The sequence below is a fragment of the Zingiber officinale genome, chromosome 11A (genome assembly GCF_018446385.1).
Source record: "Zingiber officinale cultivar Zhangliang chromosome 11A, Zo_v1.1, whole genome shotgun sequence".
NCBI lineage: Eukaryota > Viridiplantae > Streptophyta > Magnoliopsida > Zingiberales > Zingiberaceae > Zingiber > Zingiber officinale.
This window is the reverse complement of record NC_056006.1, coordinates 90,660,047-90,803,121: the sequence shown is the minus strand read 5'-3', so window position 1 is coordinate 90,803,121 and position 143,075 is coordinate 90,660,047. Positions and strand designations below refer to the sequence as shown.

The window sequence follows — 143,075 nt, the reverse complement described above, 5'->3', positions numbered from 1 at the left end:
TTCGGCTCTAGCCTTTGCACTTGATTTACAAAATCAGCCAAGGATTGCGCTTTGATCGTGGCGGGGCTGGTATTGGATGTCAAATTCACTCAGTTCTGTCGTCCACTTGATGAGCCGTCCGGACGCTTCTGGATTCAACAGTACTCTTCCTAGTGGACTGTTCGTCCGGACAATGATGGTGTGAGCCAAGAAATAGGGTCGGAGGCGCCGAGCGGCTAGAACCAAAGCAAAGGCCAACTTCTCGAGCCCAGTGTAACGAGATTCGGCATCTTTTAAAATGTGGCTCAGAAAATACACCGGTTGTTCCTCGCCGCTGGACCTTACAAGTACCGAGCCTACAGCATGCTCGGTTGAAGACAGATAAATATAAAGTGACTCACCCCCGATCGGCTTGGCTAGTATAGGCAAAGAATTAAGATATGTCTTCAATTCTTCAAATGCTCGGTCGCATTCCTCGTCCCAGTGAAATTTAGTGGCCATGCGCAAAATTTTGAAGAATGGTAGGCTCCGGTCGGCGGTTTTGGAGATGAATCTGGATAAAGCAGTTATCCGACCGGTCAACCGCTGCACTTCCCTTGTATTCCTTGGAGGCGGCATGTCTTGCAGAGCTTTCACCTTGCTGGGATTGGCTTCAATTCCCTGCTCGGTCACTATGTACCCCAAGAAACGCCCTCCTTTTGCTCCGAACAGACACTTTTGAGGATTTAGCTTGACTCCATATTTACGCAGCGTTCGGAAGGTTTCTTCCATGTCCTTGAAGAGATCGGCCGCTCGGGCGGACTTGATAAGGATGTCGTCCACATAAACTTCCAGATTCCGCCCGATCTGCTCTCTGAACACTTTGTTCATCAAGCGTTGATAAGTGGCCCCGGCATTCTTCAATCCGAACGGCATCACATTATAGCAATATGTGCCATCGGACGTTACGAAGCTTACTTTTTCTTGATCTTCCCGGGCGAGCGGCACTTGATGATATCCTTGGTAGGCGTCGAGCATACAAATTAATTCGCAGCCGGCCGTAGAGTCTACCAGCTGATCTATCCGGGGCAGGGGATAAAAATCTTTGGGGCATGCTTTGTTTAAGTCCCGAAAATCAATACAGACTCTCCACTTGCCGCCCGGCTTGGAGACTAACACTACGTTAGCCAACCAACTTGGAAATTGTACTTCTCGTATATGGCCGGCCTCCAGAAGCTGCTCGACCTCCGCTCAGATGATGGAGTTCTGCTCGGCGCTGAAATCTCTTTTTCTTTGCTTTATCGGCCGAGCGTCCGGTCGGACATGCAACTCATGTTGTGCTATGCTCGGCGAAATTCCAGGCAATTCATGTGTCGACCAGACGAATATATCATGATTTCGTCGGAGGCATTGGATCAGCTCCTCCTTCTGCTTCTCCTCCAGATCAGAGGCAACAAAAGTCGTGGCCTCCGATCGGGTCGGATGAATCTGTACCTCCTCTTTTTCCTCATAAATTAAGGCGGGTGGCTTTTCAGTGATAGCATTTACCTCGATTCGAGGTGCCTTCCGAGCGGAGTTGGATTCTGCTCGGACCATCTCTATGTAACACCATGCTGCTGATCTCCCGTACCTCTCCACCTTGTCTTGACGGGGAACTTCATCTTGGTGGAAGGTTGAGGCAGCTCGGGTCGTCGGCCGGTCATCCCAAAATAGCGTTGTGGGGCGAGGAGAATCGACCACTCGAAATTTATTATCTGGTCCTCTGGCGGCTCCTCTCAGTGAGGTAGCCAGTAGGATCATCCAAGCCGGTGAACCGTTACAAGTAAACCCGTAGGCGGGGTTGTCATGGGAAGCAGTTCGGCTCGATCAAGCTGGTCAAACGCCTTCTTGAATATGATGTTGACCGAACTCCCTGTGTCAACAAATATGCGGTGAATAGTGTAATTTGCTATTACCGCTTTAATGAGCAGAGCGTCGTAGGGCACTTCGACTCCTTCTAAGTCCCGGGCCGAAAGTGATTTCGGTCCACTTGCAGCTCTTGGTACACCATTGCGTGGATCTGGGGACCTTTGCCTTCTGGCTCGGTTGGAATCTCCTCGGTCGGCCCACCAGCAATAGATCTCGCCGCGGGAAGTATTGCTCTTATTTTCCTCTTCCCGAGTGGGCGGTCGGGACCGTTCTCTGGATGCTCGGCGATTCTCATGTATTGGAGATCGCTGCCGATCGGACGTCTGTTGATGTCGCCTCTCGGTGCGCGGGTCCGATCGGCTTCATGGGTCCTTTGTCTCCTGTCGATGGAAGGAGACCGTCGTTCGACATTTCTATGAGCGGGATTAGCCACGAAGGAAGACTTGACAATCCCTCGTGTTGTGCGTATCCGTCCGGTGGAAGGAGCAGAACATAGGGTCCATCTCTTCTTTGGCTTAGGCCGAGTGGCGGCTACCTCTTGTACATGGGACCTCACACGAGGGGAGCGGATTGCTTCAGCCTGGTTGATGAGCGGCCAAGGGTCTCCGCTCGGCATGAGGAGTCCGTTCGATTGGCGTTTCTTTTTCCATCTGCGCTTCTTCCACGTTGATATATTCATTGGCCCGATGTATGATCATAATCTCGGGGCGACTTTCGGATGAGCGACCGGAAGAAGTCCCCATCCACAAGGCCTTGCGTGAAGGCATTCATCATTGTCTCCGATGTGGCTGTGGGAATATCCATCGCCACTTGGTTAAATCGCTGGATGTAAGCTCGAAGCGATTCTCTCGGCTCTTGCTTGATGGCGAACAAGCTGACACTTGTCTTCTGATAACGCCGACTGCTGGCAAAGTGGTGGAGGAAAGCCGTTCGGAAGTCTGATGGATCCGTCCGGCAGCCTCCGAAACCACCGTTGAGCCGATCCCGATAGAGTGGTAAGAAAGACTCGGCACTTTACTCCATCTGTATATTGATGGAGCGTAGCTGTGTTATCGAACTTACCCAGATGATCATCCGGGTCTGTTGTTCCATTGTACTCGCCGATCGTCGGGGGCACGTAGTGCTTGGGCAAAGGGTCTCGTAGAATAGCCTCCGAGAATTGGCGATTGATCCGCTCGGGAGATGAATCCGCTCGGGGAGCTTTCCCCTTTCTGTCTTCTCGCCTAGGCATTTCGTCGGAAGAAGATCCTCTATCTCTCCGAGCTGGTACGGCTTCAGGGGTGCGGAATAAGGCCCGATGGAATGCGACGGTGGCTTGAGGTGCTTCCGCTCGGCCACCTGACGCAGATGTTGCTTGTTGCTCCGGCCGCTCGGCTGATGCTTTTTGTTTTTGCTCCACAAGTTTGGCGGCCCTCATCTCGACCAGAGCGTCCAACTCTTCTTGTGAGAGTGCCACATTGTGTATTCTTCCAGCCTCGTCCATTGCCTCTGTTCGGATGCAGGTGCGTTCCCACAGACGGCGCCAAATTGATCCTGTCCAAACCAGTGGTCAATGAACGCTGGGGATGTGGCGCTCCTTGCTGGATCCTCGAGTGCTCCAGCGAACCTGCAACAAAACCGAGCCGAGAGGGGTGTCCCGGCGACGACCCTCCGACGCTCAAGTCAGGCGAGGAAATAGATGAAGAAGTGGCTTAGAAGCAGAAGACTTGTGTACCTCCGGTGAAGAAACGGAGACCTTATATAGACCTCTCCAAGGAGCCTGGGCGCGCCAATCGAAGCAATCTACTGTTTTCGACCCTGCCCAAGTATGGGTCTGTCAGAAGGGCATCCCTAAGGCCATACCGCTACTGTATCGACCTCTCCATGATATGACAGCAAGATCTTTTATCGTGAAATCTTGTGTACGGCATAATCATTAGACATGCCTCTGCTGACGTCCCATATCCCGAGTCGAACGAATAAGCCGCTCGGCTAACCTTTATATCCTCGCCCTTATCCTGGCCGAACGGACCACCCGCTCGGCACCTCGGTTCCAGCCGGGCAGACACCCGCTCGGCCGTTCAATCCTCCTGCCTTGGCGTCGGAAACCCAAGCCCGGCTAGGTTATCTCTGGCTCCGCTCGGACCTGCTCAACTGCTTGACGTGGCCTTTACCCGCTTAGTCAACCCTCCATCCATCCTCAGGTTGGGACCCTTCGGGAAGTGGGTCCCCCATTCTTACCGCCGGATCAATAGTAGTAGACTCCCCCTCATCTTATAATGTCATTTTGGGAAGGCCCGCTTTGCATGAATTCAGGGATGCAGTTTCGACCTTCCACCAGAAAATCAAATTTCCTGTGGGCGAGTAGGTCGGCGAAGTTAAAGGAGAGCAAAGGGTCTCTTGCTGATGCTATATTGATATGGTACGGGTGGAAGCTCGGAAAAATCAAAGGATGCAGGACGGAGGTGTCCATGCTGTTCAAGAAGAGCCTTTGCCTATGGCTGAAGAACCCATCCCCTGGGAGGAGGTGCAACTATACGCTGAGCGTCCTGAGAGTGTGACCCATTTGGAAAGCGACCTTCCTTCTCCCCTCAAGGAAGAGTTAGTTCAATGCTTAATTCACAACCGGGACGTCTTTGCCTGGTCTACAAAAGAGTTGCCTGGGGTCAAGCCGGAGGTAGCCAAACACAAGTTACATCTAGTACCAAACTCCCAACATGTCAAGCAGAAGAAAAGAAACTTCTCGGCCAATTAGAACAAAATAATCAGAGCCGAGGTGGACTAGCTCAAGAAGGCAGGTCACGTTCGAGAAGTGCAGTTCCCGTCCTGGCTCTCTAATGTGGTTTTAGTGAAGAAGTCGAATAATAAATGGAGGGTGTGCATAGACTTCAGAGACCTTAACCGAGCTAGCCCCAAGGACTGTTATCCTCTGCCTTAGATCGATCAGATGGTGGATTCCACGGCCGACTACAAGAGGATCTGCATGCTGGATGCATACCAGGGGTATCATCAGATACCTTTAGCGGTGGAGGACCAAAAAAAGGTTAGCTTCATTACGGCTGATGGTACTTTCTGTTATACTGTCATGCCCTTTGGTCTCAAGAACGCTCGAGCCACACACCAAAGATTGATGGACAAAATCTTCCGGGAGCAAATCGAGCGCAATGTGGAGGTGTATGTGGACGATATACTCATCAAGTCCTCATTAGCCGTGAACCTGGTCAAGGATGTAGAAGAAACATGCAGGACTCTCCGGTAATATGGGCTGAAGCTTAACCCCTTGAAGTGCCTGCTTGGAGCTAAAGGAGGGAAATTCTTGGGCTACTTGGTGACCGAGCGGGGAATAGAAGCTAATCCAGAAAAAGTTCAGGCACTACGGGATATGCAGCCTCCTCAAAATTTGAAGGAAACTCAAAAGTTGGTTGGCAGAATAACAGCCCTGTCCAGATTCATTTCCAGATCTGCAGACCGGGCCGCTCCTTTCTTTAAAGTGCTCAGGAAGGCCTCCAAATTCCAATGGGATGAAGACTGTACCTGAGCTTTTGAGGAGCTGAAGAAGTACTTGGAGGCTTTGCTATCTTTATTTAAGCCAGTTGTTAGAGAACCCTTATGGGTCTACTTATCTGCCACCCCCGAGGCCGTAGGGGTTGTGCTTGTTAAGAAACATGACAATGTACAACGGTCAGTGTATTTCTTCAGTCATCTATTGAAAGGAGTCGAGGTTCGCTACACGGCCCTCGAGAAGTTGGTTTATGGATTGGTCCTTATGGCTCGGCGGTTAAGACCTTACTTCTTATCACATCCTATCACGGTTCTGACCAATAGCACCATGGGAAGAGCTCTAACTAATGTGGAAGTGGCAGGTCGGCTTATTAAGTGGTCAACGGAGTTAGGGGAATACGATATACAATATCAGCCGTGCACAGCCATTAAGGCACAGGCCTTAGCTGATTTCTTAATAGAAATTCATCAAACCAATTCTGAAGAAACTTGGAAGGTGTATGTGGATGGATCGGCGAATCACCAGGGAAGTGGGGTCGGGGTCCTGGTGATATCTCCCCAAGGAGATATACTCCAATTGGCGGTTCGATTGAATTTCTGAGCCACCAACAATGAGGCATAATACGAGGCTTTGTTGGCAGGACTGCAAGAAGCCCAGCACGTAGGGGCAGCCCGGGTAATCATTTATTCAGATTCCCAGCTAGTAACTCAGCAAGTAGCCGACAACTTTATGATAAATTGTGACAAGTTACAAGTATACCGGGAAGCTTAGGAGAAGATGAAGGAGGAATTTGTAGATATCACAGTAACCAAGATTCCCAGGGCGAACAATGAGAGGGCAGATGAGCTAGCAAAGATGGCTAGTTCCTTAACCACTTGGGTGTTGGACCGATCAATGGCACAAACTTTCCTTATAGCTCAGATAGACCTGCAGAACAACAGGGAGGCAACTATTGATTGGCGGGCACCCATGATCAACTATCTTAGGCAGGGCATCTTACCGACCGACCTAGAAGAATCACGACTGGTCAGGAAGCAAGCCCATGTTTATGTCATGATCAGAGATCAGCTCTATAAGAGGTCCTTCACTAGACCCTTGTTCAAATGCTTGGGTATGGAAGAGGCCGACCAGGTCTTGCGAGAAATACATCTGGGGTGTTGTGGCAGTCATGTAGGCGGTCGGACCTTGTACTCCTGGCCGGGTATTTCTGGCCTACCCTATAGAGAGATGCTCACAAGTTGGTCAATACTTGCCTGTCCTGCCAAAGGCATCAAAATTTAACACATCGACCAACAGCTCTGCTGAGAACATCTATAGTCTCATTTCCTTTTGATCAATGGGGTATGGATATTGTGGGACCATTTCCGATGGCTCCAGGTCAGAGACGTTTCCTATTGGTGGCAGTAGACTATTTCTCTAAGTGGGTGGAAGCAGAGGCCCTGGCTAGGATCATAGAAGATGTCGTCATCCAATTTCTGTGGAAGAACATTCTTTGCCGGTTCGGTATTCCGCACAAACTAGTGTCAGATAATGAAAGATAATTTCAAGGGAAAAAATCCAGGCCTGGTGCAAGGGGTTTGCCATAACGCAGGTCTTCACTTCAGTAGCATACCCGCAAAGCAATGGTCAGACTGAGGTAGTCAATAGAGAAATAGTGCAAGGTCTAAAGGTTAAGCTGGATCATGTGGGAGGCAACTGGTTGGAAGAACTGTCAAGCATTCCGTGGGCTTATCGTACCATGCCTCGAGAAAGTACGGGTCTGACACCATTCCATTTGGTTTATGACAATGAAGCAGTCGTACCTATAGAAATCAAAGTGCCATTAGTCAGGAGGACATTATACGACGAAGGAAACACAGAGAGGCGGTTGGCTGAGCTGGACCTCATTAGTGAAACTCGTGACAGAACAGCGGCTCGGTTGGAGGCTTGTCGACAAAGAATGAGGCAGAATTATAACAGAAGAGTGATTCCTCGATTCTTTAGGGAAGGAGATCTGGTCTGGAAACAAATTAAGTCTGTAGGGGATGTGGCCAAGCTAGCACCGCAATGGGATGGGCCTTACAAAGCCGTCAAGAAATTGTTGTCCGGAGCTTATTATTTACAAGATAGCCAAGGCAGGAAGTTAGATCGACCATGGAGCGCCAACTACTTGCGACCTTACAGAGTCTAAAGAAGCATATAAAGAAGGAATAGGTGGGGTTGCAGGTCAAGTTGTCACCTACTTGACAAACCGGGGTAGCAGACCGGGGAGAAATCAGAGCAGATAGAGCGGTGAGGGGATATGAAAGCGGAAATTGTATGCCTTAATACTTCTTTTGGTGAAACTAAGCAATTTTAGCAGAAGTAAAACTTAAAGTGCAAACGGAAAAATAGCAAAGTACTTTACAAGAAATTGTTAAGTCATTATACACAAGCAGTCAAGAAAAATCATTTGAAAGGAGCAAAAATCTCATCCGAAATCTCCTTGAGGATCCGGTCATGATCTAAAAATTCAGGAGGAGCTGACTTTAAGTAGCCCTGTTCATAAAGTTGTCGTAGAGCCCCGGTTGCACCATATATAACGGAGGTGGAGAAGCAATGTCCTGCCTGCGTACAAAATTCAGGGGATCGCAGATACAAGGTGCGGCTCTACAGACAGTGGTCATTCTCTCCTTCCTTATTGATGGCCAGGGCTATAGATACTCCTTCAACAGCAGCCCGGGCCTGAGCCAGTTCAGTTCGGGCTGTTAGAAGTTTTGCTGCTTGAGACGTTAACTGGGTTGCCTGGGACTTTAGTTTCTTGTCCTGCTCCTGTGCTAAAGTTTCGGTAGCTCTCAGCTTTTGGGTAAATTGATCAATGGCCCGTTGATGCTCCAAAGCCTGTTGATCCCCACGTTGCTGGTACACAACATCGATTTGGCTTTTTTCCTCTTGAAGAACCTTAAACCTGTTGTTAGCATGAGCCAAGGATACTTCTAGATGGTTCTTCTTCTTGGTCAGATCCTTTATTTCGGCCTTCAGGGCATGGCTAGCCTACGTAGGATCATTCAGTTGTAGCTCCAGTTCGGCAACCTTGTCCCGTAGCATCTTATTTTGATGATGAACAGCATGGAAGGACTGGTTTACCATCATGGATTCTGCACAGGCCTAGGACATATAGAAAACATCTGATAAGAATGGGGGGAATAGTAGATGTGGTAATTAATCAGGGAAGCTTACCTTGATATACAGCTCAGAAAATCTCTCCATCTGGGCAGGGGCGGCAAGAGTTCCATCTGACGCATGCTTTCGTCCCACAAGGTGGCCAAACGACCTTTCATTATCAAGAAGCTGGTGGGAACATCTTGTCATGACTGTAGCCCAACCTCAGAGGGGGTGGTGGTACGATAGAAATGAGGAACAGGTGGGGGAGGCTGTGATGGCCCTGCAGCTGACCCGGAGGGTCCAGCAGCTGATCCAGAAGGAACTGAAGGGGGTACAGGAGATGGTTCTGGCGGGGAAGTAGCTGGTGAAGGGCGAAGCGAGGGACTTGCCTCGGTGATGTAATGCTGTTGCGAGGTGGAGGGTCGAGCTGATGAAGGCTCGACTTGTACCTCGGGCGGAGCAGGGGGAGCATATGCTTGATCCGGGACGGGAATCTGGGTGGCCATAGGAGGTGAAGGGGAAGTGGTGGTTGTAGCAGAAGACGGAGGAGGAACAGTGGAAGGGCCTGAATCCTGACTAAGGTCGGGAGCCCTACGGCGAAGTCTCTGAGACAATGGCTCGTCATCCGAATCAGATTCATCGTGAAGGGGAAGTGGTGGTTGTAGCAGAAGACGGAGGAGGAACAGTGGAAGGGCCTGAATCCTGACTAAGGTCGGGAGCCCTACGGCGAAGTCTCTGAGACAATGGCTCGTCATCCGAATCAGATTCATTGTGAGGCAGCCGAGCTCTGTGCCGAGAAGAAGGGGGAGCATCCCGGTCCGCACGATCATTCATAGAACGGGCCCGTCAAGCTGCTTGAGAAGCTTCTCTAAAGGCAGGGCTGGTGTATGTTACATTGGCTAATCTTCGGCCGAGACCACGTCCAGGGATATAAGTTGGCTGAGAAGGATCAACTAACTGAAGGAGCTTTGCGATGAAGGGTTGAGTAGTAGGTGGGGCCCGGGGACTAATATTAGCGGCAGACCAAGGTGGGCGTGCAGTCCGGGGATGAGTGGGACGAGCAAAAGAAGCAGGTCGGACAGCAGAAGAAGTTCGACGAGGAGGTCGAGGTCGAGGATTTGCCGGGGAAGGCTCACTGACTGAGGTCGAAGACAAGTAGGGGAGGGATCTTCTTTGTAAAATAACCCGACCACGCCTCATTATTTCCATGTCACTTAGAGGAAGAGGTTGAACCTCTGAAGCACGAGTTAAAACTTCAGCAGCACAAGATAAAGTAGAGGTCAACTACATAGGAGAAACAAAATGCTTCTGAAGTGGTAATAGAACTGAAAGGGAAGCTCACCTAGGGAATGAGACATATCCGAAGTAAGATAGCTCAGGCGGAAGTAGGAAAGCAACTCCTCAGATAATAAGCGGGTTAAGCTTAATTGTCAGCCCGCTAAGTGAGAGGAAGCCTCTATATAGGAAGTATCAAGATGAAAATCCTCCAGTGGCGGGCTCGGGAGCAGTGAAGATTGCCATCGCATGGGCCACTCCACCTCCGGGGAAAATCGGATAAAGAAGAATTTGCTCCTCCAGCTTGGTTCAGAAGGTGGCAGGGTAGAGAAAAAAGCAGTCCGAAGACAAGGCTGGAAGCGGAAGGTGCCTTCTTCCTATTGCCGGAGGGTGAAGAAGCAATGAAACAAATGGGCTGACCAGGACAACTCACAAACATCGCAGAGTACCACGAAACCGCAAAGGATCCTTATAGAATTCGGCGTCAGTTGTCCTAGAAGAATCTTGAAATGGTGGCACACATCTGAAAAAAAAAAGGGTGCAGAGGAAGGCGAAGTCCGGCCACGAATTGCTCTTTGAAGAAAGTGCAATATCCATTGGGAGGAGCAAAAAATTAATGTATCCTAGTGGGGATGATCACATGCGCGTTATCCTCGACCCCATAGGTGTAGCGCAGGTCATTCCGATCCAATTCATTGAAAGTGGATGAGCCAGGGTAATACATCGCCGCTAGAGAAGAAAGAAAAGAGGGGGATGCCATGAGAAAAGAAATAGAAGGAGGAGAGATCAAGCGGGAAGCTATCGACGCAAAAGCCGAGATTCGGGAGTGATACTGGATTCAAGCGGAAGGACGAAGAAGACGTGCAAAGGTTGGAGGCAAAGCGGGAGGAAATTATTTATAGCCGCTGGTCAGAGGGGTAATTTCGTCAGACATCATCCATCGGTGTACAATAACTGGCGGGAACAACGAGAACCGACGGATCTTCCTTGAAAATAACACCCAAGGGTATATTTGGGAAAGTGTCGGCGCAAAGTACGAGGAGATGAGTCTCAGGAAAAGACACAATAGTCATTTTATGGAAAAGTGCCCTCGATTTCCTGAGCTGGGCTCAACCCTTAATTTTCCGATCTACTGTTAGCTCGACCTGGACTACGAGGGGGCTCAACCCTTAATTTACCGATCTATTGTTAGCTCGACCTGGACTACGAGGAAAAGAACAAACCGGGGGGTATGGCCGAGCCGGGGCGATCAGCAGAAGAGGGCAAGCTAAGCAGATTGGGATATCAACACAGACCAAGGCGATTCGTTAAGCTAAGTGGAACAGTTAGTAGAAAAAGGCAGACTTAAACTAGAAGGTCAAGGTACACATTCGCAGGGCCAGGGGCCATTTTGATCGGGAAATATATTAGACTACTGACCAAAGGGGGAATATAATATTAATATACACTAAGAGAAACTCAAAAGCTAGCAGTCATGTCGTATCATAAGAAGGTTAAACATGCCAAAATAAAAAAAAATCTGAAATTTTAAGCAGATAGTGTGAGCAAGCAAGAGTTTGACAGCTACATTGTTACATTAAAATTCGATACATAATGTCATCTCAAGGGTTATTATCAGCAGGAGGCTCGGGGGGGCAAGGCTCAGTGTCAGCAGGAGGTTCAGGGAGGAGGAATAAGTCATCATCATCTTTAAAGGAAGGAAGTGACTCATCCGGAATCTCCCTCATCAGACGAGCCGTATCTAAGAAATCTTCTGAAGGGGCAGCACACAAAGCAGATCCTGCTCAAACATCTGACGAGCCCCGCCGGCCGCGCCACAGCATAGCATAAAATTCATCAGATTTCCAATCTTCCTCGATAAGAAGGGGGAGGTGACGTAGGCTCGTCTGTATGCTCTTAGAAGACCAACTTCCCCCGCCTGATAATCCGTTAGCTCTGCCCGGGCCTTCTCCACATCATCTCGGGCCAAAGTCAAATCTTGCTGACTTTGGGAAGCATGCTCCTGAGCTTTCAAAAGATCGGCCTGCACTGATGTGAGGGTTGCTTGGACGGCCTCCCAGTGACGTTGAAGGGTCTTCTCCCAGTCTGCGCTGGAGGTCAGCTGACCCTGAATGTCCATTACATTCTTCTGAAGAGTCTCCTGGGTTTCTTGCAGACACTTCAGATCAGAGGATAATGTGGTCAGCTGAGCGTCCTTCTCGTCCAATTCAACTACCAGGGAGCGATGCCTCTCCACCTCAGAAGCCAATTTGGACTCACTCATCCTCAAAGCAGCTTCCAAGGTCTTTATTTTGTCAAAAGCTGCATCTGAAATATTGCGTGCGGACTCTACAAACTCCCCAATCAATCGGAGGTAACTCGCCAAGTCTCGGGGGGTCGGGTTAAGGGGATCTCGGGGAGTTAGCGACAGCTCCAACTCTTGAAGACGAGTCTTTAACACCTCATTCTCTTTCTGCAAGCGAGAGGCGTATTGAATGGCACTCAGATTGGTGAAGCAGGCCTGTGTTAGATATAGGGAAGAATGATTATAAAGAGATCCCAACAGAGGAGCCTTGATACAAGAAAACTTACGGAAATTATCTGGCAAGCAGCTTGATCTAGCCCTTCCATCGAGGGATTCTTCCAAAACTTCCGATTACCTGATCGCCAGGACGCCGCTAAATCACCCTGTAGTTCAACCAGAGCGATGGGGGGAGGAGCCCCTTCAGTAGTTTCTTCGGCGGCGTCTGGCCCTATGGAGGAAGGCAGTCGCCAAGAGTCAGTAAAGACATACTTCTTGTGAATTTTCCTCTGAGATCGAGAAGTAGATATCGGAGCAGCTAACGGGAGGGAGGCGGCTATAGTTGTCGAGCTCCCGGGCTGGTCCATTAAGGGAAGGGGTAGCTGCCCGGGAGAGGAGGCCTGATCGAGAGTTATGGCCCGACTGGGGGTCGGGGCTGATATTTGAGGTGACATAATGGGAACCTCCGATCCCAAAGTCGTCTCTCGGTCGGGGGTAATAGCCTTGGCCTCCGAAGAGTGAGTGGCCTCCAAAGAATGAGAGGCAGCGGATGAGCGACGGCCTGAAGGAAGCGGTGGAGGTGACGCCTGAGTGGCTGGAGTAACCCTCTTCCTCTTGCGCTGGAGCCTTAGACGTTTGGCTGGCGGGGGAGACGCGACTCGCTCTTCCTCGGCCTGCTCTACAATGGCCAGGTCGACCTGCTCTACAATGGCTGTGTCTTCCACAGGAGCCACGTCTAGGGGAAGAGCTGAGGAAGCTTCCTCCTGGGTCGGCGCAGGTGGAGCAGACTGCGAGGCAGAGGGGGCAGACTGCGAGGCGGAAGGGACAGATCGGGAGGAAGTCGCTAAGCCTTGCTTAAGCTCCGCACTTAAAGTTTTCAAAACTGAGAAAGATTGGCACTTTATATCCGAGGAGTAAGCCCGGAGCATGACAGCCTCTGCAAAGTGAAAGAAAGATACCTCAGTTAGCGAAGAATAGCAAAGAGGAAAATGGGGTCTTACCTAATGGGGCCCCTATCTCTGCCTGAATTGGGCTGAGCCCGAACAAATACAAAAAGCCCTCCAACAGTAATATAGACAAGCGAACGCTCACGCCTTGAAGTTTCTCTGAAGCAGCGTCGCAAGAAGTCTGATGGTGATGTACAGGAAGGTTGGGGGGAATATTAGGGCGCCAAGAGGTCGATTCGACCAAGGGTGAAGATGTAGGTAATCTAACAAAGAAGAAGCGTGACTTCCACCCCTTATTAGAGGAGGGCATGTCAGAAAAGAACTTATAGCCAGGCCTAGCCTGTACCATAAACACTCCCGGTTCTGAGCGTTTGAAAGAATAAAAATGGTGGAAGAGCTGAACGGTTAGGAGAATTTGGTATATGCGACATAGGATGACCGTGCCACATACATCTCTAAAAAAGTTGGGAGTAAATTGAGAGGGGCAAATGCCAAAATAGCGGCTCAGGGAAGAGATAAAAGGAGGTATAGGAAATCGAAGGCCTCCTAAAAGCTGGTCTCTAAAAACGGTCATGAAGCCTGCCGGAGGGTTCGCGGGGTGTTCATGGGGTGTAGGAACTCTAAGTTCATAGGCATCACTAAGTCGCAGATCAAACCGAATCACAAATAGGTCATGATCATCTATGTCAGAAATGAAGCACGAGTACCAAAGGGTGGCCTTACTGTCAACCATTATCGAGGTGAGGGAGGTTGGAGAAGGGGTCAGTCGAGAAGAAGAATAGCACCAAGCGTGAAGAGTCTAGAAAGGGAAGGGCCGATGCACTAGAGACGGTGAAGCAACACGAAGACGAAGGCAGTCGAAACACTCAAGGCGACGACGGTGGACTGTCTTTAGGGCTTATAAAGAGAGTTTTCCTATGGAATATCGAAAAGTTGTGTCGAGTGTATTTTTGGATAAAGCGCCCAAAGCCGTCTGATCACAGAACAACACGCTCTTCTAGGAGGTCGTGTACAAAAAGAGGTAGAGTCAGCGGCGTCATACGCCGTAAGCAATAAAGGTATGGGACAGGTGTCGATCCCCTATGAAGCGTATTAATGATGGACGTGATAAGGAAATCATGAGATAAAGCGGGTGTATGGAAACGCTTACCACACAATCTTCTTGGGAAAAGGTGAAGAAAATGGGCGGGAAAGAAATTCGAATGTGACGAGGCCATGACTGAATAAGATTTTAATATTTTTGTCCTCACAATACATCTGATGTGGTATATTTCTTGATTACAGGCGAAGTCAAAGCAATCCCTTCAGGTAATCCCTGGTCAGGCATACACCCCCAGGTCGGCAACACCTATCCTGGGCTGGAAATCACCCCCAGGTCGGCAACACCTATCCTGGGCTGGAAATCACCCCCAGGTCGACAACACCTATCCTGGGCTGGAAATCACCCTCAGGTCGGCAACACCTATCCTGGGCTGGAAATCACCCCCAGGTCGACAACACCTATCCTGGGCTGGAAATCACCCTCGGGTCGACAACACCTATCCTGGGCTGGAAATCACCCTCAGGTCGACAACACCTATCCTGGGCTGGAAATCACCCTCGGGTCGACAACACCTATCCTGGGCTGGAAATCACACCCAGTCGGCAACATTATTTCCGAACGGGTTTTATAAGAACCCTCTGTCGGCTGTTCCAGACTCTCACCTCAGTGCGAGTTATAAGTGAGCAAGGCTCTCACGCCCAACGACCTTTCAGGTCGGCTGTCCCAGACTCTCGCCTCAGTGCGAGTTATAAGTGAGCAAGGCTCTCACGCCCAACAACCTTTCAGGTCGGCTGTTCCAGATTCTCGCCTCAGTGCGAGTTATAAGTGAGCAAGGCTCTCACGCCCAACGACCTTTCAGGTCGGCTGTTCCAAACTCTCTCCTCAGTGCGAGTTATAAGTGAGCAAGGCTCTCACAGCCAACGACCTTTCAAGTCGGTTGTCCCAAACTCTCGCCTCAGTCCAAGTTATAAGTAAGCAAGGCTCTCACGCCCAACGACCTTCCAGGTCGGCTGTTCCAGACTCTCGCCTCAGTGCGAGTTATAAGTGAGCAAGGCTCTCACGCCCAACGACCTTTCAGGTCGGCTGCCCCAGACTCTCGCCCCAGTGCGAGTTATAAGTGAGCAAGGCACTCACGCCCAACGACCTACCCGGTCAGCTATCCCGTACTCTCGCCTCAGTGCGAGTTATAAGTGAGCAAGGCTCTCACGCCCAACGACCTTCCAGGTAAGTTGTCCCAGACTCTCGCCCCAATGTGAGTTATAAGTGAGCAAGGCTTTCACGCCCAACGACCTTCCAGGTCGGCTGATCCAGACTCTCGCCTCAGTGCGAGTTATAAATGAGCAAGGCTCTCACGCCCAACGACCATCCAGGTCAGTTGTCCCAAACTCTCGTCCCAGTGTGAGTTATAAGTGATCAAGGCTCTCACGCCCAACGACCTACCCGGTCGGCTGCCCCAGACTCTTGCCCCAGTGCGAGTTATAAGTGAGCAAGGCTCTCACACCCAACGACCTACCCGGTCGGCTGTCCCAGACTCTCGCCCCAATGCGAGTTATAAGTGAGCAAGGCTCTCACGCCCAACGACCTTCCAGGTCGGCTGGTCCAGACTATCACCCCAGTGCGAGTTATAAGTGAGCAAGGCTCACACGCTCAACGACTTACCCGGTCGACTGTCCCAGACTCTCGCCCCAGTGCGAGTTATAAGTGAGCAATGCTCTCACACCCAACTACCTTCGCGGTCAGTGCAATGGTTTTCTCGGCCAATATTCCTTATATCTGCCGACGCAAAATGCAACAGGCCAAGCATATTCGCAAGGCACATGCACATCTCAAGCGTCTCATTCACTGTGGACAAAGGATCATATGTTATGGGGTGAGACGAAAAGGAGGTAAGCAGATTGTCTTTATTATTTTTGTTATTTTTTGCTAGAAATATTAGAGAAACGCAGGGGTTTTATGAGAACACAATGATACACAAGAAATAGAGTGTGGAGCTACAATAAGAGGGGAATGCAAAGAGCAAGTTTTGTTTTGTTAAAATTAAAAGTACATTTTTCAAGAGTTTACATGACTACCAAAGCCAGAGGCTTGATCTTTTCTAGTTAGATGAGCTCGAACTTTAATTAGATCTTCTGTAATAAGATCGATGGTATGCTTCATCTGCCCGATAGCCTCATCTTTGATCTGTCCTTCCTCTTTCAGAAGAGCCACTTCATCCTCATGCTTCCTCTTCAAATAAATAATATACTGCGCCTGACTCTGGAAGTCCGATTGAGCTTTATGTTTAAGAGCGATTTCGGCTCGGGTTCTGGATTTGGCGGCCAACCAGAGGCTTTCCATTTCATGAGTAAGGGACGCTTGAAGATCTCTGCTTGCAGTCATCTCCAACAGGATTTCTTCTTTTTGAGCCAGTAGTTTCGTCAGAGCTGCAATTTGTTGAAGGGAGGCTTCCTCTTTCTGAGCTAATAACTCCAGTAGATGGGAAGTTTGCCGAAGTAAAGAGGCAAGGTCGCTAGATTCTGTCGGGGGCTCCATGAAGACAAGATATAGTGTTGGCAAGCAGATAGCTTAAGGTAGGAGATGCTTGGACCTTTTATAAAGAAGGAGAAGAGGAAAAAGGATTCCCTTGGAATTTAAGTCGACGCCTAGGGAACCGCATGACGTTTATGGGAAAAGAATGCGCTCGGAAGTTGAGGAGTCAACATACGCATAGAAGGAGTCCATTCATCTCCCAAGAGGGAGGGAAACATTGTAGAACGTAGATGAAAGGCAGGTCATCGGAGGACGCGGAAGTCAGGTCGCATAACTCAAGGACATAAGTCTAGTCAGTCGGACTAGAGCCTCCTTTGACTAGACTTGAGGGGAAGGCTTGTGATACGGTGCATGTTTGCGGGGTCAGTAAGATGATGTGGTTAGAAGTTAAGCTTACGTGGAGGTCAGAAGTCAAGCTTACGTGGATGTCAGAAGTCAAGATTACGTGGAGGTCAGAAGTCAAGCGCATGTGGAGGTCAGAGGTCAGGCCTACGTAGAGGTCAAAAGTCCGGCCTCCGTGGCTGGTCAGAAGTTAAGCTTATATGGCCAGGGTCAAAGTCTCAGCTGATGAGGCAAGTCGGACAATAGTCAGCCTCAATAGCAATCAGGAAGTGGGCTCACGGGCCAGGTATAGTTGAGAACTGAAGCCACAAGCTGACTATAGTTGAAGGATGGATCCCTAGGCCAGGTATGGCTAAGAAGGGGGTCCACAGGACAGATAAAGGCGCTAAAGGAAAGGCTTCGGGAGGAATACTAAACGGATATAGGTCGGGAAATAGACCAGTCGAGCAGGTTAGAACGTGCAAGCCATGGATAACAGTAGACGGATACAGGTCGGGACACAGACCTGGCGTGCAGGTCGGGACGTACAGGCCATGGATAGCAGTGGATCGAAGCAGGTCGGGAAACAGACCGATCGGGCAGGTCGGAACGTGCAAGCCAGGGATAACAGTAGACGGATACAAGTCGGGACACAGACCTGGCGTGCAGGTCGGGACGCACATGCCATGGATAGCAGTGGATCGAAGCAGGTAGGGACACAGACCTGGCGTGCAGGTCGGGACATACATGCCATGGATAGTAGTGGATCGAAGCAGGTCGGGACACAGACCTGTCGTGCAGGTCTGGACATACATGTCATGGATAGCAGTGGATCGAAGCAGGTCGGGACACAGACCTGGCGTGCAGGTCGGGACGCACATGCCATGGATAGTAGTGGATCGAAGCAGGTCGGGACACAGACTTGGCATACAGGTCGGGACGTACATGCCATGGGTTGCAGCGGATCGAAGCTGGTCGGGAAACAGACCTGACGTGCAGGTCGGGAAGTACAAGCCATGGATAGCAATAAGTTGCAGCAGGTCAGGATGCAAACTTAGAGTCCAAGCATTATCAAACAAACAAGCGAAGGAATCGTAACTGCTCGTCAGAAAATATCAGAGAATGTCAGAGAATCATCAGTGTGTCAGGGAATATGCTAACAGTCGGTGCTCATTCCCACTTTGGTTCTATCGCCAGCCTATCAGGAGAAGTCACGCGTTATTCACCGCCAGACAAAGCCTGACAACCGACATTCCCTGACACCTGCCAGGTCCCAGAAGCATCAGTTGCAATATAAAAAGGGATGTCTTGTCCCTTATGCAGGTACTCTTACTCATCATTTCTCACTATTCTTTACTTTTCGTCCATTCTCTGTGCATTCTGGGGAAAAAGTATCTGACTTGAGCGTCAGAGAGCCTGACCCGGGGACTTTTTCCCTGGTTTCTAGTCTCTAATGAACTCGTGGGCTCGTCTGAGTGTGCGCAGAGCAGCCGCGTCATCGTCCTGGTCATCTTCCTTCGTCAGCCGCTCGTGCCGACCTTTCCGGAGGAGTACCAGGTAGATCCAATGCCTCGGTGATTTTCCGTCAACTTTCAGTACACCAAGGTCCATCTTCATCCGACTCAACTTCCGGACGAGATCAGGTGATGATTTAGTCAAAATCAACTCACCGGTGACATATGCGTTGGCGTTCATTTACAGGATCATCTCTATCACTAGATTCCTCCTCTGTGAGAAGAGGAACGTTCCTACCGTACCAATGGCCGTTCATATACAGGATTATCTAGATTCCTCCTCTGTGACTGCGAGAAGAGGAACGTTCCTACCAGACCAATGGCCGTTCATTTATCTCTTTATCTAGAATCTCAAAGCGATCTTAAGACTCGCTGTTCCTTTCACTGGAATCGTGTTGACCAGGCCACAGAATTATAATTCCTCGACCAGGAGTTTTTTTTCCTTCTAAATTCACTAATTGAAGTTGACTTTCTGGTTTGTGCTCTAATTAAGATGGTACACGTCGCAGCATATTGTAAATTTTTTTTTTTTGTTTTTTGTTTGTCTTTTAAGAAAAGCACAGATGAGGATATTATAAAACTAGTAAATTATCCTACCGACTGTGAATTATATTTCCTCGACAAAAGATAACTTGCTTTAGCCCATCAATTTCATATTTACGTGATGGCTTCTCTCCATTTTTCTCCCTCGCGAGTATTTGCTCAAAGTGACTTTCAATCAGGATTGAAATGAAAGAGATGGCATCCACAAGATATAAGCGTTTATTTCAAATCATTATATAGCAGATGACATTCAAGCAGCATTAAGTTGCCCCTCAACTCCGACGTAAGCTTGCAATGGATCTTCAGGATGATTTGGCCTACCTTCAGTCGAGAAGCGGAAGCGTATGTAATCAGGATATTTGTAAGGCCTAAAACGTAAAGGATGATCTTCATCTATCAGCTCATTCGGTGCCTGAAACAGGATCTCATCCTTTGGCCGACTATTGAAAACTACAGAGCATCTTGTTTGGTGGCCAGTAACTCTCAGACGATGACGAGCAGCACGCAGCCTCCCGTTGCTCCAAGCCTATACAATTCACTTGTGTATTATGAAAAACAAGTCTGATCAGGATTGAATTGTTGTTGTTCTGTGGTATGAAATGTACATACCTGAAATGCTTCCCCAAGCATGACAGTGAAGGAGTTTGGCTGGGACACCACCCGAATCCATTCTCCATCCCTTGCCTGCACCTCCAGGCCATCTACTTCATACTGGCAGACTACAGTGAGCATGTTGGCATCAGCATGTGCCTTTATATTGACCTTTGTTTCTTGATCGAATGGAATTCCATACTCTGAAAACCGAACGCTATGAATAAGTGATTCCGCCAGAGAATCATAATGCCTTTCCACGTCCATACTTTGCAAGATCATCCTCACAACCATCAGCTCCAACTCCTGGACTTGCTTAGCAGCTGTCCAGGCAGCGTTGCTACGTAAATAAACAAAACTATTAGGATTTTGGCAATTTTTACTGAAATAATAACAGTAATGGTGAGACAGGCTGGTACCTGAAGGTGGGATTCCCGTCAGGCCACATGAGGGAGGTGAACTCCTGGACGCTGTGGAGGCTGGGGGAGTCCTCGATACGCAAGCTATCGAAGGGCGCATGGGGACTCTGGTAGATGTAACCGTGGTATGGCAGTCCGACGTACTCGTTCCTAATCTTGATCTCCCTTGGAAGTTTGAACAACTCAGGCAACACACCGCGGAAAAGTTGGTCCTTGGCGCCCTCGCTCACCGCGTCGTAGATGGCCTCAAAGCAGCCGAAGGACTCCAGGGCTGACATCAACTGCTCACGAGCAGCGTCCCAGCTCCCGCCGCCGGGGCTGCTCAGCGACAGCCCGCGGAAGTCAACACTCGGAATGCGGAGGTGGCTACCATCAGAGGCCATTGTACTTCCTTGCATCAGGCTTCGGCGATTGTTGCCATTTTATAGTGCATTGAAAGGATGTGGGTTAGAGTGGGTACAGTCTATTGACCATAGAATTCGTACCATATATGGTATATAAATATAATTATAAAATAAAAAATAAAAAAAATACATAAAATAAGAAAATTATAAAATACTAGAAAATAAATAAATATTTTCTAATAATAATTATTATCTAATAATTAAGAAACAAATAAATATTTTCTAATAATTATTATTATTTAATAATTAAAAAATAAATAAGTATTTTCTAATAATAATTATTCTCTAATAATTAGGAAACAAATAAGTATTTACTAATAATAATTATTTCCTAATAACTAGGAAACAAATAAGTATTTACTAATAATAATTATTTCTTAATACGTCCCCTCAAGATGGTGTCCCAAAAATGACATCAATCTTGCTGCAAATAGCAAACAACCGAGGTCGAGAAAGTAACTTGGTAAGTGCATCAGTCAACTGATCCTCAACAGGAATATAAGTAACTCGTAGTTCGGAGGCATATAATAGCATTGAGGAGAAGTTGATCCTGACGGAGCCAGAGAATATGATCAAGATTCGCCTGAGGAAGCATGGCGTCTGTAGGCGTTATCTGCGCAGGGGGGGCAGAGAAGTGAGCCATCAACAAAACCCAGTAAATCATATCCGAATAGAAGAGACGTGAACTGCACACGCCAAGCAGAGTAATTGGAGGTGGTGAGTTTCAATAGTGCTTGAGCATTGACGTTAAGAACCACAAGGGCGGAAGGTAAATCAGGAGTATTTGTGAGAGATAGTCGGCGAGTGATGTCGTCGGCGGCAACAATTGTAGAAGGCGGCTGGTGGATATTGTGGAGAAAAGAAAAAAAAATTATTGTTAAGCATAGCGCTCTGATACCATGTTGACGATAGAATTTGTACCCTTTATTAATGATAATATGTGGTATATAAATACCATTACAAAGTGAAAAATAGAAAAAATACATAAAATAGGAAAATATATAAAATACTAGAAAACAAATAAGTATTTCCTAATAATAATTATTCTCTAATAATTAGGAAATAAATAAGTATTTCCTAATAATAATTATTCTCTAATAATTAGGAAATAAATAAGTATTTTCTAATAATAATTACTTCTTAATACAATCGCTTACGACAACCTGTAATGTTTATAAAGAGTGTCTAGTAGCCCGGGAGCTACGCGGAAGGATATTTTATGGTGACATCTGAAGCACAATCCGTATTTAAGGTGTATTTATAAGATCTTTTATCGAAATGAAATACATAATCATGGAATGCGGACTTCTGGATTGTGACAGATCGTCTGTCATAAGTAATTTATCCTAACAATCAATTAAAAAATTTTATAGAGTTAGACCAATCATCCCAAATCTAGTAATATTTGATTTATTAATTATTTATTTATTTTTTAATAAAGAGCATCCAATATCAGTCTTGCGTAGCTAGATGGAAGATTATAAGTGAAGGATGTAAAATATGACACCTAAAATAAACCTTAAGGGAATTTTTATGAAATTTTAGAAATTTTTTTAAAATTAATCGGAGCTCGTATGATGAGTTTAAGGGGATTAATTATTAAACCAAGGGAAAGTTTGTTTAAGCTACCCCATTTAAACGAGTAAAAGTTAAATTTTTCTTTTCTTTTTCTTTTCTTTATTTCCCTTACCCGTGCCCTACAGCTCCCAACGCTGACTCCGCCGAACCCGATTCCTTCTCCTCTCCCCTAAACGACGCACCGCTGGCGCCGCCTCACGCCTCTTCCTCTTCCCCCCGCGTACAAAAAACCCCTCGGCCAAGGAGTCTCGTTCCTTCTTCTCGCCTCTGCCGAACCTTCTTGGAACCGACGTCAATTTCCTCTCTTTCCCCTTCTTTGCGTCTCCTCCGCGAAAAAGCAGTATCACGCCGACGCCGTGAAATCCATCGTCGGCCAAGCCCTAGATCTGTCCGAATCGCGTCGTTGCCACCGTGTGCTGACAGTCGGCATCGTCGTTCATCCACGCGAGCAACCGACGATCGCAAGGGTCCTCCTCACCAACGCCGAATATCCCTGCCCTAACGGTGAGTGGAGGCTCTTGATTTGGATCTTCCTTCTCCCTCACTGTGGTCATGTCTTTGATGCTACCCGTGCCCTAGATTTGATTCGTCGGACCTTCCTTCCCTCCGTGCGATCGCCGACCACCTTGGCCGACGCCTGATCACCACTGAACATCGTCTGAGGGACATCTCAATGGCACCCACTACTGATCCAGCCGACTATTGCTGATCTACAGTCGACGCTACCCTTTTTGTCGTGAGCAGCCAACACTGATACCTCACCCCTCTTTCCTTTGTTTTCTACGAGCAATTAAATTGAGGTAAGCTACGTTGTGGATCAATGAACATTTTAGGGATAGTTTGGCTGATTGTTGATGTTGGCGTTAAATGGGTTCATTCACTGATTGTGATTTAAGGTGTTGAAGAAGCAGTGAGCTCCCTCTCCACTGATCATAGGGGAGTACTCTACTGCCTTGCTGCCATATTAGAGGAAATCCGCTGGTACAAAGATTAGCTTCTTTGCAGTGTCGGCAACAAAATTATGGCAGCAGTAACACCCGGCTAGCATTTTTAGCAGTCGCTCTCCCTGGTCGTGAGTGAATAGAGAAGGTATTGTAGTAGGGTAAGTAGTTTCCAGCAAGGGTAGTTGTATTCTGTTAAACTAGATTTTTAACAGTAATCAATTAAGGAAATGATAATGCTGGGTTGAACCTAATTCAATCAAGAAATTGATATTTGATGGATATGATAATTAGGGTTAAAATGTTGGATCTAATCTAAGCTTCGAGTTAGATCTGATTTATTTAGTCAACCGAGATTTAATGAATGTATTAGGGTTCCTAGTAAATAAGAATTTGGTTTAGCTAATTGTTATATATGGGAGTAGCTAAATTATATGTGTTGTTACAGGACTCTGATTTGCGAGGAGCTATCATACATGGGATTACCTTTTGCACGCGCTATAGTGGAAGTGGGTACCTTGACTTATCTCTTTTGATAATGTCATGTTGATATGCATAGTAGATTATAGCCACTAGTAATGATTATGTTTATTTTTACTTTGGTATGTCACTACATGATACCTATTGCATGCTTTTATCTATTCTGTATTTATGTTTTATACCCTCTTGATTATTGTCATGATTATTTATGCTCATAGAGGTAGTGACATACCATGCCTTATGATATACCGAACTAGACATTTACCATATCTGACACGTGTACCCAGATCTTCTTTTTTTTATCCATGTATTCTTTTTGGGTACATATTTTATGGAGGTAGATATGGTCAGGATCTTCATGTTTAGTGTCATGCACCATCTTGCATGATTGTATGCTGAGCGATTGACAGCTCCATTATTGTTGAGCTCATCGCCAATTACATGGATTTGCACACACAACTACTCATGGGTTAGTGGTATATCAGGCAGGGTGTGTGACAGTTTACTCTGTCAGTGCTCCGCTGGTCCACTCATGGGTAGCGTGACGTAGCGTGGTAGCATGACAGGGGTCCCTCTGCTGGACTGTTTCAGGGAGATGAGAGCATTGAGCTCCCCCACTTATGATTTGGGGTAGGAGGATAGGTGTACTCCGACAACATCCTGTCCATTTGGTCACTCATCAGGAGCAGTACTGGTAGAGTGAACTGTTGGCATAGCCCTACCCACTCGGTCTCACCATCGTGTGTGAGATGGTTGACTGGCATAAGAGGTGATCATGTCATTTGCATCATATGCATTATTACATTTATTGCTTGTGTTTGCTGCACTTTGTTTGCTGCATATTTGGTGGATGCATATGATTTACATGCATACATGAGAGGTATCTAGTCTGACGACCTTTATGTCAGGATAGGAGACACTGGTGAGTACAGTTTTCTTCAGCCCTTTTCAGTTTTGCATTTCCAGCTTTTGTCCAGGAGACTGTACTTCATGATTATTACTATTAGTTATAGTTTACTATGCATGTCAGCTTAGTATCCGTTGAGTGTTAGACTCACCCCGTTGATATAGTTTAGGTTAAAGCTGTCAGGAGGTTCCAGTCGCTAATCCCCCACCACCTGTCGCGACGGGTTTCAGTTTTGGATATTGTGTTTCCTTGTTATATATTTTTATATACTTGTGATGTAGGATTGTACTCGAGGATTTTTATCGAGTTTTGGTCTACTGCCTTTGTTTTCCACCACGTTGGATTTTCTGTTGTGGGTTTACTTTTCCATCGCCGTAGTGGAGTAGGTCTTATTTAAATAAACTATGTGGTTGTGTCAGCCATAGGCTGAGTTAATATAAGTTGCATGAATTGTTAGTTATTTTTGTTGTTATTGTTCCAGTCGTGTTGGCCAAGATTTGTGTGGCTCGGAGGGCTTTGTAGTAATGTTTCAGATTGTCACCGGATAGGGGAGATGCTGTCGAAATTTCCTCTAGTAGGGACTCCCCCGGGGCGTGACAATTCTTTTGGTATCAGAGCGAAGTTTTCCGATGCTTGCTTTCCAGGATTTGGATTTTCGAGTTTAGTGAGCTAATTTGGGTAATTTTCGGAGTTGTACAGATTTCTGTCGATCTTTCTCGTTTCGGAGTTCCAAGGTCATAAATTGGAACTGGACAGCGATGGAACATCTCCAGACGACAAATAGATAAAATGTTAATTTTTATAATTTTGATACTTGTAGTAATATCTGGGCCATAATTTAACATATATGAAGCGTAATACACATGTTCCCGCTCCAAGACATGGTGCAGGACAGCCACACAAGAGGACGTTGGAATCCCTGGTAGCAGAGTCGTCAGAGATGTCTACGGGAGTTGAGCATGTCAATCAGGGGTAGACTCTTTATGGTGTTGCAGGTGCGTCAGGCTCCCAGACCCCGATGACTTCTTTAGAGGTACCTACCTTAGCTGTACCCGTCGTACCCACCCCTACCGTATTTACGGTACCACCACCGGTACCACCGGCATACCCGGCACCTACTCCAGTTGTGCCCACTGTGTACCCGACACCACCACCACCGGGGCCTACTGCACACCCGGCACCCGCACCAGCAGTAGCAGTTGCTCCACATCTGATACCACCATCTACCGTATCTCCAGCCGCGCCCACCTATATTGACCCTGCAATGCCCCACCACCTAAACCCTAAACCCTAACAGATAAAGAATTTGCCTATAACAGATAAAGAAACAGGACCACAGGATTGAGTCCTTCTATGATTGTCAATGGGTGAAACTCATATGGGGTTCTGGACTTAGCCTTATTCCACGTGTGAGACGATTTAGTTCTAAAACAGATGATATGACAGAGCATCTTCAAAAAATTCATGAGCAGGTGAAACTGATAATTCTAAATAGCAATACCAAGTACAAAACTCAAATTGACAGTCATTGTAGTCAGGTACTTTTTAAGGTAGGAGATTATATCTTGGTTATTTTAACTCATGATCGTTTCCCTATTAGCGAGTACAATAACCTGAAGGAATAGAAGATTGGACCGTATGAGATATTGCAGAAGATCAATGACAATGCATACATGTTGCACCTTCCTAATCATTTGAAGACGTCTAATATCTTCAAGCACTTGACTCCGTACTCGGTGGATGTTGATGATGCTACTATGAGCTCGAGAGCGAGTTTTTTTCAACTCGAGAAGACTGATACATGATCGACCCAACATGGCCCCTTGAACTTCAAAGGATAACTTTTGACTCGGAACTCAAAATCAGACTTTGTCGAATCTCGTCTGTGTAGAATTCAGAGGTCTACATTTATTATCGGGGAACTTGTAACCACCAAATTTTAGGCCCAAAAAACAACGTTTAGACCATTGTTCGAGCCTTCAAAGATTTTATTACTATTTTTTAATTATTTTTATTTTTATAATATTTAGGATAATTTTGATATTTCTGTTAATTATGAGTTCTTGTTTGTCTATATCAGTGTCTTGTTCTATTAATTTTTATTTTTGTCAAGAGATTTCCTTTTTTAAAAAAATCTCTTTTCTTTCGATTATTGTTGAAAGATTTCCTTTTCTAGAAAGATTTTTTTTTCTTTCTATACTAGATTGAATTGAATTGAAGTCCATTATGATTTCTTTCTTTTCCTAGTCTTAGTGTCACAGTCTATATAAATATGTTATATGTATATTTAGTGGTTTGAGAAATTAATCCTTTATCCTAAATAATAGTTTTCTTTTTTATGGTTTCTCATTTTATTTTCTCCTTAAATCTCCTTTCTCGTTAGCCAACAGGATAATTGTTGTCTAGTCTAATGTCATCTATATAGTTGTAGAAGGGGGTCGTTGAATAATGCCGAGAGGCCTGAATCGTCTGGAGAACCTGCGAGGAGTAAAAGAATGAGGGAGGAGTTAGAATGGAGGTGGGAGTGTCCCAGTTTATCCACTCCGATGCTCAAATTAGTCTATGGCATGAGATAAAGAAGGTAAATAGTAGTAAAGTAATGAAAATAGATGTGTGTCCATATATTTGCATCTCATGGTCCGTGAGGACAGGCTCCTTTTATAACACAAATGAATGGGATCTCATATTCGCGGTTGTCATAAGAAATGGTGACAAGATGTCATATTCCGATAAGAAGGATGTCCCATAATTATATCAAAAGATCAAATTACTCATATTTGGTACTGATCCTGTCCGAACGCTGAATCAACGGACGCTGGGCACGTGGCGCTCTCCGCGTTGCTGATGTAGATCCCCGACTGGTCGTACTGACCTCCGGAGTACCTGCAAGGAAGTCGGGCCGGGAAGGGGTTCCCAGCGACGACCCTCCGATGCTCAAGTCAGGTAAGTGGACAACAAAGAAGTGGCTCCGAATATCGTAGAATGCGTACATCCGGCGAAGTATAAGGCTCCTTATATAGAGCTGTGAAGGAGCTCACGCACACATACCGAGGTGAATACGTGTCCTCAGCCCATACCTCGGTATGTGCTTGTCAGACAAGCTTACCTGACACCATACTGCTACAGTCCGAGCACGTCTCTGATGTGACAAGGGAACCCTCTGTCATAAGATCCTGTGTATGGCCCAATCGTCGAACATACCCGTTGTCAGAAGATGTTCCCTTGTCCTTTTGTCTCCTCACTCCATGCCGAGTGTCCGGCCGGTCGTAGTCCCCTTTCATCCGGCCGGTCATATGTGTTGGTCCACTTAGGAGATTCCTAGTAGTGTACTCTGTGGAGACTGTTCACAATATTGCTATTTTATGCCTTCGGCCGAGCGGACCACCCGCTCGGCCATACAACCCTGTTCAACATGAGCGTCGGAACCCTGACTTCTCGCCGGGTGCCTTTGACTCCGATGAGACCCCGTTCGGCCGACCGGTCTTCCCTTTCTCCGGTCGGCCATTCGACCCTTTGACTTCCATGTGGCGTTGACTTCCCCCCCAGGGGGGTCCCTGTTCTTACCGCCGAATCACTTGCCTCCCCTTCAAGTCTAGTCGAAGGAGGCGATTAGTCCGACTGACTGGACCATCAGTTGGATCGAGCGGCGTGCTGCAACTACCATCCGCTCGGAAACCAGGGGCAGCCAAAACGCCAGTCAACGCCACCATTACTCAGCATCTCTTCGAATTTTCCGCCAATCTCCATCATTAAGGTCTAGCAAGCGCTCATTAAATACGTTCCAATGGTTGAATGCCACGTGGCGGTGTTGTCGTCATCGTACGGCGGCGGCGTGGTGTTTTGATGGGATCGAGACGGTTCGAAATGAACGGCGCGATGCGTGCTCCGATTCCCGCGACCTGGATCCAACGGTGGAGGCCGCTCGGGCTCCACCCTATAAAAGCTTAGTTTTCTTTCCTTCGGCTCACATCTGCTGTCGCGTGGATTCCTCTTGCGTTCCAGACTTCCGACGATCTTGCGCTTCTGTTTCCGACGATCTCCGGTGTTCTTCCTCCTCTTCGTTGTAAGGTTCTTCTTCTTTCTTTCTTTGGTTCTAACGTTTTCTTTGCATTTCTTTCCCAAGTTTTCGCCCGCGAAGTACTGTTTCGTTGCCATCTTCTTCCTTTTATCCACTTTCTTTCGCCTTTTTTGACTTCATCCGCTCGGACCATGGCTAGCTCTTCCCAACCATAAGACCAAGACCTCGGCCCATGGTATACTACCATGGAGTCGCGCTTCGATCGGTGCGACGCCGATCTTTTGATAGAAAATTTTGACATCCCTTCTGATTTCGAAGTCATTTTACCCGGTCCCTCCGCTCGGCCTCATAAACCGCCGCGCGGAGCCTTTTGTGTTTTCCGCGACCAGTTCATAGCCGGTCTGCGATTTCCCATTCATCCTTTCATCGTTGACGTCTGCAACTTTTTCGGCATTCCGCTCGGAAGCCTAGTCCCCAATACCTTCCGCCTTTTATGCGGCATCGTTGTCCTGTTCAAAATCCACAATATCCCCCTCCGACCGGAGGTTTTCTATTATTTTTATTAACCTAAACAGTCCGAGCTGGGCACCTATATGTTCCAGGATCGGCCCGGTCTAGTTTTCTTCAATAAACTTCCTTCTTCCAATAAGCATTGGAAAGAATTTTATTTCTACCTCCGCATGCCCGAGCGGGCCTCCTTCCTGACGAAATGGCAGATCGGACCACTAACCTCCCCAGAGCTCAAAAGATTCAAGACCCGGCCGGATTATATACACGCTGCCAATATGCTTGCCGGTCTTCGGTTCGACATCAACAAATTCCTCCCAGAAGGGGTTATGTATATATTCGGCTTGAGTCCGATCAGAACCCCCCTTCCGAGCGGCTTCAGTAAGAATTTTACTTGTGCATTCGCTTTAATTGCTAACTGATTTCCTCCTTTTTCCTTTGCAGCAAACATTGTCATGGAGTCGGTGATGACTGGAATTCTGAAAAAGAAGGCGGCGGCACTTGAAGCCACGGCGGCCAAGGAAATGGAGACGCTCGGCATCGAGCCGGTCGGCTCTAACGAAGAAGAGAGCGGGACAAATGCTGGGGAGTCGGCCGCTCAGGCTTCTCTCCCAGAGCCAGCGGCTGGCGCAAGTGCTAGCCAAGAGCCTTCCGCTCGGGGAGAGGCCTCCGTTCCGGAAGAAGAGCGGCCTCTCCAACAAAAGAGGCGCCGAGTGGAGACTCCTCTTCGGTCAGTCACGTCCGCGGTTCAGCCGTCCACCCGGCCCACTGCAAGCGCTCGCGGAAAGACTGCAGAGGTCGAGGCTATTTCGTCCAACCGGACCCCATCTCAATTGGACACACCGGCAGATCCTCTTGAGGTCGTCCCTGTCAACGTTCTTCCGCCCGCTCCCCACCGAGTCGAGTGTTCAACAATTTTATCCCAATTTTCGGTGCCGGCCTCCGATCCTCTTCCAACCTCCGCCCGGACGACCCCTGGTCATGGCCGCACTGTTAGGGTTACACTTCACCTTCCGACTGAAGAATTGCTACCCGAGGCCGATCGTCCAACCGTGCCCGAGCACACAATCACCCTGAAGGGGCCCCTAGCCGAGATGTGGGCCGACGCTCGGGCGTGCGTCGCGATGATCCCCCTCCGCAATTTGGCTATCAGCCATATGCAAGAGGCCACGGGGGTAAGTTCGTTTTCTTCCAAGTTTTGTATGCATTCCTTCCGATCGGCCACTAACAACTTCTATTTTCTTTTTTTCGTCAGAGATGGGTGGAGGAGATAGCTGTCTCCAACCGTCTGGCGATGATGGACAAAGAATTAAGGATACTGAAGGCTGCAGCCGGTCCGTCCGGCTCACAAGGTCCATCGTACGCCGAGCTGCAAAAGGAGCTCAAAAAGGTTCAAGATTTGTTGGCGGCCGAGCAGAAGAAGACGGCCGATCAGGCCTACGCTTTGGCCGAGCTCGAGCGCGTGAATAAATCTCTAGATCGCAAGATAAGCCTAGCGACCGAGCGGAAGAACACACTATCTCCGACCTGGAGAAGAAGAATGTTGAGGCTCGGGGCTTGGAGGAGAAGGTTAAAGAGTTGATGGATCAACTGGCTAACGAGAAGGTTGCCCGAACAGACGAGGTGACAAAGCTCGAGGCTGTTGTACAAGAACACATGGCAGCCGCCGATGCTTCCCGAGCGGCCTTTAAAGAGTACCAGGAGGTCGAACCAAGCCGGGTCGCCGTCCTGAAACAGAAATACATCCGTTCGGCCGAATTTTTGAAGAAGGTCTGCGAGCATATGTATATGGCCTTCGAGCTTGCCATGAATGCCACGACGGAATACTTGAAGTCCAAGGGGCAACTTCTCGAGTCCGCAGTCATCCCGGCTAAGGACCAGGCAACACTTCTCAACAACATCCCGACGACGCTTTATGATTATTTGGAGTAGTTTATATGTAATCCAGCCGCTCGGCTAAAAAACTATCACTTTTTGTAACTAGGTCGTTCAGCCTTATTTTCTATAACTCTGCCTTTCCCTTTGCTAATCCATATGCGTGTTGTCCGCTCGGCTCGCTAACTACCGTTTATATTCGCCTGCTTCACCTCGTAGTTTTCCCTTCATCCCACCTTTCTTGTGTTCGAAAGGGGTTTTTACGAAGTATTTCGCGTGACTAGTTTGCTCGGCTGAAGGTATACTTTTTCACAAATGGAATTTTTCGCAAGTTATTCGCCAAGTACCATTGGTTACTTGGCCACTCGGCAAAACTATCCCTCAGTCGACTTTATTGTCTTAGTCAATGCGACATGATATTTAACGTCGGAGCTCGACGGTATTCCGCTCGGAAGATTTATAGACGCCGGCTCGTCTCTCGATTTTTAACGTCGAAGCTCGACGGTCTTCCGCTCGGAGGGTTTATAGACGCCGGCTCGTCTCTCGATTTTTAACGTCGGAGCTCGACGGTCTTCCGCTCGGAGGGTTTATAGACGCCGGCTCGTCTCTCGATTTTTAACGTCGGAGCTCGACGGTCTTCCGCTCAGGGGGTTTATAAACGCCGGTTCGTCTCTCGATTTTTAACGTCGAGGCTCGACGATCTTCCGCTCGGAGGGTTTATAGACGCCAGCTCGTCTCTCGATTTTTAACGTCGGAGCTCGACGGTCTTCCGCTCGGGGGGTTTATAGGCGTCGGCTCGTCTCTCGATTTTTAACGTCGGGGCTCGATGATCTTCCGCTCGGAGGGTTTATAGACGCCGCTCGTCTCTCGATTTTTAACGTCGGAGCTCGACGGTCTTCCGCTCGGGGGGTTTATAGACGCCGGCTCGTCTCTCGATTTTTAACGTCGGGGCTCGACGATCTTCCGCTCGGAGGGTTTATAGACGCCGGCTCTCGATTTTTAACGCCGGAGCTCGACGGTCTTCCGCCGGGGTTTATAGACCGGCTCGCCTCGATTTTTAACGTGGGCTCACGATCTTCCGCCGAGGGTTTATAGACGCCTTGCTCTCGATTTTAACGTCGAAACTCGACGGTCTTCCGCTGAGGGTTTATAGACGCCTGCTCGTCTCTTTAACGTCTGAGCTCGACGGTCTTCCGCTCGGAGGGTTTATAGACGCCGGCTCTCTCGATTTTAACGCCGGAGCTCACGGTCTTCCGCCGGGGTTTATAGACGCTGGCTCGCCTCTCGATTTTTAACGTCGGGGCTCGGCGATCTTCCGGAGGGTTTATAGACGCCGGCTCGTCTCTTGATTTTTACGTCGGAGCTCGACGGTCTTCCGCCGGAGGGTTTATAGACGCCGGCCTCGATTTTTAACGCCGGAGCTCGGCGGTCTTCCGTCCGAAGGGTTTATAGACTCGACGCCTCTCGATTTTTAACGTCGGAGCTCGACGGTCTTCCGCTCGGGGTGTTTCGGCTCGCCTCTCGATTTTTAACGCCGGGGCTCACAATCTTCCACTCGGAGGGTTTATAAACGCCGGCCTCTCGATTTTTAATGTCGGAGCTCGACGGTCTTCCGCTCTGAGGGTTTATAGACGATCTGTCGCTCGACGTCTTGAGCTCGACGGTCTTCCGCTCGAGGGTTTATAAACGCCGGCTCGCCTCTCGATTTTAACGCCGGAGCTCGACGGTCTTCCGCCGGAGGGTTTATAAAGGCGGCTCGGCTCTCGATTTTAACGTCGGAGCTCGACGATCTTCCGCTCGGGGTTTATAGACGGCTCGCTCTCGATTTTAACGCCGAGCTCGACGGTCTTCGCCGAGGGTTTATGACGCCACTGCCTCTCGATTTTTAACGTCGGAGCTCGACGGTCTTCCGCTCGGAGGATTTATAGACGTCGGCTCGTCTCTCGATTTTTAACGTCGAAGCTCGACGGTCTTCCGCTCGGGGGGTTTATAGACGCCGGCTCGTCTCTCGATTTTTAACGTCGGGGCTCGACGATCTTCCGCTCGGAGGGTTTATAGACACCGGCTCGTCTCTCGATTTTTAACGTCGGAGCTCGACGGCCTTTAAGGCTAATTTTGACACTGTCGTTCGGCGAAGCTATTTGCCATCCTTTTTATCATTTTGCTTCCTGTATTACAAGGACATGGACGACCCACAACATATATAAAATTACATTTAGCGCACCTCTCATCCAGCTCGGTACGGCTGGAGATGATTTGCACTCCATGGTCGGTCCAGCCGCCGTCCGTCTTCATCCTCCAAATAATAAGCACCCGAGCGGAGCTTCTCGATGACTTTGAAGGGGCCCGCCCAAGGAGCTTCCAGCTTGCCAACGTCGCCGACCGACTTTACTTTCTTCCAGACAAGATCGCCAACCTGAAATGCTCTGGGGATTACGTGCCGGTTGTAGTTTTACTTCATCCATTGTCGGTACGTCATCAGCAGGACGGACGCCTTGGCTCGCTCTTCGTCGACCAGATCAAGCTCCATGTTCCTCCGCTCGGCATTATTATCATCATCATAATTCTGGATCCGGACGGACTCGACGCCGACTTCGACAGGAATAACCGCTTCGCCGCCATACACCAAATGGAAAGGCGTGACGCCCGTTTCCTCCTTTGGGGTCGTTCGGATGGCCTATAAGACGTCTGGCACTTCATCCACCCAGCTTCCTCCCAAATTGTCGAGCCGAGCTCGCAGAATGCGAAGAATTTCTCGGTTGGCTACTTCGGCTTGACCATTGCTTTGGGGATATGCCACGGACGTGAAGTGTTGCTCAATGTCGTAGCTTTTGCATCAATCTTCGAGCAACTTTCCTGCGAACTGCCGCCCGTTATCGGAAACAAGTCGACGGGAGATGCTGAACCGGCAGATGATGTGTTGCTATATAAACTTTTTGACCATCTGCTCGGTGATCCTGGCCAGTGGCTTTGCCTACACCCATTTGGTAAAATAGTCGACAGCCACCAGTAGAAACTTCCGCTGACCGGTCGCCATAGGAAATGAACCCACAATATCCATCCCCCATTGGTCGAACGGACATGAGACGGTAGCAGCTTTCATTTCCTCTGCCGGTCGGTGGGAGAAGTTGTGATACTTCTGGCAGGAAAGGCACGTCGCGAAGGTCCGAGCGGCGTCTGCTTGCAGGGTTGGCCAAAAGTATCCGGCCAACAAAATCTTCCTAGCCAACGATCGTCCGCCCGGATGCCCTCCGCACGATCCTTGATGCACTTCTTGGAGGATGTACGCCGCGTCTTCCGAGCTCACGCATTTCAACAGCGGACGGGAGAAAGCCTTCTTATAGAGTTGATCTCCAATAAGCGTGAACCGACCGGCTCTCCTTCTTAATTGCTGGGCTGCTTCCCGATCGGATGGTGTAGCCCCTGAGCGCAGAAACTCTATGATTGTTGTCCTCCAGTCGCTCGGAAACGCGAGGCCCTCCATCCGGTCGACATGTGACACCAAAGATACTTGTTCAATTGGCTGCTGGATGACGACCGGCGTTATTGAACTTGCCAGTTTGGCCAATTCATCTGTCGCCTGGTTTTCCGCTCGGGGTATCTTCTGGATAATGACCTCTCTGAAATTGGCCTTGAGCTTTTTGAAGGCTTCAGCGTAGAGTTTGAGCCGAGCGTTGTTAATTTCAAAAGTACCAGAGAGCTGCTGAGCAGCCAACTGAGAGTCTGAATGCAGCGTCACTCGTCCGGCCCCCACATGTCGGGCGGCCTATAAGCCGGCTATAAGGGCCTCATACTCTGCTTCGTTATTTGTAGCTCTATAATCCAGCCTGATGGATAAGTGCATCTTTTCTTCTTGAGGAGAGAGTAATAGTACGTCAATCCCGCTTCCGAGCCGAGTGGACGATCCGTCCACAAATATTTTTCACATGGCTTCGGGCTCTGGCTTTTGTACTTCGGTGACAAAATCTGCTAAGGACTGCGCCTTAATCGCCGAGCGGGGTTGATACTGAATATCAAATTCGCTCAACTCCGTGGTCCATTTAATGAGCCGTCCGGACGCTTTTGGATTCAACAGCACTCTTCCCAATGGGCTATTTGTCCGGACGATGATAGTATGGGCCAAGAAATAGGGACGGAGGCGCCGAGCGGCGAGGATCAAAGCAAAAGCCAGCTTCTCGAGCCCAGTGTAGCGAGATTCTGCGTCCTTTAAAATATGACTTAAGAAATACACGGGTTCTTCTCCGCTCGCCCTTACTAATGCCGAGCCGACTGCATGCTCAGTTGAAGATAAATAGATACAAAGTGGCTCACCCATAACTGGCTTGGCTAGCACAGGCAGAGAGTTCAAGTATGTTTTCAGATCTTCGAATGCCCGATCGCATTCTTCGTCCCAGTGAAACTTAGTGGCTTTGCGCAAAATTTTGAAAAAAGGTAGGCTCCGGTCAGCAGTCTTGGAGATGAATCTGGACAAAGCAGTTATCCGACCGGTCAAGCGCTGCACTTCCCTCAGATTTCTTGGGGGCGGCATATCTTGTAGTGCTTTCACTTTGCTGGGATTTGCCTCGATGCCCCGCTCGGTCATTATGTATCCGAAGAAACGCCCGTCTTTTGCTCCGAACAGACACTTCTGAGGGTTCAGCTTAACTCCATACCTCCTCAACGTTCGAAAAGTCTCCTCCATGTCTTTAAAGAGATCGGCCGCTCGGACCGACTTGATGAGAATGTCATCCACATATACTTCCAGATTTCATCCGATCTTCTCCTTGAACACTTTGTTCATCAAGTGCTAGTAAGTTGCTCCCGCATTCTTCAGTCCGAACGGCATCACATTGTAGCAGTACGTGCCGTCAGCTGTAACAAAGCTAACCTTCTCTTGATCTTCTCTGGCGAGCGGCACTTGATGGTAGCCCTGATAAGCGTCGAGCATGCATATCAACTCGCAGCCGGCTGTGGAGTCCACCAATTGATCGATCCGGGGCAGGGGATAAAAATCCTTTGGGCACACCTTGTTAAGATCCCGGAAATCGATGCACACTCTCCACTTGTTGCCCAGCTTGGAGACTAGTACCACGTTCGCCAACCAGCTCGGGAACTGGACTTCGTGTATGTGGCCGGCCTCCAGGAGTTTCTCGACCTCCACTCGGATGATTGCATTTTGTTCGACGCTGAAGTCCCTCTTCCTTTGCTTCACCGGCCGAGCGTCCGGTCGGACGTGGAGCTCGTGCTGTGCTATACTCAGTGAAATTTCGGGCAGCTCATGCGTCGACCAGACGAAGACATCACAGTTTCTCTGGAGGCATTTGACCACTTCCTCTTTCTGGCTTGCCTCCAGATCGGTCGCAATGAATGTGGTGGCCTCCGATCGGGTCGGATGGATCTGTACTTCTTCTTTTTCTTCATACACCAAAGAGGGAGGTTTTTCAGTTATGGTGTTTACCTCAATCCGGGGCGCCTTCCGAGCAGAATTGGCTTCTGCTCGTACCATCTCGACATAGTATCACCGAGCTGCCAGTTGATCTCCTCGTACTTCTCCCACTTTGTCTTCGACCGGGAACTTGATCTTCTGGTGGAAAGTGGAGACGGCCGCTCGGAATTCACTGAGAGTCGGTCGTCCCAATATTACGTTGTATGCCGACGGAGAGTCCACCAAGACGAAGTTTGCAGTCCTTGTCCTTCTGAGCGGCTCCTCTCCCAGCGAAATGGCCAGCCGGATCTGTCCGACCGACAGAACTTCGTTGCCCGTAAACTCATAGAGGGGGGTTGTCATGGGCAGCAGCTCGGCTCGATTAATTTGCAATTGGTCGAAGGCCTTTTTGAATATGATGTTGACCGAGCTTCCTGTATCAATGAAAACGCGGTGAATAGTGTAGTTGGCTATTACCGCTTTGATGAGGAGAGCGTCGTCATGTGGCACTTCGACTCCCTCCAAGTCCTTGGGCCCGAAACTGATTTCGGGTCCGTTCGCCCTTTCTTGGCTGCAGCCGACCGCATGGATCTGGAGTTGCCTGACGTTAGCCTTCCTTGCTCGGTTAGAGTCTCCTCCGGTCGGCCCACCAGCTATAATGTTGATTTCACCTCGGGAAGTGTTATTTCTGTTTTCTTCTTCCCGAGCGGATGGTCTAGGCCGCTCCCTAAACATCCGGGGATTGTCTTCACGCCTCGGAGTATGATGCCGCTCGGGAGTCTGTCTTTGCCACCTGTCGGGTATCATCTAATCGGCTTCACGAGGGCGTTGTCGCCTGTCGGATGATGGCGATCGACGGCCAACACTCCTGGGAACAGGGTGAGCGATCAGGGGAAGGCTCCGGCAATCTCTTGTATTGTGCGTGTCCGTCCGGTGGAATGAGCAGAGCATAGGCGTCCATTTCTTTTTAGGCTTGGGCCGCTCGGCAGACACTTCTTGAATGGCGTGGGATCTTATATGTTGCAGGGGGCGAGCTGCTTCGGCTCGCGGTCCTCTGGGCGGCTGATGTGCCGTGTGCTACTTCCGCTTGGTAATGGGCGTCCGCTCGGTTAGAGTTTCCTTCCTTCGTGCCGCTTGGGATTCCTCCACATTGATGTATTCGTTGACCCGGTGTAGCATATGGTCGTAGTCCCGGGGCGGCTTCTGAATGAGTGAGCGGAAAAAGTCCCCGTCCACGAGGCCTTGCGTAAATGCGTTCATCATTGTCTCGGAGGTGGCTGTTGGAATGTCCATGGTCACCTGGTTGAATCGCTGAATATAAGCTCTGAGCGACTCTCTGGGCTCTTGCTTGATGGCGAATAAGCTGACGCTAGTCTTCTGGTAGCGCCGACTGCTTGCAAAATGGTGGAGGAAGGCCGTTCGAAAGTCTTTGAAACTTGAGATAGATCCGTCCGGCAGTCTCCGAAACCACCGTTGAGCCGATCCCGAGAGGGTGGTTAGAAAAACTCGACACTTCACCCCATCTGTGTATTGATGAAGGGTAGCCGTATTGTCGAACTTAATCAAATGATCATCCGGGTCGGTGGTTCCATTGTATTCACCGATTGCCGAGGGTGCATAGTGCTTTGGCAGAGGGTCTCGTAGAATGGCCTCCGAGAATTGTCAATTGATCCGCTCGGGAGAAGCGTCCACTCGGGGGGCCTTGCTTTTTCTGTTGTCCCGTATTGGTATTTCATCTGACGAAGATCCTTGATCACGGTTCACTGCTGCGGCTTCAGGGGGCGTGCGGAATAAGGCTCGATGAAATGGAACCGTGGCATGAGGTGCTTCCGCTCGGCCCCCTGATGCTGATGTTGCTTACTGTTCAACCCGCTCGGCTTGCGACTTTTGTCTCTGTTCCACAAGTTTAGCGGCTCTTGTCTCGATCAAAGCGTCGAGCTCCTTGGTGGAGAGCATCACCGAGTGCGGTCGTCCAGCCTCGTCCATTGCTTCCGATCGGATACAGGAGTGTTCCCACAGACGGCGCCAAATTGATCCTGTCCGAACGCTGAATCAACAGATGCTGGGCACGTGGCGCTCTCCGCGTTGCTGATGTAGATCCCCGACTGGTCGTACGGACCTCCGGCGAACCTGCAAGAAAGTCGGGCCGGGAAGGGGTTCCCGGCGACGACCCTCCGACGCTCAAGTCAGGTAAGTGGACAACAAAGAAGTGGCTCCGAATATCGTAGAATGCGTACCTCCGGCGAAGTATAAGGCTCCTTATATAAAGCTGTGAAGGAGCTCACGCATACATACCGAGGTGAATACGTGTCCTCAGCCCATACCTCGGTATGTGCTTGTCAGACAAGCTTACTTGACACCATACTACTACAGTCCGAGCACGTCTCTGATGTGACAAGGGAACCCTCTGTCATAAGATCTTGCGTATGGTCCAATCGTCGAACATACCCGTTGTCAGAAGATGTTCCCTTGTCCTTTTGTCTCCTCACTCCATGCCGAGTGTCCGGCCGGTCGCAGTCCCCTTTCATCCGACCGGTCATATGTGTTGGTCCACTTAGGAGATTCCTGGTCGTGTACTCTGTGGAGACTGTTCGCAGTATTGCTATTTTATGCCTTCGGCCGAGCGAGTCACCCGCTCGGCCATACAACCCTGTTCAACATGAGCGTCGGAACCCTGACTTCTCGTCGGGTGCCTTTGACTCCGATGAGACCTCGTTCGGCCGACCGGTCTTCCCTTTCTCTGGTCGGCCATTCGACCCTTTGACTTCCATGTGGCGTTGACTTCCCCCCCTCCCCCCAAGGGGGGTCCCTGTTCTTACCGCCGGATCAGGTACCGTTGAATATCTCATGGAATCAAGTCAACCATGCTACTCTACATGTTCTGACAACACACCGTGATTTACTGGTAAGTTGCCTGGTTGTTTGCTCAAATGGCCAAAGGTCGAGGGTCGCCAGTTGCACACGGAAATAATATTCTTGGTCTGCTGGTCAAAAACTCCTAAGACCCCAGTCAACTTTCCAGCCCAGCACTCACCATGATTTACTCCCTCTAAAATTCTGAGAGGCCAGGCTAGGGGGGTCGTTAGGGTGACGGTTCTACCTTGCTCAAATGTTCTGACAACACACGGACAGTCTCATGTGTTATTGACTAGTTGGGATGAACGGCCGATGGGTTTGACTTGTAAAAGAGCGTCAAATCAGAGGACGGTGAGTCGGAGTATATGAACTGCAGGATCGACCGATAGAGATGAGATGAGTGAACGTTGGGTCAACATAGCCGAAAGGAGCTCTGGATCGACGAGGCTGAATGGATGCCAATCGGTGGAACTGGGATCGATGAACGGAAGTGGACTTGAGGATGGCGAGCCGAATGATGAACCCTTTTGCCTCGAGCAATCACGGCTATAGAATGGCAGGCCAGCTGGTAGCTGCAGAGTCAGGGCCCCGCGGCAGCGAGCAGAGAAGCGGCAAGCAGGACAAAGACTAAGGGGTGGGCCAGTCGTGTCTAAAGGCAAGGGTGCCGACCGGGTGCATGGCTGTGCAGAAGAAGATGAGCGGCGGAGCAACAAGGGCCCAAGTGGCGTCGACACGGTGGAAAAGGCAAAGTTCGGTAGCAGTGGAAAGGTAGAGACCTCATCATCTCATCATCGCCATGGAGCGCCGTGATCCATCGGCGGAGACCACGAGGCGCGAGGGCTCATGGGAGGAGGGAGGAGGAAAGTGGACGTCGAGAGAGAGAGAGAGGGTTGTCGCGGAGGATGGTGTCGGTTGCTCATGTGGACCGCGGAGCAGCACCTGCGGTCAGGCGCGCAAAGGGAGGAGGCAGGGAGAAGGAGACTACGAGGCAGTCATGGCGGCGTGAGGAAGAGTGGAAGAGCTCTCTCCCTTTCCTTCGGCAAGGAAATCTACGAAAACCTACAAAAACAAAAAAAACAAAAAAAACTCCTCGCCACGTGACTCTACCATCTACGCCACATCAGTTACCTGTAGAACTTCATGTATCTTCTTTTCTGATGTACGATGAGAGGAACAAGATCCTATCAACTACTTATGTGATATACATCTAATTAAGGATAATTGCACTAAGTATCCCGCTCTCCTATCAAGCTTCAACTGTCAACAGAATTTGCAGAGGCCCTTTCATGAGGATGATCTCCTATCAATGAGGGATTTCATTGGTGTAGCTGATCTGTGGCTTAACCAACTATTGTTCCAATTGTGCCAACATTAGATTGTGTTTCATGAAATAACTGCAGATATGCAATTTCTCATTTCGATCAAGACTAAATTTGAATTTGAGAGCAAATGGCCAATGATTTCAATTGTTTCCCCAGATTTACTATTGCCAGATAGCATATCCAATGCACAAAGAACCCTGTTTCAGAGATGAACTGTGGTTTCTTTTTAAGGATGATATTTTTCACGTTTAACAAAATTTATGCACTTAATCTAGATGTATTGTACATAGAGGTCAGCCTTCTATGCACCATTTGTTATAGATGATAAAATATCAAACGAATTTGTTGTTTGGATTTCAAGTAAAGTCGTACATTAACATTGGGCAAGTTGAGTTAGTTTCAAGTAGATCTCTTGATGATCAAGTATATTTGTAAACCCTTATGTGGACATGTAAATCCCTTCGATACAACTTGATTTTTAAAGATCAGAACCAGTGGCTCACTTTTCCTAAGTAAAGCGAAAAGAGGATGAAAACATGCCTCACTAAAAGACAACTAAGACAAAAAGATGGGTTGTCAATTGTAGTAAAAGATAATTATATTAATTCCAGATGTGTTTCATAGTGTTATTTCCGGATAGTTTCTGGAGTATGCAAACTGATCGTCGAGGTTAGTGTTCGACACTATTTCCGTAAACGATATTGCTCCGCTACGGTGCTTAACGGATTGTTGCAATTCGTTCCCAAGATACAACGACGACGAACGTCTCGGAATCGTAGCACTCCGACTTCCGAGACCAGCGAACCTTCTAGTAGACTTCTTGGACTCTTGAATGCACAAGATGAGATGAATGCTTGAGGAAGAGAAGAGAGGATTGAGTGAATATTCCATCATCTGGAGGGTTCTATTTATACTGAAAGAAGAGGTTGAGTGTCCTTTGGGTGAGTGGATGTGTTCCTTGGGCTGGATCGATCTAGATCATCCATTCTGAAGGGTTGTAACCCTTCACCAAGCCCACTTCAATCTCATCCATCAGATCTGAGGAGTTGTGACCCTCAGATCCCGCCTATTGTCATCGGCCATCGGATCTGGATCCATTGATTCGATGCTTCAGATCAAGTCTCATCCCAAGCCGTCAGATCGTTACTCTTTGCGATCCAACGCTCTAGATCGCATCACAAGCGATCCATCATACCTATTTTATCAACGTTGATCAACGGTAGGTGCAAAGTGCGCCTACAAAGCGCCCATTGCGCACGTGGCGGGTGGCGGGCTCACAGGTGCGAGCACCTGCTCGCCTTGGGCTAAGGGAGCACTTGTCCTTTTATTTTTGTGTTAACTCCATTAACACATCTTCATTAATAAGTAGAGAATACACATCGAGAATTTCCGATGTGGGACTATTCTCCCATGCACTTTATTAATGAATAATAAATGTTATTTTGGGCCGACTTTAAACATTAATTTCTCATTCACCCTTAATCGGTTTTGAGCAAATTAATAGTCTAAATCTATCTACGCGAATCGTAGATTTCAATTTTGAAGTCAATTACGACTTTCAACAATTGATGGCTTCCTTCCTCAAAATCGTTTTTGATCCATTTAAGGCCCCAATATCCAACAATCCCCCACATGAATGGAAATTAATGCAATGCGTGTATGCATGATGACATTTTACAAGAGTCCAATTGATAAGCCACTACATCGGGAGAGGTAGCTTGTGGCTTTGAACCTTCCGTAGTGAAATGCTATCGAGTATACTAGGCTGCGCAGTGAACGTGATGTCTTGAACTGCTCAGCTGTTGGTGTATACTTAGACAATAACACCCACACAGAGATCTATCTCACCTACTTTAGGTTCTCATGGTTGGTTCCGTTTCGGCCATGGATACCATCTTGGATTCATGAGTGTTTCATTGAAGCGGCCTGTCTTCACACTCACATAGGTGACACTTCTATCAAGAGTATCCTACCATACTCCACCTTATTAGGTATAGAAGTCACTAAAAGCATAAGCTTAACCTCACTACATGAGGTAGGACAGCACAAATTCATCCTAGGATTGGGATAGAGATAAATTATCTAATGTGCTGGACCACAACTTCTGTAACTTCGTTGTCCCATTGAACCAAGATCTTGGGATCTCCAGTCAACAAGGTTGGGTTACCGCTACAGCCGTTTTCAGTTGTAGATTTTTAATCTCATTCCTCTTGATGAGCAGTATACTTGATCTCGACTCAACCCCTTCATTAGAGGATCTGCCAAATTATCTTTGGACTTAACATAGTCGATTGCAATCACTCCATTCGAGATCAACTGCCTAATGGTTTTATGTCTACGACGTATATGTCGTGACTTCCCATTATACATATTACTCTGTGCTCTTCCAATCCCCGATTGACTATCACAGTGGATTAGTACGGCCAGACACAGGTTTCATCCAGCTCGGAATATCTTCCAAGAAATTCCGCAGTCATTCAGCTTCCTCAGCTGCTTTGTCTAGTGCTATAAACTCGGATTTCATAGTTGACCGAGCAATGCAAGTCTGCTTAGTGGATTTCCAAGATACTGCTCCCCCACCGATCGTGAATACATATCCACTAGTGGATTTGGAGTCTTTTGTATCTGATATCCAATTAGCATCACAATATCCTTCCAACACAGCGGGATATTTTCCATAATGTAATCCATAGTTCATAGTATATTTCAAATATCTGAGAACTCGCATCAATGCTTTCCAATGGGTGTCGTTTGGATTACTCGTAAAACGACTCAGTTTGTTGACCGTACAGGCAATATCCGGACGTGTGCCGTTTGTGAGATACATCAAACTGCCTATTATCCGAGAATATTCCAATTGCGATATGGTCTCACCATGATTTTTCGCTAAGTGTTGACTTAGATCCATAGGTGTTTTCACTGTAGAGAGATCGTACGCATTGAATTTTTTCAATACAGATTCTACATAATGGGATTGTGTTAAAACTATCCCTTTTGATGTCCTGAGAATTTTAATTCCCAATATAACATCTGCTTGACCCATATCTTTCATATCAAAATTTCTGGTCAATATTTTCTTTGTAGTCATGATTACATCATGATTACCGCCCATTATTAGCATGTCGTCTACGTATAGACAGACAATTACATAGCCTTCAGGTGTGTTTTTGACATAAATGCATTTATCACATTCATTTATTCTGAATTCGTTTGACAGCATTACTTTGTCAAATTTTTCGTGCCATTGTTTAGGCGCTTGCTTAAGTCTGTACAACGACTTAACAAGTCGACACACCTTTTTCTCATTTCCAGGAGCCATGAACCCTTCAGGTTGCTCTATATAAATTTCTTCTTCCAACTCACCATTTAAGAACGCAGTCTTAACATCCATTTGATGTATTTCAAGGTCATACAGTGATGCAATGGCTATTAGCACTCGTATGGACGTAATCCTTGTCACCGGTGAGTATGTATCGAAGTAATTAAGGTCTTCCTCTTGCTTGTACCCCTTGGCTACAAGTCTGACCTTATACTTGTCAATTGATCCATCAGCTTTATACTTACGTTTTAGTATCCACTTACAACCTAATGGTTTATTACCAGAAGGAAGGTCTACTAATTCCCAAGTATGATTATTCATGATAGACTCAATTTCACTATTGACAGCTTCTTTCCACATTGGAGCATCGGGTCTAGAGAGAGCTTCACTTAATGTTCTTGGTTCCATTTCTGACATGAAAGTCATGAAATCTGGCCCGAACGATTTCTCAACTCTAGCCCGTTTGCTACGACGTGGCTCTTCACTTTGATCGTCAATAGTCCTTTTATAACAGCTAAGTTCGGTAACGTCATTTTTGTTTGAACTTCCGTTGTTATCACTTTCAACGTTTCCCTTTTTATTTGGGAATACGTTTTCAAAGAATATCGCATTCCGAGATTCTATGGTTGTTCCCACATGTATATCATCTGATTTGTGAACTAGGAAACGATATGCACTACTATTATGGGCATATCCGACAAATACCGCATCGAACGTTTTAGGTCCGATCTTTACTTGCTTTGGTTTAGGTACTTCGACCTTTGCCAAGCACCCCCACACTTTCAGGTATTTGTACGATGGCTCGCGGCCTTTCCATAGTTCATATGGAGTTTTATCATTTTTCTTATGAGGGATTCTGTTGAGAATGTGATAATATTGCTTCCCCCCACAAATTTTGAGGTATGCCTGAATTTATCAACAAGACATTCATCATTTCTTTTAGTGTCCGATTTTTACGTTCGGCAACACCGTTTGATTGAGGTGAGTAAGGCGCCGTTGTTTGATGGATAATGCCAGATTCTGTACAAAATTCATCAAACGGTGCACCATATTCTCCACCTCTATCGCTTCGAATTATTTTAATTCGTTTGTCAAGTTGGTTTTCAACTTCTGTTTTATAGGTTCTGAACGCCTCTAGGGCTTCGTCTTTACTTCTTAAAAGAAAGACATAACAGAACTTTGTGCAGTCATCGATAAAAGTAATAAAATATTTTTTACCTCCTCTAGTTTGCACAAATTTCAAGTCACATAGATCACTATGTATTAACTCTAGAGGAGTTGTTGTCCTTTCCACCGAATGAAAAGGTAGTTTCGTCATTTTCGCTTCCACGCACACTTCACATTTGTGTGTTCTGTCAACATTAACATATGGTAATAAATTTAATTTGACGAGACGTTTGAGAGTATTATTATGCACATGTCCGAGTCGATCATGCCATAAATTAAAACACTCAACAACATAGCTGGAAGCATTTATTTTATTACCATCAAAATTTCGGAGTACAGGCATTACAACCATTTTGAATAGACCCTTTTCTAGGTACCCCTTTCCTACGAAGACACCATTCTTCGTAAGTACAAAGTTGTCTGACTGGAACACTAGCCGAAATCCGGCCTTGACCAATGCCGCTCCAGAAACTAGGTTCTTACTGATGTCGGGAACATGGAGTACATCAATGAGTGTTAGCTCCTTTCTGGACGTCATCTTCAGAACAACCTTTCCGAGTCCAACAATTGGCGACGTCGTGGAATTACCCATATAGAGCTTCCTGCCATTTATCGGAGTATACTTGGAGAACATCGCCTTATCGGAACAGATATGACGAGTTGCTCCAGTATCAATGAACCACTGCTTCGGGTTGGTATCCATCAAGTTGGCTTCAAATACAACCGCAGTGAGATCCAAGTCCTCAAGAGAGGTTACGACATGATTCGCAGCATCCTTTGGCCCCTTGGTTGGCTTCTTTTGGCGTCTGCAGTCCTTGGACAGGTGTCCTGCCTTTCCACAGTTGTAGCAGGAGCCTTTAAACTTCTTTGCTTGAGCCTTCTTTTTGAACTGCTTCGACTTTTTAGCGTTCGGCTCGACCAGGTTGTACATTTCGTCTATAGTCCGCTTGGTTCCTCTGGAGTCGGATAACTTTCGATTATCCTCCTCTATTCGTAGCCTCAGGATCAGGTCTTGCAGCCCTATCTCCTTTTGCTTGTGCTTTAGGTAATTCTTAAAATCCTTCCATGACGGAGGGAGCTTCTCAATTACCGCAGCAACTGCGAATGTCTCGTTCAGCTTCATGCCTTCGGCGTCCAGATCATGCAGTATTAATTGCATATCTTGGACTTGAGATGAGACGTTTTTTGAGTCCACCATCTTGAAATCCAGAAACCGACCGACGATGAATTTCTTCAATCCAGCATTTTCGGTCTTGTATTTCTTCTCAAGGGATTCCCACAAAGATTTCGCCGTCTCCAGAGAACAATACACGTTATATAACGTGTTGTCCAAGGCGTTGAGTATATAATTGCGGCACAGAAAATCTCCGTGAGACCAGCCTTACTACCTTCCGTAGCGGTTGGCGTGTCTTCGTGCAAAAACCGTACAAGGTTTAGGGTTGTTAGATAAAACAACATCTTCTGCTGCCATCTTTTGAAGTCGGTTCCGGTGAATTTCTCCGGCTTTTCTCCGTGCGGAATGGTTGTCGGAATGGCGGTCAGAATGTCGTTGGTAGCCATATCAGTTTACACGAAATATCGTTTACGACTGTTGTTCCCGGGTAGCTTCTGGAGTATGCAAACTGATCGTCGAGGCTAGTGTTCGACACTATCTCCGTAAACGATATTGCTCCGCTACGGTGTTTAACGGATTGTTGCAATTCGTTCCCAAGATACGACGACGAACGTCTCGGAATCGTAGCACTCCGACTTCCGAGACCAGCGAACCTTCTAGTAGACTTCTTGGACTCTTGAATGCACAAGATGAGATGAATGCTTGAGGAAGAGAAGAGAGGATTGAGTGAATATTCCATCATCTGGAGGGTTCTATTTATACTGAAAGAAGAGGTTGAGTGTCCTTTGGGTGAGTAGATGTGTTCCTTGGGCTGGATCGATCTAGATCATCCATTCTGAAGGGTTGTAACCCTTCACCAAGCCCACTTCAATCTCATCCATCAGATCTGAGGAGTTGTGACCCTCAGATCCCGCCTATTGTCATCGGCCATCGGATCTGGATCCATTGATTCGATGCTTCAGATCAAGTCTCATCCCAAGCCGTCAGATCGTTACTCTTTGCGATCCAACGCTCTAGATCGCATCACAAGCGATCCATCATACCTATTTGATCAACGTTGATCAACGGTAGTCATCCATTCCCTAAGTCAACTGTCCAGTCATCTCCCTTTGCCCACGAGGATGCTGCATAGGTGCTGCCACGTCAGGTACGAGCCTGACACGTCACCCGAGTGCCACGTAGGCACTGCAATGTCACCTGGAGCATAAATTTAAGCTCCTCAATGCTCCTCGCGACGGTGTGAAGTGCAAAGTGCGCCTACAAAGCGCCCATTGCGCACGTGGCGGGTGGCGGGCTCACAGGTGCGAGCACCTGCTCGCCCTGGGCTAAGGGAGCACTTGTCCTTTTATTTTTGTGTTAACTCCATTAACACATCTTCATTAATAAGTAGAGAATACACATCGAGAATTTCCGATGTGGGATTATTCTCCCATGCACTTTATTAATGAATAATAAATGTTATTTTTGGCCGACTTTAAACATTAATTTTTCATTCACCCTTAATCGGTTTTGAGCAAATTAATAGTCTAAATCTATCTACGCGAATCGTAGATTTCAATTTTGAAGTCAATTACGACTTTCAACAATTGATGGCTTCCTTCCTCAAAATCGTTTTTGGTCCATTTAAGGCCTCAATATCCAACACATAGTTCATCCCAAATTATATGAAGAAAGAGAAATTATGAATTCAGTTTATAGTTGACCGTCAAGTTAGTTAAAGGGTAGGAGAAGTTAAAAGATGAGCCGTCAAGTGGTAAAAAATGATTCGTTCGTCCCGAGCACTCCCGTCAACCCGTCCTAGACCAACATGGAGGAGGTAAATCACGGATGGCTACTAGACATTAGTGTAGGTAGTTAAGACATAGAAGAAGACATGTTCAGATATACTGAATTTTGACCTTAAGACCTCATATGATATCACTATGTCTCAACCATAGTAAACCATAAGAGGACTTAAAAAATGAGCCGAACATAGAGAAGGTAGGCTGACTAGTTAATCAATCTAGTATGGATCTTGCATGTATGATAGTTGAAGTCAACGGCTCCCTTAGGGATTGCTTATTTGGGATCTATAGGAAGAGGATCAAGCTGGTCTCTACAAATAAAAATTCATTCCCTCAGTGGAACTAAAGATGGCGTGTATTCCACCCTCTTGCATTCTACTACTCCCTTTAACAATATGTTGTTGTCACATGTTTCATTTGTTTCTTAAGGAATTAATTGTAATATTAAGAATAAGTAATTTCATAGTTGCCTTTCAAGTTTAAGACACCAATCTGCTGTATTAAAGTCACATCAAAAATATAAAAAATTTACTTCTCTTTCTATTATTAAAAAATCCTTTCAATAATTTTTTTTTTACCCTAATCATACATTTTTGTTAAGAGTGGTCTCACCAACATTACTATTTTTTAGAAAAAAAAAACAGATTTAAAATTTCAATACAGCTCTTAAAATAAAAACCTCAAACCTCATAGCCACCGTGGTTCGAGCTTTTTCGTTCAACTTTTTAGTTTCACAAAGCTCTTCGAAAACTTTGAATTGGAGATGCCAAGCTGGTAGAAGCAAATAATTTATACAGGGTTGTTACGTTGCTTTATGCTCTTTGATACGGTTAGTCGTTTAAGTTCATGGCGATAGTTTAAGCTGAAGCTAGAGTACTAAACTAAAGTTAAAGTAGCTCTAGATAGCAAACAAGCTCCATCTTATATTTTGTTTATATTTTTTTTTTATTACGTGGGAAACGGACTTTACCAACAAGTTATATGATCATATTTTGTTATTTATAGAAAAATCATACTACTTGAAGGTTTTTTCTAACATATGATAATATTTTGCTTTTTATAGAAAAAGCATACTACCTGAAGGTTTTTTTCTAATATATGATCATATTTTTCCAGTTGCTAGATAGAATCTTATAGAACATAGACAGTAGATTTTGCATGTACTAGAGCTTGAAACCCCTCCAATGGAAATACCAGTACTAGTCTGGTACTCTATCATGTATGCCTAATGTTGCACTAAATCCTATAGTTCTTCCTATCTGGTATCATTCGGCAATTGCTCAAAAACGCACCTAAATGAATTAGACTATGTTGCAATGGTAATCATCCTCTATTGTCTTTGTCAAAATTTGTCTAGGATAGCAACCTACATTTTAGTATGATTTTGAGACATATTGATGATGATTTTGCAGTACTTTCAGTTCTAACTCATGTTACTACAGAATCTGATGTATAGGAGAAGAAATAAGTGCAGGTTGAGCTTACCATTTGCTGATTTGTAGTTTTCATATGGAATTTGATGTTTCCTGGACAGTGCTGCAACAAGTAGTTTCTGAAAGGAAACAATCTGTACAATAACTTTCGTTTATCTCTGTTGCTTTTCACATAAGGTGCATATCAGAACTTAAGAGGAAAAGGAAGCATCTGGTTATATTCTATATCTCGAATTTTGGGGAATGTGGAAATAGCTATGTAAATTCTAATAGCATAGAAAGATGAATTGAAATTTGACTAGAAACAGTAGTTTTTTCTCAATAACACAGAATGAACCGATAAGAAAAAATTTCATGTCATGTCCACAAACAAATATCACTAATATTGATTAAATCATGTTAGTCTTTAGGGCTAATTGATAATTCAAGAAGTGATATGATCAAGAATATTATAAGGAAAAAATCAATGAGTTGTGTGGGCACATGGAAGGAACTAAAATGACTAATATTGATGATCGTTTCTCAATTTCATACTAATACAACTCACAACGACAAGCAAAAAAAACATGTGTAATCACGTAACAAAAATACAGTAAATCACACAACAGAAGAAGCGTTCATATACATGTCATTTTAATTCAAAAAGGTTCAATCTTTGGCAATGGCAGAATCAAGAGGTAAATTAGAAGACCCGACCTTGTTTGCCTTGTCAATTAGGTCCATTAGAACTCTCGGCGTCCGCCAACGGAGGGGAGACAACATCGTTCTGGTGTTTGGCAGAATTTGTGCCTGCTGTGACAATCTCCTCCTCTTCATCTGAATCCAAGGTAAAATTGGAAGGCGAAACATCCGTCATTTGCATCTCCTTACTCAAGGGCCTGTAACCCTGTGCGTTGTCCGTCCTCCCGGCCATGACCCCGTAGACCGCATAGCCGACCAAGACGAGGAGCGCGAGGTGGCAATTGAACTGGAGAGTGGCGATCGCCCTTCCCCGGTGGTAATCCTGATGAGTCTTGCACTTTATGGTATAGTTAACACCGCCCCGCTCGTGGAGGAAACAGCCGTCGGCGATGACGTTGGTGAAGAAGGAAAATCCCATCTGGATGAACCAGGTTCCTTGAAGGGCGAGACCAGCAGCACGACCGACGCGGGGCGCCGGGGAGCGGGGACGAGTTAGAGCAAGGAGAGTCGACACGGCGCAGACGAGGATGGGGGCGAGGAGAAGGTCGAAGTAGCGGTTCTCGACGCCGTCGATGTCCTTGCGGCGAAGGTAAAAGAGAAGGAACTCCTGGCCGAAGGAGAAGAGGAGGAGAAGGTCGAGCAGGGAAGGGGGAAAGAGAGCGAAGCGGGCGAAGGATGAGGAAAGGGAGAGGAGGCCAGCGAAAGAGTACAAAAGGAAAGGGGTGACGGCGCCGAGGGAGGAGAGGGGGAGGGCGGCGCCAAGGGGATCGGAGGCGGTGGTGGAGGAGAGGAAGGAGGAAATGAGGCAGGAGAGGATGGAAAGAGAAGAGAGGGTGAGGGAGGCCAGGAATCGGAGTCGGGTGAGGCTAGGGTGGAGGAACGAGGGGGCGGAGGCAGCGGATAGGCACTCGAGGGCGGCGAGGAAGAGGAATCCGAGGCCAACGACGGAGAAAGGAAAGAGGCTGGCCATTGTTTTAGATCTTCCGGTGCGGCCGCTGCCAAGATTCTACCGAGAGAAGGTTAAAATCGAAGGAAAGACGACGGCTGCGGCGACGACGGCTGCGGCGGTGCCGGGGTTTCAACTCCGGGTTTTGGTAAGCGCCAGCGGTCTCCGCAGCATCGGGGTTTCGAGGAGATGAATCAACCCGAACCGAACCGGAACTGGTTCCATTTTCGTTTGTATTATTTGCATATTTTATATGTTTTTGACTCCACGGAAACAAAACAACAGCCACAACTCCTTGTTTCTAGCTGTGGCCATGTGGTTAGGATCAATTAATTAATTTTACATATATGTGCAAGTAATTTTTTATCTGATTTATCATAAAATTAACCTTTACCCTTTTTTCATAATATCTATTATGAATTACTCTAAAATCCAGCTGCGCTTGAGTAAAATATCATCTTGGTTTATTTATCTGTATTTTATAATGAGATCGTTAATACTGAGCGGATTGAGATCGATATCACTTTTTTACTTTAATAAAATCATTAAAAAAATTTATTTAGTCTGAAATGATAACATTAACTTATATGCCAAGCAGGGGCAGTTGGATTGGACCATTTTTCCGCTTCTTCGACGTTCAAACCAGCAGAGGTGGGGGCTGGTTTCCAGCCTATATACAAGGCCCACTTAAACCCATGAATATGCATTATTAATCGGTAATTATCATTTGCTACTGCTGTATTATAAACATGTTAAGGAATACTTTTTTAATCTTAGAATAGAATTATACTGTGAGTATACTTTGGAGAATATGAATGCTTTGTAGATAAGATGGAGGTCATCGTTTAATGTGGATTATGTGAGACCTTGCAAAACTAACGCTGAAGTTAAAAAAAAAATGTACCGTAAGAGTTTAATACTAAAGAATGGGGAATGACTTATAATTAATAAGTTTTTAATCGATGAGTTTCAGGTATAATAATATTGGTTCACAGTGTTATAAGAAATATCTTCATTTTACAGTTAAATTATACTCATGGAAGTGGTGATTATAATATTAGTTTATGATTTATGTAAAAAACTATAATGAGAATTCAAATAATCGAGTAAACGAAGTAATGTCTCATTTAAGCAAGCTGCACAAACAACTGATATATGACATGGTCATAAACATCTATATTAATTCTTATGTTTATTATTTATGATGTTTTTGCTTAATTAACACATATATTTTACTTTCCTTTTATATATCTTTCAGGGAGGCAAGGATAATAACTCACCTGACATTGTAAAAATTTTCTATGAGACTCGATATAAAAATGGAAAGTTTGTTGAGCCAGAAGCGCAATAAACATATGTAACTATCACTACTTAATCTTTTAACCTAAATTTATTGTTTATCATTTATTTAAATGACATATGAGTGATGGACCTTTGTAGGATAAGATTGTGAAGATAGTTCAATCTAATGCATCACTCTCACATATTTATTGATACAATTTTTTCTAGGTTAAAGTTGACAAGATTGACTAAATTTGAGTCTTGGTGTTTGAGTTTTGATGTTTGACAATATATAAAAATTATAGGTGTAATTGTCCATATGAGAGATTGACGGTCAAAGATTGACCAGAAAAGTCAAATAGGTCAATATTGACCAAATATTTGACTGGAAAAAGTCTAACTAGAGGTAGGCAAGGGCAAATCTGACGGGAAGGTTGGCAGAAGAAGAAAAATTCAGGGTCAATGTTGACTGTGTTGGTGCAATCGACCTCTAGGGTTTCGATGTTTGACAATGAACCTTAGTCTGGTCAGTTTGACCAAGAGTTGATTTAAACAAGATTTAATATTTGGAAGAGAAAATTTTAGTCAGAAGTAGATGACTAGCAAGGGTAAATCCTAATCGAATTATAGGCAGGTGAAAAGTCTACTGAATGATTAGTCCTAACTGTAGGTTAGGTAAAGGGAAGCTCTGGTGAGTGAAGTCAGACTCTAGTGAGTGAAGCTAGATAGTGGAAGTCCTGGTGAGTGAAGTCGGACCCTAGTGAGTGAATTAGGTGGTTGAAATCCTGGTGAGTGAAGTCAAGCAATGGAAGTCCTAGTGAGTGAAGCTAGGCATCCCTAGGGAAAGGTAACCCTAAGTAATATGTGATCGACTAGTTTTTGGTCGACCACGCGCGTTGTCGACCGGACCATGAATTATTAATAATGGTAACACTGTTATGTCTTTATCATTTTATATCTATTATGCTAACTCAGTGTTGCAGACAGTCTTAGTAGATCAACTTGGTTAGATACAGACAGTCTTAGTAGATCAACTTGGTTAGATACTAAACAAAGCCAAAGAAAGTCCAGACAGGTTAGAAAGATCATATGTTTGGCAGGTAAGTAAAGATAAGTCACTAGAGGAGAGTGACTCGGTGAGGTTGCGTCCCGATTGAGGGACAGTAGGCGTCGTTTCATGCTAGGTCCATTTTGGATCCATAATCTAAGACCTTAACTAGTTCCTAGTCCTAGGAGGACAAGAGCTAATTACTACTTCTTATTTTTACTGTACTAACTTTATTTTACATGTTAAATATTTTAGTTTTGAACTAACATAACTTGCAGGGCAAAAGGAGCAAAAAGCCTTCAGATGAACAGTACCTGAAGGTGCCTTCAAGCATTGGAAGGCGTCTTCGCACTGTTCATGGAAGGCGCCTTCAATAGTTTGAAGGCGTCTTCCAAGGGATAAAATTTGGATCTTAGCGCAGAAAAGGTACAGCAAAGTCGGGATAAAATCTCTCTCATTAGAGGCACCTTCAACACTAATGGAAGGCGCCTTCCATGCCCTATTTAAGGCAGTCTTGACCAAACTTCATTCAACAACTACTATACGAGCTACTACATGTCTATTTGAGGTTTCGATTATTAGACCGATACGCACGCGAGAGGAGGGGTGAATCATGTGGTTTTCAGAAACTCTTCTTATCTTTTTAAAATTTAAAGTATATAAACGCAGCGGAAAAAAAACAAACAACACAAAAAAAAAACACGAGTGATACTGTTAACAGTTGCGTGAGCTGCAGAGTCCTTCCATTGACACATCTACTCTTCCTGTGCCCTAGCTCTGATGCATCACCGCAGTGTCGCCCTCTTTTCTAATCGCACGATCGCCTGCTCGCACTGGAGCGTCATCGTCCGTTCACCGAGCAGAGGGCATCCTAGCAACGTTGCCATTTTCCCTTGCTCTGAGCCGAGCCCTAGCTCCCGATTTTGCTGCTTCATCGATCAGCCACTGTCAGCACCTGAATGCATCTGATCGGGCTCAAAACTTGAAGAAGTGGATGACAATCAAGGCATTGCTATCTCTGTGGATTCATTGGTTGGATTGTTAGGCTAGCAAGTGAAGGGAGTGGGAGGGGGCAGCAGTAGCTCTCTAGTGGCGGTCGTGAAACACCATCAACTATCTCCGGATTTGGGTAAGAGGTAAGAAGTGGTTTGTGTTTAGCTTCGACGGAATTGATTATGAAATGCATGAAATTGTTAGAATGTAATTGAGTTGTATATTTGGATTGAGGGTTGATTAGGGTTATTTGTTTTGGAGGGCAGCACCTTCATCTTGTTTCGGACATCACTGTACATGGGTAATACATAGCTTGGGCCATCATTTCCGGTAGCAAGATCTTCAGCCGTGAGATAATAGGGGAGCAACCAAATTAAGGTAAGCAATGTATGGAGATTTATTTTCATTTATGTTATGGGTTCGTGGATATGAATTTTGTATCAGATTTTGTTGAAGGAAAAGGTAATGTGAACTATTTGTTAATTAAGATTTAATTGGATTAAATCATAATAGGATTAGTTGTGCAAGAAGTGGTGGATCAGTAAATGGAATGAAAATGTTGATTTCCTAATCGGTTTAGGATTAGGATTAGCTATTTGGCTTGTGATAGAACTTAGCAGCACTATGTATTCTGTGTTGCAGGATACTAGTCAGAGACACATCTCGATATGACATTATTTATCACGATCAACAGATAAAGGTGGGTATTTCTTGCTTTATCTCTTTAGCATATTGATCTTAGTGCATGATCTATATTTTCGGATAGTTCCTGTATTTACCTTGATTCCACTCGTATTTTTCCTAAGCTTGATACTTGTCCACTCAATCTTTGAGCTACTCGTTTTTATATCTATACCGTCTCTCGTTGATATCTACGATATTTAGCAGATACCAGACATAATATACTAGATATATAGATATCAGATACCATGTTTACTTGCTTTGACTGCTATTTATTCATGTTTCTTATTGAGCATGCTAGCTTCATGTAGCATACCTGTTTCTGTTTATATATATATGATGGTTGTTGTATTTTTCACATCATGTCATTGCATGCATGCCGGCGACCATGTCTCCCTTGTGGTTGAGAGGGTCATTGGCCAGAGCCACACACTCGACCACTCATGGGTAGTGGTAGCTGGAGTGTGCCGCTTGTCCTGACGTGCTCTCACTCGCTCACTAATGGGCAGTGATAGCTGGAGTTGCGAGCAGCAGGGACCCCCACAGTATATGTAGCTAGTTAGATACTATGCAACTGTCCCCTCGGCCACTCGAGAGTAGTGGTAGTTAGAGTGGTGTAGAGTCTGTCATTACCCCCCGCCTCTCGACCATACAGGGGTCATGGTACAAGGGGGTGGACGGGAGTGATCATCCATGCATACGTTGTTATTATTATACCTGTTGATGTTGTTGCTTACTTATGTTGTTGTTGCTTACTTATGCTGATATGCTCACATAGGTTGAGATATATATACTTGAGGTATGAGTTTAGACACTGGTTTGCTTATTGGTAATATGTATATACCTTATATGTTACTCATGTAGTTATGAGAAGTACTGTAGCAGATATTTGCTACACATGACCTTCTACTACTAGCCTAGGATATGGTTTTAGGTATGTACACTTATTACGATATCACTGTTGTGTTTACTATTTTCTCTACGAGATTGTATACCTTGTATCTCTAGTTCTTTAGTATGTTTATGCACTACTTGTCTATTACCTGCTAAGTCATTATACTCACCACCCCATAAACTGATTTATTTCTCCAGATAGCATGTAAAGGATTTATGGAGACGCCTGGAGATCCTGTCTGCCAGTCTTATGTCACATCGAGTTCTCGTACCGTTAGTGCTTCTATACGCTTTATTGGTTTTGTACTTGTTCGTGTATTTGTATCTTTTATATGGAGTTTGGCTTTGCAGTATCTTGTATTTGGTTTGATGTGGTGGTTGTCATGTCAAGCCGAACCGGCTCGCAGTTGGTTGTATTATGGTTTTGTGATCATTATTTGTGATTTTCACTGTGTTTTATTTTCAGCCATGTGGGTTGTTTAATATATATATAACTGCATGACTGTGTTTATTCTTATTCCAGCCAAGTGGGCTGATTATATAACTGTGTGGTGGTGTATATATTCCAGCTGTATGTGGCTGATGTATTTTGTATGTATGTATGTTTCATATTGTCACTGGTACTAAAATAAAGTTACGATGTTATGGAAAGCAATCCTTTCTGTCTATCGGATAGCTAGTACGAAGTCCAGATAGGTCGACGGGTTGACCGGATATCTAGTAAGAAGTCCAACTAGGTCAACGGACCGACCGAATAGTTGGCATGAAGTCCAGATAGGTCGACGGACTGACCAGATGTCTAACAAACTGGTAAGTTAAGGTAAATCACTAGAGAAGAGTGACCAATTGAGGACATGTCCCTGTTGAAGGGACGGTAGGCGTCAGTCCAATTTAGGTTCATTTGAGATTCCTAAGCTGAGACTTTGACTAGTTCCTAGTTCTAGGAGGACAGGAACTAATTACTACTCTGTATTATTATTAAATTGTCCTAATACTTATTTTGTAGGGTATTTGGACTAGCATTGTTTCACAGAGCTAAGAGAAGAAAATTGTCTTCGAATGAACAATATCCGAAGGCGCCTTCAAGCTTGATGGAAGGCACTTTCGTACTGTTCATAGAAGGCGCCTTCCATGGCTATAGAAGGCGCCTTCTGCGGGATAAAGTTTGGTCGAAGTCATGGATAAGCACCGGGTTATTCAGGATTGAACTTGCCTCATTGGAGGTGCCTTCCATGGCTATGGAAGGCGCCTTCCACAGCCTATATAAGGCAGGCTCGACTAAGCAACAAAAAATAACCAATATTCAAGCTACTACACGTTCTTTTGATGTTTCAATTGCTCCGGACTCTTGCTACGACTCTGCTGCAAAGCTGCTGCACCTGATGACTACTCCGAGAACTTCTGATCGCGACCGCGAGACTGACATCGACACAAGCGCTCCCACTTTAATGTCTAAGTGTCGGTAATTTACTTTTGTAATTAATTACTACAAAAGGACAAGTGTAGTGTGTTGCACTTGTTCAACTTACCTTGTACTTGATTTCCTCTTCTGAAGGTACTAGAAGAAGCCTTTAGTGGATTACCCATCGATAGGTCCGTGAGACCTAAGTCTTGGAGTAGGAGTCGCCAAAGGCTCCGAACCAAGTAAACCGTTCGTGTCTTCTTGTGTTCTCATTCTTTTTAGTTTTTTCGCTGCATTCGTATACTTTGATTTCAAAATGAGAAAACGAGTTTTTTGAAAATCATGTGATTCAGCCCCCCTCCTCTCACTTGCGATTGATCCAACATAAAGGCTACAATAAAATAAAGTTACGATGTTATGAAAAATCAATCCCTTCTGCTGAGCAATATTAAGTTTTGCCAAGCATTAGAGGCTCCAAAGTTTTTGGTTAACAATGCGTGGTGATTAAAGAGTGGAGAAGCGAACAATGGGTGTCGTAGATGGTTTCCTTGATTTCTTTCTCCTAATACGTGGCAATTAAAGAATAGAAGAGAGTATAACGGACTACCAGAAGGCTCATCTTCACCCACTCACGAGAAAAAGTAAAGGGGCGCACGACTTATGATGTAGAGATGTTTTTCTAATAACTATATAAACACCACGGATGGTAAGTTTACCGACATTGGTCTTCTCTTCTACATCCAGCTTCTTTCCTTTTCTTCACTTTGTCTTCTTCCCTCTTCTCTGTGACTAACTTGAGTGTTAGAAAAATCATGCCAGAAATCCAGCCTAGACTTTAATAGGTGTTACTTCTCAATACCGAATGTTGCGAGTTGCAAGGACAATCCAAGATTTTCGAAGAGGAGTCCGAACGAATGAAAAAAAAAAGAGCATCATATTTTGAGAGTAAATACTTATGCAAATACCAGTTTATGTCAACCCGTGGGGATCCGTTGTACATACTTCATTAGAGTAAAAGATGAAATCGTCATTTTAATAATCCTTTTAAGATGATCTCACATTCTCTATGTTCTAAAAAGGATAAATCATATAGTATTTGTCCTAGTACAGTATGGTAATCTTTTTTATATGAATGAGATGAGGTACCTACACCGGTTAAAATTGACTCTAAAATTGATCAAAGTAAATTTGCGTCAACTCGTGGAAATCCATTGCACATTCTTCATGCTTTGGCCAACCTATATATATTCTATTTATTGAACACCACCTATTTGCTCTCTCTATTGATTTATTAGCTTTTTTTTCTGTCAAATTAACGAAAATACTAAAAAACGATTCACCGAATTTCATCCACATTCACGCGCGCACACATGTTGAATTGCGCGTTGAAGTCAATTATGGATCATTAATTATTGCACTCAAGTGGTTGTGACGTCTCTACTCCGACACCATTTCTCATATTATAAAACTCACGTGAATTACATGGCGATGAATATAAGTGTATTATTGGAATGCCATTTTATTTATTATTTATTTATTTTATCCATTTTCGTACCCACCGGTTGAGCCACTAATTATTCAAGGCAGAAAACACAGAACCAACAAGTTGCCCCCAACACGTGACCAAACAGCCACTTGTTTCTTTGGCTTGTCTCTCGGCCGACACGTCGGGATGAAATGTATCATGCAATTGCATGTTCGTCAATATTTGACTGATTAAAATTGAATATTAAAATAGTCGAATTTAATCCGTTTCCTCACAATTATCTTATCTTATCATTATATTTTATTAGTTCGCAGAATAATATATTGATATTTTCTTGTTGTTATTATGCCTGAAAAAACTTTTAAGTATAATAATTATTATTATTTAAATTAATATTAAATATCTAATTTACACCGATTACTTTAGATGCTTGATAAATTGAGAAATAGTTGTGCGATGGAAAGGAGTCAACTCACTGTTTTTGAATTTATCTGGAAAATTTCTATGAAATTGGGTTAATATTTTTTAAATGAATGAAGAACACACTAGAAAGTTTTTGCAAAATGATGACGGTCCGATTCAATCAACGGAACTTGCTCACACCTGATTGGCACATCCATGCCGGATTGACTCAGTTAAGCTCTTTGACTGTACTAATTTAATCGATTGAATATAGTTGCACTCTACTAAATCTTGCCTCCAACTTACCCGACTGAATATAGAGTTAATATTAAGTGGGCTCGACCGAGTTGGTCGATGGAGTTAATGTACCCACCGTGATGGAGATTACTTACCGGACGATTCATTCCCAATCGATTTCACAACCGCACCGAGCACCCAACTGCTTTTAATCAAGCCGAATGCAGTTCCTGGCGAAATCAGAACATCTGTCTCCAGATTTTTCATGTCCCTATATTTTTTCTACTCATATTTAAAATAATAATTAATATATAAGAGTAATATTTATCTTAATTTTATCAAAATTTAAATTTATAATAATTCCTGACTCCTGTGGAGAATAAAATAATTAAAAACTTACGAGTTGTTCAACCTTTCCCAACGAATAAACAAACTGTAGATTGCGTTTTTATTACTTGTCATGTTGGACTTTGTTTCACGAAGTAGAACACGTGTTCCTTCTCCTCCAATATTTCTTCTCCACTTAAAAAAAAAAGTATTGCCAATAATTAAATAATAATCACAATTCAACACGTGCCTTGTTTAACAAATCCAATCCTTTCTTTCCCCTTTCCTCTCGCACCAGCTGATCCATTATAAGAACAAAATACAGAGAAGAAGGCACAGGAATATGTAGGTGTGTTCGTTCGTTTACAGGACACAAACGATCTAAGGGAAAAGAGTAATGGCAGAGAAGATGGGCAAGTCTCAGTTTTCTCTCACATGTAGCCGCTTGAGCCAATACATGAAGGAGAAGGGGAGCTTTGGAAGCATCAGCCTTGACATGGCACCTATGCCTCTTCACTACCACCCTAAAGGCAAGATTTAATTCTTTATTTCTTCTTCTTCTTCACTTTTTTTTCTCTTTGCTTTTGTTCTGAGGATCTTTGTCTTTTCCACAGAGAAATCAGGAGCTCCTACCACCTTGAGTTTGCTACCAGGAGTGGATGTGTCCACCGAGGACCAGTCCAACACAGAGAAGAATACTCTGAAATCCATGGAATTGTTTCCACAGCACGCGGGATACGATTTCCCAGCTGCCAAGGAAGAATCTGTCAAGGCTCCTTCAAGCACCAAGAAGTAAGATCTCGATTTTTGCATTTCTTTTCTCTGTTTGGAAGGTGGGTGGTCGGTTCCAGAAAATAAACTGACTCCATTCGACTGCTCTGTTTGCTTCAGGGAGGCAGAGAAGGCTAAGTTGACCATCTTTTACAACGGCACGGTGCTGGTTTTCGACGATTTCCCGGAGGAGAAGGCCAGGGATCTGATACGGATGGCAGGGAGAGACAGAAATCTTGCAGCTCAAAAATTTATCTCCGCCACCGGCGGTCAGCCGCCGGTGCCCCCGCAGAAGCCAGCTGATCAGCCTAATGCGTCCGGTAATTAATTAATCGATTCCCTTTTACTTAATTTCAGCAACAGTTTCTGGTCAAGTACATTCCGATCTCCCCGAAACATGGAGAACAGGACCAGATCTGTTCTCTGGGAGAACTTAATTGTTTTGGTGATCGTAATTAATGTTACTTATTTGCGTACTTGAAGCAGACATGCCCATAGCAAGGAGAAACTCTCTGCACCGGTTCCTGGAGAAGAGAAAGGATAGGTGAGCATTTGTTGATCATAATTAGTTTTTTTTTTTTTTTCTGCGAAGAGCCGCAATGAATATAACCGATAGTTCAACACCAAGGCTCCGTATCAAGTCAACGGCGGCGTCTCGCCGGCGCCGGAGGACGCAGGCAAGCCGGAAGACGGCCAGGCTTGGCTTGGCTTGGGTAGGCGAGCTGTGAAGCAAGAACCTGGTTGCGAGAGCAGCAGATAGATCTTCTAATATTTATCATCCTTTAGTTAATCTTTCTGATTTGGGAAGAAATTAAATCCTGGAGTATTTTGTATAAGTTCTAAACAATTTTTACTCTTTTGTTTTTTTTCGATCTCGGCAGTGCCTTGCTGAGATCTTGTTCTATGAAGAACAATCCTGCTGTAACTTGATATGGTGGAATTAAATTTTTAGTGCTCCCTTTCGACAGGGGAATCTAACTGCTCATTTGGTTGGATCTATACCTTTAATCACTAGATCTTTTCTAAAAAGAAATTGTTGCCGTATATGGTTAAGATTTAGGACAATAATAGAAAAGTCAAAGCTGAATTAAAGTAATAGCAGCCAGGATAAGGATTCAAAGACTAGACCCCATGCCGAAGGCGCATGAGAAACATGTTCAAAAATATTTTACTCGAGAAAAACTCAGCTTTGGCACACCGGAGTTGATAGAGATAAGATCGGTGCTATTTTTTCCTTTTTAATTAATACGAGTCTGGATCCATTTCCAGAGGTCAAATATTCTCTTGTCGTTTTAAATCGTGTAGCGTGGACCACTAATTCCAACGCGATGTTCCCCAATTTCCTCACGCGTTTCTTCAAGGAGTTTACTTTCTCGCTACAGTATGGAATACGACGTTTAAAAATTCAATCATAATTTAATTAATGGATAATTTTTTTTTGGATGATTAATAGGAATTTTCGTAGGATTGATGGGGGCGATTAATTTCAAAATTAAATATAAATTCAATTAAAAGAAAAAATTTGAAAAAGTGGTGTACTTTCTTTTTTCTTGGACAAAGTTTTCTTTGTCGGCCAGAGAAAGGTTCGGCGAAGGCTGCCGACTGCCAGTGCTAACACGTGTTGGAATCATCACAGATAAACAAAATATTTTCCTTTTAAGGGGAGAGAGAGAGTTTCCCAAGGTAATTTCTTGCAAATCTACCAGACTTCCCTGTGTACTCGTAGGAACTAGAAAAGAATCATTTTTTTTTTTCAAATGTAATCAATTATTGAAATATTTATGGCGAATTATAAGCTTTTTCAAATTCCGTTCTCTAGCATGTGGATTTCATTAAAATAATAAAATATTCTCGGATAAGAATTCATCCGATTACTGGTGGCGAAAAAGATAGTATAAAAAATATAGCTTTTTATCCCATCATGTAAATAAATTTTTAAAATTACTAAATCATATGAGCTTATTAGTTGGCTGATGTTGTACAAGAGTCAAATTAATTTAGTTGATTTTAAAAAATTAATTGGCTTATTTATTTTTTAATTAAAATTAATTTTAGATAAAATTAATTGATAGATTAACATGAAACTAGTTTTTATGTATTCGTCTATCTCTCCTGATTATATTGATATCCTCATTTGACGTTTGGTACATCAGTTTTATCTAAAATCGTCTGATTGACTGAATAATTTGGAGTGACATGAAACTAGTTTGTACATGTTCCTCTAACTCTCTTAATTATACTCATGTCCTCATACGTTAATTTGAATAAATATATTGAGAGTAATGATTTTTTTTACATGAATATATTTGAAAATTTTAATTCATGTTCAAAATTTCGGCTGATTAACCAAGACTTCGAATTGATATGAAATTATATTCTATGTGTTCGGCTAGGTTAATCAGTTTGAAGTCATAGAATTGATATGAAATTAGGTTCTAAGTTATGAAATTAGTTCTCTTGATTAATTTGACCCAATATATTGAGAGTAATGATTTTTTGAACATGAATTAAAAATTTCAAATATATTCATGTTAAAAAAATTATTGATCTCAATATGTTAGGTTAAATTGAAGTTTAAGGACATAAATATAATAAGGAGAGGTAGATAAACACATAGGAACTAGTTTCATGTCAATCCGAGGTCGTTTGATCCATAAATTAGTTTTGTTCAAAATCGGCTGATGGACCAAATGATCTCGGATTGACATGAAACAAGTTCCTATATGTTTGTCTACCTCTCCTTATTATATCAATGCTCTCAAACTTCAATTTCACCTAATATATCGAAAGCAGTAATTATTTTGAACACGAACATGTTTGGAAAATTTAATTTGTTAAAAAAAATATTACTCTTAATATATTAGGTTAAATTAAAGTTTGAGGGCATGAATACAATCAGGAGAACTAGTCGAACACATAGCATTTAGTTTCATGTTAATCCAAGGTAATCCAAGGTCGTTTGGTCCATCAACTGATTTTAGATAAAATTGGCTGATGTATCAAAGGACCTCGAATTGACATGAAACTAGTTCCTATGTGTTCGTCTATCTCTCTTTATATTTATGTTCTCAAATGTTAATTTGACTCAATATATTAAGAGAAATAATTTTTTAAACATGAAAATATTTAAAATATTCAATTCGTGTTTTAAAAATTTGACTAATTGATCAAACGACCTCGGATTGATATGAAACTAGATCCTATGAGTTTGGCTAGTTCTCCTAATTATATATATGTCTTTAAACATCAATTTGACCTAATATATTGATAGCAATAATTTTTTGAACATAAATATATTTAAAAAATTAATTCGTGTTTAAATAATCATTGCTCTCAATATATTGAATCAAATTGATATTTGAAAGCATAGATATAATTAGGAGAAATAGCTGAAAACATAAGATCTAGTTTTATGCCAATTTGAGGTTGTTTGGTCCATCAGTCGACTTTGCCCAAAATCGATTGATGGACTAAATTATCAAAATTGGTTGATGAACCAAATGACCTCAGATTGACATGAAACTAGTTCTTATGTGTTTGTCTATCTCTTAAATATACTCATACCCTCGAACCTCAATTTGACTCAATATATTGAAAGCAATGCTTTTTTGAACATGAATTAAATTTTTTAAATATATTAATGTTTAAAAAATCATTGCTCTTAATATATTAGATCAAATTAAAGTTTGAGGGCATGAATATAATAAGGAGAGGTAGATAAATACATAGGAATTAATTTCATATCGATTTGAGGTCATTTGATCCATCAGTTGATTTTGTCCAAAATCGACTGATGGACCAAATAACCTCGGATTGACATGAAACTAGATTCTATGTGTTCGACTAGTTCTCTTGATTATATCCACACCCTCAAACATCAATTTGAATTCATATTTAAAAAATTATTACTCTCAATATATTAAGTCAAATTAAAGTTTGAGGGTATGGATATAATCAGGAGAACTAGCTGAATACATAAGATCTAATTTCATATCAATTCGAGATTGTTTGATCCATCAGTCAATTTTTTTGAATATGAATTAAATTTTTTAAATATATTCATGCTCAAAAAATCATTGTTCTCAAGATATTAAGTCAAATTAAAGTTTGAGGGGATGAATATAATCAAGAGAGGTAAAGGAACACATAGGAACTAATTTAATGTCAATTCGAGGTCATTTAGTCAATCAGCCGATTTTAAGTAAAATCGGTTGATGTACTAAACACCAAATTGACGTTTGAGAGCACGGATACAATCATGAGAGATAGATGAACACATAAGAACTAGTTTCTATATGACTGTAAATACATTAGAGGGGGGTCAATAGAGTTAATAGAAAATCGCGATTTAAATTAAGTCACACAGTGGGAAAGAGAGAGAACTTGTGAAGCAGTCTTCTAACACATAATATGAAGAAGTCTTTATTCTTCGAACTTCGGAGCAGCTTTTCAATGTCGTCGAAGCCTTTTTGGAGCAGTGTATGAATATGAAAGTCGTAACAGATACTCTTGTGAACCTGCTGAGCCCGTCCGGGCGCCTGGATCCCCTCTTGAGCTCCTGGACTATACTGACATAACGAGCTTTTGTCGAAACTTCATCCGTAAAGTTTATCCACCTTCGGGCGCCTAGACCATTGACGTGGGCTCAGCCAGTCAAATGCGCTCTAACTCAGGTTCTGGATAAATTTTTTAATCCGGATGCCTGAACTAACTCCGGGCGCCCAAATCGCCCGAATATCTGGCCACCCGCCTGGGGAAGATGGTCCGAGCACTTGGATCAACTCTGAGCGCCTAGACACTCTTTTCTCAGCCTCTTCTTTCATAAAAAAAGAGTTAGTCCAAGCAACAAAAATAAATTTATCCTGCAAAATAAAGTTAGCACAATATAATAAGATAGTAGTAGTAATTTGATCTTGTCTCATCGAGATCAGGATCTAGTCAAGACTTCAGCTTAGGTTTCCCAAATAGACCTAAGCTAGATCGATGCCTACTATTCCCTCAACCGAAAATGTGTCCTCACTGGATCTCTCCTCTAGTTACCAAATATTTGGTCCTTCAAACCTATTTGGACTTTCTCTGGCCTTGCTCAGATGACGCCAAATATGATCATGTCCGGAAGTCGATGAGATGGAAAGCTGGGAATGTGGCGCTCCCGCTCCCGCTGACCTCCGGTGGACTCCGCTCCAACCTACAACACAGATTGCGTCAGTACCGAGCCAGGGAAGGGGTCCTCGACAATTACCCTCCGACGCTCAAGTCAGTCACCGACGATGAAGTAGAAGGCGGAGCAGTAAGAATGAACAGTAGTGAGAACAATGTCTATCGCGTATTAACGTACCTCCGCCGATGCTTGGACCCTCCTTTATATAGAGTTCCTGTAGCGTGCATGCACGCTCCCCAAGGCGACCACTCTTCCCCAAGTTTTCCCTGAAAAGACTTGTTAATAAAGTGTCACTGACACAGTACCTTAACAAGCCGAGCATATATCTGAAGTGACAATGGAAGCTTTCACCGTACGATCTTTTGATTGTCCATGCCCGGTGTCAGTGGCACTAACTCCTAAAAAGATGTCGATGGATAACAGAGGGAGTATGCTATTAGGCCGAGTGGGTTAGCCACTCGGCTGAAACTCCACTGTGCATGTATCACACCCGCTAAGTCAGAATGCCACTGTACTTGTGTCCGTCTGCTTGGCTGAAGCTCCATTGTGCCTGTGTCATGTCCACTCGGCCAGAGATCTAATGTGCCAATGTTTAGTCCTGCTGCCTGGCCGAGCGGGGTAGCCACTCAACCTAACTTCTGCACATTGTCTATGGCGTCTACTCCCTTATTGAGCGTCGACTATTTGACGCATGCCCGAGTCAGAGGTGGGGTTGGATCAGGCATCCTTTCTTCCTGGTTAGAGCATCACCGTCCGACCAATCGATGATAATTGAGTGTTGACCGTCTTGACTTTGACCTCCGCCGTAGCAACTACCTCTGTGGACTAAGACCATTCCTTATCACTGCATCACATATCAAATACAATAATAAACTTAACTTAAACCTTTATCAAATATCAAAATCTAATGTACTCAAATTGCTTGAACAAAACTGATCGTGCTAAGTTTAACCTGTCTCTCCAGATCTATAATGGTGTTATGCGCTAAGAGATAAAATTCTACGTAATTAGAATTCACCTCAATCTTTGAATAATTCCTTTTCCACAATGGTATTTTATTATTTAATTTTTTTACAAAACACAACACAATTTGCCCCAAAGTAGTCAGTCTGTTGATCGCTAATGTGGTTGAGCTGTTATATCATAAAAAAAGCATACGTCCATTCAAACCTCTAAGGGGCTGCTTGTTTGGGGGCTTGGAATGGAAATAGAATGAAACTTGTGCTTAGTTTGGGGAAATGAAGGTGGGATCTACGGATTCATTCCTCTAAATAGAGGAATGGGTCATTCCTGAATAATATGAAGGGTATGGGTATTATTCCCATTTCATTAATATTTACAATCATTCTCATATCCTTTCTCATTCCTTTACCCGAACCAAGCACCCCTTAAATATCTCCCAAGGAGAAATGAATCAATCTAAGGAAATAATGTATGACACAGACCTCGACATAACTCATCTCCTCCGCTCGGTAGCCTTGCCCGCAACTCGGCCTCCTCGCCCGACCTCTCCGTGCTCGATAGCTCGACCTCCCTCCATGCTCTGTTTTACTCTTCTCTGTTCTCTTCTGTTTTTTTTTTCTGTCTGTCTATCACTTGGTAGCTTGACTACTTAACTTTCCTAACCAGGTTGACCTTTTTAGACAGCTTAGCCGACCTTATTGATAGCTCGGCCTACTCAGTCTAAGTTGGCAACAAATAAAAAAAAAATCACTGGATAACATCGAATTTGGGTAATTAGTTTGGTCAACGGAAATTTTTTACCAACCATCAGGATAAATCGGTAAGCGCTTGCAGCGTACAACTCAAGAGCCCAACATCCTTTAGTTGCGTGTCTCATTTGAAGGATTTTTTTTTTATAAATTCATCATAGCTAGAACTCAAACCGTGAATACTTAAATGATAATTTAAATATCCTACCGCTACATCATAATCCGGGGGCAAGTTGGCAACAAACCAAACTCATTTGGACAAACGAGATGAGACTCATCCGAATTTAAATTTAATATACTTTTTATTCTTATCTCTGATAATGGTCTTAAACGGACTTAGTTTTGTCCAACAAGACTAACTTTCTTCATCCCTAAATCCCAAATCAGCATTCCTGTGACTTTTCTTTTTAATTGCACCGTAATCTTTTTTTAAAATAATAATATGAAAAGTGACCATCCATGATATGCGAATAAAGTAGAGCCGAGTACGATAGCTTCTCTCTCAACTTGGCTAGATTCTTTTATCATAAGAAGAAGTTGCTTCGAAGTTTGCAGATGGGGCAGTGCAGTAAACCACGAAGCAAAGACTAATGGCACCACCAAATGCCTCCAAAAGAGACAGGGTTGTGGGGACAAGTGTAATAATTAAATCAATCGTAGAGGATTGGTCCCTTAGGACATCTACAATGGGAGCTAGCAAATTTGAAAAAACTCTCTTCCACGGTGGAAGAGAGCATTTTGGGTTTAATCGAAGAAGAGACTCTGTGATTACAACGCCGCTTCTTCAACTTTTTTCTATTTTATTTTTATATGATTGGCGAAGCAAATGCTGGTGGATTAAGTTGGCTGAAAAGTGAGACAAATGATCAGTCAATGAAGTTGTTAGGAAGTGAAGTGACAACATTGGCAATGTGTTCTGAATCAACTGGCTAAATTGAAAATTGAGGAACGGTCTGGCTTTAGTTGAATCAGGTTCTTTTGCTTTCCTGTATCAAATAAATCTGGAGAATATTTGTTTTGAGTGGAATTTTACTTTGCTTCAAGATTTCGTTTTTTTAAAAAATTAACGTAGTAAAAAGAACCGCCTGTTGAAAGTGGCGTCACGTCTCACAGCCTCAATCTGTCTTATTCATCAATACATGATTAAAGATGATTTTTTTGACCTTTTCCTAAAAATAACTATTAGTTTCACTTACCATAAAGTAAGTCGGCTTGATAGTTTAGTTAGTTTTATACCTTATAGAATTTTCTTTTAAATTATATATATATATATATATATATATATATATATATATATATATATATATATATAAAGGAGAGCAGATTTTTTTTTTTTTGACTAATGGATGGACTATTCATAATTATAATTGGATCGTGATCATAATTTGATCATAATTAATTACGATTTTTTCTTAGATTTACTATTCCCTTTAGATTATAGTTTGAATAGAAATTGATAGACGGAGGCCGCTAAGAGGTCTCCAGTGATGGACAAATGATCAGGTTGTTGGTGTCAAATAAGGTGACTTTCTACTCCGAACCAAACTATAACCTGAATAAAAACCAATTACGACTAAATTACGATCATAATTCAATCATAATTATGAATGCTTTATCTCTTGGTAAAAAAAATAAAGGACCAAGAGATCTTGCTTTCCTCTATCAGCAAAATTGAACTTTACTTAATGAAAATCAAATAAAAAACATTTATTTAGTTTTCCAAAAACTAAAGATGATTTGACCATGCCGATGGTAAATAAAAGACAAATAATTAATTACCTAATTTTCATTAAGTAGACAGCATGAGCAAATTTAAATTGACGTATCTGATAAATGTGAAAAAAGATTGCTTTTGAGTGGCACACAATCGAGTACATTTGCCAAACGCGTAGGCTTTTTCTCACAAGTTTATGAAAAGTTATGAAATACTATTAACAGGGGATGTAGCTCATATGGTAGAGCGCTCGCTTTGCATGCGAGAGGCACAGGGTTCGATTCCCTGCATCTCCAAAATTTTTGTTCCCATTTTGATTTTCATATTTTCTCCGAAAAAAAACAAAAAACCATGTAAAAGACAATTTCTCTCGCTTTCCTCATCGAGAAAAATGAAAACGTGTTTATCAACAAAGGGTGCATTATTAAGCAATGAGAAAACACAACTATGATGGGAAAATAATGAGTTAAATATCAAAATAAAATGAATATAAAAATTAAATTATTCTCTTTGATGTCAAATTATAAAATATCTATTTTTTTATTGGATTCGAGTCCACATGAATCCTATCTTATATCGATATTTGGATTGTTCTAGATCGAATTGATATAGGACTGTAATGGACTCTCATCCATAAAAAAAATAGATAAGTATTTTAAAATTATAATTTGACTTCAAACAGAATTATTTTATTCATTTTATTTTGATATTTAAAATAGACCATATGTCGAATTAAGATCTCTGAGATTTTGAAGAGATCAGATAAAGGTAAAGATTCAGTCCCAAATTAACCGCCAAACCAACCTTGATTCGTTTTTTTCCTTTTAAATATTTGAATTGTTTTTATTTTTATTTTTTTATATAGATATTAAAAAGAAAAATGTTTTCACTAGGCTTCATACACGAATCTCCTAGATTCCGACTAAATATCCTAACAAATTAGACTATAGCTATTATTGCTTTTTAAGTTAGTTAATTATATAATCATTATTTAATAGTTTTCTAATAATATTATTAATAATTAAATAATAGAAGTGACGTTTATATATTTATTAATTGGGTAAATAATTTTATATATTAATTAATAAATTTTTATTATATAGTTATTAGTTTAAGTATATATATATTATATATATATATATATATATATATATATATATATATATATATATATATATATATATATATATTGATCCGACGGTTAGAACTATATATATATATATATATATATATATATTGATCCGACGGTTAGAACAAGGGACCCCCATTCAGAGGGGTCAATGCCACGCTGGAGTCAAAAGGCCAAGTGACCGACCAGAGAGGGAGGGGCCAACCTCCCGACCGGCGCCTGCAGACCGACCGGTGAATAGCCAAGGTAATAGGTGCCCCCACTGAAGTCGTAGTTCCGACGCTCAATGGGACAGTAGCAGGGAGCCGAGCGGAAGCCCTAAGAGAAGGTGACATACTGCTAACAGGCCCTGCATACTACCCTACCGAAAATATCCCCAGTAGATCGATGCATACGGCATGCCGCGCGAGAGGGGAATTCCGTCCGGCTGGCGCATAAAATGAGGGTCGTCCGGACATCACTCCCCGTCCGGACGGACGTACCGGCCTGTGGGGTAGGGAAGGGCAAGGACATCTTCTGACAGCTGTCAAGTCCTATGGCTAGGCCATACTATAAGTCTGACAGCTAGGTGTTCTATTGTCCCATCGAAGACGTGCTTGGACTGTAGCAGTATGGCGTCAGGTAAGTTTTCTGACAAACACATACCGAGGTATGTGCTGCAGACACGTAGGCGCCTCGGTGGATGTGCAGGAGCTCTTTCACCGCTCTATATAAAGAGCCTCATATTTCGCCGGAGGTACGTGTTTAAGACCTTTGGAGCTACTTTTTCCACCACCTGCTTACCTGACTTGAGCGTCGGAGGGTCACCGCCGGGAACCCCTTCCCGGCCCGACTTCTGTGCAGGTTCGCCGGAGCTTCGTGCCACCAGTCGAAGATCCACATCAGCACTCGAAGAGTGCCCCGCGCCCAACGTCCATTGATTCAGCATTCGGACAGAATCATATATATATATATATATATAATAATCTTAAACCATTATAAATTGTGATTGATGATTTCAAATGGTGAATTGTAATCAACTTAAAAATATTAAAATTAAAAATTAATTTTTAAAAATCGTCCAACAACAATATTGAACAGACCAAACTATCATTTAAATTAATCAGATGAATAAATTAAAAATTATATTTTAAATATATATTTAAGTATATATCTTCAATATTAATCGGGCGAAGACAGAGGTGAGTTCAATCATAATACGGCTCAACACACGTAAAAGGTCGGGTCCAAACGCAGGGGTTTGGCGCCTGCAGACTCGAGCCTGAATGGATCCATGCCCGCTCGCGCACAAAGGAAATATTTCTTTTGAAAATTATATAAAATAATACTAAATGTTTGGGTAAAGGATTCGGGTAGATGGGGTAAAGGATTCGGGTGTTGGCGACGGCCCCATGCCCGCACCACACTTAAGCGCGGGAACTGTCGGCATTTCCCGCCAATTCGTCAACTACATTTCTTCGTCGCCTCGCCTGCCCAACTCAAACCCTAGTTGTGCTCCGGCCTTATCATTCTCAGAGTAGGAGTAGAAGTTGAAGGAGCCGCGTCTAGTCCCGTCTCGTTACTGCCGGAGTGGAAGGAGACGCGACTTGCCCGATGGTTAGTCCTTTATTTTCTTCCCTGTTTGTCTCTGCCAGATCTCATCGATCCGTCCACTCTGTTAACGATGCGGTCTTCGTGTAGGATAATTCCGATAACCATCCGTCGACTCCCGGGTCGCCGACCTCCGCTGGGTTCAGTACTGACCGGTTGCCGCCAAACACGAGCCGCAACACCGATTCTTACTCTGACGAGGATGAGGCTGCCGTCGACCCTCATATCATCGGGGACGACGACGGTGGCGATGGCGACGGTAATGAGGAGGACGAGGAGGGGGAGGATCTGTTCAACGATAATTACATGGAGTGGGTACCCAAAATCTAGTCTTTGTATGTTGTGTTTTTCTTGACGTTACTGATTTGGACGGGGATGGCGGGGCTGCAGAGATTACCGTCGGATGGATGATCAAGACCAGTATGAGAGGGTCGGACTCGACGACTCAATGGAGGACGAGAGGGATCTGGACCAAATAATGGCCGATAGGAGGGCAGCAGAGGTGGAGCTCGACGTTAGGGATGGCCGCACCGGCACTGGTGGCATCCTTGATCGGAAGCTGCCCCAGATGCTCTATGATCAAGGTGTAAATCTGTTAGAATTGATGCATATTTTTAGCTATATGTTATCTTCCTTTGTAGTGTTGTGTATTTTCATGTTTCAGATGGTTCTGCATTAACTCACACACAATGCCTTGGTTTTACCCTCGCCACTACTAATTCGGCCTTCAAAAAATGTTATTCATGTACCTTGGGACGGTGATTCTATACTCACTTAGGGAATGCACTAATTTATGTTAGAAGTTGAGCCTTCTGATTCAGTTATTTTGCTGGTATTGAAAAAAGCTTGTTAATTAATAGTGCATTATGACTAAATATGCAGGAAGCATCTGTAAACACGTCTAATAGTAGTACATTGTGACTCCATTTAATTCTGACCACTGAATTGGGCCACAAAATTATCGAATATTAACTTGCTTACATCTCTATATATTTTTTAACATTTAACATTTACTACACCATACTATTATTAACTGTTGACCTATCCATAGTTCCACATTAGTTTATGATCTTTTTGCTTGGAGAGATTTGAGAGTAAAGAAGTTAGGAAGGAGCTAGAAAGAACAATTAACTCATTTTATCCCCCCTATCTTCTTTCTTCTCATATATCTCCAAGTAAAACAAACTCCTAAACTATTTTGTTGGAATGTTCCACTATTAAGACCTCTCAGCTGCTTCCTTGCATATTCTACAAATGCAAGTCCATCTTTTTTTTTAACTTAGTAGTTCATGATTGCTTATTTAATATCATCAGGACAACACATTAATTTGTTAAATTGTTTCGGTTCACTGAAGAATGGTCAATGTCTCTATGTTAATAATAAATCTTATAGCATAACAAATTCGCAATAACTCACCATTAATCTCGAGTGTATGGCTATGCATCCTTTCTGCTGTATTTTTCTTGGATTTTTGTGAGAATCAAGTGGTAAGTTGCCAAAATAAAGATATTCTTTATATTATAAGGTTGTTTTTACTAGCAATAGACATACAGCGAGACTGACATGACTGGCACCATGTTTGTCAGAATAATCGCTTTCTTCTCCTAGGGCACATATGCATTGACTTAATTAAGGTAGTCTTAGTTATAAGAGATACGTGTTTTTTGGGTACAGACACAGATGATGATACCAACATCAGGCGTCCAAAAAGATTCAGAGCTGATTTTAGGCCACCAACTGGTGGAAGAAATGATGACACTGATGGTGGCTCTCAAAGTTCACCAGGAAGATCCCTACAAGGACACTCTAGAGAGGATGTTCCAATGACTGATCAGACAGATGATGATCCATATGAGGTAGCATATACATCTATATTTTCTGATTTTTTGAAGTTTCTCATCTATTTTTTTTTCCTCTTATAAACCCTGTTTACTGTATTTTATTTTCAACTTAATTTCATTTAACAGGATGAATATGATGAGGAGGGTGAGATGAGTATGTATCGCGTCCAAGGAACTTTGAGAGAATGGGTCACAAGAGATGAAGTTCGTCGATTTATTGCGAAGAAATTCAAAGAGTTTCTTCTTACTTATGTGAACCCTAAAAATGAACGAGAAATTGAATACATCCGCTTGATAAATGAGATGGTTTTAGGTAATTGCTTATTTCGCTTGCAGAATCCTAAGTGATTGGAAACATTATATGAATTGAGTTGTGTCACCATACCAACATAGTGATTTTTTCTCTCTTTTTTGCTCCATTTACACATTTCAAGTTTTTTAGTTTTTGACTGTTGTTTTTGGCTTTGCAGCTAACAAGTGCAGTTTAGAGATAGACTACAAGCAGTTCATATATATTCACCCAAATATTGCCATATGGTTGGCTGATGCTCCACAATCTGTGCTTGAAGTTATGGAGGAAGTTGCTAGGAATGTTGTTTTTGATCTTCACAAGAATTATAGAAACATTCATCAAAAGATTTTTGTGCGAATAACTAATTTGCCAGTGTATGATCAGATCCGGAACATTAGGTAGGATTTCAGTTTGTTGAGAAAAAAGCTATTCTGCCTCTCCTTTTGTAATGAGATTTGATGTGTTTAATCCGCATATGAATTTTTGCACCACAGGCAGATTCACCTTAACACAATGATTCGTATAGGAGGTGTTGTTACTCGACGGTCTGGAGTTTTTCCTCAGTTGCAGCAAGTGAAATTTGATTGCAACAAATGCGGTGCTGTTCTTGGTCCTTTCTTTCAGAACTCTTATTCTGAAGTAAAAGTGGGATCTTGTCCTGAGTGCCAGTCGAAAGGACCATTCACTGTAAATGTTGAACAGGTGAGTCTTTTTTCAAATATTGTTTGGTGTCTCAGTACACATTAATTTGCATTGATTCTTGCATTTAGAGCTTAACAAGTTTAAGTTTCATCTTTACACATTAATTTTGCATTGATTCTTGCATTTAGAGCTTAACAAGTTTAAGTTTCATCTTACTAAGGGTCACTGTTTTCATCACAGACAATATACAGGGACTATCAAAAACTTACCCTTCAGGAAAGTCCTGGAATTGTCCCTGCTGGTAGGCTTCCAAGATACAAGGAAGTGATACTTTTAAATGATCTGATTGACTGTGCCCGACCTGGAGAAGAAATTGTAACTTCTGTTTATGTCTATATATGGTTGAGACAGTGCAAATCATGGTAATTTTCTGATATTAAGAATGTGATTTTTCAGGAGGTCACAGGCATATACACAAACAACTTCGACTTATCTTTGAACACAAAGAATGGATTCCCTGTGTTTGCTACAGTGGTTGAAGCCAATCATATTGCTAAAAAGCAGGATCTTTTCTCTGCCTATAAACTTACCGATGATGACAAAGCTGAGATTGAGAAACTGGCAAAGGATCCAAGAATTGTAGAAAGGGTTTGTTACTTGACATATTTTTTTGTGTTTTCTTCCTTCTCATAAGCACATTTGGTTTAAATACAAATGAATCACAGATTATAAAATCTATTGCGCCTTCAATCTATGGTCATGAAGACATTAAAACAGCCATTGCACTTGCCATGTTTGGAGGACAAGGGAAGGATGCTGAGGGAAAACATCGGGTAAGGGGGGATATAAATGTTCTCCTGCTAGGTGATCCAGGAACTGCAAAATCCCAATTTCTTAAGTAAGATCTTTTCCAGGCCATTCTTCTTTCATTCGTCAATCTCAATGTATATATCAATGATTGAACAATATATCAAATAGGTATGTGGAAAAGACAGGGCATAGAGCTGTTTATACAACAGGTAAAGGTGCTTCTGCAGTTGGGCTTACTGCAGCAGTGCATAAAGACCCAGTAACAAGAGAATGGACTCTTGAAGGTGGTGCTCTTGTTCTTGCCGATAGAGGAATATGCTTAATTGATGAGTTTGACAAAATGAATGATCAGGACAGGTTAGTTCGTTTGCTGGTTAAATTCAACCGACAATATGTAGACATTCCTATTAGTCATTGTCATTGGTAATTTGCATAAAACTGAATGACAGAGTGAGTATTCATGAAGCCATGGAACAACAAAGCATCAGCATATCAAAGGCCGGAATAGTTACATCACTCAAGGCCCGTTGTAGTGTCATGGCAGCAGCAAATCCAATAGGAGGAAGGTAACAATCACTCTTCTGGTATGTGACTGCAATCGTCTATATTGAATGCTTAACTGTATGTATGTATGTTTAGATATGACTCATCAAAGGCGTTCTCCCAAAATGTAGAGTTGACAGATCCAATCATATCACGATTTGACATTCTCTGTGTTGTTAAGGTCAGTATTCCATCTCAAAGTTCATACTTTATGGTAGAGGTTATTGATGGTGTCAATTTATCAGCTTTGTCCATGGGAAATTCTGGTTGCAGGATATAGTTGATCCCGTCACCGATGAAATGCTTGCGACTTTTGTTGTAGACAGCCATGCCAAATCACAGCCAAAGGGCGCTACACTTGAAGACCATCCTGCGAGCATATCACAAGATGATATTCTGGCTTCTGATAGACCAGTTGACCAAGAGGTAAACCTCTTTCAGATTTTTTCTCTTATTAAAAATTTTTTTGCCCGCATGTATGATAATCTTTTTGCTACAGATTCTTTCTCAAGACATGCTGAAGAAGTATATAACTTATGCGAAATTAAATGTATTCCCCAAATTACATGATGCTGACTTGGATAAATTAACAATTGTTTATGCTGAACTACGCCGAGAATCATCTGTAAGAATTTATAGCAAGCCAGCATCTTCTATTTATTCTACGAATGTTACATTCCTGTCATACACTTGATGGGTTTTCGTAATTAATAAGCTTTCTGGTGACTGGTACAGCATGGACAAGGGGTTCCAATAGCAGTTAGGCACTTTGAATCCATGATCCGAATGTCAGAAGCTCATGCGAGGATGCACTTGAGGAGCTATGTTACTCAAGAAGATGTAGACATGGCAATACGAGTCCTGCTTGATTCTTTTGTCTCGTGCCAGAAATTTGGCGTCCAAAAAACTTTACGAAAGGTATGACAAACAGCTTATCTCTCTTAATTTCCTGGTCACAATGCTAAAGGCAACCAAAGAGTAACAGATATAACTGGTTGCAGTAGAGACCCCTCTTATAGGATATGGATGGTAGATATGCATCTAAGCCTAAATATTTAAATGGACCTTGCTCACCAATAAACATAGCCATACAAAATTGGACGCCATCTTTCCTTGTCATGCTTGATTTTTTCATGTCATCTGTTCATTCTTGAACTTCTGCAGAGTTTCATGAAGTATATGACCTTCAAGAAGGATTACAATGAGCTTCTCTTGCATCTTCTGCGTGGTCTTGTGAAAGACGCACTGTATTTTGAGCAGATTGTATCAGGCACAACTGCTCGTCTGACCCATATAGAGGTGAAAATGGAAGATCTAAGGAGCAAGGTAAAACATCAGACACGTCCGTTTCTCCCTCCGTTGTGTTAAACATTTCTAATCTGATCTTTGTTTGATGCAGGCCCAAGAACATGAAATCTATGATCTGAAGCCATTCTTTTCCAGTGCTCATTTTGCCAGTAACAATTTCGTTTTGGATGAAAGTCGTGGCTTAATTAGGCATCCTCTAGCAACTTAGAGCACGAGGGCCAAGCTCACATTTGCGTTTGCTCACAAGCAGGCTACTTCATATTCTTACACTTGATCTTTGGCGATCATTAACATGACAAGCTTCCTTATTCTGCTTCTTCTGTTAATTATTTTGAATTAAGATGTTCGAGTGCAATGATCCATGATGCTTAGATACTAATAGTGCCTTTATTTGGCTGATGCAATGGGTAAGCTTTTAAAAGTTTATCTTTTATCCTTTTGAACCTATTTGAAATTAATAAAATAGGATCAAAATCGGCCAAAAAAAAAAAGAGGATAACTGACCAACAAGCTATTTTATACTAATTGAACGCATCAATCAATGCGATCTTGGTTGCTAAAGTTATCTTGAGTCGGTCACGTAAATAATAATAAAACGGCATAAATTCCGATCAAACCAACCTCGCTCTCTCTTGCGTCGGATGATTTGTACCTCATTTATCTTTCCTTGCTGTTTCAATGGCAGTTTATCCTTTTTATTGACGACTATGACGCCGTCTCCAAAACCTCTTGGGGCAAACTGTTTCCAATTGTGCAAGCTTTCTTCAAATTTGCTGTTTTCATGTACATTTATAAAGCTTTAATTTCTTATCTCATTATTAGCTGGAGTGTCTGGAGCCTGATTCCTGTTGAAGATTTCTTTCCACGATCACATTCAGAAACTGATTGCTGCTGATAGAAGGAGAATATTATCAGATTACATTAACGTAGCAGGTACTTGTCGTACGAAGTAATGTCAGGGACCTCACATGGTGGATCTCAATCTGTGGTCTCAGAACACAAACTTAGTCATCGAAACATATAATCTTGTTATACATTTTCTCAGAACTCGACAAGATTCCCCATAGAGCTCGTCTCGTCGCCATCATGTGGTGCCATGTTACCCAAATCCACATCCCTGCTTTCTCGCTTTCATACTTAAACATGCCCTCTCATGCTCTAAATCCTGAACTAGTTTATCAGATATTCATTGTCACATCTTCCCGATATTCCTTTCATTTCATTCCTAAGGTGTTCATGATATTCGTCTATCGTGATTAGAAATGCTTTAATCACCTCTGTCCTTTTGTCTTGCAATATATTCCAGCTTTTCATTTGTCGGACTAACAAATACTAAATACTTCCATCTGATCTGTTTGGATCTTTCATGAAGGAATTTCTTGTTCAGTCGAATCTATAAAGGCCAGAGCTCAGTGAGAGTCGATGACCCTAAATCCATCATCTACCATGAGCGACGACGCGGCGAAGGCGACCGGCATGACTGCCATGAGGCAGATGGTTCAAGAGTTACTTCAGAAATGGCAGCCCCTCGCGGTTAGGCCAAAGGAAGACCAACCCAAAACGTCCGGCATTCCCCCCTCCGTCGACAAGCGGCTGAAGAGTCTGTGTTGGGACTCAGACGAGGAGTGCTGCCATAGCCCGGAGGCCCCTCCGGACGTGCCCAAGGGATACTGCCCTGTTTATGTAGGACCGGAGCAACGGAGGTTTGTGATACCGACGACCTACCTGGGCCTCCCGGTGTTCAGGCTGCTGCTCGAGAAAGCCGAGGAGGAATTCGGGTTTAATCACAAGGGAGTGCTCACGATCCCCTGCGAGATCGAGACGTTCAAGTACATCCTCCAGTTTATGGAGCGGCATGCAGAGGGCCTCGTCGATGATTATGGTGACTCTTTGCCTTACCCAATTCACAGCTATGTATTTTCTTCTAACCTGTGGTTTTGTCATCGTAGGAGGAAATCCAACTGGGCGAGCAGGGGCTGAGGAATAGCAACGCCTGGAATTGAATGGATTGATATCGAGCTTGCACTCTCTGAATCGAATTGTTGTTGTTTTCATGTGACAATTTTATGTTAGAGATCTGATCTGATGGGATTCAGTTTACAAGCTGAAGGAATTGGTTTCTTACATGTTTTAATATTTGACATTGTTTAAAGGCAATGATTGAGCTTACATCGAGTCGTTGTTAGCTAGGCCTTAAGGCCCACTGAGTGGCCCAGTTGGCCTATCTACGGCCCATGCAAATTAACCATAAAATGTGTAAAAAAATGTTTTTAAAATGTTAAATAAATTTAAACCAATTTTTTTTACACGTTATTATTATTATTTTTCGTAAAAAAAAAATTCTTAAAAAAAAAAAGGTGAAAGAAACATGACTCTTAAATTATTGATGACACACTAGCCTTTCATAATTGCAGGGAAATGAAGTACCATGATTATTATCACACGTGCTCATCGTCCCCATTGAGGAGCATGATGCCTCACTTAACCTACCGTCGTCCTCGGTGAGAACAATAATATTTTTATTTGATGTAATTGAGACTTAATAGAAATACAAGTCTACTAATGTTTTTATAAATAAAACTGAACTAATATGAATTGATTATTTATTAGCGTGAAAATTTGAGGTAGTAGGTGGCAATTAATTTTTGTCAAGAAATTGTCTACCATTTCATGCATGAATTCGTGTTAGTTTTTTTTAAGTAATTATACATAGAGGGGAAAAAATTTAGAGAAAAATTTAGGATAGATATATAAATTAATGATCAATTATTTTTATTTTTATAGGTCCTATTATTTTATGTGTCTTTACATATCACTTTTTATTTTCTTATTTACATTAAAAAAAATCATACCATTTGGTCTCTTGTGGATTAGAGAATACATCCTAGTTAAGCTTGGATCACTCAAATTAATTTTAGATTTTTCAATGCATACTTATACTTGTTAGTCATCTAATAGGCCCCCTTGGGATGATACGATAGTTAAGACATAGAGTGTTATCATATGAAATTTTGGGGTTAGAAATTCGGTGCATCCAATCATGCTTTTTTCTATGCCTTGGTCATCTACACTAATGACTAGTAGTCATCCATGATCTATCTCCTCCGTATTGACCTAGGGACGGGTTGACGGGGACACTGAGGACGAGCGAATCACTTTTTTATCACTTGTTAGCCATCTAATAGACTTCCAGGGTAGGAGCTTATGGTTAAGTTCTCCAATAATAAATCATGGATCTAGAGTTTGATACTCAACTGTAATATATTATTAAAAATACTGATTAAATTCAGCTATAACCTATTATTAAGAATGCTAATTATCAGGATGACCTTTAATTGAATGGATCATTTAAGATTCAACATTATCTCACTAGTTAAATTTTTTATTTTTTAGCCATCTAATTGTCATAGAAATAATGAATAATTCTGCCCAACAAAACAATATGCATCTTAAACATAAAATATACAATTTAATTTGCAAATTTACATTCATATCAGAAATCGTAGAAATTAGAGGAAAGCACAAGAAGAAAATTACACACACGTCCTTGATTACAGGGACTAAATAGTAATTTAAACTAGTTAACACGTACTTCTGCCATTTCTGCACTTCCGAATTTTTCAAAATCTCCACTTTTCGTCATGCATTCTTACATAATCAACCCTACATAAAAAAAAATCTCCAAATAAACCCTGCTGCTTAGCTTCTTCTTTCTTGTCGCTCCCGCCACCGCGGGCTCCGCCGCCGTCAGCATGAGTAGAACTCGACCAGCTCCTCCAACGACTCCGGCTGCGGCTCGGAGTTCTCCAGCATCCACAGCAGGTGCTCGAACAGAACCACCTCGCACCCCACCACCACCATCGCCGCGCCGGCGCCGGCATCGTCTCTGCACCGCTCGACGAGGACCTGGAAGAGCGGGTGGCCAATGACGCCGGCGCTGACGAGGTACCTCCGGCGCGACTTGCCCACGTACACCGGGTGGAACCCCGGCGGGACCTCGTCCCCGTGGAACGACGACGACGACTGCACCCACCCGTCGCCGTCCTGCGACCGGGAGGACGCCCCTGCGGCGGAGGCGGCCTCTCCGCCGGAGTTAGAGCCGGTGATGCGGCCCGAAGAGTTCCAGCGCTTGATCATGCACTTGAGCTTACTCAGCTTCCCGCCGCCGCCCTTCGCCATCGGATCAGGACGATTGGGGAGGAAGGGGGGTCTGACTTAAAAAGGGAGCGGAGACTGGAGTGGGGCCCCTTCCGGAGGTTGAATCGTCTGTATAAGATTTTTTTTACTATAAATGGTACTCAAATCCAATTGCGCATTACCGGGTGAACCGATAGATACGATAAAATTTAAATTTGACCTGACAGCGAAGGGTGCGGTTGTGGGTGGGGAATACTCTGTTTGTCGTGCGCGAGGCCCAGAGAGAGCATGGTATTTATGCATTTAACAATCACCTTTTAAATACTTTTTAAAAGATAATTTAAAATATCGATAATTCTGATTGGTCAGAATCTGATTAACTAGAATTTTTTATCCTCTAATTAAAATACATGTATGTACATACATGTAATTAATATACACATATGATATTACTAAAATACTCATATGTACACTTGTATGTATTGATTATAGCTGGTCAGATTCTGGCCATTTAGTATTATCCTTAAAATATATTGTTATGTAATAAATGGAGTGAGTTAATGTGAGTTAGCGCGTTCAAGCTGTTTGGTTAATTGGTTCCAAATATATGGAAACATGACAGGCCAAACCAAAAGCGATGTCCCCTCCATAACAAAGTTTTGTCCATTATTTGTCGGAAAGGACTCATGTCTAGGGTTTGCTTCGAGTCCTTTGGTATGGCCATGCATGCTCTAATAGCTCCATTAGTTTTTAATGCGGTCTCAATTGTAGCAATTATGATGGTGGTGGTTTAATCAACTCCATCATTAAAAAAGTTAAACTCATTGTTTTCTAGTACTATAATCGACATGCATGGATGCCTATCCTTACATTCCTATTACATTAAATAACATAAAAATGAAATCTTAATTAAGTACATCTTGATGTGGGGCATCCCTTGTTTCTCATCTTAAACTAGTTATTGAACAAAATACATCTGATTAATGTGTGTCATTCAGTGTTTTGAATTGAAGTAAACCCTTTTGATTGTAATTAATTTTCCAATTGAATTAGTCAGAAGTCTAAAGCGATTGAAGGATTTTCCATTGTTACTTACAACCAAAGGGATTTCAGAACTTAGAGTATGCATTAAGGCAAAACCATTTTATATATTGTGTTCTTGGTTCTCTTTGAAGTGCTGGCAAACTCAACTACTTCACGTATTTAACAACTTAAAGAAAACTTAATCATATGCTTATACTTGATCTGTAGCGAACTTGCTTGAATATTATATAAATAGATAGGTATGTTCCAGTTCATTAGCTGTCAATGGTCCACAAGCTCCATAAAGTTGCCAACCAAAAACGAAGGAACTAATTAAGGGCTGTTCAGGTAGGTAGAGCTGATGCATGCCCAGAAACTACTCTTTTAGTTGCGTCTGCAAGCGAATTCTAGTCTGTCATGGAAGAACAAATTCAGTTTCAACTTGTTTGGCATGCCAAAGATAGATCAAGCCATGCTGATACTCTTGCAGACTGTGTTCCTGTGAACCTGTGACTTCTTGCTTAGATGACATCTAGCCTTTTGCTCCATTTAGCTTATAAAATCATCCTGCTAGGAATCAAAGTAGGAATGGTTAGGCGACAATATGTACATTGAGTCCATCAATTTATAAGTGGATTCCAGAAGGCCTGCCTCAAACTCATATCTTAACATATCTTTTGTACCAGGCGTGCATATCGTCAAGATCAAAGAGATGCTGCTCTTTGTCAACTTATGGACTGTATTTGATTCTCTGAGAGTAAAGACATTTACTTGAAGTGACTAGTTTAATCAAGATATCAAGTAAAGGTATGTAGAGACAACCCAGGAATTAGATACAGAAACAGAATGATGGTTTCGTGTGACAAAGGTTCTGAAGAGGGGTTGGAGGCATCTGGATTTAAGTCGACAGTAGAAAGATTACATAAAAGATTGGAATCTTTGTAGTTGAAGGAGCATTAATGAAAAAGACATAACTAGTTGTTTTAAATGGTTAGAGTTGGAGAAATCCAAAAAATAAATGTGCGATGCACACTTCTCTTTCTGCTAAACTGTGGTTGGTAGGTGAATTGATTTAAGTTTAGCCTATGCACAGTTGAAGTCCTATTGAAACTTAATAAGGAGAGTGCTGTTCCAATATCATGTCAGAGTCTGAGAAAAACAGTTTGGAAAAGGATCGATATATACATTTACATTCTCAACATTGAGAGATGTTGCAACTATATTAAATGACTAACTAGATTGAGTATTTATTTTGGGGAGAAAAAACAAATGCCAAGTGCTATAAGGTTATCTAGTAGCATCCATGAAGATATGAATGTTGCAAGGTGCGATTTACCTTTGAATCCCAAAAAACAATTTACTTTACCACACCTATGCGATTTTTATTAATCAAAGCTGCTTTGACTCCAAACTCTTGTGCCTCACAGGTTTCGTCATAAGATTCATCAGGCACATAGGTTGTTAGATAATTTGTGATTCTGTATTCCACATGAATTTTAGAAATTGAAAGAATTCTAAACAGGAATTACACGAGGATCTAGTAACACCATAAGCATGACATAAGAATAAAATATAGAATAATGGCAATGAAATCTGATTGTAACATAAGAGCCATAAAGCGTCATCCTCGAGATCTCGAGATCCTATGGAAGAAGAAGGAGAAGTCTTTCAAGGAACTAGGGGGGGCAGTGCCAAAAACTCTCGTCAATGGAAAACGAAGAGTTCTGTTAGATTTCTTATTCAACATGGACTAATCCATATATAGAAGATCTGTACCTGCTATCAATCCATAGATAATGACGGTGCTGGTTTTAGGGTTTTACATATACGAAGTCCATATTCAATAATCAAAACTCAATAACTTTGAGTTAGATTACATCACCATTTTTAGTTCATAAATGACACATATCCGTAAGTACAAGTTATAAGTAAGTCCACCTAAAAGAGATAAAATCCAACATAGGCAACAAACAAGAAGGTAGCCAATGATTCAAGAGGGCAAACTGTCTACTTAGACACCTGAAAACTCACCATGAGTTCAACATTTAGGAAAGGTGGATAGTGTCCACCATGATATGGGTGTTAGACTTATCCATGGATCACCTCAAATACTACAATTCCATCTATTATGAATTTGTTGCTCTAAGTTCTTAGATACAATTCTAAATGTTCCTAAGAACCCAAGATGAATTATCTTTTAGGTGTTGACGCCAGACATGATAGCGATTTAGGAGAAGACAAGAAGAGAAACTGTCGAAAATAAAGAGAAAATTCATCGTTCTATAAGTTTTATAAAAAAGAAGCTTTATTAAGAATAGAAGATAATCTCTCAAACAGCTAAGCATGATGCTTATATAGACAAACCCTAACACATAAATATCCAACATACCAAAAATATCATAAAAATAAAAATGACTAATAATAGTAAAAAAATATTCAAATCCTCTGAAAAGGACCTAAATGGTGTTTTTTGAGTTTGAAACTTGACAATTATGGATTCTTTGGTAACAAACATAGATCTCTAAATTTTGGATGCGTGAGCATATACAGAGTCTAATTCCGAGTCCCAAGTCAAAAAGTTATGACTAGTTGAAGATTGAGTATTTCTATGTTGGTCTTGCATCAGTCGCCTTGGGTTGAAAAGAACTCGTACTCAAGTTCGTAGTAGTGTCATCAGTATTTACAGAATAAGGAGCCAAGTGCTTCATATTGAAGACATCAGAATTCTTTAAATGACTAGTAAGACGCAACTTATAGACATTGTTGTTGATCTTCTGTAATATCTCACATAGGCCAATCTTCCGATCCTTCAACTTATTATACTCGTCAACAGGGAAACAATTTTGAGTTAAAATAGCTCAGATAAAATCTCCGACCTTAAAAAGTACCTGACCATGATGACTATCAACCTGAGTATAAATAACCATTATATAAAATAAAATCATGGTTGCGATGGTCGTGTATCTCGTAGATTATCTTTCCAAATAAAGGGTCAGTTGTATACATGTCTACAAAAACCTTGAAGCCTGCAACTTTGATACTCATGGTTGTAAGTAATGAAGAGTGACGACTCAAGGCATCTGCAACATAGTGCAAGCTCCCGACTTGGTGTCTTAGCTTAAAGGTGAACTCCTACAAATAAGCCACCCACTTGGCATGCTGCATACTCAACTTGTGTTGACCATTGATATACTTCAAGGTTTCTGATCAATAAACAGGATGAACTCCTTTGCACTAGATCTTGATGTCAATGTATCAAGAACTGAACAATGGCATAGAACTCCAAGTCGTAGATAATAATTCTTTTTGGATCTGGACAACTTTTTATTGAAGAAAACAACTTGACGTTCAGACTAACTCAGAGCACCTCCTATACAAATGTCGGATGCATCATAGTTGATCACAATTACTTTGTCAAAATCAGAAAATGTCAGAACTGGTGCCTCGGTTACCTTCTGCTTAACTAGTTGAAAACTATCCTCCGATTTTTCAGACCCACGTTAAATCTTGTCCCTTGAGACATTCGGTGATGAGAGCAATCAAAGTGCTAAAATTTTTGATAAGCCAGCGGTAGAAAGAAGCTAAGCCATGAAAGTTTTGACATTGTACAAGGTCCTCGACTGAGGCCACTTCAACGTATCTTTACTTGATATGTGTGCACACGATTAAAAGACACAATCAAGCCAAGGAAAGTTACCAATATAGTAAAAAAAGAGCACTTCTTATTGACAAATAAGCACTCCATTTTCAACTTTTCAAAAATAACAAGGAGGTGATCGAAGTGTGATGTCCATGTCAAACTGTTGATGAGAATGCCATCAAAGTAAACCACCACAAAGTTTCCTATGAAAGACCATAGGATGTGATGCATAAACCTCATGAATGTGTTGAGCGCATTGGACAATCTAAAAGACATGACCATCCACTCATATAACCGATGTTGCGTTTTGAATACTGTCTTTCATTCATCTCCCAACCTTATTCTGATTTGGTGATATCCGCTCTTAAGGTTAATTTTTGAGAAGATCCTAGAACCAGATAACTGATCCAACATTTCGTCTAAGAGGAGAATTGAAAACCTATACTTCATTGTAATATTGTTGATGGTTAGGCTGTCAACACACATATGCCACAAGCCATCTTTTTTAGGCACTAGAGAAGAAGAACTGCACAGGGGTTCATGCTCTCATGAATGTGACCCTTTTTCCAGCAACTCCACCACCTGATATTGTAATTCTTTAGCTTCCTTAGGACTGAGATGGTATGCTAGTCGATTAGGCAAATTTAACCGTAGAACAAGATCAATTTTATTTTGAATATCTCTTATAGGTGGTAACCGAGTAGGAAGATCTTCGGTTATCAATTTGGCAAAGTCTGCTATTAGCTCTTGTTATCCGGCTGGTAAGACAATGCCTATGGCTATGACATCGTTCTGGCAAGGCAGCAAAACATATACAACGTCTCCATGGTCCATCTCATCTAAAAACCTAAATATAGAAAATATATTAGTAGTTTTGGCTACCGAAACTGGGGTGTTTTGGTCTCGCCACAACACCAACACAATCTTCTTTCGTTAATGTGAAAGGTATAAGTATTCTTTCGTCCATCTAGATAATGCTATGGTTATACTGTCAAAGTCACTCCAATAGTTAATGATATGCATCCATGGCCACCACATTATACCAAGCGTTATCAAAATATTTACTATCAATTGAAAAATGTACGAGGCATCACGTGTCTACTATTATCTCACTGTCTTTATTTAGTCACAATAACTTATATGACTTAGGATGATGTTCCGTCTTCAACTGTAATTTCTGGATAGCCTATTTGGATACTATGTTCTTCCAGCTATTATTGTCGATGATCATCTTGTAGACTTTATTCGTGATAGTACAAATCGAATGAAAAATATTGGTTCTCAACCATTCATCCCTTGAATCGCCCTTAGGAGTCAGTAGATTCGTGCGAACGACTAGAGTCTCTTGGTCATCATCGTAAAACATGTCATCATCTTCATACATCGATTCACCAATTGTTGCGATCTCTTTTTTCACATCTCCCTCGATCAATAAATTTTTTCCTTTCTCATCGGGAGTAGGTATCTTACATTGGTTTGCCCTATGTCCTTATTCACCACAACGATAACATCTGAAAAGAGCCTCAGAATTAACCTATGGTGGTTGTTACTGAGAAGGACGAGAATCTTGTGGGCAAACTGTCTGACCCAATGATTTCGAATTCTACTATTTTTCAACCGCTAGTGCACGCTGGAAGGTCTCTGAAACCATCTATAATGAATGAAGGTCGAGGATATCTTATAAAGTCTAGCACAATCTTCTTAAGTATCGTGCTGCCATCTGCTCCTTCATCTCAGATAAGTCATTTCGAGCAACCAACTGGTAGAACCCATCCGTATATTCGTGATCGATCTTGTGCCCTGTTTCTGTTGGGATATGCCTGATGTGGGTGCGTGCTAGAACATGTTTCGTAAACATGCGCAGTGAAAAATAAAATAAAAATAATTTCTAATTATTACATCACACACACCACACACATACAAGGATACAACATACCAAACATGATCATATAATTAAAATTTTACGGAAAATAAATTTACGCTAGGTATACCTTATAAATGACCTGTAATGAGAAGAGCATCAACTGTAGCGCTGTTGTCAAACCTCACCTCTATTCGTATCCATGCTGAGCTCCTCAAGACAACTCCTTGAGTACAAACCTCTCATTTGGAAGTTACTAGCCACAAGTGAAGAAGAGGGATTAAGAGGAAGAAGAAGAGAAACACACAAGGGAGAGATTTTCTCCTTTGTGGTGGTCACGACAACAAGAGGGAGAACCCTCTTGTTGGCGTCAGGAGAGAGACGAGAGGTAGAGAAGGATTGGGTTTCCCAAAGCCAATCAATCAAATAATAAAACTTCTATCTAATTCTCTCCTAATTACATCTTTATATAATCCTCTTTAATGAGTTGGATTAGAATACCCAAATTCAACCCATTATCCCTTAACTAAAAATTAATTCATTAACCTCTTTGTTTGGTTCACAACTAAATTAAGTTGGTTCATAACTAATTCATGATTAACCAAATATGGTCCAACTCTACCATAAGAGATGTAGCTCATTCGCTCTTCCATTATGATAAATATTTTCATATTTATCTTATATATGATCCAGCCAAATATTTATCTTTTGATCTAAGAATCCTATTCTTTAGCTTATTTTACGTCTTTTAGAGATTTGTTAGTGCATGTGACCAAATAGGTTCCCGATTTATCTCGACCAGCCATAATTAACTACTTAATTATAGAATGATCATGAGTGACACCTAGTAGTATATCATGATCCCTAATTAGTCAAAAAATCATAGTTGATCTTAAAACTAATTCTAAACCCTTCAGCAGCTACAATGAGTCATGTCTTGTTCCTTTCACTCGTCTTATACCCACTTGGTTTAGGATATGATCTATGTGTCTGTCTCCACTAGACTAACTACGTCACACCTAGCCCAAGAAATACTTTCTCGTTCTACGGATTCAAATTACTCATATATATGTCTAAGAGTCTCATACTCTTAACATGTGATGTTTTGGCTAAAGACTTTGAGTAATAATCCTAACGAGTGGTCATAGGGTATACGTCTCCTCGCAAGGAGCGATAAATATTCTGTGGGCTATCCAAATATCTTTGAGCATTTTGACTTATACCTAATCATCCCGGGTCTACACATTAATGAGGTGCTTGCTTAAGATGTCAAAGTATAGGTTTTCATGACTTATATACCTCAAGTCGAAGGAAAATTGCACTCAATCTATAATAAAAGCTTCACAAACATATCCATATGAAGTCATACAGTGAGTTACTCTAATGAACTAGTTACCATAACTAGCATCCACGTTTAACTCTCGAGATCTCAATGTCTTTAGCCAGTGAGAAAACAGCTGCTTGGCGAATCAAGGAGTATAACCCGTGCTAGTTTTACAAAATTGATGATGTCCAAATGCATCAATTTTATGACTAGGAAAATTTTAATATATTCATAATTACACATGTAGAGATAATCACTAGTTGTGTCCAATCACAATTTCTCTTATGCTATGAATTGTATTGTGGACATTCAATAAATGAGTTTAAGACAATCAAACATATAATATGCACTCAAATAGTGAATCTATATTTAGTAAAAATCGTAAGGTGATTGCCTTAGGGCATTCCTCAAAATCTAATAGTTTCAATGAATGAAGTCTCTGGAATAGAGTTTTGGTATAGCTGAGAGGAAGGAAGTGCTCCCTCATCGTCTTCTTCATTTTCTCCCAATTAGTTATTTGAGATTTGCCCTATTTGTCTCGTGAACGCCACATCTGTTCCCACCACGCCGATGCTTGCATCTTGAGTTTGATGTCAATCAACTTCACTTTTATCCGATCTGGAACTTGCTTATAGTCGAAGATTCGCCCCCTTTCATTGATCCAATCAACGAAATCCTCTGCTTGTAAGGCGATTGCCTTAGGACATTCCTCAAGATCTAATAGTTTCAACGAGTGAAGTATCTAGAATAGAGTTTTGGTATAGTTGAAAGGAATTAAGGAAGTGCTCCCTCATCATCTTCTTCATTTTCTCCCAGTCAATTATTTGAGATTTGCCCTATTTGTCTCGTGAGTGCCACATCTGTTCCCACTACGCCGATGCTTGCCTCTTGATTTTGATGCCAATTAACTTCACATTTATCTGATCTAGAACTTGCTTATAGTCGAAGATTCACCCCCCTTCATTTATCCAATCAACGAAATTCTCTTCTTGTAACGTACCAAAAAACTTGGATAGTTCAAGTTGAAAACTGAGGTCTCCATAAGGCTCCTCCGGACCACGACATTCCCGATATGTAGCCCGATGGTATGAGTTTTCGAAGGTAGACTCAAATCCACAATTTGAGATCTCACAATCTTCGAGATCTCGCATCACTAGACGCTAGATTAAATTTGTAACTTTCTTCTATAAATCCTCAATCGTCAACTCATGAATGCTATGGTCACGGTGCTCAGCATCCTCAATAGGAATGGGCTTGTTGTTGCGACAATAACCACAACCATGACGACTTTCCATTAGATTTGATCTGCTTTGATACCAGCTGATGTCGTGCAGAATAACGATTATCCTGTCGGCTAATGAGAAGGGTGAATTGAGAAGAAGACAAGAAGAGAAACCGTCGAAAACAAAGAGAAACCCCTGCCATTCTCTATTTTTAACAAAAAAAAAACCTTTCTTAAAAGGTAATCCCTTAAACAGTTAAATATAATGTTTATATAGACACACTCTAATCTATAAATACTAGACATATCAAAAATACTCTAAATATTATAAAATAAAAATTACTAAAAATAATAAAAAGATATTTGGATCCTCCGAAATGGACTTAATTAAACGTTATTTTTTGAACTCCAAACTTGACGGTTACAGATTTCCTGATAATAAATATTGGTCTTTAAATTATGTACATATGATATAGACAGATCCTGATTTTGAATTACCAGTCAAAAATTATGATCCATTAAAAATTCAATACTTCTCTGTTGGTCCTGGTTTAGATGTTCACATAAATGCTGTAAAAAACTTAATGGGAGAGTAAAAAATCATTTGAATAGAGAGAGAAAGGATGCAATCTTGCTTTCTCAATTTCAAAACATAGACATACGTGATTTGTTATAATATCATAAAGTAGAGTATTAACGGAAAGAAATAAAATACTCAAATTAAGTAATTGTTTGAGTTTCTGTCTTCCAGAATTGTCATCGTGCCACTCAAGTTCAAACTCAGCATACACCTCGGAGAGACCATTCGTGACAAAATCACTCTTGCCAAGACCAATACCTGACCACAACACTATGAACGGCATAACCCATTCCAAGAACGCAGCTTTTAAGAACTCCGACGAAGCTAAATTCATCAAGGAGACACTGCACCAAGACATCTCTTTGAAGCAGGCAAAACAAAAGTGAAAGATTTTATTTTTGTTTTTCATTGTTCATTTTCTAGGCGAATCAAGAGGCCTGCACTGAGGTGGATGGCAACGGGAACTATTCCAGAAGGTATAAACATTGAAGAACTTTCATTTCATTTATTTTTAAGCATATATAATCAAAACACGCCTCTTATATTTATTTCTTCAAATTCTTAATTTTCTATGCTTCTACTAAAATCCTCCTCCTCCTCCTATGACGACCAGATTCACGAAGACAACAATGGTGAGTAGACTTCAATCTCTCCCTTGTGCTCGACACTTCCATCTCTTTTCTTTCATCTATCAAAATTTGGTGGCCTCGACATTCCTCGCTGCAAAATCCCTGATCACCCCTGCTTTCACTAGTTCAGCAGCCATTAGTTTGTGAAACACAATTCAATAACAGAAAAGAAATCATTTGGGATTCATAGCCCAAACATCTTGAGGAAGCAATATAATAGTCGAATACCTATACATGTAAACATCCTCATGAGGACTCAGCTCAGTTTTGCACAGAAAACAAGTTTTCAGAAATCCAATCTGTGTGGCAGAAGTAGCCCTGAGGCTGAGCAGATGATGAGGCGTGCAAGAGTTGAATGAAGACTTGATCACGACATTCGATCGGCGTGTGGAATGCTGAATGACAATCCGAAGCCCTTCCAGTCGCTCGATTGCTCCTCTCGAGCCGTGCTCCGGCTCTCCGAAGGCAGCAGTGGGCTTTGTGGCCTCCCAACCTTCCTCCCCTACATGGAAGATGCTCTGAGTTCTTGGTGGCAGCATCTTTGGTGGAGAAGTGAGGAGAATTGTGGAGAGGGAGGGAGTGATGGTACTTAAAACTACTTGGTGGCCACAAGAGAACCCATCATTTAATTTGTTTCACATGACACATTGAAATCTTCATGTTTCTTGATTGAGACGGTAATTGAGTCTTTGCTCGCATGACTTAGATTTCTGATTCGAGCAAGGGCATGCATTCACGCAATCAAATTGACAAAAATGCTGATCAACATGTAAGTGATGGGCCAAGTAGCTTTAAAGGATGATAGGGTATGATGAAGCTATGAAGCAAGCCAGAAAGCAAGAAGACATCTCATATTGAAGGTCTTTTTATCTCTCTTTCTTATTTATTTTTTCTGTTGGGTTGTATTAAACAAATGGGAAGAAAAGAGCAAAAGATTTGCATTCCTATAAAGAAGGAGACATGCAGCATCTTATAACAGTTCGTCCACTATAGTTTCATAATCATACGAAAGTTGCACTCGGCAAAACCATTTACTGCAAGTCATGATAAAATCTAATTACCGAGAAAAGATCACTTGTATTATTAATTTTATCTCGAAAAGAAGTTGTCCTGTCCAATCAAGTTGACAATAATGGCTTGATTGCCAATTAGATTTCAAAAGTTCGTAGGATTTGGAATATATTGCAGTAAAGCTTCCAAAACTTGTGGAATATTTCTTATGCTCGGCAACTGAACACTCCACCTGAAATGAAGAAAAAAAACAAGAAAGAGAACAACAACTCAAATGATGCATCAACAGATGCTCTTCTAATACTGGAGAAGCCAAGTATGCTTCAAAAAAGCTACATGACTTTTTGTTCCATTTTCCTGGGTAGCAGCGTCCATTAGAATCCAATTCTTTGCTAGAAAGCATAGCAATACTATAGGAGAAGGGTAATACTAAATGATCAGAATTTGATCAGTTAAAATTTATGCATGCATGTATGTACAAGAGTATTTTAGTAATATCATATGCATATATTAATTACATGCATATACATGCATGTATTATAATTGGACGATAGAGAATTTTAACTGGTCAGATTCTAGCCAACAAGATTTACTCATAGAAGAAATATTTGTAATTATTATTGTTATTACATTTTATTTAATACATCCTATTTCTCCCTGAGTGCAATGAAGAATATTACCTTGTTTCAAAGCATGAAATTTATTGAACTTTGCACGGTATCGCATTTATGAAGCAAGTTGTTTATTAAAGATGAAGAAAAAAAGCTGGCTCCCGGATGTGGTGATGAAAGGGAAGCCCACTAGGTGCGGGTCAAGGGTGGAGATAGCAGTAAACGGAGAGGTCAAAATTAAGGCGGTCAACAATAAAGAACCAATGAGCTCACCAAAGATGGACCAAGCCGAGGTCTACTGCAGTTGCCGATCGGGCATGAAGTGTCCGATCGGCAAATGACTGGTCCAAGCAGAACGTCCGTACAACCAAGAGTACTACGGTAAGAACATTAGATACTCATCATGGAACGGAGGAACGTTAAGATGACCAGTGAGCTTGTCCGGTCGGACAGAAACAATCTACCGAACCAAGTCACTACAGGGAAAGTGACAGAGGTCGACCGGGCGGGGATCCCTGACAGAACGGCTCACCCGCTCGGCCCAACAGTGGGACTCCTCTCATATCTCTTAATATCCCTTTGGAAGATAATGCCGCTGACAACATGGTCAACAGGCGGATCGTATGACGGAAGCTTCTACTGTCTCATCAGGAATTTGCATGCCCTGTTAAGGTATGGTGTTAGAGACACTTTCCTGACAGGTCCTTTCATTGGTCAACATGGTCAACAGGCGGATCGTATGACGGAAGCTTCTACTGTCTCATCAGGAATTTGCATGCCCTGTTAAGGTATGGTGTTAGAGACACTTTCCTGACAGGTCCTTTCATTGGACAGTTAGGGAAGCGTGCCCGCACCTTGAGGTGCATGCACGTCACCCACTGAGTTGTTATATAAAGGGAGTTCATGTATCGACGGAGGTACGCGTCATTCATTATTCACGTTCGTGCTTACTGTTACAACGCTTTCTTTCATTTTCCCAGTGACTGACTTGAGCGTCGGAGAGCCAACATCGGACTCTTTACCTGACTTGGCACCGACATTTCTTATATATGTTGCAGAGCGGAACGAGGTCTACACACGATCAACCCAGAAGCCACGTAATCTCCAACCAACCTTCTTCACAATTTTCGGACAGATCACTCCCTTTGCTGTACTTGGAATTCTTGTCTTGATTAAGGAGATAAAGTCTCGTGGGAAGACATGAAAATATAACTTCGCCATTGCTTTCATTCTTCTCCATGGTTTTCTTGAGCCTCACACATAAACAATATATAGGGAGGAAATAGCTTGTACTCAAGAAAAGTATCTCATAGAGCTAAAATCTGCAAAGTTTTTGTTTTTATTTTTATGGATGATGACATCTATTTTTCCTTCAAAGAAACATTCTCATCCGGCTGTGATGGATGATTTAAGGCAAGGCAGAGGCTGAGGTTAGCTACCTGACTTAAGAGAAATGACAAAGTCTGAGATCAGAATTTATCAGTTGCAAAAAAAAAATGTTTACCTGCATTAGTTAAAAGATAAGTTATTGGCAATTAATTTAGAGAGAACTCATTGGTCTTCTTCGTAGTTGTACTAAAATCCTTCCCAAGAAGAAAGACAAAGTTGGACCAGCAAAAAGGAAATCCTGTAACGATTCAATAAATGAAACCGCACCGTTCCAACAAGTTTCATGCATGATTTGAAAGATTTCAGTCACTTATTAGCTATAAGAGGAATTAAGATTAGCCATTTATTAGCTATATTTCACCATGTGACCAGACCTAAATTTGTAGTTTCTCTCCCCCTTTTCAGAGCCAATCTTTTTCCATAGTGAACATGATTTAGACCTTAGTGAATACATGCCCAAGCTTCTGCTCAATCGTCAAAAAGAAATAAAAAGGATTAGTGAATAATACGATGATTCACTCATGCTTAAAATCAAGTTGTTGGAATAACTTCTACACGTTGCATTGCATCTCATGAGTTGACATTATGACGCTACTGAAGCTTGTACCAACTTTCCTTTCCATGTTCTAATTTCTTAAATGATTTGCATCCTGATTTTGTTAGTATGGGAAACATCAGATAATCGAATCCAAATTTTAATAATGGTAAAGGTAAATGGTTCAAAGTTAAGAGTTATTGTAACTCTAATAAATCTGACTGAGTGTGCAAGAAAGTCTTAAGTAAGTTTAGATAAGATAAAAGTCCTAGTGAATATTAGGCAGGTGGAAAATCCTAGTTGAGGGTAGGCAAAGAAGTTCTGGTAAGAGAGACTGGGTAGAAATCATAGCAAGTAAGGATATCGGGCGGAATATCTTACCAGTCGAGGACAGTAGGTGAACGTCCTGAAGATTGTGGATACTAGGCGGAAGACTAGACGAGTCGGAGATCGGACGTCTAGCGAAAAGTCCTGAAGTCTCGGATGTTAAGCAAAACTCCAAACGGTCTGGAGAACCAGTTTGACATCAGATAAACTTTTCTGAAAAGAGTAGGTGAGGACACGTTCACTATCGAGAGAACAGATTGAGGGAATAGTAAGCGTCAGTTGCATATAGGATTTCACGGGAAATCCAAAAATCAGAAGCAGATAGTCCTGAGACGGTCAATTTTTTTTAACTTCTTTGTAATCATCAAATTGTTAGTGAATTATCCAACAAAAATGATTATACATCGTAAATCTTGAAGTAAGAGTCGTCACGTACTACGAACTAACTAAAACTAAAAAGTGTTAGTATTATTTTTTTATTTCCGCTACCTTTATTATTCTGAATATTTAAAAAAAAAATGAGAAAGTCATCAATGCTATTCCCTCTGGAACTTTTAATCCTACAGATCTGATCATGGTGAATGCAGTCATGTCAGTTTCATCAACAATGATTGACACTAATAATTAGTTCCAATCCAAGAGACAGATGCTCGAGGTGAGAATAGGGCACTCATTTGATTGAGTTGCTTTCTGGCCATGCCTCTTTTCTCTCTATATTTGTGGCCTAAGTTTTTTCCTCTATAATGTTCAAACTCATGCATACTAAAATTCTGAGGTCGTCTAAATAATGCTAGAAGATAGCTAACTTTTTTTTTAAAATTTGCAATGATTATTTCACATGTATTCTGTCTATGACATCGTAAGCCCGTCTACTTATATATGAGCTAAAGATCAAATGTACTAGAAATATAACTTACAGCAGCAATATTCTTTACTAACAACCTTATCCTTTCGTGAATGGTGTTAATACACCATGATAGTTTTCAGAGAGTACGTAACAAGAATCGAGGGATATTTACAAACTCTTCAGGTCTCTTGGTCCACAGTTCCCATTTCTTCAATTTCTAGTCCATTTCCTACTTTGGAAGGTACACAATGCTATGATACGATAGTTTAGAAATACCTTTTTTATGTCCTCATAAAAAAAGTTCAACAAGATGAGAGAATTTCTTTTATGTTTATTTATCAGGGGAATTTTACACTTTCGATGTCACTGTACACGATCTAACAGCACTTTCTGAAAGAAAAAAAAAAGTTGCAATATCTTACAAGGGATATGAACAGTCTCGATAACTCCTATACCAAGTGACATGAGATGGTTGAAAATATAGTGGTATTGGACCATAACATTGAAATAATAAAAATGATTCTCAGTGGCAAAGAAAATCCAAATCAACAAGTTCCTTGGACCTTTTTTTTTTTTTTGATCTTTGGCTCACCAGTAATCTCTGCAAGAGCATTTCCCATCTTTGAAGTGATGAAAAGAATATCGATCCTTGATCAATATTTCATGCTTATATGTCTTAGAAATTAACTTTGAAGTGATATGACAATCTGAACACATTCGTACACTTTTAATGATCCGAATGGCCCTAAAAGCAGGCAAATTATCAAGGCCAAAAGTAATTGCTAGCTTTTCAGAATGCGTGCCAATGATCTCTTCCTTTTCTTCTTCAAACTCAAGTATAATGTCATCCAAAAAAGATGTAACTGCCTTCATAGGTGCTACTTTGCTATTGATTTCATCTAGTTTAGTTTGCAAAATTTGGCCTCCATTTAAGAAGGTCATCACTTGGTTATTGACTTCCATCCAACAACAACCATGAGCATCACCAATCTGGATAGCTTTCTTAAGATTGCACACTTTTGAAGCAATGCTAGGATTCTCATATAAATCTTGTGCATGTGATAGAAGCCTTTGAACTTCAGGGTTCCTTGGCTCCAAACGGAACAAATGTCTTGCTGCAAGGTTTGCCATCTTGATATCAGTATACATTCTGGCTGCAGTAAGAAGTGCATACCAGACAGCAGCATTTGGCTCAATAGGCATATTCTTGATAAGCTCACAAGCTTCTCTAAGCTTACCAGAACGTCCTAAAAGATTTGTCATTGCAGTGTAATGTTCTAAACCTGGAGACAACTTGTACTCCTCCATCATGCTAGAGAAGAGTCTTTTCCCTTCATTCACCAATTCATCGAGAGCATAGGCATTGATCATACTGACAAAAATTGCTTCATTTGGATTAATGCCTTCCTGTTTCATTTGTTGAAACAAATCTTGAGCTTCATGAGAATATCCATATACAACAAGTGCAGAAATCATAGAGTTCCATGTGATGAGATCCCTTGATGAGAGACCATTGAATACTACCCAAGCATTTTCTATATTTCCAGACTTTGAGTAAGCGTCTATGAGAGCATTTGCAATTGCTGTATCACCTTGTAAATCGCTGTGTAATATACAAGAATGGATTTCTTTTACGTTTAATTCAGATAACAGATTTGTACACGCTGGCAGGATGCTGAGGAAGGTGACCGAATTATGGCGTACCATGAGTGTCTGCATCAGTTTGAATATTCTGAAGGCCTTTTTTGTGTCACCATTCTGCAATGAACCAGCAATGAGTGTGTTCCATGTAGCTGTGTTTCTTTTAATGCCATCTACTTCCATCATGTGAAAAAGCTCCATGGCCTGGTCCTCATCCTCATTCTGAATGAACCCCGAGATCATGATGTTCCAAGTTACTACATTTCGGGGCACACCCAAACTCTCCATCCTTGAGAACAGTTCGTAAGCTTTACCACAATAACCAGCTTGTGTGTAACCTCCAATCATTGAATTCCAACTGAAAACATCTTTCTCCAGCATCCCATCAAAAATCTTTTGAGCATCCGCAAGTCTATCACATTTTGCATACAATTCAATCAAAGAATTCCCCACCAGAATGCTGTGTGAGCCTCCAAGTTTAAATGCATACGAGTGGAGTTCCTTTCCTTTGTTCAATGCTTGCAAAGAAGCACAAGCAAAGAGAGCACAGGCGACGCTCATACTGTTTGGGTTCACTCCTGAAAATTGCATCTCATGAAAGAAACTCAAGGCTTCATCTGTCCTCCCATTCTGGGTGAGCCCTGAAATCATGCTTGTCCAAGTAAAAACATCTGGCACAGTTCCAGAACGCTTCATCTGCTCCATAAGTTCCATGGCAAGTTCTGGCTTACCAGATTGATGGTAGCCAGTTATCAATATGGTCCAAGTGATCGGGCTTGGTTCAATCCCTTCGGCTCTCATCCTAGCAAATAGCCTCATAGCAACTTCATGTTCACTCCATTGGCAATGGCCAGTAATGATTGAATTCCACGAAACACTATCTCGCTTACCCATCCCCTCAAAGAACTTAGTGGCCATCTCCAGTTCACCGCACTTGGCATACATTGAAAGCACTGTATTGCTCAAATAGAATGCTCCTGACGAATTCAAAAGTCCCGTTTTGACGGCAAGGGAGTGGAGCAGCCTCCCCACATCCAAATTGCCAGTGTTAGAGCAGGCCTGCAATATCCTCGGAAGCAAGTATCCATCAGGGACGACAACGCCTTCGCGCATCATGTCGAAGAACAAGTCGAGGACCTCACTCCACCGATGCTCACGGACGTAGGCGCCGATCATGGCCGACCAGGCGAAGAGGTTACGTTGGCCCATTCCGTCGAACACGCGTCGGGCGTCGTCCAAGCTGCCGCATTTCGCATACATGCTGACGAGCTTGGTGTCCACAAAGACGTCGCGGTCCCGCACGGAGGAGATGGAAGCGTGGAGGCGGCAGCCCAGGCCGATGGAGTCGGAGTCGATGCAGGACTGGAGGAGGGAGATGTAGGTGCGGGACTCGATGGGGATGCCACGTTCCACCGCAGCGATGGCTTCTTGGAGGTCGCCATTGGTAATAGGAGTTGCAGGTGATGGTGGTGGTGGTGGTGGTCGAGCAGATGGTTTGGGGTTGGATTTTTGGGCGAGAAAGATAGGTCCGGCGGCGGCGGCGGCGGCGGCGGCTGAGGATTTGATGGATGGTAGTAGTTTGAGGCGGAGAGAAGATTGATTTGGGTGCTCAGCGAAGAGATTGGCGGCAAGGTCTGTGCATCGACAACATAGAAATGCCTTTTCCATTAGGTGGAAGAAGACGGCGGTTGTAACACAGTGCCACTCGTTCTTGCGTTATCTACCTCTTCGTCGATAACAAAAGAATAAAAAATTAATTAATTAATTAAAAAGACAAATCATTAGTTAAATTGCCATTTTGTATAGTTTAGATGAATTTTATTTTTCTTTGGTCATTTTGTAGTAACACTTATTGACAAATTTAATTGCAATTACAATAAATACAATTTATATTTGAGAAGTTAATAAAAATTAAATTTAGATTATGGGATACTTTGCTAAAAGTCTTCACAATTTTCATTTTCTATTTTCAATTTAGCATACCAATTTTTATAATTTTTTTTAAAAAAATCAATTTGATAAATTAAAATAAAAAATTATTTTTTAAAATAATAGGCAATTATTGAAGGTACTTGGATTACTGAAAATATCCTCCAAATGAGACGTGTAATCAATGACTAGCCAAGGATAGACTTTACCTGGCTCTAGCCCGGTATAGGCCGTATAACATAGCAACCGAATAATTTTTAGGTTTATATATTGAGACCGAATCCAGCAGCCCAGTAATTTTTAGGCTCCCATCTCAGTGAAACCAGTCGTCCAATAATTTTTAGACTTATATATTCAATTCAAATCTAACTACTTAATAATTTTTAGACTTATATATTGAGCTCAAATTAAGAAAGGATTTTCTTTTGTTCGAGGAATAGTAAATCATAGAAAGCACAGTCATAGAACATCAATAGCCCAGGGCAGTTGAAGATCCTGGCTACGCCATTGCATGTAATCTACATGCAAGAAATGTTGGACTTTTGGACTGTCGAATATGAGTATTTTCTGATTTATCTTGATGGTCCGTAAAAAAATTTTGTAGGACCAAACTGATTATCATAAGACTAGTTGGATTTATCAATTTTTTAGATTATTGGAAATAAAGTTACGGTGGTTATCATCCGAAAAGAATTAAGTCAATTTACTCAGAAGACCTAAAGTCATCTTATAATATGAGATGGAATGAAGCTAATTTAATCTGAAAATTCTCTATACTAAAATAATAAAGATAAAATCATTCTTGGGATCAAACAATATTGTTACGCGATAATCAGTTTCAACGTTAAAGGATTAAGAAATAAGATTCTGATAAGCATAAAGATCAGATTTCATGAATTAGAAAATGAAGCCAGTTCTTATAATGGGTGAGCTGTAGATATCAAATCTAAAGAATCAGGATCGCATTACACATACAGATGGCAAATCAAATCTAACAAGATCATCAGCCCAAGTTCTCCATGATCTTTAATTAGGTGATCGCAGTATATTAAATCATATCCTCCTCTACCTTTGGGTCATATATATATAACTGTATAATACAGCTAGCTTGCACATTGTGAATTGCTCGTATTTATATACACACTTGACTGCATGATAGCCTAATTAACAGGTTCACAAATGAATTAACTTGAAGATAATACATGACAAATTCAATAATTAATTACCATGCATCCTGCTGTTCATTAGATTTTCCACACTTAATTACGTCAATCCTAAACCATACAAATGCAGCCAAAGTAGCTAGTCAATGAGCGGTTTAACAAGTAATTAATATTTAAGCACGTATAATTAGCTGTTTGGGAGGAATGTAAGAGGATACGGCCAAAATTTGCCACCCAAACCAGACTCAACCCCCGACAAACTGTCCCCTTCACATACCAAGTTGCGTCGTCTTGCTTTGGCATTCTTCCACTTTTTAAGCTACCTCTCCACTTTATTTATATCAAGGATTAATTAATATAATCATCTCCTCGCCATATTAATCCTCCTGCATCGATCACAACTGCATGCACCAAGTTCAGGTCCCCTGGCTCCTCTTAATTTTATGTATTTAATTAATTCTGATCGATCCGAGTCAAATCATGCTTGGTAATTTTCAGTTCCGTAGAGCGAAAGCATTCTAGCTGATCCATGCATGCATTGTTTTGGGTATATAAGACCTTGGGGATGAAGCATGAGCTCCCTCATCAGGTTTGGCTTAATTAAGCCTCATTTGCCGTATGGCAGAGGCAAGGAAGAAGAAGGGGGGAAGGGGGCTGACCGGGAGGTGCGCCGCGCTGGTGAAGGAGCACCGGGCGAGGATCTACATCATGCGCCGCTGCGCCACCATGCTCCTCTGCTGGTACATACACGGTGATGACTGAATAAAAAATCCAGCAAGGAATTAACGGTAGTTTTTCCAAGTACAGTACTGGTAGCCAACACCAGGCCTGCTATATATATATAGATTTATGCTTCTCTGCGTGCGTCATGTTCAAGCCATGGTTTTTGCTGTTTCTGCCCCTGTTGCTGCTGCTGCTGCTGCTTTGAGAATCTTTGGTCCTTGTTCAATCATATGGACATGCTCGATCTTGTTTTTCCCCAGGAATTGATGAAGTACTGGGCTTATTTATTAGCATTAACAGCCGCAGAATGCAGAGGCAAGCGTTTCATGGCTAGCTAGTGGGTGATTGCAGACTCGAGATTAATTCAAGGCCTTTTGGTTGTGATGGACCAAATTAAAGGACTTCAAGGATATAATATATATGTACGTGTGTATTCTGGTTAATAATGCTATCTTTATGATGCTTATAACTACTTAATTAACAATAAATTGGTGCCAATTTTAATAAGTAATAAGTTCTCTGGATATATTGGCCAAGGGCCAAAGGTGATTTATGTTGGTGCAATATTTCTAGGTCAAAGTTTCTGGTTGATTAAATTTGAGTTGGCTTAAGCTTGAGTTTTGATGTTTGAGTTTCGATGTTTGACAATACATGGAGATTGTAGATGTAATCGTCCGATTGGAGAGATCGTTGATACAATTCTCCTCTGGATGTGAAGAAGAATCAAGTAGGTCAAAGGGTTAACCGGATCACTACAACAAAAATGTTAAAAGACAACACCCCTACGACAACGGTTTTAAGAGAAAGCGTTGCGTATTTGCTCAAAGACAACGGTTTTTGCCAAAACCGTTGTCTTTGAACTCCCCATTTAATATAAAAGACAACGGTTTTGTGAAAGCTGTTGTCATTGAGCGACTTCTTTTTAAAACAACAACACTTTTTACAACGGTTTTATAAACCGTTGTCTTTAAACGCGTTTTTAGGTGCTACGACAACAGTTTTGATAAAACTGTTGTCTTTGACTTTATTTGTTTCGTCATTTCCCCCCTGCAGTTTTGTTTTCCCTCTCTCCGAAAATCTTTAGCGCCGTGTTTTCCCCTTCGCATTCTCGAACCCTAAGCAAATTTTCATTCCCTCTCCCTTTCCCATCCCCCCACTTCACTCTCTCTCTGTTCCATGGTGTGATGTGGACTGCAGTGTGAGAGCTGGAACCCTTGCTCGCTGCCTGTCTAGCGATCTCGAGGTCTAAACTTGTCGCAAGGTGTGGTTTTGCTCGCGCTTTGCTCCCATTTTTTTTTGTCTTGTTTCTTGGGTTTCATCTTAGTTCTGCTAATGTCTGGTCTGAGAGGGCTAGATCTGCGTTCCTTGTGCTTTGGTGTTCATGATCCGGGCGTGCAACATTCTTTTCCGGCGTGATTTGTGCTATTTTGGGGCTTGTGACTCGTCTATCGTCGAAAGATGGTATTTTTATGTATTTGGGGTTGATTTATCAGTACTCTTTGTCTTTTTCTCCATATCTTTAGTTTCTCTTAGATTGATGAGATTTTTGGGGTTCCTTTAAAGAGAAAAGACACATTTTGCTCAACGATCTAAAGTCCCAGACCAGGTTGTATCTATCCTTTGCGTGGTAAAAGTTCCTTGATCTGCCGATCCTACGGAGGGACATTGTTTGTTGATACCTCTCCTACTACTTTCAGAATAATGTTACGATTTCTAAGATCTTTATACCATTTTTGTTTCATGTTGATGCATTGTTTGAGTTAAAATCTTTATCTATTCGAGATGTATGAGATACATAGCAGTTTTAGTCCATTCCACCAGAAATGCTTGCAAAATTTGCTTGTAAATTTTTGTTCAGGGAGTCTGGCTACATGGATCAGAACTCTATAAAAAGCTATATCTGTATTAATGTTCTATTTTGATTCTTGGTACTTCCTATAAAGGACGCATTTGGTTCATTTTGTTGCTATACTCTCAAATGCTCTATTCTCAACATTCAAGCCAACTTTCAAACATTCTTATTTTTAGTTGTGTGTAGTTTTCATTTTAAACACAAACTATCTCACAGAAAGCATGCCTTTTCAGTCATACTTGCTTTTCATTTTGTTCCAGTACATTCATCTCAAACAGACTGATAGACTATTTCATAGTCTACTAGGTACTGCTTATTTATTTATACTGACTATATCTTCATTTTGTTTGTTTATTTATTTATTTTAAGCCTCGTGTACTGCTTATCATGTGTTCATATATTTGTGTCATTTTATTTTACAAGTTCTATGGTTTCTGAGCGCTATGGAAAGAATGATTTTAAGTAGGTTTTTGTTTAGAAGGTAGGAAATGGTGAGCTTCTCTTATTCAACTATTTTTTAATATTCCACAAGTCTAGTTCTAAATAGTAAACATATTTGCTTCTGTTTCTCTACTACTTATTGAAATTCAGTTGTAAATGTATTGATAGATATGCAGCTATACAAGCTAATGTAATGTGTATTTGCTGGAAGTAATATCGATATAAAAGAAAATTTTATTATATATTTGCAAGAATCTCCTATTTATCTTACTATGCTCTTCCGCTTTCTCTCAACATTCCTCTTGTCTTCTCTCTTCTCCTCCACTTTCCATCATCTTACTTGATTGCTTTAGTATACTTTTCCTTCCTCAGGCTACTTGTCTCCCTAATTATTCTCACCTTCTTTCTAGTTCCCTGACTTCTTGTTCTTTCTTTCCTACGTACCCTCTTCTCCCTCTTCTCTTTGTAACCACTGACATTTACCCTTCATCTCTTATAAAGCTTGACATTTACCATGAGTAGGGTTGAGCACAGTTCTGTTTTCAGTTTGTAAATTTTCAAACCAAAACTAGATCAAACAAAATTACTAAGATTTTTGAACTGAACTAAAACTTTAATATATCTTTTAGATATATATATATATATACAATAGAGCAATCTTTCTATTTAATTGCACCCATATGTGAATACATATGCATGTGTATGTATATTGACTATGGAGTTATTCCTAAATACATATAATGTGATTGTGAGGCTACTGAGTAAAGAAGGGTGAAAAGGATTGATTTAGGAATACATGACTATGTTTTTTGGTTTTTAAATAGTAGTTATGATGTAAATTAATGGTATACTGGGCTATACTTGGTTCTTTCACTCTGCTGGCTTGGGCAATGGAATCATAGATACTAGCCAATGCATATAGTCCTTCGTATTCAAAATTTGGCCTGATGGAGGGCATGTAAGATGTTTGAAGTTTTGGTTTCTTTGCATCTTGTCTTATGTTTGTAACAGACTAGCCCTGAAAATTGTGTTTCTAGCTAACTTACAAATCTGACAATTTTCATAGTTGCATCATTTTCTGTTTATTTCAAGTTTTTGACCTTTACTCTAAATAGCAATTGTAGAAGACTTCTCTTGTCCTTTTTGTTTAGTGAGTGAGCTTTAAGGTAATGTACATGATGCTTCTGCTTCTGCATTGTTTTTACTACTTTTGTAGCAAAGGTGATTACGCTCACCCTAGGCACCCTTCACAACTCGCCTCCAAGTTCGATGAAGGGTGATAAATTACGAGTCAGTTTATAGCCGACTGCCAAGTTAGTTAGGGGGTGGGAGGTGTTGTTTATACTACTTGGTTTCATATGTGATGGTGTTTTCTACAGGGTCTCAGATACCACTTGAACTCTTCTCATGACCAATTCAATTTTAAGTTTTGGGTTCGTAAGCTTTTGGAATTCTTTTTTGTATATATGGGTTGTGTCAAGCATAACATGTATTGTTTGGCTAATCTTTCCTTAGGTAACTGAAGAGTATCAAGCTGTAAATGTTTCTGTGAGAACTGATGTATGGAGTTTTGAGGTTAGATTCCATTATTCATACCTTTTCTTGAAGTTCTGTGATTATACTTCTATTAAAATCATTGGTGCTGATTAGCCTGCTTATTATGAAAATGCTAAGTAGGACTTACTGTGATAAAAATTTATCTTCTGATAAAACTTGCTGCATCGTATAATTGTAGGTAACTATGGAAATGAACAGGCAGAAAGGTCTTTAGACCTATTCTGACTCATCAGACATTGAGTTATTCGTGGTAGAGAAGGTAGAGAAGGCTGGCTTAAATATAATAAAGCTACTTTACTAGTTCAAAGATGACTGGTCTGATAGAATAAATCAATTCAAGATCTAAGTTACAATTTTTATTTATTTCTGCTAGGTATTAAGTATGTTATTTTGCTAATTGAACATTTTGTGAATTTAGTTATAGGTATTGTCGTGGTGTCCTTATAGTTTTATTTTTATTTTGTCAATTAAACTTTGCCTCCGGGAAATAAGCTCGTCGTATAGTGATTAAATTCGGCTGAGTTAGTAGATGGAGTTTGTAGCATGTTGACTGGAATTATATATGAGCATGTTTTATTTTTGTATTAAGTATTTATGATAGATGGAGTTTGTAGCAGTATGACTGGAATAAGCTCGTCGTATAGTGATTTTATGTAGATTTTTCTCTTCCGTTTTGTAGACATTAAGTGTTGTCATGGAATTCTAGAAATCCTTCTCTCATGTCCTGATATTAGAGCTATGCGAAATGTTTATTCTATGGTTATAGTTCAAGCAGTACTTACTACAATTCTCTTTTTTCTTATATTTTATATTTTTCTTTGATAAGTTTTGTTTAATTTTTCTCTTGCAGGTATATAACTCGGGCAATTCATGAGGCTTGAGATTTTGGATGCAAAGAGTAAGCTTTGTTAGGTTGTAGATTGCCTTGCTAATGTGTAAAAGCCATATGGAGAATAATGGAAAACATGTGATTTATGGTTTGATACTACTAAATTTGATGAATACAACTCATTTTGTATGTTTTGTATTGGTGGTTTACTTATATTAAAAATATAATTGTTGTTTGGTATTATCATGTTACAACATGAACATTAAAGACAACGGTTAGAAACGTTGTAAAAAATACGTAAACCACAACGATATTTTTTTTTGTGAAAAGTGATAAAAGACAACGGTTTTATTAGTTGTAAAAACATATTAAAATTATATTACAACAATTTATAACTATTGTAAAATACAAAATGAGTAAATACTATCTACCACAACAGTTTATATCTGTTGTAAAAAGGGTCTACCACAATGGTTTATATCTGTTGTCGAAATTATCTACCACAACGGTTTTAAAACGTTGTCGTATCCTTCGTAAACAAATTTTGAGCATATAAACAACAACGGATAAAAACCGTTGTCAAATGTCTACAAAGACAACGGATTCAAAACTGTTGTCGTAGGGCAATACATTCTACAACGCCCTCAGTTACAACGGTTTTTTGACCCTACGACAACGGATAATATCCGTTGTCGTTTACAGTTTTTGTTGTAGTGGATACTTGACTAGGAAAGTCCTAACTGGAGGTTAGGTAGGTGGAAGTCCGAGTAAGTGAAGCCAGGTAGTTGGAAATCTTGGTGAGTGAAGCAAAGTGAAAGACCTAGTGAGTGAAGCTAGACAAGTGAAAGTCTCAGTGAGTGAAGCTGAGCAATGGGAAAATCCTAGTGAGTGAAGTTAGGTGAAAGTCCTAGTAAGTGAAGCCAGACAGATGGAAAGTCTTGGTGAGTGAAGTCAGGCAGATGAAAAGTTCTAGTGAGCGAAGTTAGGTAGATGGAAAGACCTGGTGAGTAAAGTCAGGCATGTGGAGATCCAGGTGGGTCAAGAGTGATCAGACACTTGGTGTTAGGAAGCCCAAGTAGGTCAAAAGATTGACCATATACTTGACACGAGGAAATCCAGATGGGTCAAAGGTGACCGGACGTCTGGTGGAAGTCCAAGTGGGTCATGGAGGACCGGATACTTGACACGAGACGATAACTCCAACTGGGTTAAGGTTGACCGGACACTTGTCACGAGGAGAAAAGTCCAAGTGGGTCAAAGAATTGACCGGACACTTGGCGAAGAAGTCACAGCAGATCAAGGTTGCTCGGATGCTAGGCATAAGGAGTTCTAACAGGTCACGGTTGACCGGATGTTGGATTTGAGGGCCTAAACTTGAGTTAAGCAAGTCAAAGGGAGGTCAATCGATCAACCGATCAATTGCATCGCAGTCCAATCGATCAGCTGATCGATTGGAGGTGGCTGCGACTGAAGGCTGACCCAATCGATCAACCGATCGATTGGGAGCCTAAATCGCGACCACAGAAGCTTCCCAGATCGATCAACTGATCGATTGGGCACCGTCAATCGATCGATTGATTGATTGGGGGGCTGGAAATTGTGCGAGTCGCGATAAATGGTGAATCAATTGGTCGATTGATTCAGGTTTCTCCAGCAGAACACAGAGGTGCTCTGAATCGATCAGTCAATCGATTCAAGCCTCCCCAATCGATTGGTTAATCGATTGGGATGTGACCGTTGCGCAGGTTAAAGCCTTCTTCCTTGCAGCGACTTGGGAGATCTCTCCACTGTTTTTCTCTCATGATTCTCACAGGTTCACGCCAGTTTCTTGAAGTTTCTTGGAATAAAGTGTTGCTGCACTTCCAAGGTTAAGAGGCATTCCACACAAGAAGAAGACGCAAGGGCTTCGGTTGTATGTTGTAAATCTTGTAAGATTTTACTTGTATTTATTTCCCTTTTCTTCTTGTTGTATTGTGAGCATTATACAAGGCTTCTCCGCCTTCGATAGTTATCGAGAAGGAGTGTTTTCATAGTGGATGAGTGAGTGAGGGCTGGATCCTTGGATTAGTCACCTCTTCTTGATGTGGATACCAAGTAAATCCTAGTGTTAGCATTGCTTGAGTGTTTTCCATTGCATATCATCATCACGAAACAAGACAATGAAGCGTGACAAGCTATTCACCCCCCTCTAGCTACAAATTGACTCTAACTAGTGGTATCAGAGTGATGTCTCTCTTCACTGAAATCATTGCCGGAAAGGGCAACAAGCTAGAGGGAGAAGTTGAAGTAAGTTCACAATTCAAAGACTTCATCAAAGGCTCAACTTCAAAATAGAATTTTGAGATGGACTCTGATTCGACACAAGGGTACCTCCACCATTCATATCCATGAGATTTGATTCTTGGAAATCAAGAATCGAAAATTTTCGTATGATGGACATAGAGCAATGGTTTGCTCTAATGGAAGGTTTCCAATCTCCAACAAATAACAAAGGCAAAATTCTCAAGAAGAGCAAGTAGAGCCAAGAGCAAATCCAAAGATGTGAGGCCAACGATAAAGTGACCAAGCTATTGGTCAATCTATTGTCAAGCAATATCTTAGAGCAACTTGGAGAATTTGAAGACGCCAAGAAGCTATGGAGCAAATTGGCTAAAATCCATGAGGTTCCCTCCACTGTACAAAATCAAGAGAAATCTAAAGATGACAATTCATTGGATCAAGAAGGAGAAGAGCCTGAAGTTGAGAGATGCTCAACATCAGAAGAAGAACAAAAAGCTTCATCCTCAACGGAAGGCAATGAAAAGGGTAAAGAGGGAGCATACTCTTTGTTCTATGTACAAAATGAAGATGAAGAAGTCTCCACCTCTAGGATTGAGGGGGAGCGACATTCGGTGACTCTAGACCAAGAAAAAGGAGAAGCTTCTACTTCCGGGTCAAGTGAAGAAGAAGAAGATGGGGCATCCTCCAAAAATCAAGAGACGTCAAATAGAGGATTAAGTGTCATCCCTACAAGTAAAAGTATAGCAATTTCAATTGTTAATAATAAAAATCATGTCATTTGCTTTGAGTGTAGGGAACATGGGCACTATAAGAGTAAGTGTCCCAAATCGGCCAAGAAGAAGAGCCAAGTGGCACCTAAGGACAAGCAGAAGCCCAAAGAGACCGCCCCCGCGACAAAGAAGAGCAAAAAACACATAGTGTGCTTCTTGTACAATCAAAAAGGACATTACTGGAGTCAATGTCCTAAGGGGAAGAAATCAGTCAAAGTTAGAGGAGGAAGCACAAGTCAAAGGGAAGCTTCCAAGCTAAAACCCAAGGTATCATTTATTGAGCTTACCCCTTTAAGTAATGATAAAAAACATGCTAGGAATAGTTTATATCATTTTAATGCTATTTATCATAAAAATATGAAACATGATAGAATTAAGGAAAATCATGTAGCTTATCATGCTAAAACCACTCAACCTAAGGTTAGAAAGGTAGATAACAAATTCAGCAATAATTCTAAGGGTTTTAAATATATGCCTAAGAAAAATAAAAATCAAGGGTTTAGTAAAAAATCTAAGGTTGAGAAGTTATGGAAAAAAAATCAAATCTTGAGGTCAAGATTTGATAAATTGGAGAGGACCCTTAGAAAAATCACAAATGAAACACAGGGGTCCAAGAATCAAAACCTAGGTTTAGATAAACAAGAGGCATCCTATGACCATAGAGGTTTGGGATACAAATCTAAGGCTAAGAAGGATGTGACTTCATATCATAGGATTCCATAGAGTTATGAAACCAACCCTATGTCTAGCGGTCAAGTCAAAAATATAAGGGAAGTTATCCCTAAAAGTATTTTTGCCAAGATCAACGTGACTAAGATTTCTAAGAAGTCTAAGAAAGTCACTAAGAAGGTCACAAGGGAAGCAATCCCTAGAGTTGACCTAGAGGAAGTGAACAAGACTCCTAATAAGCCTAGAAAGGTCATTAGGAAGGTAACTAGGGAAGTTATCCCTAGTGAGTACCTAGAGCATCCAAGGAGTACCAATAGGTTTTGGGTTCCAAGGAGCATATTCTCTACACCTTAGATGTGTTTAGAGAGTGTCAACTCCAAATGGGAAGGGTGGTTAACCCAACCTTGATAAAGTTGACACTTGGAGGCATTTTCAAGATTATTGTTAACCTTTGAAAATGAAATGGATTATTGCTTACTCTTTGGAAGAGTACAATGTGCCAAAATTTGAGGAATTAAATTTAATTTAAATTGGCACACTTGAGAAAAATATAAAAAATGCCAAGTTAGGATTTTGGTATTTTCTTAAGGAGTTAAGGGTAAATTTAAGTCTTAATTTAAGTTGTTACTCTTTGGAAGAGTAAAATGTGTCAAAATTTGATAAATTAGATTTAATTTAAATTGACACAACTAACCAAGAGTAAAAGAAATGTCAAGTTGGGTATTGACATTTTCTTGTAAAAATATGGGCAATCTAGGATTAGATTTTAATTTAGCTAAGGAATTAAGGATACTTAGATAGGATATCTAGGTATATTTTATTTGTTCTAAATTGTCATGCTTTGTTTGCTCATCATATGCCATGACATCATATGTTGCATTCATGTTTATTATGAAAAATACAACAAAAATAGCATGTCATGTCATACATACATCATGCAGCTATAGTATATTTTCTTTTGAAAATCATTTATTTTGATGTATGTTATAAATTATCATGCATTATTTTTAATTCCTTGCAAATTAAGGATAATAACATTTACTATCAAGTGACATCCTAGATGGATGTTCAAAATTTTTAAAATCCTAGATAGATATGCATGATCCCTAGTTTAGAGCAAAACCAAAAAACTACATCTCACAAAGACTATAAGTTGACTTGTATGTGTTTTAGTACACATTAAATACAAGTGAGATGCTTGGATGATGAACAAGACTTAAGATGTTGATTTAGTGCATCTAGTTGAGTTTTGACTTCATCAAAATGCATAGTTATGTGTACTCCAATCATTGGAAAAGCTAATGTACAAGTCATGTGCATTGAGCCCAAAGAACATGGTTGGAATTTGGTTTTGAAAATCATTTTAAATGTATTTTGGAAAACCTTGGTGAAGACTATCTTTTGATAGTAATCATCATTGAAAAGTTAGACACAAACTTGGAAGAAATAGTGAAGTTTTTACAAGTTTTCAATTTTGTGTCAATCTTTAAAAATAAGGTATATTTTCTTAGAAAACTATTTTTTCATGATAGTATATACCCTAACTAATGTCTACAAGAAGTTTCATAATTTTTTGAATTTTGTAGAATTTTTAGGGTATTTCTGAATTTCGCTGAAATGGAATTTCAGCAAATTAGACCTCCAATCGATCACTCGATCAATTGGAGAATCTCAATCAATCGGGCGATCGATTGAGAAAGGTATCATCGCAAGCAAAAGCACGTTGAATCGATCAGCCGATTGATTCAACCCTGGCTAGATCGATAAGTGGATCAATTCACGTAGTTTTTTCGCGAACAGCAGCTCGGGAAATCGATCGAGTGATCAATTGAATGGTTTCAATCAATTGAGTCTCAACTTCAATCGATTACGAAGGATGTTTTCAACTGTAAATGTCTGATTTCAGCACTTTAAATCATTTTTAGCCTTATTAACCATTCCTAACCCCTTGAAACACATTTGTATATATTTAGGGGGAGTTTTCATGATGAAAACAAAGATGGATTGGTTAAGGAAGATTAAGTTGAAGTTTAGGTTGAGATTTAGTTTTAATATTAGATTTTTAAACCTCAAAACTTCTAATTTTGAGTTTTCTAAAGATTTAGGGATTCTAAGTCATTGTTGGTGTAATGACAGAAGTTTGAAACATGTTTTTAGGGGGAGCTACTCTTTAAAAATATCGAAATATTTTTCTGAAACCATTAAAGATGGTAAATCCTGCATTTGAAAAAAATACTCAAGGTTGAGCATTGGGGAACAATGGAAGATTGGATGTCTTCATTGTTGAAAAAGAGTATGCTCAAAGATGAGCATTGAATATACTGAAGGGTATGGAACCTTCATTATGAGTGTGAAGATGGTTAATGCTTAAGGGTGGGTATTGAAGACAATGATGTAGGTGCAGCGAGGACCGGCAAGAGAGGGGTGAATTGCCTGCAAGTAAAAACTAAACCCTCCTCAACCAATTTAAACTCAAATAGATGCAATAGCTACAAGATTAAACAGAACTAAAGTATGAACAGAAAAGGAAGACTCAGCTATTTTAACCTGGTTACAACCAAGAGGGTTGTTAATCCAGGGCGATGAAAGACGCAGTAAGAAACTCCTTCTCTGAATGCGGAGAAGCCTTTTATACTTTGAAGAGCACAGAACTATTGCTTAACTAGAGAGTACAAGAGTTGAATTTCATTCGTATTCGTTGTTATCTAAAGCTGCCCGAGACCCTCTTTATATAGGGGTTCTCGAGCTTATCATATCACCTGATCCTTCGAGATCAGGTTTGACTCGAGAGGGATCGGTCGACCGATCCCCAGGTTCGGTCGACCGATCGGCCAACGGTCTCCAGCTGAGTTGGCCCGATCAAACTGCTCGACTTGGCCGCTGGATAAACTTGGGTTCGGTCGACCGATCAGAATGTTCGGTCGACCGATAAGCTCCACCAACGTTCAGCCTCTGACGTGACATATGACATGTCTGCTGAGGTTGGTTTCTGATAAAGAGGGGTTCGGTCGACCGATCAAGGGGTTCGGTCGACCGAACCATTGACAAGTCAACTTCCTGTTGACTTGCTTTGGTTCGGCTCCTTGGGTGATTGTGGCCTACCGGAATAGGGCTCACCTGAACCCAATTCCCGGCCTTCTCCTTGAGCAGTCTTCCGTCCCGGCTTTACATCCCTCGAACATCGCACATGTTCTTCACGCCCACCGGGTGTACTTTTCCGCAGCTCTCTCGTCCTTCGGACGCACCGAGCCCGTCGGCTCCCTTCCCGTGCCGTCCTTCTCGCTAGCTGCGTCTTCCGCTTGACTTCCTGCCCTCCTAAGCTCCTGCACACTTAGACACAGGGATCAAAGACAAAGTATGACCTAACCTAAACTTGGTTGATCACATCAAAACTACCACGGGGTTCAACAAATGAAGGGTATGAGACATTCATTGCGGTGTTGTGAATAATATGTGAGGTTATGAATAATGTTGGGTAACTTTTCAGGGGGAGAGTTTTTGATGTGTGCCAATAGAAAGAGAATGTAGAGTTTAAGTTAGGCATTCATTGCCTCTCTAGGAAAGTTTGAGAGGGAATGCTCTTTAGGAAAGGAAGAGAATAAAGGAAATCCTCATTCATGTATTGGCATGGAGGAAATTTGAGGCTATGGAATTAGCCTAACTTAAAGGTATTGTCAAACATCAAAAAGGGGGAGATTGTTGGTGTAATATCCCTAAGTCAAAGTTGACCCGGTTGACTAAGCTAGAGTTGGCTCAAGCTTGAGTCTTGGTCTTTGGGTTTCAATGTTTGACAATACATGGAAATTGCAGATGTAATCGTCCAATTGAGAAGATTATTGATACAATTCTCCTCTGGATGTGAAGAAGAGTCAAGTAGGTCAAAGTGTTGACCGGATATTTGACTGGGAAAGTCCTAACTGGAGGTTAGGCAGGTGGAAGTCCTGGTGAGTGAAGTCAGACAGTTGGAAATCCGGGTGAGTGAAGCTAGGTGAAAGACCTAGTGAGTGAAGCTAGGAAGGTGAAAGTCTCGGTGAGTGAAGTCGGGCAGTGGGAAAATCTTAGTGAGTGAAGTTAGGTGGAAGTCCTGGTGAGTGAAGACAGGCAGATGGAAAGTCCTGGTGAGTGAAGCCAGATAGATGGAAAGTCCTAGTAAGTGAAGCTAGGCAAATGAAAAGACCTGGTGAGTGAAGCTAGGCACGTGGAGATTTAGGTGGGTCAAGATTGACTAGACACCTGTTGTTGGGAAGCCCAAGTAGGTTAAAGGATTGACCGGATATTTGGCACGAGGAAATCCAGATGGGCCAAGGGTGATCGGATGTCTGGTAGAAGTCCAAGTGGGTCATGGAGGACTGGACACTTTGCACGAGACGATAAGTCCAAGTGGGTTATGGTTGACCGGACACTTGGCATGAGAAGAAAAGTCCAAGTGGGTCAAAGGATTGACCGGACACTTGGCGAAGAAGTCCCAATAGGTCAAGATTGACCGATGCTAGGCATCAGGAGTTCCAACAGGTCAGGGTTGATTGGATATTGAATTTGGAGACCCTAGACTTGAGTTAAGCAAGTCAAAGGGAGGTTAATCGATCAACTGATCGATTGAACTGCAGTCCAATTAATCAGCTGATCGATTGAGGATGACTACGACTGAAGGCTGGCCCAATCGATCAGCCGATCGATTGGAAACCTGAATCATGACTACAGAATCTTCCCCAATCGATTGGGCACCGCTAATCGATCGGTCGATCGATTGGGAGGCTGAAAATTACGCGAGTCTCGATAAACGTTGAATCGATCGATCGATTCAGGTTTGTCCAGTAGAGTACAGAGACGCTCTGAATCGATCAGCCGATCGATTCAAGCCCCCCCCCCCCCCCAATCGATTTGGATGTGACCATTCCGCAGGTTAAAGCCTTCTTCGTCACAGTGACTCGGGAGATCTCTCCACTGTTTTTTCTCATGATTCTCATAAGTTCACGCTAGTTTCTTGAAGCAGATGCGTTTCACACAAGAAGAAGACGCTAGGGTTTCGATTGTATGTTGTAAATCTTATAAGATTTTACTTAATTATATTTGTTTTCCTTACTTGAGTGTTTTCCACTGCATATTATCATCACGAAGTAAGATAACAAAGCGCGATGAACTATTCATCACTCTTTAACTATAAATCGACCCTAACAATTTATATATATAATATATATTATCTTAGATATTGCGAAGAACTAATGAGAATATCACGTAATATCCAAAATGGTTAATAGTTATTTTATTACCTATAAAATTATTACAGTAGATCTTCTGTTGCAATTTTTTTTTTTACGAATAAAGTTTATTGATACCGGTGCAAACTTACAAATTTATTCAGATGATTTAAATTTAACTATACTAATCCTTCCCTAACATGGTATTATCTATTTTTAGACTTAGGTTTTCGTGATTTTACTCTTAAGTTTTTCTCAAAAATCTCATATTAATAGAGATATTTTATATCCTTTTAAATTTATGATCTCTTTCAAATCTTTTTAATATGAGATTTATGTTGAATCCCAACATATACAACTGTAATTGAGCTCTTACAAGAACAAGATCCTTTATCCCAATAGATCCAAATTCGATGATATTATTATTAATGATCATAGTTTGTTGGTCTGATTCAATTAATAATTAGATTTAGATTTGCTTAGGGCAGTAAATAAATTAAATATTCGTGAATAAATTCAGTGTTCGGCTTGATAGGAACTTGTTTAAGTTCGTTTAATATACACAAGATCGATTAAATAAACAAGCTTGAACAGATCATTAAACTAAACAAACAAATTTGAACACACGTGTTTAGCTCGTTAATGTTCGTAAATAATTTTCATGAACAGCGTTCACGAACAATGATTGTGAACAATATTTGTGAATATTAATACTCACAAACCATATTGATTAATAAAACTCAGATCAATATACTAAATAAAAATAAAATAAAATAAATAAATAAATTTAAATTATCAAATTCAATCACTAATCAAACAAATAAATTTTTTAAATAATCAATTAAATTTGAATTGAAAATTTGATAATATTTAAATAAATCAAATTTAATCATGCTCAAATCAAATTTAAATTTATAGCTGGATAACATATGAACCAAAATCAAATCAAACTTCAAATAACCATACACTTATTAAAAAAATAAATCAAGCTAAATCAAATTTAAATAATTATTTTAAGTTAAAATCAATTTACTTGATTATATTTTCAAATAAATTTAAACACCTTAGAATTCAGCTCGAACTTGTTTACCATCACATTTGCCGATCCTTACTTGTCACAAGTGCCTATGGTGGCGCTTGGACATCACTAGCGTCCAAAACACGTGTGCGATTATGTGTTGTCCACGGCATTGTTCATCTCTGCGATTTGGATTTGCTTTATGATTCGTGCTTTATAATAGACCGGGTCGTTAGTTTGCTTTACACGTGTCGTCTCGTTCTTTTTTCTTTTTTTTTTCTTTTTTGGATAGTTGTTTTATTTATTTGGACGGAATAGGAAAACGAATATTGTAGTCGTTAGTTCAAATTCAGTTGTTCTCTGCTTGGAAGGATCACGTGAACCGATAGTGATAGATGGATTGACTCAATTTATTTATTATATAATAATATTATTTCAAATCCACAAAAAAAAACAATGCTAATAAAAACAAAATTTAACTAAAAACCTTAGGATTTGCTTCCATTTAGAATGCTAAACCCTAATCATAGATCTGCAAATTGTAACAAATTTTCAGAATGCAAATTGTGAAATGCTTTAGATAAAGAAATCCACAACGTGATTCAAAATATCTCTTAAAACCATCCAAAATAAGTAAAGCAGGAGGACAAATCGTTCACTGTCCAACGGAATAATAAGGGAAGAACATTTAGAAAATATGCGTTCTAAGTGTTTTCCTTCTCTTGTAGATTGTAGAAGACTTGGGTTGCGATCGATTTCCTAAGTGTTTTCCTTCTCTTGTAGATTGTAGAAGACTTGGGTTGCGATCGATTTCCCTTTTTTTTATTTCAGTTTTAATTCCGAGGAAATCAGAGAGGCGGGCGATCCGTCGCGTGCGATGGATTTGGAGGCAGCGTCCCGGAACAAGCGGGAGGTTCTGGTTCTAGGTTTTACCGATGCATACGGCCAGGAGATGGCTGATTCCAAGGAGGGAGAGATCCACAAGGTCGCCGTCGCTACTGCGGTGCTCCGATTCCGAACGCTCGATGCCGGCGGTACGATCAAGGTTGGGTTTCTGGCTTCTCTTGGTTCAATTTTATTGTTTCGACTTCTTGTCTCTTGATCACTCCGTTCTTCCCGTCAAAGATCGTTTCTTTTCCCTTTTATTTTTGGCAAATCTCCTTCTTTGAGCCCGAATCGGACAGTGTGCTGATCATCGTCGTTTCTTTACGGATAGTTAGACCAATGTTTCATCCTTTGTGACTGATTCATCGCTTAGGGTCCCAAATTGCCCATTTTTTTTTTTTGTTTTTAGATCTTTGATTTCAATTTACTAGATGTTCTTATTCTCGTATGCCATTTGTTTTTCCTCTTACAATTGGTTGATATCGGATCTTTTGCCAGTGACTGTTAGTGAAAGCTCTGAATGCTAGAGGCAACTGGCAAGTAGCTTAATGTTGCAATTGTGTTGCTTGTTTTTCTGCAGAGTTTCTTTGGGTCTAGAGAAGTTGGCGAGTTTGTTAGCGGAGCATTAGCTGGTGCTATGACTAAAGCTGTTCTTGCTCCTTTAGAGACCATCAGGTTTACTTTTTTATTTTATTTTGGAATTTCTAAATAGAAATTTGCTGAGTGCATTTACCTATGTTATAAATCTTGTCTTGTGTTTAAATGCTACTTTCAGGAAGTTGGTTTAGGAATATTGATACAACTCCACGCAGCTTTGATAAATATGGTACTATAAGATTAAGAAATAAAGATGTCCACTACTAATCCATGCAGCAGTTTATTCTTTCCTAGGTATATTGTTGAATTTTTATGCTTCCTTTATTCACTTGATGCATTCGTCAATTGTATTACTAATGCCATATTGTAAGATTCATAGCAGGTCAATGTTATTAAATTTTCATTTTTCACTAAGCTAGTTTTCATCAAACTATTTAACTAGTTGGTTTATTTGCTTCCTGTGATAATAAGTTTGTTCAGTTTCCTTGTATCTAAGGATGTATTTACTTGATAGGCCTACGGAAGTTCGACGATGAGAAGCTTTGTTTGCTTCCAGGATTTTGTTTATACATAATTTAGAATGTTGATTGCTTGATTTTTTTTTTCATCAACTTAAGAAGATTGGATGATATTTTTCATCAACTTAAGAAGATTGGATGATAATGACACTGTTTCAGGACAAGGATGGTAGTTGGAGTCGGATCCAAGCACATTGCTGGTAGTTTTCTAGAGATCATTGAAGATCATGGCTGGCGAGGACTCTGGGCTGGAAACACTGTTAACATGCTCCGAACAATACCTTCCCAAGCAATCGAGCTTGGTACATTTGAATGTGTCAAACGGACTATGTCATCTATACAAGAGGATTGGAAGGAGAATGGAAGCCCAAAGCTGCAGATTGGTCGAATGAATCTGGATCTTTCTTTTCTTTGCAATTGCATCTCTCCAGTTGCTGTTGGTGGAGCGGCTGCTGGTATTGTCAGCACAATCATATGTCATCCTCTCGAAGTTCTAAAGGTATATTCGATCATAATGCCAATGCCAATGCCAATGATGATCCGTGACTGTTTTGCAGTTTCTTTTTTCTTGGGTAAGAATCAGATTCGAAGCAGATACTCGCGGCGAATAACTTTGTATTATTTTTATGTTATTTGCTCAGATTTGCAGTTCTTTGTTAGCTTACTTTTGTTGAACTACAGCCCTATTTTCCATTTCTTTTGTACACTTCCTCCCATCCTGAATGCATTGCCATCTAACTTTTTCTTTAATAAGGTTGGGATGCTTAGCTTTGGTATTATTCACCTATGATTTCTAACAAATGGATATTGATTTCATTTGCTTATCTTCTTTCAAATCCTACCGTTTCAGGATCGTTTGACTGTGAATCGTGAAGCCTACCCCAGCATAACTGTGGCTATGAGTAAGATATACAAGAATGATGGAATTGGAGGCCTATATGCTGGTTTATCACCAACATTAATAGGCATGCTTCCATACAGCACAACCTACTATTTCATGTACGAGACCATGAAAAAGTCCTACTGCCAAGCCAAGCGAAAGAAGTCCTTGAACCGTGCAGAGCTGCTGATCGTCGGTGCTCTTTCCGGTGAGTATTAATTGAATCCTGAGTTGCAAATAAACTATTAACAGTAGTTAAAACTACACATTACTCAGTTTCAAGAAAACCTGTAACTCTAACTAATCCATATTTTGTCAGGTTTAATGGCAAGCACCCTCAGCTTCCCACTGGAAGTCGCAAGAAAGCGACTAATGGTCGGAGCCATGCAAGGGAAATGCCCGCCCCACATGTTAGCAGCATTGTCTGAGGTCGTCGGCAGAGAGGGCTTGACGGGTTTGTACCGAGGCTGGGGCGCGAGCTGCTTGAAAGTCATGCCTTCATCAGGAATCACTTGGATGTTCTATGAAGCATGGAAGGAAATTCTCCTGGCGGACAGGCCGCCCATTTAGTCTGCAAAGGGATTCTTGATGCTACTGCCTCATTGGGATTCATTGTCTAATCAAATAATTCATCTTATAGAGACCTTTTTGTTTTTAATCTATTCGAAATTTTCCACGCATGCCTTAGCTATCTTGTATTTAAATTGCCAGGAATGATGAGTCTTTCGTGTAAACTAACTGCTCTTCCCTAGCTGAGTCACGAGACACAATGAAAAGAAGATCGAATTATGTAGGAAAAAGTCTGATCATCTTGCATCGTACCTACCTTTCAACTCTTTAAATCATGTTGATGTCTCTTAATTAATAACGACGGTAGGCCAACTCTCCATCAAACCTTCTTTTCACCTATTTGCAATTTGTATGTATATGACGCGTGCGATAGTGTCAAACACAGCCGGCTATTAGGAGATTCACTTACGGATTACTTCCGAGTGTGTTCATTTGGCTGTGGACTCTTTTCCAACGAAAGAACGACTTTGGGTGCTGGATTTATGGATTCATCGATGGAAGCTGATTCGTAAAGTAGTAAAGAATTGACTCTCTGATCTCGAAACGCTCCACTCGACATTTTTGAATAACAACAGTGTTTAGTTTAATTTCCACAGCCTAGTTGCCTTTTGTATAGCCTCGATCGTCACTTGGTGGATAGGTTCCGAATTGTTCTATAGGCTATCGCCTATCGAGATAAGCTGATGTGTTTGGTTTTTTACTCATTCAATTGAGAGCTATTGGATGTACTTAAATATAGTAAGAGATCACTTTCAACTGTTCTGACATTTTAAGTTTGAATTTTTAATTTTTTGGATGTACTTAAATATAGTAAGAGATCACTTTCAACTGTTCTGACATTTTAAGTTTGAATTTTTAATTTTCAAACTCCGCCTCTAACGACTTACCTCGGCAAAGCATGTACTAAGTTCGGATAAAGATGGAGGATTATGTTAATTTATCAATCGTATATATTAAATTATGACAAATGTTCAATGAATGAATTTATTAAAATATTGTACTAATACTAGGTTATTCCTTAAAAAGAACGTGTTACAAGTGCGACTGTAATGTTTCGGTAATGACCGCTACATTTTTAGAACTCAGGTATAGTGTTAAATATATAAGTGTTCGTGTTGCAAGATCCGACTATAAGGACTATCACATTTTCATGAGAACTTGAGTTTAGAGTTCTCACATCAGAGATTGGGTAAGAACAAATATTATAGAAAAATTAATAATCTAAGATTTGGAATATGTAACATAAGAACGTTCGCTAGTAAATCAATGGAGGTAATATATAAATAATTAGGAGAAAAATTAGTACTTTATGTATACAAGAGATAAAATGAGTACACGAGAAATCAAAGATGATAGAGAACTTGGGGTTTAAGTTATGGTACATGAGAACTAATAAAATAAGAAATAGAGTGAGTAATTTTGTAGATAGTTCGTTAAAAGATAAAGTTGTAGGAGTAGTTAGAAAGAGATAGAATTATAGCTCTTAAAATAGTAGTAACAAAAGAAACTATGAATGTAATTAGCATATATGCATCTCAAGTAGAATTATATAAAGATATCAAATCAAGGTTTTGGGACAACATAGATGAAGTATTATAAAATATTTTGGCAAATGATAATAGGAGATGATCTAAATGAGCACGTCGAAATAAAAAATGAGAAATATAAGAGAGTGCGTGGGGGTTATGAGTTTGGAATAAGAAATGAAGAAGAGAAAACTATATTAGATTTTGCGATAACATATATGACCTTATATTAGTTAATATATTTTTTAAGAAAAGAGAAAAACACTTGATCATATTCAAAAGTCGGAATAATAAATCAAAATTTGACTTTCTTATGGTTAGGAAGAGAGAAAAAGATTTGTAAAGATTGTAAGGTATCCCTAGAGAAAGCTTAACTACCCAATATAAGTTAAAAGTGTAGGATATACACCTCAATTATAGGATAAATAGAAAAAAAATATACACGACTTTTAGAATTAAATGGTGGAAGTTAAATGATGGGAATTAAAACATATTTAAGAAGAAGGCTGAAGTATAAGTATTAGGTGAAATATATGGTGACTCTAATACGACATGAGATAAGATGATATCAAAGTCAAAATGTCATACACCATCAAATAAAAATCTTGGTGGTGGAATAATAAAGTACAGGAGAAAGTGAAGAAAAACGAATAACCTATAAAAAATTATATATTTATAAGAACGAGAAAAACTTTAAAAAAATATACAATAGCCAAAAAAGAGGCTCAGAAAATAATAAATGAAGTAAAAAATGAAACATTTGAATGATTATATCAAACATTAGATAAAAAAAAAAGGAGAAAGAGACATTTATAGAATAACTAAAATGAGAGAGAGGAAGACAAAAGATCTTATAAAAACAAGATGTATTAAAGATGAATATAATAGGGTACTAGTAAATGATGGAGAAATAAAAGAGTGAATGAAAAAATATTTTTATCAACTTTTTAATAAAAGTTTAGGCTGTTGGCACTACTGGAATTTCATTCTGTTTCCCCTGTACAAAAATTTGTACGAACACAGAACTTTTCCTAATAACCCATGTACTTTTCAGAAGTTAAACTTAGATTGCAAACGAAACTTAACATTATTAATCCAAGTTCAACCCATGTGTTTATCAGAAGTTAAACCATATTACAGAAGTTGATTAAATATCTATTTCAAGGATTGACTTCTAGGTCGTTGGCGAGGCACTTGGCTTTCTTGGGTATAGGATCATCCACCACTTCCTAGTCAAAGCCTTTCAAAGAAATTGAATATTTAAACTCCTTACAGTAAACCCTAGGTTAAACTACAGAGACCTCAATCAAAACACAAGATCGCTAGCCTCTTGTGTTGGTACTTCAGGATCCATACAAAGGAAAAATAAACTAGTACACAGCGGAAACAATTAACTATTTATACCTTTCTTTGTAGCTTAAAGACCTCTTGATCTTCTGCTGTATTCCTCTCCTCCTCTTAGACGTCGTGTGGGCAACGATCTACCAAGACGCAAAAACCACCCAAGTCCTTCTTTCTTCCAAGACTTTCGGCCACCAAGGGATCAAAGCTAGGAACACCACCTCTTGTTCTTCTTTCTTCCTTGCAACCCGCTGGCCACAAGATGGTTGAAGCCTCTTGATGTTGCTGGCCTTAGGTGAGAAAGCAAAGGGAGAATAAGAATATGAGGGGGTCGGCCACAAGGAGAATAGAAGAGGAATAGAAATAGTGTAGATGATTATTATTTCTAAGACACCATCTATCCTCTTTTATAATCCTTGGTAATGGCTAAAAGGAAAGATTTTAACAACAATTAAAATCTCTCTTTTAAATTTCCTATTGTGGATGACTATAAAAGGAATGTTTTAAAATTAAAAATTCCTCTTTTAAACTTGTAGATGCTTACAAAAAGGAAAGATTTTTAAAATTAAAACATCTCTTTTAAATCATGGTTACAAAAAAGAAAGTTTTAACAAAAATAAAATCTCTCTTTTAAATTATTGTAGATGGCTATAAAAGGAAAGATTTTTTAAATTTAAAACTCTCTTTTAAAACCATGTGGATGACTTCAAAAAAGAAAAGTTTTTAAAATTTAAAATCTCTCTTTTAAAACATTGTAGATGGCTATAAAAAGAAAGATTTAAAAAAATTAAAAGCCCACTTTTAAACCCATCTTGGCCGGCCCCTTGCTTGGGCACCAAGCAAGGATGTGGCTAGCCATAAGGATGACTTGAGTGGATGTGAGACTTTATACATAGAGGTTACAATAGGGGCCTAGGGGAGGAATTGGTTTTGGCCTCCTGATGAGCTTGAGCTTCCTGTGTTCGACCCGAACACTCAACTCAAGTTCATCAATAATAACTCATACCACTAAAGAGTTATTATTGAACTATCGCACCAATTTCATATTACATTATGGGCTCCTTCTTATCATGAGTGCGTTAATCTCCCTGTGTTTAAGATATCGAATGTCCATTAATTAATTGAGTTACTGACAACTCACTTAATTAATATCTAGCTCTAAGAGTAGTACCACTCAACTTCATTGTCATATCGGAACTAAGTCCACCTGCAGGGTTTACATGACAATCCTTATGAGCTCCTCAAGGGGACATCATCATCCTAATAAATAGGACAAAGTTTCCTTTTATAATCAACAACACACCATATAAATAATATTATTTCCCAACTTATCAGACACAGTTTCTCGATCTTTTAACTGAGATTAGTAGCAAAATTATAATAAAGTAATTGAACAACTAAAAATAAAAGAGGTTAAAAAGTTACTTGGTTACAACCTAGGTGGTTGTTAATCCAAGGCAAAAGAAACCACTAAAAAACTCCTTTTTTGAAGGTGGAGAAACCTCTTACACTCATTGGATGCTTAAAAAAATATTATGAAATGAATACAAGAGTTGTTGAATATTTTCTACCTTCACGGGTTTTTTATAGCCCATGGAAAACTTTATCGACAGCTTGAAGGCGCCTTCAAGATGGTCTATGGCTCCTTTTATTAGATAAGTTTTATCCATTAAGGATGAAACTCTATCTGCGACTAATGACTACTGGAAGGCATCTTCTATAGTTGGAAGACGCCTCCACACTATTCATTGAAGACGTCTTCTTTCTCTCTGGCTTCTAGCCCCTCGAACGTCGTGTACACCCTTCTCATCCACTAGTGTACTCTTTTGTAACATTTCATCCCTCGGATACATCGAGCCCGTTGGCTCCTTTCCCGTGCCATCCTTCTTGCTAGCCACGTCTTTCGCTCTCATCAGACTTTCTCTCTCATCATTCTCTCTCATTATATGTTTCTCTCACATTCAACTTTCTCTCCCATCTAATTTTTTCTCTTGTTTTCCTCTAAGGGTAAAAAAGGAAATTTAGGTTCATTCCGATTGAAAATATTCAACTAACAAAACATTATTTTTAAGAATGATACCCAAGCTCATACTCATTCTCATTCCACAATATTATGATACTCATTCCCATTCTGATTACTAAGAGAGAACCAAACGTCACCTAAGTTTCAAAATTTTATCCCTAACTCCCCCTTAACATGTACCTATTTCTCCTCCTTTGATCATATCAAAAAAAAAATTTAGAAGACATCATGCTTTGAAAATTCTTCTAAAATTTTTCTAAATTTTTTAATAAAAATTAACTTTTTAGAAAATAATTTGTAATAATTCAGATAAAATTCAAAAAAAATGACAATTTTTTTTTATTATGATAGAAGACATCATGCTTTATCCCAGAAAATAAAAGATTTCAAAGATAAGTCATAGAATTATTTTTAATTTTTAAAAATACCATTTTCATTAATAAATTCATAGAAAATAACTTAACAGTCAAAAAGATTTCAAAATTATTTTGATAGATAATATTATATTTTATCATAAAAAAATAATTTCCCAAAAAATAGTCTGCGGAATAATTTTAAATTTTAAAATATGATTTTCATTGATAATTTTATAGTAAAAAAGTCTGAAAACATTTTCCTTAACAAAAATACTACTTTTCTATAAGTATAAAAATTTGAGTAAGAGATTCCAACAAAAAAATTAATATTTATCCTAATAACTCAAAACTTTGTGAATTTTTAATTTATAAAAGATTTTGGAACCTAATATAGGTTTCTATTTACTAAAAATTTTAGAGGTACATAATTTCTAAGGTATTTCTTAATGTATCCTTGGTGTTTTCTAATGTACCAGTTAATTTTGCCATTATTTTTTTAATTTTGATTTTCGAAAGATATTTGAATTCAAACATGTATACTCATTTTCTAGTTTTTCTATTTATACTTTCAATTTTTTATTTTCTATTTTTAGATTATCAAACATATGTGAGGGGCATGACTTTACTAAGTATAATTTTAACCTAGCATTATCTTTTTCTAATTGTACTATGTTCTTTGAAAGTATTTTAATAAATTGGAAAGATTGTTCCGGAGAAAGTGCACGTACCTCACTTACCTCATGTTCTAATGCTCCCCTTCATCACAACTTTCTTCTGAAGATCCTCCCCCTTCGTTAATGCTCATCTCTGAGGAACTTTCGGTGTCCCTCTGGTGGTCTGCCATTAGGGTTAGTCTGGCGTAAGTTTCAATCTTGGACTTGGAGGACGATGATTCATCCCACGTAACTTTCAAGTTCTTGTGCTTCGACTTTGTTAGTTTGTTGCTCTTGTCTTTCTCCTTCTTTAGTTTAGGGTAGTCGTCCTCGATGTGCCCTTCTTTTTGACAGTTGTAACACTAAACCTTTCTTTTACTCTGAAAGTGTTTTTTCACCTGTGACTTATTAAATTTATTAGATTTAATAAACTTGCTAAACTTTCTCACCAATGATGCTTCTTCATATTGATGGATACTTCGGAGTCTTGATCATCTGTTCTTGCCTTCAGGGTAATTTTTTGACTTGACTTCTTTACTTCTATACTTCTAAATTCGTGAAGTTCAAAAGTGGAAAATAAATTTTCTAATGAACAAATTTTGAGGTCTTTAGATATATAAAATGAGTTGACTATAGATGTCCACTCGGGTGTCCTAAGAAATGCATTTAAAGCGTACCTTAATGAATCTTGGTTCATTACCTTTTCTTCGAGATTCGTTAGTCGGGTGATGAGTTCTTTGATCCTCGAGTGCAAATGTGTGACTATTTTGCCTTCTTTTATCTAGAGGTTCGTTAGTTGGTTCTGGAGTAAGCCCCATCTCGCGAGCTTTGCTTCGGATGTTCCTTCATGTAGCTCAGGAAATTCTCCCAAAGTTCCTTTGATGATTTGTAATCTCCGATCAGATTAACTTCCTGGGGTGGAAGTACGCTTGGTAAGCTAACTTGACTCGTCCGTTCGTTACGAAGTCGGTTTGATCCTTTTTGGTCTATTAGTACTCTTCTTTTTCGACTCCTTGTTGGTCTTTGGGAGTTACAAAATCATATTTAATAATTAAGAGTAATTCAAAATCTGTTTTGAAAAATACCTCTATATATTTTTTCCATGTCGTGAAATTCTCCTCGAATTTCGGCAGGTAGATTGTCAGTCTGTCCATTATCTTGGTGCTTCAGTTGGCGGTTAGTCCTTCTAAGGCATTCTGGTTCTAATACCAATTGTCGGTACAACGAGACCGTCAAGAGGAGGTGAATTGCCTATAAAATAAAAACTAAATCTTTCCCAATCTTTTAACTGAGATTAGTAGTAAAATTATAATAAAATAATTGAACAATTAAAAATAAAAGATACTAAAAAGTTACTTGGTTACAACCTAAGTGGTTGTTAATCTAAGGTAAAAGAAAGCACTAAAAAACTCCTTTAAAGGCGGAGAAGCTCCTTACACTCGTTAGAAGCTCAGAAAAATACTAGGAAATGAATACAAGAGTTGTTGAATATTTCCTAGCTCCAGGGGTTTTTTTATAGCCCCTGGAAAACTCTATCCGCAACTTGAAGACACCTTTAAGATGATCTAAGTAGCCTTCCATTAGATAAGTTTTATCTGTTGAGGATAAAACTCTATCTGTGGCTAATGGCTACCAGAAGGCGCCTTCTATAGTTGGAAGACATTTTCGTACTATTCATCAAAGGCGCCTTCCAAACTATGGAAGGCACATTCCATACAACAGAAGGCAGATCAGCTCCTAACCGCTGATCTCTTCTTGTGTAGGTGATGCTCCGGCTATCCAAAGTTGAGCTCACCCGAACCCAACTCCGACCTTCTCCTCGAGCAGTCTTCCTCTCTGTCTTCTCATCCCTCGAACATCGTGCACATCCTTCTCATCCACCAGTGTACTCTTTCACAGCATCTCGTCCCTCGGATGCACCGAGCCCATCGGTTCCTTTCCCGTGCCATCCTTCTCGCTAGCTGCATCTTCCGCTCGACTTTTTGTTTTCTTAAACTCCTGTACACTTAGGATCAAACACACACATAACCTAACTTAACTTAGTTGACCACATTAAAACTACCATCGGATACTTAGTCTAGAACTGAGAGTTTTAAGTATTTAGGATCATTTTTATAAAATGATAGAGGGATTGAGAAAGATCTCTTATATGGAATACAAGCAGAATGATTGATGGAAGAGGGTGTCGGGTGTTTTATGTGATCGTAAGGTAGCTCTGAAACTTAAAGGGAAGTTATGCAAAACGATAGTTAAACTTATTATGTTATATGATGCTGAATGTTGAGCTGTGACTCGAGCACATAAATAGAAAACGAGAGTTGCAGAGATAAAGATGTTAAGGTGGATGCGTGGATATATGAGAATGGGCAGAATAAAAAATAAGAGCATTAATTAGAGAGAAAATCAGAGTTACATTTATTGAGGAAAAATTCTAATAGATACGTTTAAGATTGTATGGACATGTATTTAGACAATAAATAAATGTTCTAGTTAAACGATATGAAATTATGACAAATATGCACATCAAATAAGGAAGAAGAAGACTAAAAAAAAACTTGATTAATAATAATAAAATAAGATAAATTTTATTTAAGTACAGACGATAATATAGTAAAAGAGAAGGTGTACTGATATAGAACTCTAGTAGGATAATGATATGTTGTTATCTTTTATTTTAATTTTCATAAAATGACGTTGAACTTTATGGGACATAAAAAAGGAGTGAATATGATAGAAAAGATTAATTTTGCCATTTAGAATTGAAAGATCTTAACTCTATTTTAAAATACCAAGATAATTTATACTAAAGTATCTTGGCGCGTTGAGTTGGATTGGACTTTGTCTTGGCCTTTAGCGTTGAAAAGTTCTTGAATTCACTTAAATTTGAATATAAGAGTTCTGATCATAGTTTTTTTTAAAAATGATTTGATAGAATAATGATGATCATATTGAAAATCAAAACGTCACTTATTCCAATTTTAAGATAGAATTAAACTGAATACCAATAACTAAAATAAAATAGTAGTTTTAAAAGATAAACATCTACATGAACTCGACACTAGAATGTAGATATGTCAGGGTTATCTCAACCAGTGTTGAGGTGTTAGACGAAAAAAAGAATTTAATATTTTTTTAAAAAATAAATATTAAAAATATTTAATTTTATTAGTTATAGGAGAAGGTGAAATTTGTTATCCTAGTAGTCTAACACGATCGATCCTATGACTATCTGTGAGGATGTAAATCTGGAAGTTGCAGTTGGTCATTACGGGAAGAGCATTTTTCTTGACTTTTGTTGAGATTCGACACCTTGCCTATTGTAACAATATCTACCCCATATTAGCCAACTCAATCATGTCTCGGGGGTGACATTTAATTTTGTTAGTAAAATTTAAAAGGACAATTTTATATATTGCCAATGATTATTTATATAATTAGAAATAGTCACCAACTAAGCCACGTAACAATAACTTTATCTTATGTCAAACTTCACTTTTATTATTATTATTATTAGTAAAATTTAAAAAATGGAAAATATTTTATGTTATCTAATTAGAAAGAATAATACATTATTGTAATACTATTAATATATATTTTAATTATAATTTTTTTAAAAAGAATATCAATCATTTTTAACTTCGAATCAGGAAAGTCTTGACACAATAGTCAAATTATTATGTGACCTAAAAGAAATATGTTCGAGTACTAGATATAGTCATTACGTATAATAGAATTTTCCTCGAATCCCTCATTGATGGGAGCTTCGTGAACTAAACTATCTTTTTATCAATTTTAACTTTGATAAATTATTAATAAAATTTATTTATCTAAAAATATTTAGCTAGAAAATATTGATGGCGAATTATTAAAATAAAATGAAAGAAAAATAAAATTTAAAAAAGAAATAATACTATATTATTGAATATTGAATATGTTTTTAATTTTCAAAAGTATTTATATATATATATATATATATATATATATATATATATATATATATATATATATATATATATATATATATATATATATATGTCAATTAAGTGTAACCAATAAGTATTTTTAAATTATTAACAAAATTTAATTTTGATTAATAAATTAAACTTTTATCATTAAAAAAATTTAAAATTACTAATTAAATTTTAATAAAAACTAAAAAAAATTACCAACTAAATCTAATTTTAATAGTAAAAAATTAAAATTATCAATTAAATCTAACACGAGTAAAAAAAAATAAAAATGATCAAAATTTAACTATAAAAAATTTAAAAATTTTGATCAAATATAATTTAGCTAATAAAAAATTAAAATTACCGATAAAAATAAATCTCAACTAAAATTTATTTTAACCATAATTTTAAATATTTAATAATCATATTCATATGTTTTTAAATTAATATTTATATTTAATTTATATAGATATATGTATATAAAAATTTATGGACCTCAATATAATAAAAACTCTAGGTATAGGTCTTAATGACCTATACATTGAGTCGGTCCTGATATGTCAATTATATATATATGGCCCAATGTCAAATATGAACCTTTACACGCCTTCACGTCTCTAGCTCCTTCAATTATTTCTTCCAACAAGACAATCGAATCCAAGTCATGGCACAATATTGGCCTAACCAACTATTGCCGATGGGATGCTGTTTCTATCATTTCATTGCATTTGCCGTACAAATTTTGCATGATGCGGATTTGATTCATATTTTATTTGTTTTATGGTCCCTCAAATCCTTGCCGAAGAGGGACACAATCCTCCTGAAGAATTTGGTGCATGGCTATTGGACATCAACTTACCATGAGCAGCAAGTGCATGCGTTATGAACCAATAGGTCTGTCTTCATGGGTGCCCGTTTGGATGTCTCCTCGGATCTGGTGATTAACACATGAGATATTATCATAATAAAATTTAGGGTTCGAATCTCGGTAAAGTCGAGGTAAAGACCTCCCTTATGTGCTAGTCACTATTTCAAAGGTTAGTAGACGTCCGTGATTTACTTCTTCTGTGTTGACCTTGGGACGGATTGACGGGGGCACTGAAGGCGAACATATTCGCCTTTTGTCATAATGGGTGCCCGTTAGGGATGACAATTTCATCCAAATCCGATGAATAATCCGACATCCGACTCGAATGGAGGAGGATATGGAGGGAATTTTTATACCCGATTATAATAAATGAGTATTCGGATATGGGTATTTCGGATATAGGTATGGAGACGGATGTGGTAAAATCTTATCCATACCCTACCCGATATCCGATATATTTATTTATTTATTTATAAGCCTCATTTTTTATTGGGAAAAAAAATTTTAGCCCGTTTTTAGCCCGTTTTCCGTCTTAGAAAAAATTTTTTAATTTGTCTCTTTATCCTGTTATCAATACGCATCTCATCTTCTTTTCCACGGAAAATGTTCACCCGATCGAAGGAGCGTGAGACGAAGAAGAGTTGACAAATACATTGAAACATTTTTTTAAAATGAGAATGGTAGGGAATAATAGGATGATGGGTAGGATATATATACCCGAAACTCCGACGGGTATGAGGATAAGTATGAAAGTTAAATATCCGATGGGTATGGGATGAGTATGAGTATAGATATAATAAATAAAGATAGGTACGGAGGATATGAAATCTTATTCAAATCTTATCCATTGTCATCCTTAGTACTTTGGATGATAAATTTATTATAATAGGATAGATATTAAATTTTAACGAACACATATTATGAGGAAAAAAAAATTATACATTCTTAATCAGTTGACGGTTATAAATTATATAATCTTGAGACGAACTTCCGATGGACATCTAGAAGAAGCATAATCACCTTCTACAAACCAATTGGTTTGAGGAAATTGAGTCTCCAAGTGCCATCTTAATTAGCTTTAGCTTTAGTTAAGTATTCTATTAAATTATTCCTCCTGTGGATTTGCTTCTAAGGTTCTATTTTAGTGGGCCACTTACCTATCCGGTGTATTTTATTCTTATTTTATTCTTAGCAAATTGATGAATTATTAAAAAAAATAGTTTAGCCTCCATCTTAATGCATCAAAAATCTTTGAGAAATTGATAGCTTATAAGCGAACTTTGTGAAACTTAATTTTCATGAGCATGCATTGAAATTTATTGAATTTCTAGTAAAAAGATTAAATAGTAAAGAAACCTATCCGTAAAATTACATCAATGAAGAGGAAACCTAACATTGGTAGTTCATAAATGGTGGTCCTTCCTTGCTGGCAACATTTCAATAAGGTTGATCATAGTTTTGGCAGCTTTTTACTGAACCAGTAGAAAAGTTTTTTGAAATATCTAAATTATGTATCCTAAATTAAAAATTATCAAATCATATATCTAATTCTATTTTGCATTTGTTAGTGTTCTTGATGGGCGGCTACAATCATAGCAATTGAATCGATTAATAATCAGATATTAAAAAAAATGATCAATTCCAACGATTGTTCTAAATATAGTAAATCAAATTTATATTTGAGAAGATTTATATAATTTAAAAAATTAGATGAACACGTAGAAACTAGTTTCATATTATTTTAAACTCTCTAGGTTCATCAACAGGTTTCGGACAAAACTGACTAATGGTCTTAGAAAACTTGGAATGATATGAAACAAGATCGTATGTGTTCATCTAGTTCTCCTAATTATATAAATATCATCAAATATCAATTTGACTCACTATATTCAAAACACTAATTTTTAGAATACAAATGTATTCGAAAAACTAATTGTGCTAAAAAAAATCATCGCTCTAAATATATTGATTCAAATTGATATTTAAGGATATAGATATAATCAAAAAGACTATAAGAACTCATAGGACTTAGTTTCATGTTATTCTGAGCTCTCTGTATCTATTAATCGATTTTAGTCGAAACTCTTTAAGTTCATTTGGCTAAAATCAGTTGATGAACCTAGAGAGTTCGGAATGAAACGAAACTATATCCTATAAGTTTGTCTAGTTCTTGTAATTATATCTATACTCTCAAATATCAATCTGACCTAATTTATTGAGAGCAAAGTTTTTTTTAACATGAATTAGATTTTTTAGATATATTCGTGCTTAAAAAATTATTACTCTCAATATAGTAGGTCAAATTGATATTTGAAGACATTTATATAATCAGAAAAATTAGACGAATACCTAAGATATGATTTCATGTTATTCTGAGTTCTCTAGTTCCATCAGCCGATTTTGATTGAAACTCTTTAGGTTCATTCGGTCAAAATCTCTTGATGAACCTAGAGGGTTCGGAATGACATGAAACTAAGTTATATAAGTTCGTATAATTCTTATGATTATATTGTAACGACTCGGCCCTCTTGGCCCATTTGGCGACCTCTCATGTCGTTGACCGTCGACCCTTATGTCGTCGGCCCATTTGGCGACCTCTAATGTCGTCGACCAACGACCCTTGGCCGTGTCATTACTCACTAGGACTTTCCACCCCTGGTCAGTGGATTTTTGCCTCCCCCAGGATTCGAACTCTAGACCTCCAGGCTTAAGTACTAGAGTTTATGAATCCTGGGGGAGGCAAAAATCCACTGACCAGGGGTGGAAAGTCTTAGTGAGTAACGGCACGGCCAAAGGGTCGTCGGTCGACGACATGAGAGGTCGCCAAATTGGCCGCCAAATGGGCCAAGAGGGCTGGGTCGTTACAATAAAAAGACGTCTTTTTATTGTAACGACCCGACCCTTTGGCCTCTTGGGCGGCCCTTGTGGCGGCCCAACTGGCGACCTCTAATGTTGTTGACCGACGACCCTTGGCCGTGTCGTTACTCACTAGGACTTTCCACCCCTGATCAGTGGATTTTTGCCTCCCCCAGGATTCGAACTCTAAACCTCCAGGCTTAAGTATTAGAGTTTATGAATCCTGGTAACCAAGTGAGACATAAACTCTAATACTTAAGCCTGGAGGTTTAGAGTTCGAATCCTGGGAGAGGCAAAAATCCACTGACCAGGGGTGGAAGTCGTCGGTCGACGACATTAGAGGTCGCCAAATGGGCCGACGACATAAGGGCCGACGGTCGATGACATGAGAGGTCACCAAATGGGCCAAGAGGGTCGGGTCGTTACAATAAAAGGCGTCTTTTTATTGTAACGACCCGACCCATTTGACGGCCCATTTGGCGGCCCATTTTGCGAACTCTAGACCTCCAGGCTTAAGTACTAGGTTTATGAATCCTAGTAAACTCTAGTACTTAAGCTTGGAGGTCTAGAGTTCGAATCCTGGGGGAGGCAAAAATCCACTGGCCAGGAGTGCAAAGTCCTAGTGAGTAACGGCACGACCGACGGTCGACGGTCGACGACACGAGGGTCGCAAAATGGGCCGCCAAATGGGTCGGGTCGTTACAATATTTATGTCCTCAAACATCAATTTGACCCAATATATTGAGAACAGTAATTTTTTAGATGTGAATTAGATTTTTCGGATATATTTATATTCAAAAAATCGCTACTCTCAATATAGTATGATGTGGCGATGGAGGGAGGCCTACCTAGCACGGAGTCAACTACCAAGGTGGAGGTCAAAGTCAAGGTGGTCAACACTCAGATGTTAAATGGTCGAACGGGGGACAATATTAATGGTCGATTGGGCGGTTAGGCCCCGACTGGCGGGACACATGTCCGAGCAAATCATCAGTCCAACTCGGGATGACATGTAAGACAGTCGATGCTCAATGCGAAGCAGTAGGACGTTGAGGGAGACTGGATGGCTTGTCCGAACGGAGGAGGGCATGTTACTACACAGCCATCGCACGGAAGAGGAACCGAGGTCTACAGAGCGGAGTAGTCCTAACCGAGCAGCTACCTCGCTCGGTCAAGCAGTGGGACCTAGCCGTGGATGGAGCGGAGTCCCGACCAAGCGGCTGTCCGACTCGGCTCAGCAATGGAACCATTATAGTATCTCTCGACATCCTTTTGGGAGATAGTGTCGCTGATACGAGGCATGGTCGACAGGCAGATGATACGGTGAAAGCTTCTACTATCGCGTCGGGAATATGCATGCCTTGTTAAGGTGTGGTGTCAGAGACACTTTTCTGACAAGACCCTTTCATGGGACACTTGGGAGAGCGTGCCCATGCCTCGAGAAGCGCACACGATGCCCACTAGGGCTCTATATAAAGAAGGGTCCATTACTGGCGGAGGTACACATTGTCTACTGTTTGTGTATAGTGCTACTGTTGCTCCACTTCTTCACATTTTCCAGTGACTGACTTGAGTATCTGAGGATCAACGCCGGGGACTCCTTCCTTGGATCGACACTGACGTTATTTGCGTTGCAGAGCGAAGCGAGGTCCACAATCGGTCAATGAAGCCTCCACCTCTCCAACTTTCCAGCTTCTCGTTTTCGAGCCGGATCATAGTGGATTACATTGATGTTTAGGGCATTTATATAATTAGGAAAACTAGACAAATACATAGAATCTAGTTTTATATCATTCTGAGCTCTCTAGGTCCATCAGACAGTTTTGACTGAAATCGTTGATGGATCTAGAGAGTTTAGAATAACATAAAACAAATTCCTAGATGTTCGTTTAGTTCTCTTAATTGTATAAATGTCCTCAAATATCAATCTAATCCACTACATTAAGAGCATTAATTTTTTAAACATGAATCGATTATTTTTTTTGAATGTCTGATTATTAATCGATTCAATTGTTATAATTGTACTAGTTGACTTGGAATAGTAACATGGGCAAAAATGAAATTGAATATATGATTTACTAATTTTGAAACTAGGATACATGATTTAGATATTTTGAAAAAAAAATTATATGGTTCAATAAAAAGCTATAGTTTTGGTTTAGAGCTTTTAAGATATTGAATACTTGTAGATCGATATGCCAAAACATTACACATGCATATCAAAACTCTAATTGTTAGCCAATCTTGTGTCGATTAGTTTGAAGTGGAGAGAGATTTCTATTAGCTATATGGTTTGAAGAGGTCGATCCAAAGGGGCATTCGACGAATTTAAAATGAAGATTATGGTAACTTTAATAATTGGGTGTGTCAATGTCCTGGTCCAAGATAGAGTAGAAATAAGGAAGATAAGATGCAAAGTCATTTACAACTTTTCATGATGCTTTATAATAACAAGCATTTATTGGTAAACATCTAATCCTCGTCATCAGTTTGCCGATTGAATCCGTCTTCAATTTTTTTTAATCGATTCGATCCTTGTAGCCTATCTAATTTTCATAATCTTAATGCCTAAAAGTATAAGAAATCTAAGAACATAACCACACTAAACTTCAAAATTTCAGATATTTCCATGCATTCAATGTGTATCTATTAAATTTTAACAAAGATTTTGCTGATAGACCATTAATGTCCTCATGAATTCTACAAGCTTTCATATTCGATTAGTAATAAATTAAAAAAATGAGAAAATATCAACTATAAAATTTTCTATCAGATTACGCCCATAGTTTCTTATTCCAGTGATTGTAGTGACCTTTTTAATTATCTTCAGCAACAATCATCCAACCTTTACCCCCATTTTAAACAGAAGCCTTCAGCACTGACACATTGAACGGACCAAATCCCTATCCACGATAGTAAAAACAGATTACAATCTATCTTCAAATTATAGATGCTCCTCGTAATCTGTCCTTAAATTACAGGAGTAGAAATAAATTATGGAAACTAATAGCTATTACAGGAAAAGAAGGTTGCGTCAAGAACTTATTTAAAGAACTTATTCTCCATCTAGTCATGAATAGTATTTAAAGCTCTTTGATCGGTCACTTTTTATTTAAAGAACTCATTCCCACTTTTCTTTTTTTCTGTCAAGGGGCCGCCCACTAATTTAAATATAGGCCTCTAGAGGAGAGAACTTGTGTAAACACGCCATGATCACATCAGCTAGCTAGAGGTGGAGATCATGGAGGTGCAGCAAGGAAGTCCCGAGATGAAGAGCTATTTCGATGTCCTGGGGCTCTGTTGCTCTTCCGAAGTCCCACTGATCGAGAACACCTTGAGGCCATTGGAAGGAGTTCACAAGGTCTCAGTCATCGTTCCTTCCAAAACTGTCATTGTCGTTCATGATCCTCTCCTCATCTCTCAGCTCCAAATTGGTAATGAACAGACTTTGGTTAGCGGCTGAATTTTGAAATTCGAATCGGCTAATTCCTTGTTATGTTTTTGGGGACGCACAGTCAAGGCTCTGAACCAGGCCAAGCTCGAGGCCACTGTTCGGGTGTATGGACAGGACAAGATCATCAAGAAATGGCCGAGTCCGCACATATTGGCCAGCGGATTGCTGCTGCTGATCTCCATGTTCAAGCACTTCTTTCACCCTTTGAAATGGCTGGCCATTGCCGCGGTCGCTGTCGGTCTACCTTCGATTGCGCTTCGAAGTGTCACTGCAATCCAGAGATGCACTCTGGACATCAACATTCTGATGCTGATGGCAGGTAAAATACTTTCTGTTATGCTATCTCTTTGGGAGAAAGGTTTTATCACGCAGGATGCATGAAATCGATTCTTTCTTAAATTTGATGTTGCTGACGCATGTCTCCGGGTGCTGATTTCTCTCTGTTGTGTGGTAGTTGCCGGGGCAGTTGCCCTTGAAGACTACTCTGAGGCAGGGTTTATTGTGTTCCTCTTCACCATTGCAGAGTGGTTGGAATCACTGGCTAGCCATAAGGTACTACCAAACAAAATACTCCTTTGAAATTTGAAACCACCAAGTAGCTTAATTTGATCTTCAATGAGTAGTAAACAAGCATGATTGCCCGGAGTTATAATTTGTTTACCACAGGCGAGTGCAGGAATGTCATCCCTGATGAGGATGGCTCCTCAGAAGGCCGTCTTGGCCGAAACTGGCGAAGTGGTGAATGCTCAAGATGTGAAGGTGAGCACCATCCTTGCAGTCAAAGCCGGAGAACTGATCCCGATCGATGGAGTTGTGGTTCAAGGGAGGAGTGAAGTCGACGAGAGTAGCCTTACAGGAGAATCCTTCCCTGTTTCCAAGCAGCCCCAGTCTCTTGTTTGGGCCGGCACGCTAAACATAGATGGTATGATGCTTCAATGGTTACTCAAAGAAAAAAAAATGCCTTCGATTGATTGATTGAGAGAAGTTGCAGGTTACATTAGCGTCAGGACGACTGCTTTGGCTGAGCAATCTGCTGTTGCTCGAATGGTAAGATTGGTGGAAGAAGCACAAAACCGCAGATCCAAGACACAGACACTGATAGACTCCTGCGCCAAGTATTACACACCAGGTAATTAAGCTGGCGTTTAGAAAGAAAAGTAAGTAAATAATCAAAAGATCGAATGATGAAGCTATACATACTACTGTTGCAGGGATAGTAATGATAGCAGCAGGATTCGCTGTGGTTCCTTTGGCGATCAGAGCTAAGAATCCTAAAAAATGGTTGAAGTTGGCTCTGGTGCTGTTGGTGAGTGCATGCCCCTGTGCACTGGTGCTATCCACACCTGTGGCAACTTTTTGTGCACTGCTGAAAGCAGCAAGGATCGGATTCCTCATCAAAGGAGGCGATGTTCTTGAAAATTTGGCCGGAATAAAAGCAATTGCATTTGACAAGACAGGAACGCTCACAAATGGAGAGTTCACTGTCATGGATTTTCGCTCAGTTAGCAGTGACGTCTCCATGGAGACACTCCTCTTGTGGTAAGGAATTATCAGTAGCAAGGTTCTCTGAGAGAAATTAAAATAGTTTTCCCCCTTCTTTTTAACATAATTCTACAGGGTTTCGAGCATCGAGAGCAAATCGAGTCACCCAATGGCATCCGCACTAGCGGACTATGCTAAATCAAATTCTGTTGAACCAAAACCAGAGACAGTGAGCGAGTTCCACATCTACCCGGGAGAGGGAATCCATGGAGAGATTGATGGAAAGAACATCTATATAGGAAACAAAAGAATTGCTTCGAGGGCATTATGCGAGAGAAGTGAGAGATAGTAAATTCTTGCACTCGACTGAAATCTTATTGCAGTTCTAACTGTAGTTGAATATTTCAGTTCCAGACATAAAGGATACGCAAGGGATCAGCTACGGATACATATTCTTGGATTCGACACCAATTGGAATATTCACACTTTCTGACACTTGCCGATCTGGTGCTGCAGAGGCATTGAAGGAGCTAAAATCATTAGGCATCAAGTTGGCTATGCTTACAGGAGACAGCTCTGAAGCAGCCATGCATGCTCAGAACCAGGTAAACTAAGCTCATGACTTCATTACATAGAAGCAAAGCAAGCAAGCAATAGTTTGATGCCGTTGTAAGTTACTACTATTATCGATTGTTAGCTAGGGAATGCGATAGAAGATGTTCATGCAGAGCTTCTACCAGAGGACAAGGTAAGGCTCGTCGGAGAACTGAAAGCCCGGGAAGGCTCAGTAGCAATGGTTGGAGATGGGATGAATGATGCTCCTTCCTTGGCCCTGGCAGATGTAGGAATCTCGATGGGCCTGTCAGGTTCAGCAGTTGCAATGGAAACCAGCCATGTAACCTTACTGTCCATCGATATTGGCAAGATCCCTAAAATCATCAGGCTAGCCAAGAAGACTTACTTCAAGATCATCCAGAACATTTTCTTCTCGGTGGTGACAAAAGTAGTCGTCCTGGCGATTGCCTTTGCTGGGCATCCACTGCTCTGGGCTGCTGTCCTGGCTGATGTTGGAACATGCCTACTGGTTATCTTGAACAGCATGATGTTATTACAGTCAAAGAAGAGCAAGAAGTGTTGCAAGTCTTCTCACAAAAAGCAGACTGAAATTCCGCACTGCGCCAATAAAGGATTGGCTCACAGGAACTGTGAGAATCAGGGTTGCCATATGGAATCATCTAACGAGTCTCATGAGACTGCACAGAAAGTAAGTTCAAGCGAAGAACATTTAGTTTCAATTGCAGAAGGGAGAAAGCATACGTGCAAGAAGAGCCAAACGTGCAATGACAAATCCATGGAGGAAGATTGTGAATCTTCAAAATCTTGCACAGGGAAAGATGAAAAAGAGCACGGCGTGTGTTGTAGTGCCAACAATAAAGAGCCGTGTGGGAAAGAACCAATCTGTTCCTCTTCACATGGGTTGCCACACACAGGAAGAAGAAAGACGGGAGCTTGCTGTAGCAGTTACAGAAAGAGGGTTGGACAGAGGGACGGTTGTTGTACAAGTGGAATAGTACAGTTGCAGGAAATCATCGCAGAATAAGGTGATAAAATCCTAATCAAATAACGCAGGGCAATTGCATATCTCATGGAGTAGGCGAATGTGTTTTGTTTTGTTTTGTTTGATTTGTGTGTATGCGCATGATGATCAGCAGTGGATCAGGATTTTAAATTTGGAGGCAGCATAAAAAAATAATTATTATACATATTTAATTTTTAATAACAAAAGTATAATAATTAAATTTTAGTAAAGAAATTTAAACTTTAAAATTTGTCATCACTAATTTAACTATGTATGAGATGAGTTTTTGATTACAGAAAGGTTACTCGTTAAAGTAAACCATAACTGACAATAACTATGTATAAGATGAGTTTTTGTATAGCATAAGGCCTTTTTAGGCCGATGAAAGTCATGGTGTAATTGTAACATTGGTTTATTATGAGGAATCTCCCTATAAATATCCTAACTAATGCAGTTTTAGAGGATATGATCAAAGGAAAAAAGTCACAATAACAACATCCTAATTTTCACCATAATTCAAGTGAGATTCAAGTAATACCTTTGTCTTTACAGAAACATTGCATTGATGATCCTTACCATAGACTTCTTCTCTAAGCACAGATCATAGATCAATCGACATGTTGATCTTACAGACATTCAAGAAAGCTATTTATTCCTTGGCATTGTGGTGAAAGTGCGGACAAGGAAAAATCAGTTCTTTTACTTGCATGGAGTTGCAGAATGGCAAGGGTAATTTGGATAAAAAAGAGTTGCTAACCTTAACTACAACCATTAGACATTTTTCTATTATTGGACTTCCAGTTTTGTTGAATTCTTCTAATTCTGTCTGAAATCAATGAAAGCTAGACTACCGGTAACCTGACTTCAAAGGTAGATCCGCTATCTTAGCGGCCCCCCTCTAATACCGGTCCCACGGATATGAAGGAAGGTACATACAGGTATACAGATCATAGACGTATGATGGAATAAACTCCAAGTCATCAGTCGTAAGCTGGCTTCAAAGTTGACTTGAAATAGGGCATCAAATAGGAACACTTGCAAAATCATAGAGTAGAGAGGAAGGAGTGTTAGCAGGCAAGCTAGGGGTGCCTCGACATAGCCATTTCGATACTCAAGTCAGTGAGGTGGAGGAGAAGTAGAAAATGAACAAGAGTAGAAATATGAAAATTGTGCCTGTATCTATGGGGGAGAGATTCCTCTTATAATACCTTTGAAATCTCCTCCATTAATTAGATATCATATCATGTCACTGAAATATCAAATCGTTATATTTTTACTATATTGATCAGTCCCATCGACGATATAATGATACTATCACACATGCTTTTGACATTTCACTTGTAATATTTATTGCAAGGTTAGCTTGTACACTACAAGGCCTGTTGGGCTTTCGGGGCTAGATCCATATAAGAGGAGTTTTAGTGGATACCCAGTGGGATGATGCAACATATAAGGATAGATGGTCTTGGGTGAACTATTCTGATGACATGCATGTTCATCTATAAGGAATTGAGAGAAGTTGAGCCCATAGAGTTGGAAGGATCCGACTAGAATGTGACAAGAATTGGTTGATCGGATCATAGAGTCGGAGGGAGCATGACCCTTGAGGGTCGAAGGAATTTGACTAACCGAGTGCATCAAAGCCAACTAAGAAAGGTGGAGCCAAGCCTTGAAGTCTCAAGGGGATGATCAGAATGATGCTTCCAGACTAGTCAAGCAAATAATAGATAGAAGTAATCTAATTAGCTGAAGGTCCTATGAAAGATCAAGTCAGAGGAAAATGAGCCAAGTTGAATGGAACATATCCCTTGGAGTCGAGTGAGCCCGATTGGCAACGTGTTTCTGAAAGGACCCTTGTGCGATGAGTCACCATCTTTGGGGGTCTTTATGATCCGATCAATGCCCCCCGTCGCATTAACCTGATCGAATTTTGACCATCCCGTCTGCAAAATGATTAATCATTTAGTTCTACGTAGTTGCTTCCAATATCTTCTATATCATTTTCCTTAGAAGAACTGGTACAAATTTTAGAGTCAAAATCATAATGACCTACTGGCAATTATTCACTAATAGTAACAAAAACAAATATCCCCATAATCTAGTTGCTATTTTTAGATAGTTGTGTGATGCTGCTATCAAAATCCGTAAATTATTGCCAAAATAAAATATGTTTGGTTGTATATAAAGATCTTTCATTTAAAAACATAAAGTTAATGTACATTCAATTAAGTATCAAATATGATTCTCTAACTAAAAGGAATTTGGTCTTTTTTAAAATTTTTAAAGTCTTCAATGATAGTTTTTATGCTCACATTTCTAGCAATTTCTCTCTTAATATATACCATTAACGTGTTTGGGAGAAAATCATTCTCCATTTTGATTCGAAGTCTTGTTTTCACAATATTCATAGCAAAAAATGATTGTTTTATAGTAGCAGTGGAAATCGAAAGAGTAAGCATAAGTTCGATCACTCTAAAAATGAGGTGGTATGTAATAGACTTATTAGTTTTCACCAACTATTGACATAACTCTGAAATGGCTGAAAGATTTTTGTAGTTGAGCCCTTTGACTACATTATACTCGTAATGCTTTAATTAAATCTCCAATTGCTCTTTTTTATTTCTTGTAAAATCTTAGGTATAAAACTTTTCAAGTAATTTACATATATTCACGACTCCGAAAGACTCCACTGTTTTGAGAATTTAAGGAATTACTAAGAATGAGCAATTTCATAACATCATTACTAAAGCGTCTATTAATTTCTTACAACTGTGAATCTATCGAAGCATAAAAGAGGTCTACCTGATAATGATGCTCAATGGTGAAATTATCTTAACGAGTATGGTCTCGTTCTTGCGTATTAATATATAGAGCATTGAAATAAGAAATGTTAATATTTAAAAATTCATAAAAAGATTTCACTTTTACAAGTAAATCATCTCACTTGTTATCTCTCATCTATTGAAGTAAATTCTTGGTAGATAATACAAGCTTCATTGCATTTATAATATCCTGAGACTTATTTTGTAAAGCCCGATAAAGGATATCTGTAATCCCCATAAACAAATGTTGCCTCTGCTCGTTGAGAAGGAAGCTCACCTCCATAACCTTGAGCAATACCGTACATGATGCGCTAAACATCTTAATTAGGCCTAACAATGATCTTAAATGAGAACTCT

At 40.8% G+C, this 143,075-nt stretch overlaps 11 protein-coding genes and 1 non-coding gene across 16 annotated transcripts; 6 read left to right on the top strand and 6 right to left on the bottom strand.

The window, feature by feature from the left end:
• Window positions 1-8,673: 8,673 nt before the first annotated feature.
• Window positions 8,674-9,300, bottom strand: LOC122031566 (vegetative cell wall protein gp1-like). Its single transcript, XM_042590664.1, has one exon. The coding sequence runs from the start codon at window positions 9,298-9,300 to the stop codon at window positions 8,674-8,676; it is 627 nt and encodes a 208-aa protein (XP_042446598.1).
• Window positions 9,301-19,391: 10,091 nt separating this feature from the next.
• On the bottom strand, window positions 19,392-20,663 carry LOC122031564 (probable 2-oxoglutarate-dependent dioxygenase AOP1). Its single transcript, XM_042590663.1, has 3 exons — window positions 20,152-20,663; window positions 19,751-20,072; window positions 19,392-19,667 (listed from the first exon to the last, which is right to left on the bottom strand). The coding sequence occupies exons 1-3, from the start codon at window positions 20,547-20,549 to the stop codon at window positions 19,392-19,394; spliced, it is 996 nt and encodes a 331-aa protein (XP_042446597.1). The 5' UTR covers window positions 20,550-20,663.
• Window positions 20,664-49,744: 29,081 nt separating this feature from the next.
• LOC122032903 lies at window positions 49,745-51,126 on the bottom strand. Its single transcript, XM_042592218.1, has one exon. The coding sequence runs from the start codon at window positions 50,909-50,911 to the stop codon at window positions 49,970-49,972; it is 942 nt and encodes a 313-aa protein (XP_042448152.1). The 5' UTR covers window positions 50,912-51,126; the 3' UTR covers window positions 49,745-49,969.
• Window positions 51,127-59,943: 8,817 nt separating this feature from the next.
• Window positions 59,944-61,394, top strand: LOC122032682 (protein TIFY 10A-like). Of its 2 annotated transcripts, none has more exons than XM_042591999.1 (4): window positions 59,944-60,168; window positions 60,253-60,430; window positions 60,530-60,729; window positions 60,893-61,012. In XM_042591999.1, exons 1-4 carry the CDS (start codon window positions 60,036-60,038, stop codon window positions 60,955-60,957), a joined length of 576 nt encoding a protein of 191 aa, XP_042447933.1. In that variant the 5' UTR covers window positions 59,944-60,035; the 3' UTR covers window positions 60,958-61,012. The 2 variants fall into 2 exon arrangements, with proteins under 2 accessions (XP_042447933.1, XP_042447934.1); XM_042592000.1 differs by having other exon boundaries at window positions 59,946-60,168; window positions 60,896-61,394.
• Window positions 61,395-69,219: 7,825 nt separating this feature from the next.
• Window positions 69,220-69,292, top strand: TRNAA-UGC. Its single transcript has one exon. It is a non-coding gene; the product is annotated as a tRNA-Ala (tRNA).
• Window positions 69,293-71,565: 2,273 nt separating this feature from the next.
• Window positions 71,566-77,585, top strand: LOC122032890 (DNA replication licensing factor MCM2-like). Its single transcript, XM_042592203.1, has 18 exons — window positions 71,566-71,721; window positions 71,806-72,026; window positions 72,106-72,299; window positions 73,391-73,572; window positions 73,684-73,870; window positions 74,028-74,247; window positions 74,344-74,551; window positions 74,732-74,866; window positions 74,948-75,139; window positions 75,217-75,389; window positions 75,470-75,658; window positions 75,751-75,867; window positions 75,941-76,025; window positions 76,118-76,270; window positions 76,344-76,469; window positions 76,580-76,762; window positions 77,009-77,170; window positions 77,244-77,585. The coding sequence occupies exons 1-18, from the start codon at window positions 71,719-71,721 to the stop codon at window positions 77,358-77,360; spliced, it is 2,847 nt and encodes a 948-aa protein (XP_042448137.1). The 5' UTR covers window positions 71,566-71,718; the 3' UTR covers window positions 77,361-77,585.
• A 623-nt stretch (window positions 77,586-78,208) lies between these two features.
• Window positions 78,209-79,288, top strand: LOC122032337. 2 transcript variants are annotated; one of them, XM_042591617.1, is made up of 3 exons: window positions 78,209-78,382; window positions 78,525-79,034; window positions 79,102-79,288. In XM_042591617.1, the coding sequence occupies exons 2-3, from the start codon at window positions 78,575-78,577 to the stop codon at window positions 79,137-79,139; spliced, it is 498 nt and encodes a 165-aa protein (XP_042447551.1). In that variant the 5' UTR covers window positions 78,209-78,382; window positions 78,525-78,574; the 3' UTR covers window positions 79,140-79,288. The 2 variants fall into 2 exon arrangements, with proteins under 2 accessions (XP_042447551.1, XP_042447549.1); XM_042591615.1 differs by having other exon boundaries at window positions 78,209-79,034.
• Window positions 79,289-80,604: 1,316 nt separating this feature from the next.
• Window positions 80,605-81,347, bottom strand: LOC122032264 (auxin-responsive protein SAUR78-like). The gene has a single exon (XM_042591543.1). It carries the CDS (start codon window positions 81,329-81,331, stop codon window positions 80,900-80,902), a length of 432 nt encoding a protein of 143 aa, XP_042447477.1. The 5' UTR covers window positions 81,332-81,347; the 3' UTR covers window positions 80,605-80,899.
• Window positions 81,348-91,404: 10,057 nt separating this feature from the next.
• Window positions 91,405-92,391, bottom strand: LOC122032292 (FCS-Like Zinc finger 17-like). 2 transcript variants are annotated; one of them, XM_042591574.1, is made up of 2 exons: window positions 91,797-92,391; window positions 91,405-91,680 (listed from the first exon to the last, which is right to left on the bottom strand). In XM_042591574.1, exons 1-2 carry the CDS (start codon window positions 92,105-92,107, stop codon window positions 91,509-91,511), a joined length of 483 nt encoding a protein of 160 aa, XP_042447508.1. In that variant the 5' UTR covers window positions 92,108-92,391; the 3' UTR covers window positions 91,405-91,508. The 2 variants fall into 2 exon arrangements, with proteins under 2 accessions (XP_042447508.1, XP_042447507.1); XM_042591573.1 differs by having other exon boundaries at window positions 91,405-91,689; window positions 91,797-92,383.
• Window positions 92,392-96,599: 4,208 nt separating this feature from the next.
• Window positions 96,600-99,659, bottom strand: LOC122032739 (pentatricopeptide repeat-containing protein At1g19720-like). The gene has a single exon (XM_042592055.1). The coding sequence runs from the start codon at window positions 99,595-99,597 to the stop codon at window positions 96,877-96,879; it is 2,721 nt and encodes a 906-aa protein (XP_042447989.1). The 5' UTR covers window positions 99,598-99,659; the 3' UTR covers window positions 96,600-96,876.
• A 17,210-nt stretch (window positions 99,660-116,869) lies between these two features.
• On the top strand, window positions 116,870-119,976 carry LOC122032583 (probable mitochondrial adenine nucleotide transporter BTL1). 2 transcript variants are annotated; one of them, XM_042591887.1, is made up of 6 exons: window positions 116,870-117,102; window positions 117,190-117,403; window positions 117,824-117,918; window positions 118,518-118,857; window positions 119,209-119,446; window positions 119,558-119,976. In XM_042591887.1, the coding sequence occupies exons 1-6, from the start codon at window positions 117,056-117,058 to the stop codon at window positions 119,806-119,808; spliced, it is 1,185 nt and encodes a 394-aa protein (XP_042447821.1). In that variant the 5' UTR covers window positions 116,870-117,055; the 3' UTR covers window positions 119,809-119,976. The 2 variants fall into 2 exon arrangements, with proteins under 2 accessions (XP_042447821.1, XP_042447822.1); XM_042591888.1 differs by having other exon boundaries at window positions 116,871-117,403.
• A 16,542-nt stretch (window positions 119,977-136,518) lies between these two features.
• On the top strand, window positions 136,519-140,080 carry LOC122031711 (cadmium/zinc-transporting ATPase HMA2-like). Its single transcript, XM_042590805.1, has 9 exons — window positions 136,519-136,815; window positions 136,897-137,154; window positions 137,290-137,387; window positions 137,502-137,757; window positions 137,827-137,964; window positions 138,047-138,374; window positions 138,453-138,655; window positions 138,726-138,922; window positions 139,015-140,080. Exons 1-9 carry the CDS (start codon window positions 136,623-136,625, stop codon window positions 139,915-139,917), a joined length of 2,574 nt encoding a protein of 857 aa, XP_042446739.1. The 5' UTR covers window positions 136,519-136,622; the 3' UTR covers window positions 139,918-140,080.
• The last annotated feature ends 2,995 nt before the right edge of the window (window positions 140,081-143,075 follow it).

Coding starts and splice junctions, on each gene's coding strand:
- LOC122032337 (XM_042591617.1), top strand. CDS start 78,575: ATGACCCTAAATCCATCATCTACCATGAGCGACGACGCGGCGAAGGCG. Junction 79,035..79,101: donor GGGCCTCGTCGATGATTATG/GTGACTCTTTGC, acceptor TTGTCATCGTAG/GAGGAAATCCAACTGGGCGA.
- LOC122032903 (XM_042592218.1), bottom strand. CDS start 50,911: ATGGCCAGCCTCTTTCCTTTCTCCGTCGTTGGCCTCGGATTCCTCTTC.
- LOC122032583 (XM_042591887.1), top strand. CDS start 117,056: ATGCGTTCTAAGTGTTTTCCTTCTCTTGTAGATTGTAGAAGACTTGG. Junction 117,404..117,823: donor ATGCCGGCGGTACGATCAAG/GTTGGGTTTCTG, acceptor GTTTTTCTGCAG/AGTTTCTTTGGGTCTAGAGA. Junction 118,858..119,208: donor ATCCTCTCGAAGTTCTAAAG/GTATATTCGATC, acceptor CTACCGTTTCAG/GATCGTTTGACTGTGAATCG.
- LOC122032264 (XM_042591543.1), bottom strand. CDS start 81,331: ATGGCGAAGGGCGGCGGCGGGAAGCTGAGTAAGCTCAAGTGCATGATC.
- LOC122032292 (XM_042591573.1), bottom strand. CDS start 92,107: ATGCTGCCACCAAGAACTCAGAGCATCTTCCATGTAGGGGAGGAAGGT. Junction 91,690..91,796: donor GAGGATGTTTACATGTATAG/GTATTCGACTAT, acceptor CTGCTGAACTAG/TGAAAGCAGGGGTGATCAGG.
- LOC122032890 (XM_042592203.1), top strand. Junction 75,140..75,216: donor ATCCAAGAATTGTAGAAAGG/GTTTGTTACTTG, acceptor AATGAATCACAG/ATTATAAAATCTATTGCGCC. Junction 76,763..77,008: donor TCCAAAAAACTTTACGAAAG/GTATGACAAACA, acceptor GAACTTCTGCAG/AGTTTCATGAAGTATATGAC.
- LOC122032739 (XM_042592055.1), bottom strand. CDS start 99,597: ATGGAAAAGGCATTTCTATGTTGTCGATGCACAGACCTTGCCGCCAAT.
- LOC122031566 (XM_042590664.1), bottom strand. CDS start 9,300: ATGATCGTGCGGACCGGGATGCTCCCCCTTCTTCTCGGCACAGAGCTC.
- LOC122031711 (XM_042590805.1), top strand. CDS start 136,623: ATGGAGGTGCAGCAAGGAAGTCCCGAGATGAAGAGCTATTTCGATGTC. Junction 137,155..137,289: donor CATTCTGATGCTGATGGCAG/GTAAAATACTTT, acceptor GTTGTGTGGTAG/TTGCCGGGGCAGTTGCCCTT. Junction 138,923..139,014: donor CCATGCATGCTCAGAACCAG/GTAAACTAAGCT, acceptor ATCGATTGTTAG/CTAGGGAATGCGATAGAAGA.
- LOC122032682 (XM_042591999.1), top strand. CDS start 60,036: ATGGCAGAGAAGATGGGCAAGTCTCAGTTTTCTCTCACATGTAGCCGC. Junction 60,169..60,252: donor TCTTCACTACCACCCTAAAG/GCAAGATTTAAT, acceptor TCTTTTCCACAG/AGAAATCAGGAGCTCCTACC. Junction 60,431..60,529: donor GCTCCTTCAAGCACCAAGAA/GTAAGATCTCGA, acceptor TGTTTGCTTCAG/GGAGGCAGAGAAGGCTAAGT.
- LOC122031564 (XM_042590663.1), bottom strand. CDS start 20,549: ATGCAAGGAAGTACAATGGCCTCTGATGGTAGCCACCTCCGCATTCCG. Junction 20,073..20,151: donor GACGGGAATCCCACCTTCAG/GTACCAGCCTGT, acceptor TTATTTACGTAG/CAACGCTGCCTGGACAGCTG. Junction 19,668..19,750: donor TGCTTGGGGAAGCATTTCAG/GTATGTACATTT, acceptor TGAATTGTATAG/GCTTGGAGCAACGGGAGGCT.